Here is a 141400-nt window from a genome sequence, read left to right as displayed (position 1 = left end):
TATTGATTCTGCATCCTAAAAGTCCTCCCCAAGATCACTGGGGACCTCTTCATTGCACAATCCTGTATACTCTTTTCCATCTCATGGGTGTTTGGTTCAGTGGCATTTGGCTTCCGGAAACTGCCTTCCTTTCACTTCTGTAACTCCCTCTCTTCCCACTGCAATGTTTTATTTTTGTCAGCACCAGGATTTGAACCCAGGGCCTCACACTTGCTAAGTAGGTGCTTTACTCTGCCAGCCCAAAACTTTCCTTTTTGGTGGCACTGGGTTTTGAACTCAGGGCCTCAGTCTTGCTAAGCAATGAGTGCTCTTACTTCTTGAGCCACTCTACCAGCTACTCCCTCTCTTCTTGTCTTCCTCTTTATCCTATTCACTTTCACGCTTTTCCTCTTTTGGAAACAGCATTAAATCTTGCATTTTCTGTGATTGGGAGTTTGGCTTTCTTTTTAGGTGATCTTTCCATGAACTTCAAGTAGTACTCTTATAGAAATTCCTAAGTCCCTCTCCCCAGCTGTGAACCTCTCTTATAAGCCAGACACTTTATGCCATCTTCTACTGGACATCTGCAATGGAATATCTCACAGGCATCTCTTCCCCAACTGTTCTAAACTTGTGTCATCATCCCATCCGTCCAAACTTGCTTCAGTCATGTTCTCTATCTCCCACATGGATGTCTTACCCAAACTTGAGTGACCTCCAAGTTTTACCAGTCAGCTCACTGGGGTCCTTTTGGTGTACCTGAATTAGAATCATGGGTAGTCAAGGTGAAGCTCTTCCAGGCCCTTGACTGTTTTTGTAATCACCTGCAGCCAGTGGCAGCAGACAGTAGCAAAAATCAGCAGGTGGCACGCTGTAATGTTAATAGCTCTTGTTCTGGCCATGGGTGCCAGAACCCTTTGTCCTACTGTAACACATATTACAACTCTTGAGTCTTGAGTGCAAGTATCCCAGTCCTTGAAGCGAGTGTTACAGCTCTCTGGAACTCCTCCAGTGAACAGACCCTGCAGTTTCTCTTCTCTCTGACTTTCCCCAGCCTCAGCTGTGCACCATCTCCTACCTTCTCTTTTCTTGCACTGTCCCTCATTGTCTCTGCTACTTCTGCTCCCTGTTGTGTTTACCTCAGCTGCTGTCACTACTGCTGCCACTGCCTCTGCCACTGCTTCCAGTCTGCCACTGCTTTTTACCACTGCCTTTTCTGTCACTATTACTTCAGTTGCTCTGACAGTACTGCTGCTGGTACTGCCATCAGGGCAAGGGCTGCCAAGGCTACAAGCAGTGATACCGATGCTGATTTTGCTACTGCTGACCTGTGATCACTGCTGTCACTGCTGCTACTGCAGCCTCTGTCACTGCCACATCTGCCTGACCTCTTCCCCATCTTTCTTTGTATTATTGCTAAGCCACTCCACTACTGATGAAAATGAAAACCAGTCCAGAAAAGACCACTCAAGAAAAGCCTTCATTGGACCTCATATTGTAATACCAAGGGAAGCACAGGAGGGTGTCTCTCAGCTGCTCATGAGACCACAGTAGCCGGCTTATAGAGCCAGAGAGGGGATGTGGCAAGGGCATCTGCACCAATCATAGCAGTCTGTTCAAGGAAAGGAAAGATTGTTCCCACCAATCACACACCAGTCACACACCAGCCCTCAGTCATAGCAGTCCCTTAGGCAAAGAAAGGACTGTATTTACACCAGTTACAGGACATCTGTTGGGCCATCAGGGGAATTGTTTCCACTCTGGCCTGTGTAGAAGTGACTTCATGGTCATCTAAAGTTTGCTGAGGCTTTTAGTGGCAAAAAGTCTGGTACAAGTTGTTTGCTGGGGCAATACCTTTTGAAGCCAGAGATGTGCTTCAGCAGAAAGCTGTAGTTGTCATGTAGCTTTATCAAGCTGTCCATGGAGTGTGCAAAGCAATTGGTGCTGGCATGAGGGCAGTCTGACAGCATACCAGGACAGGGTATGCAACAGGGAATTAGTGTTCCACTAGGAAATGAAATTGCCATGGGCCCCCAACAACTTATTTAAAGGGAAAGCAAACATAAAAAGTTGTACTCACAATAAATTACGGTTTACAATAACAGCTCTGTCCCAGTGACCCAGGGAGAGGTGGGATCCTCTATCTGTTTCACAAAATGCTGCTAAAATCTGTCTTCGTACACACAAAATTCTTGTTCCTATTTAAACATGCATCGTCTTCCTTCTGAGTGTTCATTATTTATTCACGTGACTGTTTTATAACTTATTAAATTAAAAACAGATTTATGATCAGCCCCTAAATTTGTCAAGTTATATTCGGGACACAGGTTCCCTTAATGGGAAGGCCTCTCTGAAGCATTAAACTAGAGTGGGAGCCAATTAAATGAAGACAGAACTGCATGAGTGAAGGGTGTGAGGCAGGAAATGCTCAAAAGATTCCAGAAGTTAGGAAAAGAGAGTGCCATCAAATGAAGGCAGAATGTGCTCAGGCAAGTCTGGTGGGCTGTGATAGGGACTTATAGGAAGCTGGGGTTCTAAGTAGGAGAGTGATAAGCTTCATCTAACTTTAAGAAGATGACTGAATACAATGTGAACCACAGGTAGGGAACCACTCTCTGTCTAGATTTTCAAGATTCCCAGACACTGCCTCCAGGCAGTTTCTGAATCCAGATTAATATGGCCACTCTTCCATTGGATGTGTTGTAATCACCTCCACTTCAAGGTACACTTTAAAAATCTTTAGTGAACTAGCTTTTAACTATATGATTTTGCTTACTTCAAAATTGCCATCCTCTCTAAACACCTAGTACTTCTACCTCCTCAAGCCAGTTATGATTCTCAAAAAGGCATCCTGGTCCTATTGTCTGTCTAATGACTCCTGCTAATGAAAGAATTACTCAAAAAGATTTGTGAAGGCATGGTAAGGTAGACTTTATTCAGGACCATCACAATAGGTGTAGGAGCCATGCCAACAGGGTCTTCAGGGGTGAGAGAGATTGGGCTCAACCTTGAAAGCCCATGGGCAAGTAGGAATGTATGACCTCAGAACAGGTGGGGGAGCAGTAGAGGGAAAATTCTTAAGAGGAATCTTTGTGGTTAGAAGTTTCTGATTAAACCAACCTGACAGGATTCTTGCTGAAGACCACCCAGAATGATCAGAAACCACTTGAGGGATGTCGCAGGTGAGGAATCTGGTCAGATATGGAAGGTGATCAGATTGAGGGTGGGATTAGGCCTTCTTGCTAAACTGACTTAGCAAAGTTCTTTCTGATGCTGCTTTTTATAAGGGAGTGCACAGGTGGACCTAGAAGAAGGTTTAGGAGCCTGACTACTGTGGAACTAGGCAAAGAATCTGTCACCCCTCCACCTCACACATCAACTCAGGACTCAACTCTAGGGAGAAGCTCTGTTGGCACCCAGCTGAAGTGGCACCCACCTTCCCAGCTGTGCTGCTGCTCTGGGTTCACTTCTGTTACACGGGCTACAGTGGATGCCAGACTGGTTTACGTGTCATCATCCTTATGGGAAGGGAGCAGAGGATCCTCTCACATACATGGTAGTGCCAGCACAGGAAACTTTTCACTGATTGGTGACTCCCTTGCATTTCTGCTCTCCATCTTCCTCACTAGTGCTTCTTATTCTTTGATGCACAGAACTTTTCTGCAAAATGATGACAGGAAAATCCATTCAGTCCTAGTAACACTTCTGTTTATCTGTACAATTTGGCATGCATGTATGGCTTGTGTAGTTTATCGAGTGTCTTCAGATATACATCCATATTTTATCTCCGCCGTGCTGTGTGCAAATATGTTACAATGCAAGCTAACAAAGAAATTATTTCCTGTATAAAGTGACACTTTCACTCTGATGTAAATCATGGAATCTGGGACTGAGGTGTCTTGGTTTTACAATGGTTACATCTCGTTTTTATTTCATGGCAGCTTAGATTCCCCTTTAGCCTATGGATAAGTACGACAGCAAATCTTACTTTTTTAATTTAATTTATTTTTTAATATATTATTGTTGTACTAGGCTATGTTTTGACATTTACATAAAGTGCTTACAATGTATCTTGGTTAAATTCACCCCCTCCATCATTCTCCTTTTCCACCATTCTTAGAAGTGTTTCAGCAGGTCTCATTTCTATCTTCATACATGAATATATCATATTTCTACCATATTCACCCTCCTTCACCCTTTCCTTATATCCTCCCCACTCCCACTGGTACTAACCCCCTGACATGACCTGTTTATCGTCCTGCCCTCCATTTTTGAGAAGAGACATTTTTGTCTATTTAAAATTTCTTTTTTTTTTTTTGGATATTTTTAAAGTTTATTTCTATTTTAACTAGCCCACAGACCAAACTCTGCATATTGAGTTGATTTCTTTCTAGCACATGGTCTATGGACCCAACTCATAGTAATTTTCTTCCCGTTCCCTTTCAAAAAGTCTGCATCTTTCATCATGATGTACATTTTAAGTTAAAATTGCCAATACAACCCTCAAAATGCAAGTTTATTGAACAAAGCTGAGAAAAGCAATAAACAGACAAAAAATGCATCCATCCAAATAAAAAATTTACGTATTTACAAAGTTCAGTAACTGTTTTGACATGCAGAGGTTATGCACAGGAAAATGGTAGTAGCATTTAGATGTCTTAAAAAGCTGAAAGCAATGAACAGACACACAAAAACATTAAGGTTTAGCTGTAGGTCAATTAATAAACCTAAATAGTCCCCACAGTCACACATTCTAGTTCTAATCCATCTGTTTAGGCACAAGCAAGTTGCCACATTCTTTGTAATGGATCGCACTGACCATTAATGATGTCAAGCTAAAGCAACAGTTTAAATTTCCCTTCATTTACAGAATCACCCATTCCATCTGCAAGTATCCAACATGCCTCAAAGAATAAGAGAACTTCTAAAGCCCACACTTTACTTATTAAAAATGTGAATGGAGGAAAACAAGTAGTGTCTGTGCAACACAGCGCAGTATTTTGTACAGAATATTTTTAAGGCCATGGCAGTCTATAAATTAAAACTAGTATCCATTAAAAGAACTTACTGTTGACTACACACTGAGTGTTCAACACATATGAAAATGCACTGTCTACAAAAGTGCTGCTTAATAACAGAAAGAAAATCACACACAGTGTGAGGCAACACATAAGCAGATGTACCACAGACTTATCTACTACAGCAGTTATGTGAATAACAATTTACAAGTGAACCAGTATTAATATGTCCCTTTATATATATGGAGATCACTAAACTACAAAACATGTTTGTTTTAAGTTTTTATACATCTGTATTATAGAAGCAAATAATAAACAGCATCGGTTCCTCAGTCCTCTGTGTGATTGATTATTAAACAACCTGTAGACATTGCACATGATTACATTAGATAAAGCAGGCAGGTCTAGAGTTGTCACAATAATCAAGACATCTAATGGCACCGGACAAAGGAGTGCCAAACCTTACTTGGTAAGAGAAAAATAAGAATTTTTATTTGTTTATAACTACCTTTTGTGCTGAAAGTCAACTTTATGACTGGATATAAAAAGTCAAGAGTTAGAGTGTCGTGCAGTAGCACTGATTCAATGACTAGAGATAGAACAAACAAGTATTTGAATAAAATCTGACATTGTGAACAGGTTTTATTGTATTGGCTGGAATGCTCTAAATTCATGAAAGCTTGAGAAAATCTTCAATTCCCAACCCCTTAAAAAATTGTTAAAAGGGGGGGAAAAAAAGTAATAATCCAGATAGACACAAAACAGCATGCTTTAACTTCTCCCATCTCCCCAACTGCTATCTGCTGATAAGGGATTCTCAGAAAGCAGGTTTATAAAATCCATCAGGTAGGAGCTCTCAGTAAGAACCAACAACGTTGAACTGGTGCTTCTGCTCACTCTTTGCAGACCAGTTTTTAAATTCCTACAGTGCAATTATATTTCACATGCATTTGTGAGATAAAATAAACCTTATACTCCCACATGAGTCAGGCTTAAAGGTTTTCTAAATACTGTGTGTGGCACTAGAAACTTCATGCGGTATCATGTCAGTATCAGTATTAGGCTACCGGACTCTATAATGAAATATTACAGACTAAAATTTACTGAAAACCAATATAAAAATCTGGCCCAGAAAGACCAGAATGAACATATCCAATTTTCTTGATTTAAGATGGTCAAAAATCTTTTTTTTTTTTTAAGGAGATTTAAAAAAGAAGAAAAAAACTCTACACAGTAAGACAAGTATGTGTGAGAAGCCTTACTGTGTGTGTGCTGACTTTATCATGACAACTCTAGCTGATTCATTATGAAGGATTAGGGAAATACATCTTCAGCAGTGCACATGAGAAATAAACTCTGAAAAAGGCAATTTCTTGGGTTTAGGAAGGACCGTATTCTGGGAAGTACTTCAGAGGAACGGACAATAATTCTAGGATTATAGCCAAGAAGGACTGGAAGACTTCATGGATGTCTCAGCTTCTTCTCGATTTTGAGTGTTGAATAAGCCACTGAAGTGTGATATCTATATTATCCTTTTCTTTGCAAGAAATTGAATAGCAGCAAATTTCTCTATCCTGAATAGCAGACAGATTCATTTTTTTCAATTAGCTGTTTCTCATCCAAGGCATTTGGAAGATCTCTCTTGTTTCCAAGAACTAGTACTGGAATTCCTTGTAACTGCGGTTTATCTAGAAGATTATGTAGTTCGTTTCGAGAAGGTTCTATCTTTTCACGATCTGCAGCATCTATCATGTAAACGATGGCATTGACTCCTCTGCAGTACTGCTCCCACATGCTCCGGAATCGGGGCTGTCCTCCAATGTCCCAGATCTTTATTGTGACGTTACCTTTAGTTACTTTCCTCATGTTGAAGCCCACTGTGGGTAGCATGTCTTCACTGAACTGACCTGACGCGATGACATTGACGAAGGTGGTCTTGCCCGAGTACTGCAGCTCCAGCTCCTCCTTCCAGAAGAGCGAGCGGAACCAGTCCAGCAAGCGGGAGATGAGCGCCAGCGTGTTGACGGCTCGGACGGAAGACGAACACGAGGACAGACAAACGACGGCCGCGAGGACTTCCACACGAGCGGGCCTCGGCCCGGACCCCCCACCCCCTCAACGGCTCCTCGGCCCGGGCGCGACGCGGGCGGACACGGGAAGACGGCAGCGGCCGGAGCCGGGAAGCCGAATGGGTCATATCCAAAATTTCTATACAGAGAGTTTCATTTTGACATTTCCTTGCATATATTGGTTGGATTCCCAATTGCTTCATCCCCCGCATTTTTCTCTTTTCTACCTTAGCCATTTTTTATGGTGACATCAACAGGTTTAAAAATTCAATATTTATTGGTGGAGTGGGTGATGAAGGAGAATGATGGAGAAGGTGCATTCAGCTATGATACATTGTACGACCTTTAGAAAATGTCACAATGTACTTTCAGTTCCACAATAGTAAAAAAGCTGATATCCATTCTTGTATAGAAAGTACCTCAACTATATTCATCACCTTTACTTACTTTATCTTCCCTCTTCTGTTAGTATTCTTTCATTAGCATGACCTGGTTTTCATTTTTGCCCTTCATTGTTTCAGTGTCTATTTAATATTCAGTGGGATTGTACCTGTCATACATTGTGCTTACATCTATGTAACCCCCCCCTCCCTTATCCTGTGCTGTCTACAGTTTCAGCGTGTTTCCTTGTGTCTTGTTCCTGCACAGATGTGATGTACTGCATTATTATTTGCTACTTTTTCTTTCCTTCCTTTCCTCTTCCCTTGGTCTCCTCTACTAGTCCTACGTTCAGATACATTCTCTGTATGCATGTTTTAAGCATATATAACATTGCTTGTATTGTATTGGGCTTACATTCCACATATGAGAGAAAACATGTGGCCTTTGGCTTTCTGACTAACTTCTCCTAAGATGACGTTCTTCAGTTCCATCCATGTACCCACAGTGACAAAATTCATTCTTCATTGTGACTGAATAAAATTCCATTGTATATAAATACCACATTTTCTTAATCCATTCAGCATTTGTGGGGCATCTTGGCTGTTTCCATAGCTTAGCTATTGTGAATAATGTTGCAATAAACATGAGAGTGCAAGTGTCTTTATTATATCCTGAATTACATTCTTTTGGGATAATTCTGAGGGGTGGAATTGCTGGATCAGATGGCAGTTCTATTTTTAGCCTTTTGAGAAGCCTCCATATTCTTTTCCATAGTGGTTGAACTAGTTTACATTCCCACCCACAATACATAAAGGTGCCTTTTTCCCCACATCCTCACCAACATTTGATGTTTGTGTTCCTGATGGCAGTCTTTCTAACAGGAGTCAGGTGAAATCTTAATGTTGTTTTGATTTGCATCTCCTTTATGGCCATGGATGTTAAGCATTTTTTCATGTGTTTTTCAGCCATTTGGACTTCTTCCTTTGAAAAAAGCTCTGTTTAGTTTACTTACACGTTTCATCATAGGGTCACTGAAGTTTTGGGAGCTGAGCTTTTGAGCTCTGATTCTGGTTATGAATCCTTTGTTAGATGTATACCTGTCAAAGTTTTTCTCCCATTTTGTGGGCTAGCTCTTCAATCTGGTGACCGTTTGTTTTGTTATGCAGAAGCTCTCTATTTTCTTGTAGTCCTATTTGTCAATCCTTTCTCTTAGATGCTGAACCATTGGAGTTTAGGAAATTTAGGAAATTATTGCTTACACTTATAAGTTCCCTACTCTTTCCTGCTCTACCTTCAAGTTTCAGGAGTTATATTTAGGTCCTTGATCCACCTTGAGTTGATACTTGTACAGGGTGAAAGACATGGATCTAGTTTCAGTTTTCTACAGGCAGCTATCTAGTTTTCCCAGCAACATTTGTTGCTGTTTTCTTCCACTGTATATTTGGGGCACCTTTGTCAAATATCAGGTGGCATAGCTGTGTGGATTCATACCTGCTTCTTCTATTCTGTTCCATTGGTCTTCATGTCTGTTTTTGTGCCAGTAACATGTTGTTTTTATTGCTAAACTCTGTGTATAACTTGAAGTTAGGTATTGTGATACCTCCAATGTTGCTCTTCTTGCTCAGTATTACCTTGTCTATTTGCAGTCTTTTGCACTTTCAAGTGAATTTAGGGTTGATTTTTCAATCTCTGTGATAAATGTCATTGAAATTTTGTTGGGGATTGCATTGAACATGCAGATTACTTTTGATAATATGGCCATTTTCACAATATTGATTCTGCCAATCCCTGAATATGAAAGATCTTTTCATCTTCTGTAGTGTTCTTTGATTTCTTTCTTCATTCCTTTATAGTTTTTATTGTAGAGGTCTTTCATTTCCTTTAAGTTTATTCCTATGTATTATATTTTTTCATGTAAATAGAATTGTTTTCCTATATTCTTTCTCAGTCTGTTCACTGTTAGTATATAAAAAGACTAGTGATTTTTGTATATTGATCCTGCTAATTTGATGAAGGAATTTCCAGGAGATTTTTTTGGTGGAATTTTACAAGTATTTTAGGTATAAAATTGTATCACCTGCCAGTAAGGATAATTTGACTTTGTTCTTTCCTATTCGAATTCCTTTTATGTGTTCTTCCTATTTTATTGCTCTTGTTAGTAAGAGTGGAGAGAGTGGACACCATGTCTCATTCCTGACCAAGAAGGAAATGGTTTCCGTTTTCCTGCATTAAATATGAAGCTGGCCACACGCATGTCCTATGTAGCCAATATCATGCTGAGATACAGTCCTTCTGTCTGTAGTTTCATCACAGCTTTAATCATGTAAGGACGTTGAATTTTGTCAAAGGATTTTTCTGTTATCTATTAAGATGATCATGTGGTTTTTGTGTTTGCTTCTGTTACTATTCTGTATAACATTTAATGGTTTGTGTGTGTTGAACCATCCCTGAAACCTGGGTTTGATTCATAGTGTATGTTCTTTTTGATATGTTGTTGAATTTGGTTTGCCAATATTGCATTGAGAATTTTTGCATATAAATTCATTAAAGAAATTGGCCTATATTTAATTTTTGGCTGTGTCCTTGTCTGGTTTGGGTATGAGTGTAATGGTCGCTTCATAGAATGATTTTGGCAGTATTCCTTCCCTTTCTATTCCATGGAGAAGATTGAGGAGTGTTAGTATTAGTTTTGCTTTAAAGATAAAAGCTCTAAGAAAACTAGGAATAGAAGAAAAGTACCTCAAAATTATAAAGGCTATATATGACAAACCTATAACCAAAATCATACTTAATGGTAAAAAACTAAAACCATTTCCCATAAAATCAGGAATGAGACAAGGGTGCCCACTATCCCCACTCCTATTCAACATAGTACTAGAATTCCTAGCCAGAGCAATTAGGCAAGAAGAAGAAATAAAAGGAATACAAATAGGCAAAGAAACTGTCAAAATATCCCTATTTGCAGATGATATAATCCTATACACTAAAGACCCAAAAATCTCTACCCCAAAACTCCTAGACACCATAAACAGATACAGCAAGGTGGCAGGATACAAAATCAACTTACAAAAATCATTAGCTTTTCTATACACCAATAAGGAACAAACTGAGAAGGAATATATGGAGACAATTCCATTTACAATAGCCTCAAAAGATACCAAATACCTAGGAGTAAACTTAACAAAGGGTGTGAATGACCTCTATAAGGAGAACTACAAACCCCTGAAGAAAGAGATCGAGGAATACTACAGAAGGTTAGAGAGATCTCCCATGCTCATAGATTGGTAGAATAAACATAGTAAAAATGGCTATACTACCAAAAGCAGTCTACATGTTTAATGCAATTCCCCTCAAAGTCCCAATGACATTCATTACAGAGATTGAAAAATCTATACTAAAATTCATTTGGAAACACAAGACACCGTGAATAGTCAAGGCAATATTGAGCAAAAAGAACAACTCTGGAGGTATCACAATAACTGACTTCAAACTATATTACAAAGCAATAGCAATAAAAACAGCATGGTACTGGCACAAAAACAGACATGAAGACCACTGGAACAGAATCGAGGACCTAGATATGAATTCACGCAGCTATGCCCACCTTATTTTTGACAAAGGTGCTAAAAACATATGATGGAGAAAAGACAGCCTCTTCAACAAATGTTGTTGGGAAAAGTGGTCATCTGTCCGCACAAAACTGAAACTAGATCCATGTTTATCAGCCTGTACTAGTATCAACTCAAAATGGATCAAGGACCTTAATATCAGACCTGAAACTCTGAAGTTGGTACAAGAAAGAGCAGGAACCAGTCTCAAAGTAATAGGTATAGGGAAGGAATTCCTCAATTGAACCCCTGCAGCTCAGCAACTAAGAGAAAGTATGGAAAAATGGGACTTCATAAAACTAAAAACCTTCTGCACAATAAAAGAAATGGTCTCTAAACTGAAAAGAACAACCACAGAGTGGGAGAAAGTATTTGCCAGCTATACATCAAAGGACTGATAACCAGAATATACAGGGATCTTCAAAAACTAAACTCTCCCAAAATCAATGAACCAATAAAGAAATGGGCAACTGAACTAAACAGAACTTTCTCAAAAAAGGAAATTAAAATGGCCAAAAAACACATGAAAAAGTTCTCACCATCTCTAGCCATAGAGAAAATGCAAATCAAAACCACCCTAAGATTCCACCTCACCCCTGTTAGAATAGCCATCATTAAAACACCACTAACAACAGATATTGGCAAGGATGTGGGGAAAAAGGAACCCTTGTACACTGCTGGTGGGAATGCAAACTAGTACAACCACTCTGGAAAAAAACTTGGAGGCTTCTAAAAAAACTAAACATAGATCTGCCATATGATCCAGCAATCTCACACCTGGGGATATACCCAAAGGAATGCGACACAGGTTACTCCAAAGGCACTTGCCCACCCATATGCATTGCAGCACTATTCACAATAACCAAGTTATGGAAACAGCCAAGATGCCCCATTACTGACAAATGAATTAAGAAAATATGGTATTTATACACAATGGAATTTTACTCATCCATGAAGAAGAATGAATTATTATCATTCACAAGTAAATGGATGAAACTGGGAACATAATTCTGAGCGAGATTAGCCTAGCTTAAAAAACCAAACATTGTATGTTCTCCCTCATATGCAGATTTTAGGTCTAGAGCAAATACAGCAATGTGGTTGAACTTGGGTCACACGATAAGGGGAGCACACACATGGAAGGTATGGGGATAGGTAAGAAATCCAAAACATGATAATATTTGATGTCCCCACTGCAGAGGAACTAATACAGAAACCTTAAAGCAGCAGAGGTCAATATGAGAAGGGGATTAGGAACTAGTGAAAAGGTCAGTTAGAGATGAATCAACTTGGTGATGTAACACATTTGTACATGGAAACAATGCTAGGAATCTCTCTGTATAGCTATCCTTATCCCAAGTAGCAAAAAATGCTTTGTCTTTCTTATTATTGTTTATACTTTCTCTTCAACAAAATTAGAGATAAGGGCAGAACAGATTCTCCCCTTGCCTGTTTCTAATTTTATTAATTTGGGTCTTTTCCCTCCTCATTTAAGTCAGATTTGCTAATCTTATTCATCTTTTTAAAGAATCAACTTTTTGTTTTGTTGATTCTATTTATGGGATTTTTTTACTCTTTTTACTTGATTCTGGCCCTAATTTTTATTATATCTCTTCTTCGACTGGTTTTGGATTTAGCTTATTCTTGTTTTTGTTTTTCTAGGAATTTGAGATACAGTGTTAGGTTTGAGATCTGTGTTTTCAATATGTGCTTTCAGCATTAATGGCTCTGAACTTTTCCCTTAGTACTACCTTTGCTGTGTTCCATAGGTTCTAGTAGGTTGTGTTTTCAGTTGCATTAAATTACAGGCACTTTTTAAATTTTCTCCCTTATTTCTTTGTTGAACCACTGGTCATGTAGAAGCACGTTGTTTGCTCTCCAGGTAATTAAGTATTTTCAATTTTCTCTTTTGTTGTTGAGTTCTAGTTTTATTCTGTTGTGATCAGACAGTATACAGTGGGCTATTTCATTTTTTTCTTACATTTGTAAAGACATGCTTGTGATCTAAAATATAATCTATTTTGGAGAAAGTTGCATGGGCTGCTGAGAAGAATGTATATTGTGCTGTTGCTGGATGTAATACTGTGGATGTCTGTCAGTTCCATTAGATCTATGGTGTCACCTAGTTCTAGAATTTCTTTGTTGATTTTTGGTCTGGATGAACTGTCTATTGGTGATGATAGAGTTTGAAGTCTCCCACTATCACTGTGTTTGGGTCTGTGTTTTTAAGTCCAGGAATGTATGCTTAATGAAGTTGGGTGCACCAGCATTGAGCATATATAATGTATTGCTCCTTTTATTGGTATTAAGTGTCTTTCTTTGTCTCTTCTGACTAATTTAGGTTTGAAGTCTACTTTATCTGATATAAGTATAGCTATATCTGCCTATTTTGAGGGGCCAGTAGCTTGGTAAGTCTTTTTTCACCCTCTCACCCTAGGCCAATATTTATTTCTATCTATGAAATGGGTTTCTTGTAAACAAGAAATTATAGGGTCTTCTTTTTAACCCAGTTTACAGATTAGGTTTAACTACTTCTTGTAGTTGGTTCAAAGTTTCAGGCCTTATATTAATATTTTTGATCCACTTTGAGTTGATATTGGTACAGAGTGAGAGACATGGATCCAGTTTCAGTCTTCTGTATGTGGATATCCAGTTTCCTTAGCAACATTTGTTGAAGAGGCTGTCTTTTCTCTATTGTGTGCTTTGGGCTCCTTTGTTGAAAATCAGTTGGCTGTAGCTGTGTTAATTAATGTCTGAGTTTTCTGTTCTCATCCATTGGTCTTCATGTCTGTTTTTGTGCCAATACCATGCTGTTTTTATTCTTATGACTATGGGAATTGTGATACCTCCAAAACTGGACTTTTTGCTCAGAATTGCTTTTACTATCTGAGGTGTTTTGTGTTTCACATGAAATTTAGGATTGATTTTTCTATCTCTGTGAAGAATGTCATTTGTATTTTGATAGGAATTGCATTGAACATGTAGATTCCTTTTGGTAGTATAACCATTTTCAAATGTTGATTCTGCCAGTCCACAAGCAAGGGATCTTCCCATCTTCTGATGTCTTCTTCAATTTTTCTCTTCAGTGTTTGGTTTTCTTCATTAAATTTACTCCTAGGTATTTTTTGAAGCTATTGTAAATAGGATTGTTTTCCTGATTTCTATCTCAGTCTGTTCATTGTTGGTAGATAGGAAAGTTATTGGCTTCTGTATATTATTTTCTACTGTGCTACTTCACACAGGTTTTATGATTTCTGACAATTTTTTGGTGGAGTTCTCAGGGTCTTTTAAGTATGGATCATATCATCTTCAAATAGGGATAGTTTGACTTCTTCCCTGTTTGAGGGTTTTTTTTTTTTTATTTCTTGCTCTTGTCATATTACTCTGGCTAGGAATTCCAAAACCATATTAAATAGGAGTGAGGAAAGTGAGTATCCCTGTATTGTTCCTCACTTTAGCAGAAATGGTTTCAGTTGTTTTCCCTTCAGTATAATGTTGACTATAGATATTTTTATATATAGTTTTTATCATGTTGAGGAACATCGTTTCCATTCCTAGTTTCTTCAGTCCTTTATCACAAAATGTTGCTGAGTTTTGTCAAAGGCTTTTTCTGTATCTATTTAGATGATTATATGATTTTTGCCCTCTCTTCTGTTCATATTCTATATACATTTATAGATTTACGTATGTTGAACCATCCTTCTATCCCTGGAATGGAACTGACTTATTCACGGTGTATCATCTTTTTTGATGTGTTGTTGAAGTCAGTTTGCCAATATTTTGTTGAGAATTTTTGCATCTATGTTCATTAAAGATAATGGTCTATAAGTGTCTTTTTTCTTGCATCTTTATTGGGTTTTCGAATAAGTGTAATAGTGGCTTCATAGAATGAGTTTGGTAGTGTTCCTGCCCTTTCCAGTTCCTGGAAAAGTTTAAGAAGTATTGTATAATAATGGAATTCTACTCAGCCATGAAGAAGAATGAAATCTTATCATTCTCAAGTAAATGGATGGAACTGGTGAACATCATTCTGAGCAAGGTTAGCCAGGCTCCAAAGACCAATAATTGAATGTTTTCCCTCATATGTGGACTTTAGATCTAGGGCAAATACAGCAAGGGGATTGGACTTTGGTCACATGATAAGGTGAGAGCATACAAGGGAGGTATGAGGATAGGTAAGAAACCCAAAAAACATGATAGTATTTGATGTCCTCAATGCAAAGGAACTAAGGCAGAAACTTTAAAGCAACAGAGGCCAATAGGAGAAGGGGACCAGGAACTAGAGAAAAGGTCAGTACAAGAAGAATCAACTTAGAATGTAACACATATGTACATGAAAGCAATATGAGCAATCTCCCTGTACAGCTATCCTTTTCTCAACTAGCAAAACCCCTTTGTCCTTCTTATTATTGTTTATACTCTCTCTTCAACAAAATTAGAGATAAGGGCAAAACAGTTTCTGCCTGGAAGCAAGGGGGCAAGGGGGAGAGGGAGGGGGAGGGGAGAAGGGAGGGGGCTGGGGGTAGGGAGGAGAAATGACCCAACCATTATATGCACATATGAATGAAAGAAAAAATAAGATGAAGAGAAAAAAAAGAAGTATTGGTATAGTTCTTCTTTAAAAGATTGGTAAATTTCAGCCATTATTCCATCAGGTCCTGGCTCCTCTTTGAGGTGAGACTCTTGATACCTGCTTCAATCTCACTGGTTGGTGTAGATCTACTTAGGTGGTTAATTTCTTCTTGGCTCAATTTTAGTTAGGTATATTAACCTAAAACTTATCCATTTTTTTTAGATTTTCCAGTTTACTTGAATATAAGTTTTCAAAGTAGTCCCTAATGATCCTCTGCAATTTGTTAGCATTTCTGGTTATGTCCCTTTTTCTTCTTTGATTTTACCAATTTGGGTTTTTCCCCTTCCTCTGACTTGTTGTGTTCACTACGGGTTTATCAATTTGTTAATCTTCTTGAAGTACCAACTTGGTTTCATTGATTCTTTGTATGGCTTTTTGGGGGTCAATCTCATTGATCTTGGTCCTGATCTTTATTATTTGTCTCTATCTGCTAGTTTTGGGTTTGGTTTGTTCTTGTTTTTCTAGAAGCTTAAGATGTATCATTAGGTTGTTGATTTGAGATGTCTCTGTTTTGTTTTGTTTTTTTAATGTAGGCACTAACATCTATGAACTTTCCCCTTAGCATGGCCTTTGCTGTGCTCACAGATTCTGATAGGTTATATTTTCATTTTCATTTGATTCTAGGAACTGCTTGATTTTTTCCCTTATTTCTTCAGTCATCCACTCATCAATCAGAAGTGTATTATTCAGTTTCCACATGCTTGAATATTTTCTGTGGTTTCTTTTTTTGTTGAGTTCTAGTTTTATTCTGTTGTGTTCTGATATGATACAGGGGGTTATTTCAATTCCCTTAATTTTGTTGAGAGTTGCTTTGTGTCCTAAAGTATGATCTATTTTGTAAAATGTCCCATGAGCTGTTGAAATGAATGTGTATGGTAGTTGGATGAACTACTCTGTAGATGTCTATTATGTCTATTTGGTCTAATGCATGTGTTAGTTCTGAAGATTCTTAACTTTTTGCCTGGATGACCTTTCTATTGGTCATATACAGTGATGTATTCAGGTCTCCTACCATTTCTGTGTTTGACTCCATCTCTGCCTTTAAGTCCATTAGTGTTTTTTAAGTGTAGTTGGGTGCACCTACGTTTGGCACATATATGTTAAGAATTGATAATTCCTCTTGATGAATTGTTCTTTAATTAATTTAATTAATTGAAGTGACCTTCATTTTCTCTTCTGGCTTATTTTAATCTAAAGTCTACTTTGTCAGATATAAGTATAGCTACTCCTGCCTGTTTATGGGGCCTATTTGCCTGGAAAACCTTATCTACTCTTTGACTCTAAGCCAGTGTTTGTTTTTCTCAGACTGATGTGTGTCTTGTAAGCAACATATGGTTGGGTCTTTTATTTTGATTCTATTTGCTATTTTATATCTTTTGTTTGGGGTATTGAGGCCATTAACATTCAGGGTTAGTTTTGAGAGGAGGGTGGTGTTTTCAGACATTTTATTGCCCTATGTCTACCTTTTCCCTAGTGCTTGATTACTAGTCTGCTTGGTCAAAAGGGTTTATTCTTTCTTTCATTTTCCTGTCTGACTCTAATTTTTTCTTTTGTGTGTAAGCATACTGTAAGTATTTTCTGTAGTGCTGGTTTGGTGGTCATGAATTCCATCAGTTTTTGTTTGTTGTGCCTTCAATTAAGAAGGATAGTTTGCTGGATAGACTAGTGTAGGTTGATAGTTGATTTCTTTCAAAGCCTGAAATATGTATTTCCATGACCTTTGTACATTTAAAAGTTTGTATTGGGAAATTTGCTGTTATTCTAATGGGTTTGCCTTTATATGTGACATGTCTTTTCTCTTTTGCAGCTTTCAGTATTCTTTCTTTGTTCTGTATATTGACTGTTTTGATTATGATATATCTGTGAGTGCTTCTTTTCTGGTTCTACAGTTGGTGTTCTGTAAACCTCCTGAAGCTGGATATCCCTCTCTTTCTCAAGGTTGAGGGAATTTTCAGCTATTATGTTATTTAGTAAGTTATCTGTTCTGTGAGTTTGTATCTGTTTTTCATTTATACCCATGATTTGTAGATTGGGTGTTTTGATGGTGTCTCAGGTATCTTGCATGTTCCATTCATATTTTCTTAGCATCTTTTCATAGTCTTTGACTGCTCAATCTAATTCCTCTAGTTTGTCTTTTGTTCTTGACACTCTGTTTTAAACTTGCTCCACTCTGTTCACCAGTTTTTCATTCAGATTTTTTTTGGGATATTGAGCTATTCATTATTTCAGATTGGTTATTGTTCAGGATTTCTATATCTTTATCAATTTCCTCTTTCATATCCTGTATAGTCATCTTAATTTCATGCATCTGTTTGCTTGTATCCTCTTTGAGCTCTTTTAGTCATTTATTCATGTCCTCTTTGAGTGCAGACACTAGCTTCTTTGAGCTCAGTAATCATTCTTTCTATTATTTTTTGGAATTCAATATTTGATATTTCCTCCTCTTTGCCATTGTTTAGATCCTTAATGGTGGAGTTGGCTTTTGAGGGAGAGCTATTGCCTCAAAATCTCCATTGAGATTTATTCATCTGGGTTTAGTTTTGGTTTGAATTTCCAGTGTCCTATGCCACTTGAGTTGGGGTATTATGGAAGAATGTACAGGACTGGGTGGTGGTTGAGCTCTGCTGTGTTTTCTTGTCTCTAGATGGGGGATAGGTAATTGGCTCAATATTAATCCCTTCAGCTTCTTGTTCTTGAGATACTGAATTCTACTTTCTGTTCCACATAAGGAAAGAAAGCTTAGCTACTAAATCTGTCACAATTATTTAACTGAAGCCTTAAAATTTCAATAATCCCTAATGAAGATAAGTTACTGATACTATTCCAGTATGTTTGGCTTTGTATTTCAGCAAAGATGAATCTTTGTGGTCCTGGAAGGCTAAAGGTCAAAAGGGTTGTGATGGAGGGAGACAGAGTAAAAGCTCTAGTCTGTAATATAGGTGAAAAGTTTATATAGTAGGAAGTGATTGTGGCTGAGTTATTATAAGAGGTGAATTAAGAGACAAATGAGGTATAGGAAGAAAATATCAGGTAAGTAATAAAATAGGAGATGGGGGAGAACAATGGGGAACATTAAAAAAAATTTCAAGTTCCACAGAACAGAAAAAATTCAAAAATATTAAAATATAAGAAAATCTGGGAATCCCTTTATCTATTGGAAGTGAAGGAGGATTGTGGATGGGTACACAGAGAGAGATGAGATTGAGAGCTAGGGAGTTGTTCTGGGGTTGACAGGTAGAAAGTTTAAATTGGTGAGAGAGGTAGAAAAAGACGAAAATAAACGTTTTAGGATTTCAGGCTTAAAGGTGGTTTATAGGGCTCTGGAATGATGATAACAGTGAGAGGGGAAGGAGAAAGGAAGGGCTAAAGATATTGAGATTGCAAAAATGCTGTAAGAATGTACAGGAAAAAAGTGCAAGGAATCAAGTAAAAGATGTACATCATAGTTTCAGCAGGAATAAACATAAATTTTATGTTAAAATTGTGAATTTTAATTGCCATGGCCCTTCCCACACTCTTCTGTGTCTGAGTCTTTCAGTCCATTAGATGGCAGGCTAAATTGGATACCTGCCTCTGGATTGGTGACTGGTGCTGCAAAGAAGGGAGAGTTTGTGTATCTAAGTAGGATCTCTGGAGTTTGTACTGACAACTTGCCATACTTAACTCATTTACATCTGCAATGTTCCTCTCTTTCAAGATTCCCAGAACTTACAATCTGGGGACTTACAATGCACAAGTGTAGAGTTTTGTCCAGATGTTGTCACTGGTGGAGTTCTCCAGCAGAGTTGGAGGTGCAGCCCACTGTTGGTAGCACTGCTGCATTGTGCCCCATTCCCTATGACCTCTGTAAGCTGCTGCTGTAATTTTCCCTGAGGAGTTCCTGCTCCTCGCAGGCCCTACTCTAACCACTGGCAGTCACAAGAGCTCCAGTAGGACTCATGCCAGCATCAGTGGGGCAAACAGGCTCCATGGCAGGGGTCACACACCCTGTAGGGGAGCTCACAGCTAGCTCCAGAGGGGGCTTTTCTTTGAAGTCTGTAGCACTGTGTGGTTCTGCTTCTGCTCATTGGGTCCCATGTCCCAGCAACTATCCTCAGCAGATTACCTGCTAGGCACCTTTGTTTTTTAGGCACTGACCATCTCCACATGGTTCTTGTGATAAAGGTTTCAGCTTGCCAAGCCTGCTGGGAGAGGCAGCGCTCCACCCTGCTGCTGATGGAAGTGCAAACATGAAAACATTTCTCCACTTATTCTGCTGCTTCACTCACTTTAGGTTCAGGCAGAGTTCCGGTTCTTGCTGACTGTTGGACCTAGGATGCCTCTTCTAGGGCCCTCAGGTTCCACATTTTTTAGATTTGTAAAAACTCCCAAGTTTGGTGATGTCAGCAATTCACCATCTTAAGTCACAATCTGCCTACTCTTCCCTTGAGATTGGGGTAAGGGCAATTCAGCCAAAACCATCCTGACAGGATTCATGATGAAGAACAGACAGAGTGATCAGAAACCACATGAGGGATGTTGGAGGTGAAGGACCTGGGAAGATATGGAGGGCAATCAGATTGAGGGTAGGGTTTGGCCCTCTTACTAAACTGAATTAGCAAAATTCTTTCTTGAAGCTGCATTTTACAAGGAACTGCACAGGTGGGCCTAGGAGAAACTTCAGGAGTAGACTACATTGGAGCTAAGCAAAGATTCTGTCTCCCTCTCCTTCCAGATCAGCTCAGGAGTTAACTTGAGGGCAAAGCTCTATTTGTGCCCAGCTGAAGTGGTGCCTTCCCAGCTATACTGCTGCTCTGGACCCACCTCTGTCACACATCCTCACACTGGACATCAGACTGGTTCATCCATATGTCACCCTCACTGGGAAGAAGTAGTTGATGCTGTCACTACACCTTTGGCTTGCACCTCTTCCTTCTTGCCCATGATTCTCAGGTTTGGTCTTTTTATGGAGTTGAAGAGTTTTTCCATATTCCTTTCACAACTCTTCTTTTACCTAAGTATTCTTCTGGTTTCTCTTTAATACCAGTTTTGTCTTCAAGCTCTAAAATTTTGTCTTCCATGTGTCTGCTTTAGTGACTTTCAACTGTATTTTTGTACTTGACTTAAGGAACTTTTCTGTTTTCAGTGTTTCTGTTTGATTCTTTATGTTGAGACTTTCTGTATCTTTGTTAAACTCTTCTTTCATATATTGTATTGCCTTCTTTATTTCATTTATCTCCTTTTTATATTTCCTTGGATTTGTTCTGATTGTTCTTGAAATTCTCTTCAAGTTTAGTTGTTTCTTTGTCTTCTTTAGTTTTTGTTTTGGTTTTTTTTTTTCATCCATGTTCTCTTGGGATTCATTGAGTTGTTTTTGTAGGTTCTCCTTAATCTCCTTAAACTTTCTTGTTGTCATTCTCCTGACAGCGTCAACATATGATTCATCCTCCCCTTCAGTGTCCACCAAATCCTCTATTGTGTAATTGTTAACATTTTGAGGAGTCATGTGTTATTGGCATGTTATTTGGCCTTATCTGAAATACTGGGACCAGAATTGTTTTGGATTACAGATTTATTCAGATGTTAGTTTAGTTGCATCTACAATGAGATATCTTAGTAAGGGACCCAAGCTCATATATACCTTGTACACATAGCCTGAAGATTATCTTTATACAATAATTCCAATAATTTTGTGCATGAAAGAAAGTTTCAGTGTCTGAAATTTTCCACTTGGTGAAGCATGTCAGCCATTCAAAAAGGTTCAGATATGAAACAAATTCAGATTTTAGATTTTGGGGTTAGATATCCTCAAACTGTATGGAGTTTGATGTATACATACATCAAATGCCTGAACATATACGTTCAAGTATTTAATTCCAACCTTTAATACAACAAAGTAAATTTTGTGTACTTCTATGTCAATGATTAAGAGATGTAGTGTTAAGTTTATAATAGCAATATGATTTTGCTTATTCTTATATTTTTGACCAGTATTGCTTTATATATCTTGATGTTCTGTCATTCAGTACATAATAATTTATGACAATTAAATACCATTTGTCAGTGTTAAAAATCCTCTATTTCTGACTCAATACTTACCATATAATCTCCTTTGCCAGATGAGTGTAACACTTAACATCTTTTTTCTAAAAAAGAAAGAAATCTTATCACAGATGTATTTGTTTCAAAGATTCCTTTATTTTTAACTTTATCTTCAGTGGTCTTATAAGAATTCTAGAAATGCCCTTTTCAGTTTTGCAACCAATTATTCAAACTGTGTCATCTACTAAGGGTTTAACCAATCCCCATTCATGTTTTTGTCAATTTTCCATCATTTTACTTTTTCCTTTCTTATCTCCCATTATTTTCCGTATTTTCTTTTTTTTTTCCAAGATTGAAGAATTTACTTTTCTAATTCAGTAGTTGGAGTTTATACAATATTTATGAGTCCATAATAACCTATTTTTTAAAAAATTTGAGCTTATAGTTTCAAAATATTTATAATAAAACAGTGTTCATTTGCTATTTTGAAATGATAGATGATGTTTTGAAAGTAGCATGTGTTAGTTTATGTGCTTCTTGTTTGGTAGCCTTGTTTTAATATATTTTGTTTGGAAAGGTGGAAATTCAGAGTTTAACTCAAGAGATAAATAGTTGAATAACTGTGTGCACATGGGATATATATGTGTCATTTACCTGATGCAGTTTAATTTTCTACTTTATATTCTGATTTCCATGGAGGGCTATTTACTTCAAGCTATGGTTTTTCTTTCACAATTCATTTCATGTAGACAGCATGGGCTCCACCTGCTGAAGGGGCTTCTCCATCAGGGAGTGAAAGGATAATGATCCTATCACTACATTTTATAGTATTCAAACATCTTTACATATTTTTCCTTACTTGGGCTTCACAAAAGCCTAGATATTGTAATTCTCACTTTCTTGACAACAAATTAAAACTCAGCAGAGTTAATGGCTATCCAAAGATCCCTAGATATGAAGACCCTCAGTCCGAATCCCAGAAGCAGATACTCATGATAGAGCAAAATCATTTGACTCCCAATCCAGTGACATGGAGCTGCCATCTGCATGGACTCACAGTGTGGTGACTGCTAGCGTAGTGACTCATAGGTATTTTGGACAGCCCATGACCTGACACAGGACAGAGACTGAGTTCATGTTGGCTGATTAAAGTCTACTAAAATGATCATCTTTCAAACCTAGAAGCGTTGTTTCTCTGTTTGTCCAGCAGGGGTGCTGCATAGCCAAGGTAAAATGTTGCTTCCTTGAGGGAAGCTATGAAAGAGCCCAAACAGGGAGTTGAGGGTGGACCAATGTACAATGTACGGTTATCCAGAATTGTCATAATGAACCCCTCTGTACAAGGAATCTATGCTAATAAAGAAAGAAAAGAGCTCATACAGATCCTGAGAGTTCCAGCCGCAAAAGTCAGAACTGGAGCTGAAACACAATAGGAGAATAAGGGCAACACATTTTTATATTTATGATGTGTATAGAACTACACTGTGTTGATAAGTAAAAACTCTTAAGTGGCTTATCAAAATTCCTTTATAGCACAACCGCACATAAGACACTGTAGAATACCTATATTAATCATTCCATCCATAGTACATTCTAATTTCACGTTAATTGAAAGTGATCAGTTTGGCTTTGGGGATTCTTCACCCTTTACTCTTTCATGGCAGTTCTGGCCCTTTGACTGAGTCTGGAGCCACAGAAGGCCTGTGCAGAGGGCATCACACGTATGTCCGTTGCATGGAGCAATGCAGGCAGCACACTCCCTGGGGACATGATATGCTCCTCTTTGGAGGGAGAAGTCACATCTGATTCATCTTATGTCCTATACTCATCTCATGCAAGTGGGAATGGGTTAGAATTCTGAAAACTTAACTTCAATACAGTTTGGAGGAAGCAGGTCATTAAAACTTAAAGACTAGCTTTGTCCTAATTACTTTGAGTCATAGAATGACAGGCCAGGAAGTGTAATTAGAGGATAGGAAATCATTCATAGCCCTCCTGATACATTTCACAAATTGTGCATGTTATGTATATTTATGACTTAGTTCATGGCTTGAGATGAACTTCAAAGACACACTAGTTTTTGGGTCATTATTACCTATGTCTCTTCTTTTTGACCTTTATTTTCTACATGCTTAAAGAGGGAGAGGGCTGTATGACAGAGAATTACTAAAGAGCACTTAATTGAACATAATCAAGGTTTGATATGTGCTAAAGAGTGTTTAGATTCCTAAAGAGTATTATATGAGCAGGTAGGTATTGATCATTGCTGGTTGTTCAGGACTCTGAACTTCCACTTGAAGTTTTCATCTGCAAATTATAGGAATTATAACATATTATACCTGTCATTATTAGATTCCAGCATTAAACAGTTCTACATAAAATACTGAAATTTATAACAGAGGTGTTGTAGCAACCCAGATAGGGAGGAAGAAGCACCAGTATTTGACAGTTGTGAACTGTCTCATCTGTACTAGATAAACTTTAGGGGGATTTTTTGACAGGGGGAGTTGTTTTTTTGTTTTGTTTGTTGGTTTTTAAAGTGTCCAACAATATTTTTTTATTGTTGTGCTGGTTGAGGATACACTGTAGCATTTACAAAAGTTCTTACAATATGTCAAATATATTATACTTGAATTCACCCCCTCTACCATTCTTCTTTGACCTCCCCTTCCCTCACTCCTGGAACAGTTTCAATGGGTATCAATTCCCATTTACATACATGTTCACAAAATATTTGCCCTACATTCATCCTCCCATACCCTATCCCTACATAATTCTGCCTCCCACTGGTAACTCTCCCCACCTGGTCCAGGACCTGTTCTGCCCTCCTGTTCTCCACTTTTTTAAAAGAAAAAAAAATGACATTTTTGCTTATTTAAGATAGTTACACTGAGAGTTTCCTTGTGACAAGTCCATGTATTGTATTATAGCCTGATTTGGTTCATCTCCTCTTTTTTCTTCATTCTACCTTTGTCCTCTTCTTAAGGTGGTTTCAACAGTTTTAAAAATTCTGTATTCATTCTTGTATAGAAAGTACATCAACCATATTCCCCTTCTTAATTTCTTAAGCACAAAGAAATTGCCTGGCCAGAGCCACACCCTGCTTTCCTTTGCATTATCTACCATCACCTTCCTGATCCATTCAGCAAGGTCAGAGAGTGTGGCAAGGGCATAAGTGGATTAGAGGATGCCAAACAGGATTTGATTGGGAGGTGAGAGGTCTCTAGGTCTGCATCAGTCTGTTTTCTGGAAGGAAAGAAATAGAGGACGAAGGTACAGATTTAAGGAATAGAATGCAGGGACTGTTTGCAAGGCGGTGGGGGGTCAAGGGTAAGGAAACCTGCAGAGTGAAGCACACAGAGAAGACTTCCACATCCAGGCTTGGGGGTAGGAGAGGAGGGAATTCATAGCTGGAACCCAGAGTAGCTATGGGAAAAGAGATTCTCCAAGCAGCTGTGACTAAAGGTAGAGGATCCTCTACCAAATTGCATCTACATGGTGAGAGAAAGAGCCCAGAGATAGAGGGAACAAACACTTATCTCTGTTTCTGGCCCAAGAAGGGCAAAGGATTTGGATGCTAGAGCCTATTTGTCAGCCTCAGGGACACAACAGGGCAGAGAAAATGGAGAATTGATCTGGGGGGAAGCAAGAAGGGCCTTCCCGTGTCACTTTAGGGAAAGTAAGGAACATGACACATTCTTAGCTGAGGAAGCAGGCACAGCTCGTGCTGGGTTCTATGCATATCAGCCTCATCAGCCTGCAGAGTCTGACGTGGGAAATGGTGGAGAGCCATGTTAGGAGGCATTTGATTTTTGATAGTCAGTCGATTTTGTTTCATGTAAGCTGATACTAATGTTATATATTCCTTGCATATTTCAGAAAAATAAGAGATATCCCAAAAGAATCACGTGGGTAGGAAACCAGTGTGAGAACAGACCTTGTATGGTTATTTGTCTATCACCAGGAACGTTGGCTGTGTGAATGTGTGTGTAGGTCCCCTCCCGTACCTCACTTGGCTCTTTCTGTGCTCTAGTGACCTATGGCATGATGAGCTCCAGTGTGTACTACTACACCCACACAATGTCACAGCTCTTCCTTGACACCCCAGTGTGCAAAATGAAGAAAAACAACCTTAAAACACTTCAAGGGAACACTTCTGGAAGGTGTTTGCAAATGACTCAAAATACCTTTTATCTCTGAAAACTGTTCGTTTGCTGTGATAAATTCAGTGCTAAAGTGGCTCAGATGCCCCCTATGCATTCACCACTGTGTGGGAGGTTCCAGTTACACTGTTCCTACCCTCACACACAGGTAAATAACTTACTGAGAGCCTGGCAGGTGTTTTGCACTGAGCTGCTTTCATCACTTGCCTTAATTTTTTTGGGGGGGAGGTACTAGGGTTTGAACTCAGGGCCTCTCACTTGCTAGGCAGATATTCTACTTCACCAACCCTACCCCTTCCCTCATTGAGCCCCCATAGTGACCTTACAAGGTAAGTAGTAATACTGTACCCTGATTTGTAAATGAGGGAAATGAGGTTCAGGATGCTTAGAAGTGTAAGAATAAGAAGTGTAAGAATAAGAGAAAGTACGGGCTTTTTTTAGCTCAAGTGTCACTTCTTCACCCTGGTTTATTATTCACTCGGTCATTTATGCTAATATTGAGGGAGAATCTTGTAATATGTAAGGCCCAGAAGACTGTTGTCCTGTGTGGCTTCTTTTTCTGTGCTGTGTCTCGCTCGACAATGGCCTATGTCCTCAGGTCCTAGAACAGTGCCTGATATGAAGGAGGCACATTATTTCAAAGGTCCACTAATGTAAAATTCAAATGAACCTCTTCCCCATGTCACAAATTCCAACATAGCATTGGAGTTTAAGTGCAGTAGGAAAAATACTAACCCGATCTGGATGATATGGAATCTATGAAAATTGGACAGGAAATTGAAAAGAAATTATTGTTTCCTTTCCTGGGGAGAGATACTTTGTAAAATGCTTACTAAACCCTGGGTTCAGAGATACTAGATTTTTAGCATAGAGAAAACTGGTCACCAGAATCTATTAATGTATAATAGTATTTGGCATCCCAAACCACACTTGCATAAGATTAACCTTTCCATCAGGTCAGTCTATTTCTATTGATCCTCTGATAAGAATAACACACTCAGTTGCTACATCCTCTGTAAAGGCATAGGTTCTTGTGCAAACTGACAAGAAAGAGACAAACACATATACAGTTCTATGATAGTAAATGCCAATGTCCAAAGAGGCAGGCATGGTTAAAGAACTTCCCTCATGGCAAAATAGTCCAGACTAAAAATAAAAAAAAAAAGATATACCAGATGGTAGTTGTTGCTGGCTGTGGATTTACGCAACAACTTTGTCCTGCTGCCTCTACTCCCAGAATGGAAATCAGAGCTGCCACATGTTAAGCTCCTGCCCTGTGACAGGTGCAATGAGCACACAAATGACCTTGATATTCCCAAAAGGGAATGTAAAACATCCTTTCTATTATATCAACCTCTGTGTTACAACTTACGTTTTTATTCACAGATGAAACATTTCTATGAAGTGGAAAGTTAATTACAGCATGTTTTTAATTAACCACATTAATCATGAGAAAAAGTCACAAATTCGTATTTGGTTGAGGCATACCACAGGAAATATGGGGGAGAAACTGATTTATTTGGTTTTTAGCTAATGATATTTTTCTTCAACCGCTGGTAAAAATTGATTAATATTTTTGTACCCAAGAATCAAGACATGGCACAAAGAAATATCCTAAGCATATTTAGGATGAAAGATTAAGCTTTCTTCAGTTTAAAATTTTCTGCAAATAGTCCACAGAGAAAAAAATTAAGTTATGTGCACCAAAGTTCTCTATATGAAGCACAAGAAATCATGAACTCCTGGCACCTAGCCGGGCAGGGGTAAGCCACCCCTGTAATCCTTGCTACTTGGAAGTCTGAAATCAAAAGGAACTCTGTTCAAGGTGAGCTCAGGCAAATAGTTTGTGAGATCCCCATCTCCAAAATAACCAGACCAAAATGGATTGGATATGTGGCTCAAGTGATAGCTCTCCTATTTTACAAGTATGAAATCCTGATTTCAAACCCCAAATCCCCAAAAGACTCCAGCATGATTTAGATGCCATGCCTGGCCTTGATCCCACTGTAACTTTTAACACTTCTCCAGTTTCTTCTCACTTCACCTGCATCTCTTCATTAATTAGTATCATCTCAACCACTTCCTACCAGAGACCTAAGTGTAACTGAGAACATTTTTCAGTTCTTCTTTTAGCAGTAACAGAGGATTATATGCAAAGTCTTGTTACCCATGTTAGAGAAGCAACATGCCTAATTGTTACATGTTTAAAAGTTTTCATTGGCATAGCTGGGCCTGGTGGTTTTGTGTCCATTCTTCCCACTGTTCCAGCATAGAAATGACCCACGGAAATCTCAGAAAATGCTGGAATATTCTTTCTTCTATTAGCCTTCCAGCTGATAATATTCTTTCCCTCAGCCTCTGCCAAAAGTTCACTTGGCTTTTATGAACTATTTACATCAAGTCATTATCATATTACTTCCCCCTCCTGTTCATTATGAAAATATAGAAAATGTGTTATTCACATGTGAGTGGAAGGACAGTTAAGGCAGAAAAAAAGAACTACAAGGGCATGTACTAGGTGGCAGTTGCAATTTTACAGCAATAATTAATAACAAGAGTAATAATTGTTGAGGTTAGCATGTGTTAGGCACTGTTCCAAGAGATGTTTACCCTTGCATTAATGCTTTTATCCACTCTGCATTTACTGATGCACTTCAGAAAGGGTTTTTACTTAAAATAAAAATTCCTACAGAATAGATACAGCATGGATCCAACTGCACTGTGGTTCAGTCAGAACTAATCCCACCTTTCATGATGGCAATGTAACAGCACACAGCTCACACAGATCAACATGACTCCTTCATCCTCACATTCCCAACGTATCAACAATGAGCAAAGTTACAAAAGAATTTCATGACTTAAGGAAGCAGAAGAGATAACTATCCTGGAAATCATTTTTCAAAATATTTCTAAAACAGGTGATGGCAGAGTGAAGTCCATCTACGTTAAAAATTATTCTGACCCAAAGGAATGTACCAGGATACAATAGAGTCACTTGTACATCCATGCTTATTGTAGCATCATTCACAATAGTCAAGCTTTGGAAATAGCTCTGATGCCCTACAACTGACGAATGGATTAAGAAAATGAGGTATATAACTTGGCCACAAAGAAGAATGAAATTGTTTTGTTTGCAGGTAAATTGATCGAATTGGATATCATGTTAAGTGAAGTAAGCCAGAAGGAAAAGGTTGCATGTTTTCCCTCATATGTGAAACTTAGACCTATAAGATAAATGTATACATAAATACATATATACACACATCTATTTATATGGAGAGAGGATGGGAAATGATTGTAATATTGGGTATGTCTGAGGTGACTACAGGAAGGTGGGAGAGGAAAAGAGAATGATAGAGTGAATAGTATTGAATCTCATTGTGTTTGTTTATGACAGACAGTATAACAATATGTGCTGAAAAATATTGAATAATAGGGGACCATGGTGATAGAGAAAGATTAAGTTAATAGAGGAGGAAATCTGATTAAAGTATGATATATACATGTGTAAAATACCAAGGCAAAACCCCCTCGAAGAATCAATGTCCATCTTAAAAAAATGAACAACAAGAAGGTAAAATAGGTCCTGTGCTGGGGTGGGTACTAGTGGGAATGGGAGGGTAAATGTGGAGGTTTGGAGCACTCTTGTCAGTATATCCAGTTTCGCCTTCACCTAATGTTCTGTGATTCCAGCTTTTTAGTGGGTTTCTGGTATTTAGCTTAGAATTTGCCTGGTCTTGCAACAGAGGATGAGTTTCTTGAGGACAGAGTGTACCCAAAATTTACTTCTTTTTATTCCACCTAGACCTTTCCATGGTGCTGGGTACATGGCCATCTACTGTGTATTTGGCAAAGTGAAGAATGAATGGAAACCAGAGGATGGAGAGAAATCAAAAACGACAACAAACAGGAATCAAGGTGAGGTCTACAAAGCAAAAGAGTGAAAACGTTTTTTTTGTGAAGGATGTGGAATACACAGAAGGCTTCCATGATGAGTGTGAGCTTGTTATAGGGTCATCTCTCATTTGCATGAGTATAAATGAGTGTGGATGTGAGTGCACATACCCATCATACCCATCCACACATGCAGTCATTGGATTTCTATTCTTAACAAAGGAATGTAAGTAGTTCATTATTCATGTGGTTTTTTGAGCTAAGTCTCAGTGCTTTCCATTTGAGTGACTTTGTGAATACCATCGGGTAAGTATAATGGGCAACCCTAGATTCTACACATTTTCGAAGTATAAAACTAGTTATTTTTAAGATAAGTTACCTATTTCTAAAGCATAGTATTAAACATACATTTTTTTTCATCTTGAAGCTATCAGGGGTAGCCATAGGAATAAACATATACCAAATATCAAACATGAAGAGGGCCTACAGATTTCTGGAAGACCAAAACACTTGCCCCAACTTTGAGCATTTCTGCACACTAGCAAATACAGCTCAACAGTATAACCTCTGTCAGAGTACTTTTTATTTGGTTTGGGTTTTGGAGATAGGATCTCACCATGCACCCCAGTCTGCCTTGAACTCATGATCTTCCTGCCTCAACCTCCTGAGTGCTGGGATTATAAGTATGAACAACTGCACCCAGCTAATTGTTCTACATTAAGGTAATTGACACATGTCATGTTCTGGGCTTTTAATAATAAGTTTTGTTTCTTTTCAACATGAGTCCTACAAAACCTTGGAGGACTTGAATTTTCCTTTGTGTCCAAATTCTAGTGACCAAAGTTGTTCTATATTTTACATTAAGTAAATTAGTGAGATTCTTGTGCCATTTCTCACTATGGATGAGCTTCCTTTCCCCTGGTACCTGAGTTCTTGCCAGATCTAACTCTGTAGGTTTTTATTAACACATGCAGTAAGAGGCCTTCTCAGTATGTCCATACAGCCTGGGGCCCAGGCTTCTAACACAGGGCAGGATCCACATTCCACCTAATGTGGTGAGTAGGTGAGGAAAAGGAACTTAGAGTAAGAGAAGTTGGGATGGGGAGGGAGAAAGGCTGCACCTGAAAGTGCTCACTAGAAGGAGCGCCTCTTCCCAAAGGAGGCCAGAAGGAAGCTCTGCTCAAAGCTGAGGTTACATCAGACAGTTCGTTCAGGAGTTCTTACTCATTTCCCTCTTTTCCCAAGGTGTAATATGCATTTCTGGGTGTGTGAAAGGTTGGGACATTTCATGTCCAGTGAGCCCCAGTTCTGGAAATACAGGAAGTTTCGATAATTCTGAGGCAGCTGCCAACCAGTCACTACTCAGGTTCCAGGATCGTGCTGTCCAGATGGTAGCTACTGACCACATGTGACTATGCCCATTTAAGTTCAAATAAAGATTAAACACAATGAAAACTTGAGTTCCTCAGTCCCTCTACCCACATTTTCAGTGCTCACTGTCTATGTACTGCTAGTGGCTACTGTACTGAGAAATGGAAATTATAGGTCATTTCCATCATCACAAAAAGCTCTCCTGAGCAGTTGTTCTGGAAGGTACTTATCAACAGCTATGTATTTTCCTGAATTGTTTATACCTGGAAGGCCTGAGGTTAATCAAAGTGCACAGACCTCTCCATTTGCTTGTTCAAGAGAAACCATCACTAAAACTTGACCATAAAATAGTAAAAATGATCAATATTTCAAATGAATAGGAGTTGTATTAAGTACTGGTGAATTGCAATAGCCCTGAAAAAAATTCACTGTGGCCAGGTAAAATTTATAAGAGACCATAAGATTGCCTTCCAGTTTATGCCTCAGCCTATTGTGTTTTATTTATTGTTCAGCTTCTCAAAATCTAATCATTCATTTCTTTTAGGCAAGGATCCTGACTCCACTTCTAACACCCTCGTGTACTACTCCACCCAGGCTTCCTCCTACAGATTCAGGGTTCTCCTGCACCCTGGGCTGTGCACGGCTCAAACTGGACAACCATCCCGAGCCTTGTCCATGACAGAACTCTGTGGAGCTTTGCGGCCAGGTACAGCTGGTTCACCCCTGGTTCCCAGCCAAACTGAATTTTGGGAATAGAATACCTGTATTTCAGTCATTGTGGAGATTCCAGGCAATTACTTAAGTCTGTCCTTACATAGCTGATGGACAATAAGTGACATTAATAATACACAATAAGTATTTCATGAATATTTCTTAGGTTTGATTTGTTAGCATTTTTCTATTTTAAGTAATATTTTGAAGGGGAAATATTAGTCATATAGTTATGAGTCAGCCTGCTTTCACTGTATTTTAATTGTCATGTAAAATGTAAGCAAAGAGGCAGAAGCTGTGTTCTGTTCACTGCATCCCAGTGATGACAACAGTGTCTGCACTCAATAGCCCCTTTCTCAGTGGGAGCTTGGAAGAAGCTGAGGGTTTTTTGTTTGCTTTTAAATCTCCCCTCTCTTTTTTCTTAATTATAGTAAATATATATTATAAAATTTACCACTTTCACCATTTTATACTTAACAGTTTAGTGGCATTAATTACATTCACAAAGTTGTGCAATCGTCACCACTATGCATTATCAGAAAATCTTCATAATCTGAGCACACAACATTGTAGCCATTAAACACTAACTTCCCCATTCCTTCCTCAGCCCCTGTGCAAATAACTTGCACTCTACTTTCTATTAATTTGGCTACTTTAAATACCTCTTGTAAGTGGAACTGTACAGTATTGACCTTTTGAGTCTTGCTTATTTCACTTGGCATAATGCTTTCAAGGTCAGCTGAAAATTCCATTCCTTTTTATTGTGGAATAATAAAATGTATGTATTTGCCACATTACATTGTCCATTCATCTGCTGATGTCTACACTCTCTTTTTTGACTCTTCAAATTCATCATTTTTAACAGGACCATGAGCCAGCTCTCCACAAGCATGTCTCAGTGTGCCAAAGACCTGTTTGGCTTCACCATTATGTTCTTCGTTATCTTCTCAGCCTATGCTCATTTGGCATACCTTTCTCTTGGCACTCTGCATGACTTCAGAACTTTCCAAGAATGTATGTAACTACATAAAGAATTGGGAATAAATATATAATCAGAGATACCACTTCCTTGTCAAGGATAAAGAAATCCTTATGGCTGCTCTTTGAATACCAAGACTTAAAACTTATTATTATTTAAAATAAGAATTACCTTCACTAAAACATTGACTCACCACAACAAAGAAGAGAATACATTCTGAAATGCTGATGTTTAAGGAAGCAGCTCTCAAGTACTGTAGAATGGAATGGCCATAGAATCCAACTCTATTCCAAAGATCAAAGTCTTCTAAGAACCCAGTGCATATGGGAGTTTTTAAAAAGCCATTCAAAAAGATGGAGACTAGGGTACAAAAGGAACAAGCCTAAGCTCTGTGACTCCCAAAACCTCCTGAGACATCAGAACTATATTTGGGTAATTCTGATTGCTTCTAGCCAAAAAAAAATAACTGCCATCACATTAGGTGCAGAAAAAAATTCAAAGACTGACCCTTAAATCAGCCTTTCATTGTACCTAACAGTTGTGATCTGTGGCACAGCCAGCATGGTGAATCCAGTCCTTGGAATCCCCCCCACTGGCTGTTTCTCTTTTTTTCCCCTTTCTTTTTCTTCTCCATTTTCCATCAAGCCAAAGACAGAGCATCAATCAGAATGAAATTCAGTGACATCCTGAACACCTAGCCTGTGGAAAGCCTCCCCACACCAACCTGCACTGAGAAAAGTTGGCACCATTTCTCCTTGTCACTGGCTCCAAACCTGCCTGCGTGTGACTTGGCAGACAAACAGGTGAACATCATGCACCACACGTAACTCCCCTACCCATCTCCTGGGAACATAAATCAGAGCAGCCCCTGAGCAGACTGACCACCCTCCCACAACAAAACTGAAACACATAAACAGTGAACTGTAATCTAACACAGAAGTGGGGGGGGGAGGGGGGTTGAATGACAAACCTGCCCCAGAGAAAGAGGGAGAGCTAAACTCTCAGTGCCAAACTCTCAGTGAGCAAACACAGGAAAGGCAGCAAAGGCTGAAAGCAGGGTGGAGCGACAATACACTCCCAAAGCAGGGCAAGTAGTGGATCACAGAGCTGATCTCCTGGGCCAGAGAGCAGCATTCAAAACCAAACTGTCCCACTGTGCTGGAGAGGGAGCAGACCAAACAGACCTGCAGCTGAAGGATAACACAGCTGCAAGCTGGTGAAAACAATATCTCTGACCACCCTGCATGTTCTGGCAAACCTAACTCACCTCACAATTTCAATTAAACTGGTGGACAGAAAAACCAAACACTACTCACAAGCCAGTCACCTGGTGAGACCATGTCAGAGCTTCTGCTTGTATGCCAATACTAGGACTGGATGCTGGAGGAATAACTCCAGAACTTAAACCAAAGACTGAAATGCTCTTGTTCCTGAACCTGGTGTTTTGTATTATGTCTTTTCTTGTTTTGTATTTTCTTTTTTTTTGGTGTATTATTGTGGTGCTCCTTCTCATCAACTCTCTTCCCTTATCTTCACCTTCCCTTCCTATCCTCCTCCAACCTGTCACCACACTACCCCACCCTCCTACACACTCACCACCTGCTGACTAGCCTACAGTACCAACTTTCACAAGCCCAACCCCCTGCAATCCCTGACACAAGTATCCTACACTACAACAGAAATACACCCAAACACACCTGAGTGTCACAAAACCCAGTAGCCCATAAACCTTCACCAACCTCCTTCTGCCTCCCATTTTAGTGCCACCTTAACCAATTTCCCAAATTTCCATATCTAGCCTAACAAGCATTAACCCCCAATTCCCACTTTTCTTCTAATATATAAACAATTGGTTGGGCATTGAACCTGTGAATTAGTTATTGTTAAATTTATACCTCCAGGCCAGGGACAAAAATAGCACACCAACCTAGCTTAACAACCAAGACAGTCACAAAACAAAACTTAAGTCAAGGGAAAGAAAACAGGCAACTAAAACCACCAACTAGCCTATCAAGAATATAGTTGCACAGCACCAAGTGAAGTGATGGGAAGAAGAAGAAGGGATGGAAACCACTCTCCTCAAAAAAAAAAAAAAAAAAATTCAATATAGGATTCAGTGGGAAAAGAAGAACATGAACACCCAGTTCCTGACCCCAACAAAACAATGACAAATGTCCCTAAGGAGGCCAGCGACACCTACACAAACACCCTCATAGAAGAAATCTTGTAAGAAATCACTGAGGAATTCATGGAGAAGATACTAGACATGGTAAACCAAAATGTACAAGATGCACTCAAGAAATTGCAAGACACCAAAAATAAAGGAAATGAGAAGATCCAGAAACAAGTAAATGAACTCAGATACAACTTATAGAAACACCAAAGTGAAACAAAGGACACTACAAAAAGACAGATAAATGAATTAAAGATGAAAATAAAAAATATAAAAGAGGAAGTGACCAAAGATATGGAAAACCTCAGAAAAAAGAAACAAACAGAAATAAAAAAACACAGTGGAAGGCCACTCCAGCAGACTAGAACCAGCAGAAGACAGAATCTCAGAACTCGAAGACAAAATAGAAACTAATGAAAAATCAGAAAAAATCTTAGCCAGACAACTCAAGAGCTGTGAAAAGAACATTCAAGAACTCAGCAACTCCATCAAAAGACCAAACCTGAGAATTATGGGCATTGAAGAAGAAGAAGAGTTCCAAGCAAAAGGGATTCATAATATATTCAACAAAATAACAGAACATTTCCAAAATCTTGAGAAAGTTTTGTCCATTCAGGTACAGGAAACTTCCAGGACACCAAGCAGACTTAACCAAAATAGAACCTCTGATGGCATATTATCATTAAAACAACAAGCACAGAGAGCAAAGAAAGAATATTGAAGGCTGTAAGAGAGAAAAAACAAATAACACATAAAGGTAAACCCACCAAAATCACAGCAGATTTCTCAACCTTAAAAGCAAAAGGGCATGGAGTGAGGTATTTTGGGGATTGAATGAAAGTACCATCAACCCTAGGATACCCTACTCAGCCAAACTATCATTATTATCTTCCACAATAAGCAGAAACTAAATATATGACCACAGAGCCACCACTACAGAAGTTTCTACATGGAATTCTGCACATAGAAGATAAAAGCACACAAAACACAAGAGGAAGGGAAGTATCAAACCATAGGAGAAGAAGAGACAAGGAATCAGAGAGTAGCATTGATTCAGTTGTGCACAATCAAACCCTTAAACAACAAAAACAACTAAATGGCAGGAATCACCACATACCTATCAATATTAACACTGAATGTCAATGGACTCAACAAATTCATCAGAAGACACTCTTTTAAACTGGATTAAAAGGGAAAATCCAACATTCTGTTGTTTGCAAGAAAACCATGTCATTGATAGAAATAAATACTGACTTAAGGTGAAATGCTGGAAAAAGATTTACCAAGCCAATGGCCCCCCAAAACAGGCAAGAGTAGCAATACTTATGTCAGACAAAGTAGAATTCAAAGTTAGATTGATTAAATGAGATAAAGATGGACACTTCATACTAATAAAAAGGGAAATACACCAAAAGGAAATAACAATTATCAACCTATATACACCCAATGTCAGTGTACCCAAATTCATCAAACATACCCTAAAGGACTTAAAAGCACATATAGACTCCAACACAGTGGTTGGAGACTTTAACATCCCCCTATCACCAACAGATAGGTCATCCAAAAAAAATCAACAAAGAAATTCCAGACCTAAATCACACCATAGAGCAAATGGCCCTAGCCAATGTCTACAGAATATTTCATCCAACATCCACACAATATACATTCTTCTCAGCAGCCCATGGAACTTTCTCCAAAATTGATCATATTTTAGGGAACAAAGCAAGCTTCAGCAAATATAGGAAACTAGAAATAATCCCTTGAAGTCTATCTGATCACAACGCATTAAAACAAGAACTCAACAACAAAAACAACAGCAGAAAATATGCAAACAATTGGAAGCTGAATAACATATTGCTCAATGATCAGTGGGTCATAGATTAAATTAGAGAGGAAATTAAAAAGTTATGAAAATAACACCTACCAGAACCTATGTGACATAGCAAAGGCAGTCATAACATGAAAGTTTATAACCATGAGTGCATATAATAAAAACAGAGAAAGAACTCAGACAAATGACCTAATGCTATATCTCAAACTCTTAGAAAAAGAACAAGCAAAACTGAAAACAAGCAGAAGGAGAGAAATAATAAAAATAAGGGCTGAAATTAATGAAATAGAGACCAAAGAAACCATAAAAAGAACCAATGAAACGAAAAGCTGGTTGTTGAAAAAGATTGACAAGCCCCAGGCAAATCTGACTAAAATGAGGAGGGAAAAGACCCAAATCAGTAAAATCAGAAATGAAAAAGGGGAGGTAACAACAAACACCAAGGAAATCTAGGAAATCACCAGAGACCTAGAGAACCTATATTCCAATAAATTGGAAAATCTTGAAGAAATGGACAAATTTCTAGACACATATGACCATTCAAAACTGAACCAAGAGAATATTAACCACCTAAACAGATTTATAACACAAAATGAAATTGAAGTAGCAATAGTCTCCCATAACAGAAAAGTCCAGGACATAACTGATTCTCTGCTGAATTCTATCAGACCTTTAAAGAAGAACTAATAGCAACTCTCCTTAAACTTTTCCATGAAATAGAAAGGGAAGGAACACTGCCTAACTCAATCTATGAAGCCAGTATTAAATTCATCCCAAATCAGACAAGAATACATCCAAAAAGAAGACCTATAGGCCACTCTCCTTACTGAATGTCAATGCAAAAATCCTCAATAAACTAATGACAAACCAAATCCAACAACATATCTGAAAAATCACTCACCATGACCAAGTCAGCTTCATCCCAGGGATGCAGGAATGGTTCAACATACACAAATCAATAAATGTAATACAGACATTAATAGAAACAAAGGCAAAAACCATTTAATCATCTCAATAGATACAGAAAAAGCCTTTGATAAGATTCAACACCACTTCAAGATAAAAGCTTCAAGAAAATTAGGAATAGAAAGAATGGGCCTCAACATTGCAAAGGCCATACATGACAAATCTATAGCCAACATCATACAAATGGGGAAAAACTGAAACCATTTCCCCAAAAATCAGGAATGAGACAAAGGTGCCCACTATCCCCACTCCTATTCCACATAGTCCTGGAATTCCTAGCCAGAGAAATAAAGCAAGAAGAAGACATAAAATGAATACAAATAGGTAAATAAATAGTCAAAGTATCCCTATTTGCAGACAACATGAAACTATACCTCAAAGACCCCAAAAACTCTACCCAAAAGCTCCTAGACACCATAAGCACCTTCAGCAATAAAGCAGGATACAAAATCAATAGCCTTTCTATACACCAATGATGAACAACATGAGAAAGAATATAGGAAAACAGTTCCATTTGCAATAGCCTCAAAAAAAATCAAATACCTAGTAATAAACTTAATAAAGGATGTAAGTGACGTCTACAAGGAGAGCTACAAACCACTGAAGAAAGAGATTGAGGAAGGTTTCAGAAGGTGGAAAGATCTCCTGTGCTCATGGATTAGTAGAATCAACAGTAAAAATGGTTATACTGCCAAAAGTAATCTACATGTTCAGTGCAATTCTCATCAAAATCCCAAGGGCATTCATCACAGAGATTGAAAAATCTACCCTGAAGTCTGTTTGGAAACACAAAAGACTGTGACATCCAAGGCAATACTAAGCAAAAAGTGCAATGCTGGAGGTAACACAATACCTGCCTTCAAACTATACTACAGAGCCATAGCAATAAGACAGCATGGTACTGGTACAAAAACAGATATGAAGAACAGAGGACCCAGATATGAATCCAAACAGCTACACCCAACTTATTTTTGACAAAGAAATGAAAAACATATGATGGAGAAAAGACTGCCTCTCAACAAATGGTGCTGGGAAAAGTGGCTATCTGCCTGCAGAAAACTAAAACTAGATCCCTGCCTTTCACCCTGTACTATTACCATCTCAAAGTGGATTAAGGACCTTCATATCAGACCTGAAACCTTGAAGTTAGTACAGGAAAGAGCAGGGAGTACTCTAGAAGCAATAGGTATAGGCAAAGACTTCCTCAGTAGAACTACAGTTCCCTGGGATGAAGCCAACTTGGTTATGGTGTATGATCTTTCTGATATGTTGTTGAATGCAGTTTACCATTATTTTATTGAGGATTTCTGCACCTATGTTCATTAAGGAGATTGGCCTGTAGTTCTCTTTTCTAATGTGTCCTAATCTGGTTTCAGGATGTGTGTAACACTGGGTTCATAAATGAGTTAGGCAATGTTCTTTCCCTTTCTACTTCTTTGAAAAGTTTAAGGAGTGTTGGTATTAGTTCTGAAGAGGTCTGGTAGAAGTCAGTGGAGAATCCCTCAGGTCCTGGACTGTTCTTCTTTGGGAGACTATTGCTGCTTCAATTTCATTGTATGTTATAGATCTGTATAGTTGATTAATACCTCTTGGTTCAATTTTGGATGGTTATATGCATCTAGAAATTTGTCTATTTCTTTTAGATTTTTCCAACTTATTTGAATATAGTTTCTCAAAGAAGTTCCTGATGTTTTCCTAGATTAACTTGGTGTTTGTTGTTATTTCCCCTTTTTCATTTCTGATTTTATTTATCTTGGACTTTTCCCTCCTCAATTTAATCAGATTTGCCAGGGGTTTGTCAATCATATTTATTTTAATTAAAGAACCAGCTTTTAGTTTTGTAGATTCTTTTATGACTTTTTTGGCCTCTTTTGCATTGATTTTGAACTATATTTTTATTATTTCTCCTCTGCTTGTTCATGTTTTACTAGGAGTTTGAGATGCACCATTAGGTCACTTATTTGAGATCTTTCTGTGTTTTTAATATATGCATTCATGGCTATAAACTTTCCTCTTATGATTGCCTTTGCTGTGTCCTATAGGTTCTGATAGGTTGTGTTTTCATTTTCATTAAATTCCAGGAACTTTTTGATTTCCTTTCTTATTTCTTCTAGGACCCACTGACTGTTGAGCAATGTGTTGTTCAGCCTCCAATTGTTTGCATATTTTGTGCTGCTTCTTTTCTCATTGAGTTCTGGTTTTATTGCATTGTTATCACACAGTATGCAGGGGTTAATTCAATTTTCTTATATTTGTTCAGACTTGCTTTGTGCCCTAGGATATGGCTATTTTGGAGAAAGTTCCATGGGCTGCCGAGAAGGATGTATTTTGTGCTGGAATACTCTGTAGATTGTCAGTTCTATTGGATCTATCATGTCATTTAGTTCTAGAATTTCTTTGTTGGTTTTTTTGTCAGGATGACCTATCTATTGGTGATAAAGGGGTATTAAAGTTCCCACTGCCACTGTGTTTGGGTCTATCTGTGATTTAAGTCCATTCGTGTATATTTAATGACGTTGGGTATACTGACATTGGGTGCACATAAGTTGATAATTATTGTTTCCTCTTGATGTATTGCTCTTTTTGTTACTATGAAATGACCTTTGTCTCTTCTGACTAATTTAGGCTTGAATATCACTTTAACTGACCTTAAGTATTGCTACTCATGCCTGTTTTCAGAGGCCATTAACTTGGCAAACATTCTTCTACCCTTTCACCCTTAGGCAGTGTTTGTTTCTGTCATAAGGTGGGTTTCTTGTAAACAACAGATTGTCTGTGTTAGGGTCCGAGAATCCTATTCCTCCGAGAGACAGAGAGTCACATGTGAATGCAATCGACAAAGCAGAGTTTATTGAGCTGGCAAGCCAGGGTCAAGCTACCACACAGACACACAGGTCCGATTGGGCAGACAAGATCCCGAGCCTCTTTAGGGAAGACCTTGTATAGGCCCCTACCGGCCGTTACAGCAAAAGCCCGCACAGTACATAGCCAATGAGTTTGTAACACAACATACATTTCCAGCCTATCCATTTAAGAGTACATTACTTCTTAGCCTATAGATTCAAGGGTCAGTATTCATGCACACGGTTACATTTAGCAAGCAGGCAGGGCACATCTTGCATGTACTTCTAGTCGTCTTTCGCAACCTGCTCACATTCCTCACATTCCTCACATTGCACCTGCCCCCATCCTGTTTATCTTATCCTGCACGGGGCATCCTGTGCTGGCTTTACTGGTTTCTGCTATGGGGATCTGCTGGGGCAAAGGGCACATCCTTTCATTCCCCACTTTTCTTTGGGCTATATTGAGGAATCATTCTCAAGGGGATGAAGAGCCTGGTATTGTTGGCGGAGGACCAGAAGTTGGACAGTGTTAATTAGGTTTTTGATGAAAGTCACAAGTCGGTTTAGAATACAAGGTACTATTGTTAGAGTAGAGACTGGTTGTCGCACACGCCGCAAGGTAAAAAGGGCTCCTGGATGATTTGTTTTGTAGAGTCTGACTCCCCAGGATTTACCCAATTCCCAATTTGTCGCCTTTTTTCCTAAATCAGTGAAATTTATCATAATGGGATTACAATTGGGGGGAGTTGGGCATCTCTTATTTATAGGTCTAGGTTGGTGGTATGTAATACCAGATTGAGAGACTCTACTTAACTGAATAAGGTCCCCCTGTTTGGGGGGTGGCCACCATATGTCCCCTGAGCTCTCACAACCCCATGACTTACAATAATAGTCTGCGATTCCTCCACATTTTTTCTGTGGTTGGGTTGGGGAGCGGGGCAGACATAGAAGTAACTTTGGCGCAAATCCCATTGTCCCCTGCCAGTGAATAAGGCCCTTAAGTCAAAGTGTAATTCTGGGAACCAGGTGCTGGGAGGGGTCACCTTGGAGGTCTGGTTAAGAATGTCTCCTGTGGATACATCTACAATCATCCAGGTCAGGTTAAAAGGTTGATGTGGATTTGTATGCCCCAAGCAAGTGGTGGACAGGGTTAGAAAAAGGAATAAGGTTACCGAGGTCCAGTTTGCTGAAGTTTGAGTTTGAAGGAATTGTCCTTGTGGTGGGACACCCTTCTTGTTGGCAGGAAGTCTTCCTTCACACCTACTGGGTCTGCCAGTCTGATGTGGGTGTAGTGGACCCAGGTGATGATCCCATTCTAGGAGGGCTGCGGAGCATCTGGGGTGTTTTCGTTTTTCGGAGCATCCCGTATCAGCCGGAGCTTGAGTGGATTTGTGGGATGCTGTGGTGCAGTCCAATTTCCCTGCTCCTCCTGAGGACGTGCCCGTCTCACATGGGAGTGGTGTACCCATGGTGCAATTCCATCGACCTTGAGGGCAGTGGGGGTAGTAAGCAGTACAACATAAGGTCCTTTCCATTTAGGCTCTAGGGGTTTGGACTGATGCCTTTTAACCCATACCATGTCACCCGGGACTATGCCATGTTCCGGAGTCGGGACCCTCTCAGTAGTATGGTACACTTGAATTAAGGGCCATATTTGTTGTTGCACCTTAGCTAGAGCCTGTAGCATAGTCAGGTAATTTGGGGCCAGATCACCTAGTCCCGGGCTTAAGGTCCTTTGAATGATGGGGGGTGGAGCCCCATACAGGATCTCAAAGGGGGTTAGCCCATGGACATAAGGGGAGTTCCGGACTCAGAAAATGGCCAAGGGAAGGAGTGTCACCCAATCACCACCAGTCTCCAGGGCCAATTTGGCTAAAGTCTCCTTTAGTGTCCTATTCATCCTTTTTACTTGCCCTGAGCTCTGGGGGTTATATTCACAATGTAGTTTCCAATTGGCCCCCATAGCTTGGGCTAGTCCCTGCAGGACTTTACTAACGAAAGCCGGACCATTATCTGACCCAGTTGCCTCAGGCACCCCGTACCTGGGTATGATTTTCTCTAGTAAGGCTTTTGCCACTACCTGACTCGTCTCCCTCTTTGTAGGAAATACCTCCACCCCGCCCAAAAAGGTATCTATGAACACTAGCAAATATTTGTACCCAAACTTCCCTCGTTTTACTTCGGTAAAATCCACTTCCCAGCTTCTTCCCAGGGCCCTCCCCCGTTCCCGAATACCTGTGTGGTGCCCCTCCCTTCGTCCTGGTTTTATAGTTCTACAGCTAGCACAATCCTCCACAATTTGACGGACGGCCGCAGTCTGGTTCGGAAATCGCAGTTATGCAGATGTCAGCAAGTCTAGCAACTTTCTCCGCCCCAAGTGGGTGGACTTATGTAAGATAGCTAACAGGAATCGGCCGAGTTTCTCGGGCAGGATTAGCTTGCCTTCCAAGTCACTTCTCCATTCATCCTCCCTTTTTCTAGTGAGGGAGTGGGCTCTCATCCAAGTGAAATCCTCCGAGGAGTACTCTGGTCGGGGAGGTAGCGAAGGGAGCTCGGGGACAGGCACATCTATAGCCAAGACCACGGAGGGACTCACCATTGCTGCTCTCCTAGCTTCTTGATCCGCCCTGTTGTTACCGACAGCTACTGGAGTCTTGGCAGACTGATGGCCTGGGACATACATCACTGCCACTGCCTTTGGTTTTTCCACTGTTATTAATAGACACTGGACTTCGGCCAGGTTTTTTAAGCCTTTCCCTTCTGCTGTGCGAAATCCCCTTTCGCGATAGATGGCTCCGTGGACGTGGATGGTACCGAAAGCATAGCGGCTATTGGTATAGATATTGACTCGTTTTCCTTCTGCCCTTTCCAGGGCCTCGGCCAAGGCAATTAATTCTGCCTTTTGGGCTGAGGTTCCGGGTGGGAGGGCGCTGCTCCATACCGTGTTTCCTTCTTGGTCGACCACTGCTGCCCCTGCCCTTCGGACTCCATTTTGGACAAAACTGCTTCCATCAGTGTACCAATTTAATTTACAGCCGGACAGTGGGGTGTCCTTTAGGTCAACCCGTACCTGGGTAACTTCGGAGAGGAACTCCTTGCAGTCATGGACAGGTGTCTGTAGTTCTGGGTTGGGCAACAGGGTGGCAGGGTTCAGAGTTACGGGATCTGTGAAGGTGATCCGAGGGGAATCCAGCAAGAGCCCCTGGTAGTGGGTGAGCCTGGCATTCGTCATCCATTTCCCAGGGGGTTGTTTAAGGACTCCCTCCACCGGGTGAGGGGCCGTGACCCGGAGGGCCTGTCCAAAGGTTAATTTGCTTCTCTCACTAACATGGCAATGGCCGCTATGATGCGGAGGCAGGGGGGCCATCCTGATGCTACTGCATCTAATTTCTTGGAAAGATATGCCACGGGTCTCTTCCAGGGACCTAACTGTTGGGTCAGGACTCCTTTGGCTACCCCCTTTTTTTCATCCACAAACAGAGTGAACGATTTTGTGGGGTCTGGTAGGGTCAAGGCAGGGGCCTGGAGAAGGGCGGCCTTTAGCTGGTCAAAGGCCCGTTGTTGTTCCTCTCCCCACCTCCAACCTGGAGCCTCTTTGGTGGCCTCATATAGGGGTCTGGCTATCCCCACAAATCCCGGAATCCAGAGTCTACAGAACCCTGCGGAGCCCAGGAACTCTCTCACTCCCCTAGTGGATGTGGGGGGTGGAATAGTCAAAATAGTCTGTTTCATGGCATCAGTCAGCCATCTTGCCCCATCTGCGATCCAATAACCCAGATATGTCACTGACCTTTCACAGATGTGGGTCTTCTTGGCACTCGCCCGATATCCCAGCTCACCTAACTCCGTTAGCAGGTGTTCAGTAGCCTCGCTGCACTCCTCTTGGGTTTCTGCCGCTAACAGTAAGTCATCAACATACTGTAGTAGAGTGACTCGCGGGTGACTCCTGCGAAAGGGCTCCAGGTCCTGGCTCAGGGCCTCGTTAAACAGGGTGGGAGAATTTTTAAATCCTTGTGGCAGTCTGGTCCAAGTGAGCTGTCCAGTCCAGCCCCCATCCTCTTGCCATTCGAATGCAAATAGCGGCTGGCTGATTTCTGACAATGGAATGCTGAAGAAAGCATCTTTCAAATCAAGGGTTGTATACCATACTTGTGAAGGCAGTAGGTAACTAAGCAAGGTATAGGAATTCGGTACAGTGGGATGAATGTCCTCCACCCGCTCATTTACCTTTCGCAGGTCTTGCACAGGCCTATAGTCCCCGCTTCCCGGCTTTTGGACGGGGAGCAGAGGAGTATTCCAGGCAGACCGACAAGGCCGCAGTACTCCTTCCTTTATTAGCCTGCGGATATGAGGGGCTATGCCTCTTCGAGCCTCTTTGGGCATAGGATACTGTTTTACCTGAATGGGAAGAGCAGAAGCCTTCAATTGTATAACTACGGGAGGGAGGTGTTTGGCGAGGCCAATTCCTGCAGTCTCTGCCCAGGCCGTGGGAAACCTTTTTAGCCATTGGGCTATGTCCCCTCCTGGCTCCTGTCAGCTCTCAAACAGTCGATATTCGTCAGCCAATGATAGGGACAGGACGTGTATCGGGCTCCCCTCCCGATCAGTCACAATTATTTCATCTGGTTCAAAATAGATACGGGCCCCTACTTTGGTGAGCAGGTCCCGTCCAAGCAAGGGAGCGGGGCTCTCAGGGACGACCAGGAAGGAGTGTGTGACCTGGTGTTTTCCTAAGTCTACCTTTCTTTTGGTAGTCCATGAGCATAACTGTGTACCCGTGGCCCCCTGAACAACTTGTTTGTTCTTTGTTCAAAGGTCCACATGCCTTGTTTAAGACCGAATACTGGGTGCTGGTATCCACCATGAACCCCATCGGCTTCCCCTCCACACATACAGTTACCCAAGACTCGGGGAGGGGGTCCAAGCCCCGTCTCCCTCAGTCCTCTTCTCCGGCTAGAAGGACTCTGGCCTGCTCCACTGCTCGTTCCCTTTCCCTGTAACCTCCTGGTCTCCTGCCAAACCCTCTTCTTCCCTTTAACTTAGGGCACTCTCTGTTCCAATGCCCAGTCTCCTTACAGTAAAAACAGTGTTCCTTATCCGGGGTCCTGGCGTGGCCCCTTCCCTGGGTTGGTCCCGGACACCTGCTAGGAAAATACGGGCCATTTCTCTTTGTTGCTTTCAGTTCTCCTTAGCCTGGAACTCCCTGTCCTCCTTTCTCAATTTCTCCTGGGCCTCCCTGTCTTCCTTTCTCCGCCTTTCCTCCCTTTCTTCTGGAGTTTCCCTTGCGGTAAAGACCTCTGCTATCTGTAACATTTCCCTAATGGTTATCTCCCCTAAGTTTTTCTGTTTATTGAGTTTTCTCCTAATGTCTGGAGCTGCCTGATTAATGAATGAGAATACCACAGCAGACCGGTGGATCTCCGCCTCGGGGTCAATAGGGGTGTACTGATGGTATGCCTCATAGAGGCGCTCTAAGAAACCGGCCGGGCTTTCATTTTCCCCTTGGACAACTGCCTTTACCTTTGCAAAGTTGGTGGGCCTCCTAGCAGCCGCTCAGAGACCTTCCATAAGAGTCTGGCGGTAGATTCGGAGACGCTCCCTACCTTCTGCAGTCCCGAAATCACAATCAGGGCGGCATAGGGGGAAGGCCTCGTCTATGGCCGGTTGGAGGGTTGTGGGTCTCACGTTGTCCCCCAAGACGTTCTTTCTAGCTTCGTGGAGGATGCGCTCCTGCTCCTCCGTCGTAAAAAGAGTATTGAGCAGCTGGTGACAGTCGTCCCATGTGGGGCGGTGCGTATGCATGACGGACTCCAGGAGATCTATGAGACACTTAGGGTCTTCTGAAAAGGGTGGGTTCTGCGTCCTCCAGTTATATAGATCACTGGAGGAGAAGGGCCAGTACCGAAACTGTTGCCCTCCCTCCCGGTCCTCCTTGGCCTACCGTCTGGACTGGAAATGTGGGGACAGTTTCCTCCGCATGTGTTGATGAGGAGGGCCCATCTTCTCCCTCCCTTTCCCATACCCCTCGGGGGTGGTGTCCTTGACCCATTCCTCCTCCTGCCGTTGGTCCTGTTGAGGAGGGTGAGGAAATTTCCTCCTCCGGAGCACTGGCCTGACCAGGGGGAGTCACGTATGGGGGTGGCTGATCTTCCTCTACCCCCGCGAGGGATGGGTAAAGGGGGGAACTCTTCGGTAAGACCAGGGGTAGTAAAGAGGGTGTCCTATTTTGAGGACTGGTCAGGGAGGGAAGAGGAGGTTTCTCTTCCTCTTTTATGACCAAGGCAGGCATGACTGGAGTTTTAGCCCCGGGAGCCGAACTGGAGGGGTGAGTCAGAAAAGCTGTTAACCAAGGGGGGGGTTCCCCGCTAAATCTTCCCAAACCAAAATGTAGGGGACCTGATCTGGGTGGCCTTGATTGCCTGGTCGGAAAACGACAGCCTTGACCTTAGTGATCAGGTCTAGGGAGAGGGAACCTTGAATGGGCCATCCGACTCCGAAGGTGGGCCATTCTGCAGAACAAAGGGTGTCGAACTTACCTTTCTTAATGACCAGACCTGCATTTAATGCCCTTTTTTTGACTTCTGGAAAGTGAGAGAGAATCAAAGACTTTGGGGTTGCTTGTCTCTGTCCCATTGTGGGATGAGAAGCAACCACCAGGAGAGATAGAACAAAAAGGGTGAAAGCAACAATAACTCCACACACACAGAACACTCTCCACCACTCGCTTGGACCGGTCCTTCTCTCATGCTGGTGCGCACCCCATTCAATCTCCTCACCATCCAATTTGGATATCAGGCTGAAAGGCATCCACTTGATGGGTGGTCGGTCGACTAGTTCAATTAGTTCTTCACCTGGCGCCAGGATTCCTGAAATGCTCGAGCCCAAATGCTGCTCTCCCAGCAGGACCTCGTGGTCCCCTTAACGAGATTCCCAGAATGAATCTCCCTGGGGATTGGCCAAATCCCCGCTGCGGCCCAAATGGGAACAATCATCTACCAATTAGTTCCCTCCAAATGAGAATCTCAGACTCTCCCAATGCCTAGGACTTGGAATCACCTCTGCTTTCTCGTGGACGGTCTGCCTTCTCGAAAAAGGGTATCTCGGTGGGACCTCCAAATGTTAGGGTACAAGAATCCTATTCCTCCAAGAGACAGAGAGTCACATGTGAATGCAATCAACAAAGCAGAGTTTATTGAGCTGGCAAGCCAGGGTCAAGCTACCACACAGACACACAGGTCCGATTGGGCAGACAAGACCCCGAGCCTCTTTAGAGAAGATTTTATATAGGCCCCTACCGGCCGTTACAGCAAAAGTCCACACAGTACATAGCCAATGAGTTTGTAACACCACATACATTTCCAGCCTATCCATTTAAGAGTACATTACTTCTTAGCCTATAGATTCAAGGGTCAGTATTCGTGCACACGGTTACATTTAGCAAGCAGGCAGGGCACATCCTGCATGTACTTCTAGTCTTTTGAAATCTGCTCACATTCCTCACATTGCACCTGCCCCCATCCTGTTTATCTTATCCTGCACGGGGGCATCCTGTGCTGGCTTTACTGGTTTCTGCTATGGGGATCTGCTAGGGCAAAGGGCACATCCTTTCAGTCTGGTTTTCCTTTTTAATCCAATTTGCCAAATGGTGTCCTTTGTTGGGGGATTGAGTCTATTAACATTCACTATTAATATTAGAGTTATGTGGTGATTCTGCCATTTAGTTGTTTTTGTTGTTTAAGGAATTGAGTGTGTGCAGTCAATTCAATGCTGCTCTCTGAGTATTTGTCTCTTCTCCTGAGGCTTAATAGTCCCTGTCCTTTCATGGCTATATATGTAGGACTCCTTTCAGAATCTACTGTAGTGGGGGCTTGGTGGTCATATATTGCTTTAGAATCTGTTTATCATCAATTTTGAATGATAGTTTTGCTGGGTAGGACTGAGATTATTTTCTTTCAGTGCTTAAAATACCTCACTCTGTGCCCTTCTTACTTTTAAGGTTTCTGCTGAGAAATCTGCTGCTATTTTGATGGATTTGCCTTTATATGTTATCTTTTTTTCCTCTTTTACATCCTTCAATATTCTTTCTTTGTTCTCTGTGCTAGTTGTTTTAACAATAATATGACATGAGAGCTTCTATTTTGGTCATATCTGTTTGTTGTCCTGGAGGCTTCCTGTACCTGAATGGGCATCTCTTACTTGAGATTTGGGAAATTTTTGCTAGTATTTTGTTGTATATATTATGTATCCCTTTGGCTTTTACCTCTTCTTCTTTGATGCCCATGGTTCACAGGTTTAGTCTTTTGTTGGAGTTGAGGTGTTCCTCTATATTCCTTTTGCAGCTCTTGAGTCTTTGCCTAAGAATTCTTCTGTTTTTTCTTTAATATCTGTTTTGTCTTTGAGCCTTGAGATTCTGTCCTGCACTTCTAGTCTGCTGGAATGACTTTAAACTGTATTTTTTTATTTGATTTCAGGAAATTTTTATTTCAGGGTTTCTCTTTGATTTTTTTTTCCCTGAGGTTTCCCATATTTTCATTCAACTCCTCTTTCATGTCTTGTTCTGTCTTCTTTATTTCATATATCTCTCTTTTTATAGTCCCAGTTTCATTTTGGAGTTTGTTGATGTCCTCTCTGAGTTAATTTAGTTGTGTGTGTGTCTTCTCTTGTTTTTATTTGTGCTGTCTTGATATTCTTTGAGTTGATTTTGTATGTTCTGTTTAACCTTCTCTTGAAGCTTCTCCATGAGTAGCTCAGTGAGCTCATTCTTGAATTCCTCTTTGGGCAATTCTTTTTGGATGCCATTGAGCTCATTGGTCATATTTATCATCATTCTGTTGGGCTCAGGACTGGGTACTCATTTTCTTCCTTCTGCATTAAATCCTCTATTGAATTGTTCTTTTGAAGGGTGGAATTCCCATGCCTTCTTCTTCTTCTCCCCATGCTTCTATTTTGTTCATGCTCCTATATTATTGATTGGCTAGTTGGGGGCTTTAATCACCTGTTTCCTTTCCCATGACTTAATTGCTGCATTGTGGGTGGTTTAGTTGTTAGCTAGGTTGATTTGCTACCTCTGTCCCTGACCTGGGAGTGTAAATTAATCATAACAAATTCACAGATTCAATGACATACCTAATATATAGAAAACCCCTTGGTTATATTATCTACAAGCAGTGACAATTGGGGGGTAGTGGTTATTTGGATAGAGATAGATACTTGGTAAATTTTAAAAGGTGGTGCTAGAAATGGGGGTGCTGAAAGGGGGAGATGAGGTAATGGGAAAGACATATGAGGACTATATGGTTTTAAAAGAACTCTTGTGTGTGTCAGGGTATAGATCAGTTGATATAGTGGAGGGTGTTTGTATCAGGGATTGCAGAAGGATAGGGGTGTGTAGGGTTGGTACAGTAAACTAATCAGTGAGTAGTAAGTGTGAAGGAGGGAGGTGTAGTAGGGTGAATGGTAGAGGAGGGTGAGGAGAGGGAGGTGAAGATGGGGAGAGAATGAATGAAAAGGGTCAGAAAAAATAGTTGGGGGAGAACAATGGATTGTAGCACAAGAAAAGGAGAGAAAGTGAAGGGAGTCAGAATAGAGATAAGAAAATAGTTGTAATAAAATTCAAAATACTCAATAAAAAGGAGGAAATAAAAAAGAATAAAAATAAAAAATAGAATTAAATAAAAAGACCACAAATAGCAACAATAACAACAAAACAATCAGTTCTGCGGACCCTCTGGACTTATTCCTTTGGCATCAAATCCTGGTACTGGCATTTATGACTGGGGTGTTCTCAGTGTCCCTGCCTCTTCTCAAGTTTGGTATGCTGGGCTGTGAGGCAAAGGATGTTTGCCTCTCTTTGTTGGACAGCTGGGGTTTTTTGAGTCCTGTTTTCCTCAGTCTGATGGGCCATCTGGTGCAGGTGGGATTTCTGAAGTAGTCTCACTGGCTTGTGAGCAGTCATTGGTTCTTTGTGCCACCAGACAGATTGCAGTTGAGGTTTGTTGTTGCTCACTACCAGATTGTCCAATGTGGTCAGATATGTTACTGTTTTTGCCAGGTGGCCGCTGAATTCTCTACAGCTGCAACTCTGGCTGGTAAGCTCCTCGCCCGAGAAGGTGGAGCGCCTTAGTTTTGGGCACCACCCACAGTCCCATAAGATAAACTCAGCATTGTGGATTGTCCCTGTTAGGTACCTGGCATTCTTGGGGCAGGCAGAAGGTCCCGAGGCTAGCACTGAAACGAGACCCTCTGATTTATGACCACTTGCCAAACTACCCTGATTGTTTCTCAGCTTGCAAAACAACTCAGGAACTTCCAGTTACTCAACTAGCCAGGCATGTCAACCTGTTCCATCTGGTGGTCACAGATAATCAGAGACAAGAAACTCTTTCCCTCCCCCATGGCTTGGACCCTCCTATAAAGCACACTACTCATTTCAGCCGAGCTGCTGTTCCCTGATCTGGGAGGCAGGGGGCAGCCCTGCAGTCTGGATCCTAATAAATCTTTCTTTTCCACACATGGTGTGGTCTTTATTCTGCAGTACCTTACAGTCCCCTCTCTGGGAGGTTGGCTTCTTGGACTGCCTCCACTCTCAGTGTTCCTTCCTCACCCCACCCTGCTCTCAGAGCTCAGCTCCTCAACCCCCCCAACTCTCCAAGATTGACTCAGTGTTCCACTCTGCTCCTGCTGAGAGTGGTGAATTATATTCACTGTCTGTGTTATTCAGTTTTGTTGGGGGTGGTGTAGGCTTCCCACAAGCTGCACTGGATAATGTTCCCAGGAGGGTGTGTAGTGTGTGGAGCTTACCTGTTGGGTTTGCAGATTTGCAAAGGCTGAGTTGAGTCCAGGCCAGTGGGGAGAAATGATGGGCAGCTTTTGCCAAGGCAGACACTTACTGGAACTGGGTCCAGGCTGGCAGGGCATATGTTGGCTGTCCACAGGTTAGGGATCCAGTACTTTTCAAAGAGCAGTTCTATTTGATAATCAGTTTTCTGATTTTTGCAAGGAAAGGAAAAGAAAGAAAGAGATGAGCAAACAAAAGAAAAGGGAGAAACAGCCAGAAGCTTTCCTCAAGATCTTATGAATATTGGCTTATATCATACATGCAGACTTGGAAATAACTAAGCCAGGTCAATCAAAACTGCCAAGCACCTTTTCCCCTCCTGCAAAGACTACCTAGAGTTTTCCTGCCATTTGCCCTTAAAAACTTATAAATTGCCCTTTGAACAAAGTTTGTTGGTTTTGGGGTTTTTTTTACAGTACTGGGGCTTGAACCCAGGGCCCTCACCTTGAGCCAGTCCACTATCCCTATTTTTGGGAAGGGTTTTTTGAGATAGGTTCTCACAAACTATTTGCCTGGGCTGGCTTCAAACCACGATCCTCCTGATCTATGCCTCCTGAGTAGCTAGGATTACAGGCATGAGACAGCAGTGCCCGGCTTCCTTTGAACAAAGATTGATGATTCTTTGCCACCTGGCCAGAACACACTGCTCTTTCTTTTGTGGTGTTTAGTCTTTCATTTTCTTTCAATAAAGCTTTGCTACTGCATTGTCTCTGTCCTGTTCTCTGCTCTAGAAATGGAAGAACCTGAGGTCTTCTCCACCAGGGTCTCTTTAGACCATTCCCCACCCCAAAACAAAGGAATCCAAGTGAAGAGGCAAAGTAAGCACTTCACCCATCCTCAGGGTACAGGCATGAGCTTAGGTTTAGAAAGACAAAGAATTAGGGGCACAGAGTGGGGGAAGGTGTGCATGATTAAGCAGTTCCAGTTGCAGGTGAGCCTGGTTGGTCATTGTCTCAGTTCTGGGTCTCTGAGGGTTTTGGAGAAGTTGTTGTCATTGTCATCACTTGAAGGGAGCAATCTGGTTTCCATGAAATGATTGCTTTTGCTCCAGGGTGTACCCTCATCATTACAGGTAATTATCCTCATTTGGGTGTGGGGGGGTGTCTCTCCTGAAAGGCTCCACTGTTCCTTAGGGGCAGTCCTTAGGGTCAGGTTCCTTGTCAGAAAGATGTTATTAATCAATCCTGTCCTTCCTGGAAACCAAGGTCTTTGTATAGTGACTGCAGAAAATGGCTTAGAGCAAAGACACATACAGGATGGAGGCAGGGATGCCAAGCTTTTCTCCTTGCAGTTAACTCATGGGCCCAAGTAAAGAGTCAGTGTTTTTCAGCAAAAGCAGTTACAAAACTGTTTAAAATAAAAAATACATTGATATATTTCAGGGATAATATAAATGTCTTCTATTTTGGAGGCTTCATGGATATGCTGTTAGCTAGGACTTTAATTCTGGGAATCCTTTCTGCCCTGGAATTTCAATTCTCAATAATCTTTTTCACTTGTAAGAACTGAGTGCTTTATAAGTCCTGACACTACCTCTAGTTAGCTCTCACTTCTGGATGCTGAGTTCAGAATAGCTAGAAGGGAGGATTACATACAGACCCTTCCAGCTCTTCTGTCTCAATTACCATTTAAACAAAGAAATAGTTTTAGAGGAAAATCTTTTCTCTTTGCCCTTGACCTTCTAAAGCAGCTGTAAATTAGTCATTTGCAAAATTGTCAAAGGAAAAGGCCTCTGGATGGAGGCCACAGCCTGGGGGCCTGAGATCTCCACACCTTCTCAGGAAGTACTTAGTTGTTAAATGAAAGGCAGAACAAGAAGTGGACAAACTGTTCTCCTCAATGTGGCTTCTTCATTTGCCTTAAATAATAAAACCTACACAACACCAAAGGGGCAGCACTTAATGTACACAGCCTGCCCCCTCCTCCCAGCACATTGGTAATATGCAGTGCTCCTCCACTCTGTTTTTCTCTTGTTCTAGCCTTACGACCATGCTGTTTGTGTATCACGTTATCATGAAAAACTTCAGCTTCTTAAATGCAGTCCCTTGGAAGGGTCCTAAGATTCCTGTCATCCTTAATAATTCATCAGAGTGATTACATTTTTAGCAAATGTGCAGTATATATAAAAGCACTCCATACTGCAGTTTTAATATGCACAACGTCCAGTTACCACAGTTACATAAGGCCCTCAACAACCTGGTTCAGATTTGACCTCTCATAGACTAGTAATTGTGAACAACAGCACAAAGTCCAAACTCCACTGCTGGCTCTTTAGTGCACCCATCATTGTCTAAGTGAGGATATGTACCCTGTTCAGTTACCAAACATTTCAGTGAGCAGTTCTTTTTTTCTTTAACATAACACAAGGCACTCTAAAAGCACAGTTCCAGGAGTTCTTTGCTTCCTTGCTTCCATCTCCTGTATGGAGACAGGAAATATTTCTCTTTCTCCCACCCCACCCCCATACTTTCTCCTGTTATACTAAAATCCTTGGTAAAACTTCCAAAAAAAGAAAAGAAAAGTTCCAATTTCAGTTATCACAGTAACTGTGAGTAATAGAACAAACTCCATTTCTGTCTCTGCAATCCTCAGATCATGAGCTAAGTAACAGGTGTGCATCCTGCTCTGGCCAATGGCAACACTACTTTCAGTCTGTTATTGAGTGGACATCTGCTATTCAGTTCACACACAAATGAAGTATGTAATGTTCCTCCTTGGCTCCCAGTAATAAAGTCATGGGACACTTTCCAAAAATATATTATTGAAAAAAATAGCACAGGCCAGCAAATAAACAGCAAAAAAATAACTTTGTAAGTTGAATTAATACAAGAGTCAGGGCTAGATAGAAGTGTTGGGTCTGGAAACCTAATTCCATCCCCCATGGAGAGCAATATCTTTCCTGCATCCTGAGGACATGGAGGCTTGCATTCCTGCATCCTAAAGGAGAGATACAGATCTGCTACAGGACTGATGAGCAAAATGCTCTCAAGATTGTTTCCCCTCCCCCAATAAAGGTGCAAACCAAACCACATCACCTGAGAAAGCCCGAGGATCCATGGCCAATGAGAAAAACCCACCTAACCCAGAGTTAAAATATCCATAATGATGGGAACTGCCTCTTCTGCAGCCTAAGCCACAGCTGGTTTCACTCTTTGCAAAGCAAAACCCACCGTTCCTTATCTCCCACCACCCTCTTCCTTGCCTGCCCCTAGACCTTGCTTCTGCAGCTGGTCTCATCCATTGCAGAACTAAGCCCCACTTTCCCTTATCTCCTGCCACCTCTCTTTGTCTGTCCCTAGCCCTTGCTTTCTCCCAAATGATACTTAAGGCCAGACCCGCCGAGAAAAACTGCTGCACTATTTTTCTTTTCCTTTTCTCGGCCAGCCAGCCTGCTTATTAAACTTTTGGACATGATATAACTCTCATGAGCCTCCTTTGTGTGTGATGTGTGGTGTTTTCCTAACATTTGGTGCATTGGCCGGGAACAGGTGAGCTTCCAGCATCGATCTTGCTCTCCCAATCTGTGACTCCAGGCCTTCCCAAGCCTACTTTGGCCACAAGGTAGACATCCCCTATATAGGGGGACCAAGCTGAGGGTTTATATCAGCCTGCCAATGCTACATAGGTGGGAGCTGCCTTCCTTAAGCCTGGATAAACTTACTGGGATCTGAGCCGCTTTGCTGGGACCCCTGTTCTAGACTAGTGCCGTCATCACCACTCTTGCTCACAGGGAACCTCCTCAAGATCAGTGCCACCACCAGCTGATTTACTCAGTCCTCCCTTGGTGAGCTCCCTCAGGTCGTGAGTCGTGGCTCTCTCTCTCTTGATTGGGAAATCCTAGTACTAGGTCCTGACTCACTCAGCTCAGGAACCAGGTTCCTGAGGCGTGGGAGATCCTCTGGGTGAAGAAATTCCCTTGTCCCTCCTCCTTCCCACTCAGCTGTAACTCTTGAACTTTATACATAGCTTTCTTTAAGAAAGGAGTCTTTTCTTTCAAATACCTTCCTGAGATGGACTTTGCTTAGGAATTTAGTATGGTCTGTAGCTACAGGTATGTAGCCATTATGCTAGAATGTCTGTGAATGTTTGAGATCAATGTTAAGTACTGTGTTTTTGTGGTGGTTGTTTTCTCATGTTTAATGACTGTGTGACTAACTGTATCACTTAGTTTTTATATTATTCTTTCTCTATATAAAATGGCCTGAGAGGGCTGGCAGAGTAGCTCAAGTGGAAGAGCGCCTGCCCAGCAAGAATGAGGCCGTGAGTTCAAACCCCAGTACCACCAAATTAAATGGTTAATTAATTAATTAAATGGCCTGAGCAAACCACCAAAGAGCAATTATAAGGTAAGGTGGTGTTTGTATCCATAATGTAGGGATTGGAAGGAACTTTAAATTGTTACTGACTTTGACTTTTTCAACAATTTGTTGGCTATTAAGATTTCTCCATTTATTCTCTTTCTCATGTGTTTCAACTCATTTGCAAGTAAATTTAAAGTTATAATCTACTAGGACCAAGTTTTTACTATGCACTGAAATTTATATTCATTTTAAGGAAAATTTAAAGGAAGTTTTGAAATTCATAAAGCATTATAAAACTAGTTTTGCATTTACAATATTTCAGAAACATAGTTCTTAAACATTCTTGATTCTATATGTCAAAATTAGAATTTACTATCCAAATGGAACTCAATTTAATACAAGGCTTTGGTACTGCAAATCCATTCATTACCAGAAGGTATCAACAAGAATTTGCATTAGCAGCAGTTGCTTTCATTAGTAAAGAGTCTCACCATATTTATAGTCTATTTCTCAATTTAAAAAAATGAGAATGTTGTTTTTTTACAGTGTATTGTGTGGTGTGACCTTTTGAGAGCTAGTAGAAAAGAAAGACACAATACAGCGCTGGTGAGTTCCTCAGCTGGAAGACCAGTAGAGGAGAGGCTTAATGCTATTTTATACTACCAAGTTGTCCATTTAACTGGAATATTATTTCAGTGAAATCTCCAGTGAAAGGATGCGCAGACAGGACTTTCTAGGTCAGCTTCTGGAGCTGTGAACCATCTTTTTCTCCTTTAACGGGAATTCATATGGCTTCATCTCCATCTTTACTTGCCTTAGCATACGCTACTCCAAGTTCTTTCTTCCTAGGTACTGAAGTTCACATTCCAGGAGTATTCAGCTGATGTATTTAAGTATGTGTGCCATGTTGTTACATGTAAACAAACTTCAATTTGAAGTGCATCTATTATATGGTATCCATGTGTATTGACAATGTACCATATATGGATATGGTCAATAGAAAATCTTCTATTATGACACTTTCTATGACTTTACTTTTATCTCACTGGTAAAATTTTGCAAAATTCTTTTTACTGAAGTTGCATATATTTTTCTTCTTTAGTCATAATTCATTTCTCATCCCTTTCCTATCATCTTCCCTCATGTGTTGGTTAAATTTGCAAGCCTTTTGACAATCAGATGTTTCATAATTGCATAATACTGGGCACTTTACTTCTTAATAAAGGCTTGATATAATAGCAGATGTAATAATTGTCTGTTTTTGTACAATCTTTTGACAATGAAGAGTTTCACTGTGTAATACTGGGCACTTTACTTCTTAATAAAGACTTGATATAATAGCAGAAGTAAGAATTGTCTGTTTCCTAACTAAAAACCATTGGGTGATTTTTCTTTTATCAGTAGACTACTGGTAAAGGCTTATTTAAAGGGTGCCTTCTCTTCTTTCCTAAACAACATAATTTCTATGTTGATTACACCAAATAAACATTTCAGGTAACCAATTGGCATTTAAACACAGCGCTGGCATGTATGGTGTCTTCCCTTTAGTTCCCTTGAAAGGACAGCTGAAGATAAGTACTTCAGGGTAGAAGGTTTATTGGGACCTGTAGGTAGTAGGAATGAAAAGTGGGGAAGACAGGAAGGGATCAGGAAAGGGTATGTTATTCAGTTAGCTCACAGCAGAGGCAGGTAAAGGCTTACTTCTTTGGTGAAACTCTAGGAAATAGGGTAGAACACACAGTTCAGACTTACCCTACATGAGGAAGTAGGCCTTTAAGTCACTCTGGGAGATAGTAAATATTCCCTATAGGTTCCAGGAGATTGAGTCTCACTTGGTGGTTTCTGTGCAAGGAAAGAGATCTAGACTCTGGTTGCTAAAAGTCAGTAAGTTTATATGCGAAAGTGCTGTGGCACAAAAGAGTTGCCTACCATATCTACCAGGTGTAAGTAGGTATGCATGAACTCCCAGGATTTCTGTTCCTTAGGACACAATGCAGATGGTGCCCTGTGGACATGTGCCATGGTATGTTTTTGTAGCCACCCACCAACTAGGGAGAATCTGAAAGTAGAGTGGAAAAGCACTCAGCTAAGATTCTGGTCCTCCTTAGCCATGTCACCATACCAAGACACCTGGTTGTTACATGAGGCCACATTTTCTAAGGACTCCATTTTCTCATTTGTAAGTTGAGAAAATGAGTAGTCACCTCATCTCCCTCATGGGATTCTGTGCACAAAAGAAGAATGTGTATGCAGGAAAGTGTGTAAAAGCTGAAATTTCCACTGTGAAAAAGAAGGAGGCAGCATGGCATCCAGAACAGTGATTTGTTCAGCAAAGAGCAGTCTGTTGAACCAACAAAACTAAAGGATTTCTTGCCAATTTCAAATTCAAAAGGCAAATAAAAGGGACTGAGTTTGCCAAAAATAATTTAAACCTTACTTAAGTCTTATCCACATCTTCACTGTGGATATATATAGTTCAAAACTGTTTGCACAACTTTGTTCTCTCTTGTACTTCATCTTAAATCTTGAACATTCCATGAAATCCTGAATTTGTGGCTACAGAGTACATAAATATAAGTTGATATTCTACACATATATGTAAGTATATATGATATGTCTATTATTAAATAATACTGTTATAAATTATGATTCATATGAAAAAACCAAAACATATTGACCTCATTCCTAATATTGGACTCAGTAACAGGATTTTTCCTGTTTTTCCCACTAGATCTGTAGCATTCCAACTAACATACTTAATTTTTTTTTCACATTTGTGGTTTTTTTTTACATTCAGGGAGCATTATTTTTAGCAGCCAAAAGTGAAAACAGCCCTAATGTACATGGATGGAAAAACAGATAAACAAAATGCAGTATATCCATACAAGGTAATATTATTTGGCCATAAAAAGGAAGGAAGATTTGATACATCATGGACAATGCATAAAAGAAGCTGGTCACAAAACCATGTATCATGTGATTGCATAGTATAAAATGTCCAGAATCGGCAAATCTATGGAGACACAAAGATTAGTGGTTGCCAGGGTTGAGGGGTAAGTAGGAAAGGAATGGGAAGTCACTGCAGAGGCTTCTGGGATTTCTTCTGCAGATTATGAAAATGTCTAAAAGTAATGTCTGAAATTTAGTGACAGTTGCACAATTCTGTGAAAATTCTAAAAAGTTAATGAAGTATATACTTTGAAGGAGTAAATTATATGGTAGGTGAATTAAATTTCAATAAAACTGTATTTTAAAAAATAAATAAACCCTTGATTCCCAAAATTTAGTATACAGTAGCAGTATCTGTAGAGCTTGCTAAAATAAGAATTACTTGGGGTCCACAATCAAGAGTCACTGGTTCATGAATAGAGCCCCAAAATTTTCCTTTCTGATAGGTTCCTAAGGTGATGCTGTTAGAGGTGGGTGTAGCCCCGCTCTGAGAATTACTAACTGATAGGCTCCTGCAGATATCCCAGGCTTGGCCCTGAAGCCCTGCACAACCAGGCTCTACCTGTTTCCCTGCAGTCTTCCTCTCATCTCAACTCTCATTCATATGCATCTATTTGTTGTTCTCCCACACTTTTTCCCCTTCTTTTATTGTTGTGTTGGGTGGGGGTACATTGTAGCATTTACAGAAGTTCTTACACTATATCAAATATATCATAATTGAATTCACTCCTCCATCACTCGCCTTTATGCCACCTCCCCCCATTGCTGGAATATTTTCAACAGGTATCATTTTTCTGTTTACATACAGGTGTACACAGTATTTGCACCATATTCAGGCTCATATTTCCCCACCCTCTCTCCCTTCCCACTGGTACCAAGCCCCCCAGACAGGATCTGTTCTACCCTCCTGTTCTCTGATTTTGTAAAAGGCAAAAAAAAAAAAAAAAAAAAAAGAGACATCTTTGCTTGTTTAAGATAGCTCATAGGGAGTTCCTTGTGGCACTTCCATGTATATGTGTACTATAACCCAATTTGGTTATTACTTTTTTTTTCCTTATTCCTTTTCCACTGGATAATTTCAACCAGTTTAAAGATTCTTGTATAGAGAGTACAACAACCATATTTACCTTCTTAACTTGCTTTTTTGAACCTCCCACTCTTGTATGTGACCTCCCCTTAGTGTCAGTTACCTGTTTTTCATTGCCGTATAATATTAGGTCCATATTCCACATCTGAGAGAAAACATGCAGCTTTTCGCCTTCTGAACCTAGCTAACTTCACTTAAGATGATGTTCCCTAGTTCCATCCATTTACCTGTAAATGGCAAAATTCCATTCTTCTTTGTGGCTGAGTAAAATTCCATTGTGTATAAATACCACATTTTCTTAATTCATTCATCAGTAGTGGGGCAACTTAGCTGTTTCCATAGCTTGGCTATTATGAATAGTGCTGCAATAAACATGGGTGTGCAGGTGCCTTGGTTGTAACCTGACTTACATTCCTTCAGGTACATCTCTAGGAGTGGAATTGCTGGATAATATGGCACATCTATTTTTAGTTTTTCAAGGAATGTCCATACTGTTTTCCACAGTGATTGTACTAGCTTACATTCCCAACAGCAACATATGAGGATTTTTTTTTCCTCACATCCTTGCCAACATTTGTGGTTGTTTGTGTTCTTGATGGTAGGCATTCTGACAAAAGTGAATGGAACCTTAATGTGGTTTTGATTTGCATTTTCTTTGTTCCAGGGATGGTGAGAATTTCTTCATGTGTTTTTTAGCCATTTGGACTTCTTCCTTTGAAAAGGCTCTGTTCAGTTCTTTTGCCCATTTCTTCATTGGGTCATTGTTTTGGGTTTTTTTTTCTTGGAGTTTACTTTTTTGAGCTCTCTGTATATTATGATTATCAATCCCTTGTCAGATGTATAGCTGACAAAGATTTTTCTCCCATTCTGTGGGTGGCCTCTTCAATGTAGAGACTATTTCTTTGGTTGTGCAGCTTTTTAATTTCATGTAGTCCTGGTTGTCAACTCTGTTAGTTGCTGTATCATTTGAGTTCTGTTGAAGAAGTCATTGCCTATGCCTGTTAATTCCAGTGTATTCTCTGCTCTTTCCTGCACTAGCTTCAAAATTTCAGGTCTTATATTAAAGTCCTTAATTCACATTCAGTTGATACTTGTGCGGGGTGACAGACATGGATCTAGCTTCTGTTTTCTGCATGCAGATATCCAGTTTTCTAAGCAATATTTGTGAAGAGGCTGTCTTTTTTCCATCATATGTTTTTGGTAGCTTTGTGAAAAATCAGGTCAGCATAGTTGCATAAATTCATATCTGGGTCTTCTATTATGTTCCACTGGTCTTCATACCTGTTTTTGTGCCAGAAAAATGATATTTTTATTGCTAAGGCTTTGTAGTATAGTTTGAAGTCAGGTATTGTGATGCCTCCAGGTTTCCTCTTTTTGCTCTGTATTGCCTTGTGTATTCATAGCCTTTTGTGTTTCTAAATGAACTTTAGGGTTGATTTTTCAATCTCTGTGATAAATGTCACTGGAATTTTGATGGGAATTGCATTGAACATGTAGATTGCTTTTGGTAATATATCCATTTTCACTATATTGACCCTCCCAATCCATAAGCATAGGAAATCTTTCCATCCTATGTAGTCTTCAATTTCCTTATTCAATGATTTATTGTTTTCATAGTAGAGGTCTTTCACATCCTTTGTTAACTTTATTCCTAGGGTTTTTTTTGAGGCTATTGTAAATGGAATTATTTTCCTATATTCTTTCTCAATCTATTCATTGTTGGTGTATAAGAAGGCTACTGATTTCTGTAAGTTGATTTTGTATCCTTCTTCTTTGCTGAAGTTATTTATGGTGTCTAGGAGATTTTCAGTAGAGTTTTTTGGGATAAGGGCATGTCATCTGCAAATAGGGATACTTTGGCTTCTTCCTTTACAATTTGCATTCCTGTTATTTCTTCTTCTTGCCTTATTGCTGTAGCTAGGCATTCTAAGACTATGCAGAACAAGAGTGAAGAGAATGGACACAATTGTCTCATTCCTGACTTTAGAGGAAATAGTTTTAGTTTTTCCCCATTTAGTAATATATTGGGTATAGGCTTGCCACATATAACCTTTGTTATGTTGTGGTGCATTCCTTCTATTCCTAGTTTCACCAGAAGTCTTATCACGAAAGGATGATTTTATGGATTTTGTCTTTGGTGGTCCTGTTCATATGCTATATTATATTAATGATCTATATATGATGAACCATCCCTGTATCTATGGGATGAAGCAGACTTTATCATGTTATATGATCTTTTTTAAAACAGTGTCTAATTTGATTTGCCAAAATTTTATTATTTTTGCATCCATGTTCATTAAAAAGATTGACCTGTAATTCTCTTTTTGTTGTTGTTGTTGTGTCCTTATTTGGTTTGGGGATGAGTATAACACAGTCTTCACAGAATGAATTTGGCAGTGTTCCTTCCCTTTCTATTTTGTGGAAAAGTTTAAGGAGTGTTGGCATTAGTTCATTAGCTCTGTTAGAATTCAGTGGTTAATCCATCTTTTCTTTTTTGGGAGACTCTTTATTGCTGCTTTAATTCCATTGTGTGTAATAGATCTGGTTAGGTGATTTATGTCCTGCTGGTTCAATTTTAGATGGTCAAATATATCTAGAAATTTGCCCATTTCTTCTAGATATTCCAATTTATTTGAATATAGGTTTTCAAAGTAGTCTCTGATGATTCCTGGATTTCCTTGGTGTTTGTTGTTATCTCCCCTTTTTCATTTGTAATTTTATTAATTTGGGTCTTCTCCCTCCTCATTTTAGTGAGATTTGCTGATTCTTTGTATGGTTATTTTGGTCTGTATTTCATTGATTTGGGCCCTTATTTTTATAATTTCTCTTCTTCTGCTAGTTTTGGGTTTAGCTTCTTCTTGTTTTTCTAGGAGTTTGAGGTACAGCATTAGGTCATTTATTTGAGATCTTTCTGTGTTTTTAATATATGCACTAATGGATATAAACTTTCCCCTTAGGACTGCCTTTGCTCTGTCTCATAGGTTCTGATAGGATGTGCTTTCATTCTCATTAAGTTCCAGGAAATTTTTTATTTTGCTAACGGAATCTCAAGCTGAGATACAGGACACTGAGGCAGTTCAGCAGGAAGCAACATTTTTCTGTGCCGACACAGACCCAGCAGACTCTGTCCAAAGGCTGAGCCCCGAGAACCAAGAGAGCAAAGCTCAACCCACTTATAGCTGCATGTGACTTTATTGGCTATTTCATTTCCCTAGTGCTATGTGACCTTCTTGATGTTTCAATTCTTTGTTTTATCTCTCTGCTTTGCCATCCCTTCTCCCCTGCCTCATTATCAGAACAGTCTGTCTGTTTCTCTTCTGGCCCTCTTCCCTGCTACATCATTTCCCTTTTTGATGCTCAGCCCACCTAGGGTCAAAGAGCATCATCTTGATCTATGGGTCTGTATTTTTATAGCATCATTATATGGGCAGCTATTTTTCTTTTTATAGTGGCCTCTATAATGGTCCTGATAGACCACAGTACCAGGGGGACCAGGCAGGGTAATATTAAGCATGCTTCTAGGATAAGACCCATCACCCCGCTTTTATGACAAATGTGGTCTGTATTGTTTCCTTTACTCTGGGACTTTTAGTATCACTTACCAACAGCCTCATTAATCTGGGCATATATGAGCAGATGTAATATCGGACCTGTTGGTGAGTGCATGATACAAAGTGTGGCTCTCTTATAACATTTAGTGTTAGGTCAATGCAGATGGGAAGGTCAAATTGGAGCCAAATAATAATGCAAACAGGCTTAAAGCAAGCTTTATTGAGAGCGCACTCTCAGGTGAGGTTCACCATCCCAAAGAGCAGGATCAGAGAAGTGGTGCCTGAGAAATGGCAGCCCAATTTTTATAGCTTGGGTGAAGTAAATTGCTTAAGATATTATGGGGCGTCAGGATAGGTTGAGGTTTGGTGGGGAGGAGCTTAGGGTAATATGGATCTGTAGGATAGGTCACGACCCATTGCCCACCAGCAGGAGTTGCCATGGTAATTAGAGGGGAAGAGGAAGGAGGAGGGTGAAACGGGAAGTCATGCATGGGAGTTGCCATGGTATCCATGAAGCCTCTAATCAGTGCAGGAGTTGCATGGTAACCATGAAAGGAAGGTAACCATGAAAAGGTGTGGAGTGGAAAATCGAGTGGAGAGTCCCTGATTGCCATGGGGTGGCTGCCCACTGGCCAAACATTTAGTACATTGGAAAAACCTTGTAAGGGCCTCCCCAAAAGGTAAGAGTCCAAGTGTGTAGAGGAGAGCAAGAGCGTGTCCCATGTTTGAGCTTCCTCTGTGTGCAGACTAGTCAGCTTTCAGAGTGACTAGAGCAGGGCTGTTGTCCTGTTGTTTGTGGTCCCTTGTTGTTTTCTGGGAAGTGGAGTCCTGCTGAGGAAGAGCACAGGCATTCTTGAGGGTGATCTTGGATGGCGAGGCTGAGTCAGGGATGCACTCCCACTCAGGAGAAGCTGGCTTTACTTGGCTGTGGTGGATCCAGGGAGCAATTTTTGTTACTTTAACTGTAGTGGGGATAGACAAGATGATAACAAAAGGGCCTCTCTAATAGAGTTTTAATGGTTGGACATTTTATTCTTTTACCCAGACAGTACCTTTTGAGTTATTTTTTTTTTTGAGTAGAATTACCATGGCAACAATATTTATCAATATATATGGCTAAGAAAACTCATTGTTTAAAAAAAAGTTAAAATTTCCAACTTTAAGTATCAAAGGACATGTTTAGAGCCAGTAAAAATAGTCATTTTGTCTTTAAGTAGAAGACTCTGTCTAAAAACATAAGTTTGTGTCTAGAAGGGCTTTAATGCCAGGTGGCGATGCATGTATAAGAACCACTTCCTCAATTGTCTCAGCCTTGGTTATTTTTGAGAGGTCTGGCACCAGTGACTCCATTTGAAGTCATTCCCCCCTTTGTCTCCAAACTGCTTGTCTCCAAGCAGTCTCTTCTGAAGATCTGTCTTCCATCCAAGTACTAACCAAGACCAACACAGTTTAACTGCCGAAATCAGATGAGATAGGGCATGTTCAGGGTGGTATGGACATAGATTGAAGATCTTTCTTGATTGTTCATTTTCTTTTTATCATGAGGATTTGCTTTTACCTGGATTTTGTTTGTTGGTTTTGGTCCCACATTGGGGTGAGGGGAAATGAGTAGATCAGGTGGGAGTCAGTGCCAGTTAGACCCTTTTGGCCCCATTTAAGCAACAAAGAGACTTAAAGGAATGGCTCTTTGGCAATGGGCTTTTAAACAAGGACAAAATCCAATAAAAGTAAACATCTAAAGAGCTAACCTGGTTGACACATAAGCACTTATTAGAGTCATTTTTTTTTATTATTCATATGTGCATACAAGGCTTGGGTCATTTCTCCCCCCTGCCCACACACCCTCCCTTACCACCCAACTCCACCCCCTCCCTCTCCCCCCTACCCCCTCAATACCCAGCAGAAACTATTTTGCCCTTATTTCTAATTTTGTTGTAGACAGAGTATAACCCATAATAGGAAGGAACAAGGGTTTTTGCTGGTTGAGATAAGGATAGCTATACAGGGAGTTGATTCACATTAATTTCCTGTGTGTGTTTGTTACCTTCTAGGTTAATTCTTTTTGATCTCACCTTTTCTGTAGTTCCTGGTCCCCTTTTCCTATTGGCCTCAGTTGCTTTTAAGGTATCTGCTTTAGTTTCTCTGCGTTAAGGGCAACAAATGCTAACTAATTTTTTAGGTGTCTTACCTATCCTCATCCCTCCCGTGTGTGCTAAAGCTTTTATCATGTACTCAAAGTCCAATCCCCTTGTTGTGTTTGCCCTTGATCTAATGTCCACATATGAGGGAGAACATAGGATTTTTGGTCTTTTGGGCCAGGCTAACCTCACTCAGAATGATGTTCTCCAATTCCATCCATTTACCAGAGAATGATAACATTTCATTCTTCTTCATGGCTGCATAAAATTCCATTGTGTATAAATACCACATTTTCTTAATCCATTCGTCCGTAGTGGGGCATCTTGGCTGTTTCCATAATTTGGCTATTGTGAAAAGTGCCGCAATAAACATGAGTGTGCAAGTGCCTCTGGAGTAACCTGTGTCACAGTCTTTTGGGTATATCCCCAAGAGTGGTATTGCTGGATCAAATGGTAGATCAATGTTTAGCTTTTTAAGTAGCCTCCAAATTTTTTTCCAGAGTGGTTGTACTAGTTTACATTCCCACCAACAGTGTAAGAGGGTTCCTTTTTCCCCGCATCCTCACCAACACCTGTTGTTGGTGGTGTTGCTAATCATGGCTATTCTAACAGGGGTGAGGTGGAATCTTAGTGTAGTTTTAATTTGCATTTTCTTTATTGCTAGAGATGGTGAGAATTTTTTCATGTGTTTTTTGGCCATTTGAATTTCTTCTTTTGAGATATGATCTATTTTGGAGAAGGTTCCATGGGCTGCTGAGAAGAATGTATATTGTGTAGAAGTTGGATAAAACGTTCTGTACATCAACTAGGTCCATTTGATCTATTGCATATTTTAGATCTTGGATTTCTTTATTGATTTTTTGTTTGGATGACCTATCTATTGATGATAATGGGGTGTTAAAGTCTCCCACAACCACTGTGTTGGCGTTTATATATGCTTTTAGGTCTTTCAGGGTATGTTTGATGAAATTGGGTGCATTGACATTGGGTGCATACAGGTTTATGATTATTATTTCCTTTTGGTCTATTTCCCCTTTTATTAGTATGGAATGTCCTTCTTTATCTCATTTGATCAATGTAGGTTTGAAGTCTACTTTGTCAGAGATAAGTATTGCTACTCCTGCCTGTTTTCAGGGGCTATTGGCTTGGTAAATCTTCCAGCCTTTCATCCTTAGCCTATGCTTATTTCTGTCAGTGAGATGGGTCTCCTGTAAGCAACAAATTGTTGGATCTTCCTTTTAAATCCACTTTGTGAAGACTTTTAGTGCTGCATCTATATTGAATGATAGTTTTGCTGGATAGAGTATCCCGGGGTTGAAGTTATTTTCATTCAGTGCCTGGAAGATCTCACCCCATGCTCTTCTTGCTTTTAATGTTTCTGTTGAGAAGTCTGCTGTGATTTTGATGGTTTACCTTTGTATGTTACTTGTTTTTTCTCTCTTACAGCCTTCAATATTCTTTCCTCAGTTTCTGAACTTGTTGTTTTAATGATGATATGTTGTGGGGTAGTTCTACTTTGATCTGGTCTGTTTGGTGTCCTGGAGGCCTCTTGCATCTGTATGGGAATATCTCTCTCTAGATTTGGGAAATTTTCATTATTATTTTGTTAATTATATTACGCATTCCCTTTGCTTGCACCTCTTCTCCTTCTTTGATGCCCATGATTCTCAAGTTTGGTCTTTTGATGGAGTCTGTGAGTTCTTGCATTTTCTTTTCACAGGTCTTGAGTTGTTTAATTAATAGTTCTTCGGTTTTTCCTTTAATTACCATTTCATCTTCAAGTTCTGAGATTCTGTCTTTTGTTTGTTGTATTCTGCTAGATTGGCCTTCCGTTTTGTTTTGTAGCTCTGTTTCGTTATTTTTTCTGAGGTTTTCCATATCCTGGCCGTTTTCCTCTTTAATGTTGTCTATTTTTGTCCTGAGTTCATTTATCTGTTTATTCATTGTGTTCTCTGTTTTACTTTGGTGTTTCTATAGTGCTTCCATGGTTTCCTTTATTTCTTCTTTTGCTTTCTCAAATTCTCTATTTTTGTTGTCTTGGAATTTCTTGAGTGTCTCCTGTACATTTTGGTTGACCCTATCCAGTATCATCTCTATAAAATTCTCATCGAGTACCTGTAGTATGTCTTCTTTTAAATTATTCTTGTGGGCTTCATTGGGTCCTTTGGCATAGTTTATCTTCATTTTGTTGGAGTCTGGATCTGAGTATCTGTTTTCTTCATTCCCCTCTGGTTCCTGTACTAATTTCTTGCTGTGGGGAAACTGGTTTCCCTGTTTTTTCTGTCATCCCGTCATTGTCTTTGGTGTTGTTACTGTCCCTGTACTGTGTGCAATTAAGTATTTTCTAGCTTGTAATAATAATAATGGTAATATTTAGAATGGAAGGGTGAGCTGAGATGGAAAGTAAGAAGTTAAAGAAATGGGAAAAACAAATACACAGACTGGAAGGAGAAAACAGAACAAGGTATCAGACAGGAAGGTTTCAAAGGTATAAACATGGAGCTTTAGTGTACTAATCAACAGTAAGCTGAACAGACATTAGAGAGATAGAGAGAGGATTGAAAATCAAAAAAAAAAAGATAAGAATAAAAATAAAAAGTAAGTAAATGAAAGAAAACTCTCTATATAAAAATGTATTAAAATAAAATGAAAAAACAGAAAATTTTAAAAAACCAAAAAACCAAAAAACCTCCAAGTTCAAATGCAATGAAGTTTCAGTCTTAATAATTTGGGTGTCTGTCTCAGTCTCTAGTCCTGGAGATGGTGCCTCAGATGTTGTTCTGTAGTTGTCTCATCAAAGGGGACACAATAACTAGAACAAAACTAGTTCTAGTTACACACTAGTTCTAGTACACACACATGCTCAAAAAAAAACCCCATCACATGTCCCAAGTTCAAATGCAATATGGTTTCAGTAAGTTTTTCAGCTTGCAGGTGTAATTCAGTTGTTCTCTCATCAAAGGTAGGGAGACAAAGAAAAAAAAGAGTCTGGAGACAGTTCTGAGAATGGTATCTGCAGCTGTGGCTTGCCTGCCCTCTGCTGTCAGCCTGCTGTTGCTGGAGGCGTTATTTATGCAGATCTCTGGGGTGATCTTAGCACTCACCTGGCCCTGCAGGCGTTGTTTACTCAGAATTTTCCTGTGAGCCTCTGCTACAAGATTTCCCCTTTCCAAGCACTGGGAATGGTGACACTGCACCCACGTTCTCATGCCTGCATGTTTATTTACAGTCATGTGGGAAGTGGATCTTCCCCCCTCTCCTGTGTAGCTTTCCTCCCACCACCACTTTCACAAGCTTTCCTGCTCCTGATTACTGGGTGGTGCTGCTGCTCCTGCCAGCTGCCATGTTTGTTTACAGTTCACGTGGGAAGTGGGTCTTCCCTCCTCTCCTGCTGGGTTTTCCTCCCTCTGCCACTCTCACCAGCTTTCCCCTTCCTGGTTGCTGGGTGTGCCCCTGCTCCCACCAGAGCCTCTCCTGCCCACTTGGCTTGTTTATTTACAGTCCCGGTAAGGATTCCCTTCCCCCAATCTTTGGCACTCAGGGCGCTCCACCCTCTTTCCCGCATGTCTTTATTGCTCTTATTGCTTATTACTCAGTTTCTCTTTTTTCCCCGGGTGGGAGTCGGTCTGTCCAGGGGGCTAGGCTGCTCAGGCCCAGGCTTGTCTGTGGGAGTACCGCAGTACCGTGAAGCTCACCTGGTCCGCGTCTTCCCAAGCCTTCTGGGCGCCGGCAACTGGTGGCCCGGGGGCCCTCTCGGTTTCTCCATTTAACGTGAAGTGGAGATTCTCTGCACCGGCTGGAGGTGTCAAAGTTATGCCTCTTCTCAGTGATTATGCCTGCACAGTGTGTCTCCAGCGTCTCTCCAAGATTTCTCTATAGGAGGCTCGCTTTCTGCTTCCTCCCTCTAGCTGATATCTTGGAATCCCTCTAGAGTCATTTTTTTTATGGACTTGATTGTAAATGTCCCAGAAGGATTAGAACTGTAATAACAAAAACTTAAAAGAGCCATGGTTAAAATCTTGATGGACAATTTAGCAACTAACAGAACAGTATATCAGTACCACTAACATTTTTTACCATGTTTATCTAAATGTTGTATTTTAGCAGGCTTGATATACTTGAAAAACATAAATATGTTTAGTATAAGGAACCAGCAATAGCATCATAGCTCTATAGAGGTTATATATACATATTAGTTTAGTTGTTGTTCTTGAAGTAAAACCTTAGATTTTTATCAGTTGTAAGGGGGAAGAACAGTTTTAGTAAACCCAAATAGCCCAGTCACAGACACATATAGGGTACCGAATGTATTAGAATCACCCTAGACAACAGAGGTTATCTAGAAAATTTTGCATAAACTGTTAGAAAATAAGAGGTATGGAGGAGGCAGAGAGATGTCTCAAACACCAGCACAGAGTTTATTGTTTAGGCAGGAGGCCTGTGGAGGGGAACCCCAGCAAGAGAGCTAGAGCCCATTGCCATACACAGGCTTGGGCTAGATATAGGGGGCTAGTGGAAAAGTACCAGGAAGGTCACTAAGGGATATTATTTCTGGGCAACCAAGAAAGATAAGTTGTAGTTAGGTCACTGTCTGCTCAACTGTCCTTGGCATCCATCCAGGGAGATAAAGGTTACCAATTGTCTCTTTGTCAGTCTATGGGGTTGAGTGGGGAATTTCTAGTAAGTCATCTGCAAGGTGGGAGATCCTCAGGTCCTAACATGGTTCCTGCCACTTAGTTGTTTTTGTTGTGTAGGGTTTGTGTGTGTGCAAGTAACTCTATTTATTCTCTGATTACCTGTCTGCTCTTCTCTTGAGGTTTAATAATTCACATAATTTTTCATCTTCTGTGTGTAGGAGTCCTTTCAGAATCTTTTGTAGTGGTGAGTTAGTGGTCATGTATTGTTTTAGCTTGTGTTTATCATGGAAGACTTTATTCCTCTAATTTCAAATGATAGCTTTGCTGAGTAGAAGGCAAGCCTGGAAGCTAAAATTAAGCTTTTTGGTGAATGGTATTTTTCTGGGAAGTCTATCAGTTTCAGCTCACATTCTGTTTTTCCAGGGTGGTCCATGTGTTCACCAGAATACAGCTGGCCTTTCCTGCCCCCACACAGGCTGGGTCAGTTCAGCTTTCCAGTCCACCCCCACCATTCAGAGGTGAAATATTCCCTCTGTTTATTTTGCCCCCAGTTTTGTTCAGGGGGGCGCAATCTGTCCACCAGCTGCACTGAACCTTGTGGTTCCCTCCAAGGGCTGTGCTACTGACAGGGTTGCAGATTCACTTGGGTGGAATTGGGTCAGCTCTAGGGCTACACTGGCAGGCAGGAGTCTGTGGTTCTGTGTCTGAGCAGGTCCAGGATGTCCCAAATGCTTGTAGGATTCATTCTATAGTTCTCTGCATTGCATTTGTACTTTTCCAAGACAGGAAAAAGAAGCCAAAAAGGAAAATGGCTTTCTAGTGGGTGAACTGGCAGGTGCTACTGGTCCTAGTGCCGGCTTCCCTGGCTGTTATATGGTATAAAAAGCTAACTTAAGCATTGGTCATTGAACAGTATGTGCACCCTATGTATTAGCAGTATCTTATTTGGAAAAAAAAAAAAGCAGGGTTATCTGATCCTTACTGCCATCAGAATTATTTTTCTGAAATCATAGAGCTCAGGTTCCCAGGATCCCTCAGCTATCCACCATCTTGGTCTACTTGCTGTATTTATTTCTTGACAGTTGGAGGGGAAATATGTGGAAATGTAACAATTAGGTTAATCAGTATGAGTACATGGTATTGATCCAAATTGCCAAACAACTCTTTAAAACCTTTTTTTACCAATTTATACAAGACTCCAATTATGTGAGTGCTCACTTGTCAACACAGGGAATTTTTTTCACAAAGCTATTTATTTTTATTTCAATTTACTCATTTTTTCAATTTCTTTTTATTTATTTACTTGGTGGTACTGGGGTTTGAATCCAGGGCTTTGTGCTTGCTGCTGATTGTGAGGTGATTGAAGGGAATATTTAATGCTATTGGTAAAGAGTAGACCCAAGACGTAATTAAAATGATTCATGGTCCCTATCATGCAACATAAGCACTAAAGCAAGAGCATCTCACTGAAAGGGTAGCCTTAGGCACTGGAGCTACAGTGCCCCCAGAAGCTGGGAGACTGCATGAACAACACCTGTCACTATGGACCTGCCAAGTTGAGGAAACCTTGGAGGTGTTGGGTCACCCAGGAGCATGCCAGATCATGCTAAGAGCTATTTGGAAATATGAGCTCTTCCTACTGATGAATCACAGTTATAAGCTATCAAGGAGCTTGCTAAGAAAACAATTTTGAGAAATGCAATATTCTATAAGCACAGGAGGTAGCCAGCAGTCCCAGAAAACCCAAGTGCCTATGAATGTCCTCTCTAAAGAGATGTACTGAATTAATGTCAGCAATGTTAATTTTATGCTTTATCCTGATCAGTCTCATATATCAAACAAATCTGACCATACCTTTGAAATGAATGTATACTTTCAGATGTAGAGTCACTTATCTTTGTCTATTTATCTGACTTTAGATTTGAACTTCAGAAAAAAGAAAACCTTGAAACACATATGGAATACTTTAATAATTTTACTCCAGTCTGTCCTTTACCTGAACAAAACACATTTGCTTTCTATTAGATAAAAGGATGAGCTTTTAAAGATTGGAAAACAATCTTTCAAGTCTCATTTGAGTCCAAAATAAAAATGTTTTTATCAAGGCCATTAGTGTCCTATTTTATTTTGATATCCTTCCTTTGAACATGTCCAAAATATTAATACAGACCAAAGCAGTTTCTTGATCACTAATTTTTTGTCATTAAGGTTTCTAAGAAAGGAAAAGTTCAAGATGGCTGATTGCTGACAGGCAATCATGTCTCCACAATTCTGAAATAAAATCTCAAGTGCATAGCTGCAAGGAGAGATGGGTAAGTTGGCAGCTAAAAGAGGGCACTAGTGTAAGGACAGAGAGCAGATAGAGATGTCCATCTCTAACCAAACATCTTAACAGCACAGATCCACATGGATCTGGGCCTGCTCCATCTTATGCCCCTTCCAGCTCAGGGTTATTTGGTTTTGGGGGTTTGTTGTTGTCCTTGTTGTTTCCTTGTCTAGACTTGAATTGCTTCCCACAAGAGCTATTTGTTAGGGCCATCCTGTGAACAAAACAACTGCACACAGGGCTAAGAGCAGGTCGTCAAGCCTTGTTCAGCTAGGACACTGGACAGAGTGGTCAAGAGCATCTAAGTCCAAAGCCAGGTGCAGAAAAGGCTGCCTGACACTGCCAGAAGGGTAAACTGGTTCAGTCCTGAGGGCCAGTGCAGCACACAGGCTGACATCACATCACATAATGCATCACACTCTAGAAAACCTTTGATTCAGTGGGCTGATGAAAGTCCCCTGTGGGTGACCTTTACCAGCAGGTGCTGTGAAGCTGCTCAGTCCAAGATTTCTGTCCCAAGAATCACAGGAAGCAGGGAGGTCAGCCTGATACAACTCAGCATCCTAGTCTGTCCCAAGACAGTGAGGGTGCCTAAGCTTGCTGATTACCTAGCTATGGAGCCCTTAATCCACCATTCAACCCAGCAGTGGGCATTTACACACAAGTGACAGGAGCTCTTTGCCCCTCCTCAAATGAAACATTAAACTAGAGGCCTAGATGACAAAGAATAAAAAGCTCCTTGCAGATAAGCCAGAGCAGCCAGCCACTAGGTGCTTACTGATCCACGAGCTGTGCTCAGAAACCCTACCATCCACACTCAGCTGCTCACACATAGGCCTGGAGCTGTCCCATCTCACCCAGTAGCAGCCCTAATCCAGAACCCTCCTCTCCCTCCACTCCTGTTATACCTGGTCAATCCAGGGCCTTGAGGGAACAGTAAGTAAACACAAGAGACCTGCAGACAAAGATCTGAGGACCAGAGACTGGAGGGGAGCATCCAATGTACTGAGGCAGCCCAGCAGACACTTACTCTTCTCAACAAGGAATAATATATAGTGACTTTAAAAAAAATTAAAGTTGTAATTTATCTCTTTTATATTGTTATTTTTTCCCTTGCTTTTCCATTTTTTTCAATTTTCTTGTCTCTCGTATACAGACTATTCTACTGGTGATTTATTTTACCTTCTTCTTTTATTACTCTGTAGTAATATACAGAATATACAAAGAGCTCAAAAAACTAAACAGCAAAAAACCAAATAACTAATAGATGAGTAAACAACTTGAAGACAGTTCTCAGAAGAAATTCATCCTTAATCATAAAGGAAATGTAAATTAAAACTACACTAAGGCCAGGTGCCTGTAGCTCATGCCTATAAACCTAGCTATTCAGGAGCCAAAGAGCAGGAGAATCATGGCTCAAAGTCAGTCCAAGCAAATAGTTTTTGAGACCCTATCTCAAAAATACCCAAGAAAAACAGGTCTGGCAGAGTGGCTCAAGTTGTAGAGAGCTTGCTTAGTGAGTATGAGGTCTTGAGTCAAACCCCACTACCACCAAAAAAACCCAAAACAAAACAAAAACACTACACTAAGATTCCATCTCACCCAGAGACCAAGAAAACAAACAAATGCTGGTGAAGTTGGAGTATGGGGGAAGGAACCCTTATACACACTGTTGCTGGGAATGTAAATTAGTACAACCACTGTGGAAATCAGTATGGTTTCCTCTAAAAAGAAAAATAGACCTGCCTTATGACCCTGCCTTACCACTCTTGGGCATACACCTGCACAAGTGTAAATCAGTACACAAGAGAGATACTTGCAAACCCATGTTTACGCACCTCTGTTCACAATATCCAAACTGGAATAAGCTGAGGTACCCAACAAACAATGAATGCATAATGAAAAAAATATATATATACACAAATGCACAAATGTGGAGTATTACTTAACCATAAAGAAAAACGAAATTGTAAAATTATGTCATTTACTGGAAACTAAATGGAATTGGAGATCATCAGGCTGAGAGAGATCTCCCAAGCTCAAAAAACCCCAATATTGCATGTTATCACTCATGTGTGGAACCTAGACTTAAAATGATGATGATAATAATAACACTAATGGAACATAAAGGTGAGAAGGGAAGAGTGTGGGGGGGAATCAATGGGAGGGGGAGGAAAGGAAAAAGATACTGAGGGGGAACAGAACCAAAATATGCTACATGTATGTGTTTGAAGATAGATAGTGAAACCCACCAAACACTGTAAAAAAGGAGGGAGGAGAGAACAGGACTATAATGGAGGGAGTGAACTTGTTCGGAGTACACTATCACATGTATAGAATTACCACAATGAAACCCCCAAGTGTTATTACTGTATGCTAATTAATGTATACTAATTCAAAGTATAATAAAACTATTAAAAAGATTTCTAGTATAATGCATTCTATGCATATCAACTTACATATATATGTAAATTATTTCATATGTGTAATATATATGAAAGCATATAACATATAATAACATTATATTACATATATAGTATAGGCAGATAGATATTTCTTTTGGGTGATACTGGGGATTGACCTCACGGCCTTGTGCTGCCCAGGCAAAGGCTTTACACTTCAGCCATGCCCCCAGCCCTTTTTGTCTTAGTTTGTTTTTAGATAGGATCTTGCACTTTTGCCTGGGCCAGCCATGGACTTAAATCCTCCTGCCTCTGTCTCCTCAGTAGCTGGGATTACAGATGTGCACAACCATGCCTGGCCCACAATTTGTATTTTTTGAGCATGTGTCATCTGTTCCTCATACCAACCCGAATAAAAATTTAAGACATTTTATCTTACCCACCACAATTATATTTTGTTCTCCAACTCCAGACTACCCATTCTGATAATTCTGTATATGTAAAAAAAGTTTATGTATTTAAATAAATGCAATTATAATATAAGTAAGTACATGTATACTAATGTACTAGGATCTTGTTTTTCCTTACAATATAATTTTAAGGGCTATCTGTTCTGTATTATGTAGTGTAACAAGTTATTCTGATGATAGGGTCATAATTCTTCCATCCAGGCAGCATATTTACCGATCATTTCTTGGCTCTAATGCCTCCTTTCCAAATCTTTACACATACGTAATTCCCTTGTTGGCTTTTCATGTGTTCCTCCTAGCACATAATAGGGATGGAGTGCTGAGACCCAAGTGACCAAAGGCTTCACCCACAGCTGTCAGGTTGCCCTCCCAGATGAGTTCTCAGTCTACAACTCCACCCATGCAGGAAGACAGGTAGTAGCACACCCTCACTAGCCTTGGTACCATCGGTTTCCTGATGGAATGGATTTAAAATGAGACCTCATTTTATTTTGCATTTCTGATTCCTACAGTTGTCAAGCATTTGAGTTTTCACTTTTACAAACTGCACAAACTTTTCAAATATTATTTTTTGTCTAATGGGGAACAAGTTTGTTTTTGTTCATTGCCTATTTATCAGCTGGGTCAAGGTCCTTTTATTGATTTATAAAAGTTTTTTGTATGGTTTAAGAATTATTCCTTTACCAGTTTTGACCCTATTAATATCTGATAACTGTCAGTGTTGTCTTCATTTTTACATAATAAAATCAATCAATTTTTTGCATTACTGGGTTTTAGGGATTCTTAAATAGACCTTCATGATTTTTAATTCTTATATATTGATCGTATGGTTTTACCTTTCACATTTAATACAAGTTAAAAGTAACATTGAAGAGGACTGCAGGCATGAGTCAAGTGGTAGAACACTTATCTAGCAAGCAACAAGACCCTGAGTTTGAATTCCAGTACTGCCAAAAATAAATAAATTTGCATGAGGTTCATGGATAGTTTCTCCATATAATAAGTTAGTTTCGTAAACATTTTCTATTAAATCGTCATTTTCCTCACTACTTCATGGTATTACTGATAAACGTCAGACTCACATCTGTGTGTGTCTGGTTGTGAACTTTTTACCTTTTATTTTTGTGAACCTTTGTTTATCCATGTTAATGTAAAAACAAGTTTGATGGATGTATTTGGGGAGAACTGACATATTAACAATATCAAAAATATGGTACTGCTCCACTGATTCAGATCTTCCTTTATGTCCTTTAAATGTTTTTGCTAAAGTATCTTAAAGTAGTTATGCACTTACTAATATGAACCTTTTGCCCCAATAATTTCATGAATATTTCAGGATAATAAAATTTTACTTGATTTTGACGAACATAATCTTGTCTTTCATTATAATATTTACTTGCATAATAAGGGAAAATTATAATTTCAAATACAGTAACCTTACATTTGGCACTTTTAAACTTCTTTAGTAGCTCAGAATTTGTGTTGATTCTTCGTGTTATCTAAAGAAATCTTATGTGTAAATAAGTTGGGAAGTTGTAGTTACAGTGGACACATTGTTTCTGGCCTTAATTTGAAGGTTTTTCAGTCCATGTTCCTAGGAGAGAAGAGCCAAGACAAGGACATGGTTTGACACTTTATTTGTGAGGTGTGTTAAGGAAGGCAATAGCAGAGAGAGAGAGAGACACCAAAGGAAGTATCTCAAAGAAACCGGTATGCTGCAACAACATTACAGGGCACCCACTGATGGGGTCAAAGATATTTGAAGACCTCCATAGTCCATATCTGATGATCTCCCAGCTCCCGTAATTCCTATAAGAATTTGTTTTAAAATGCTGGAGCTACATGCAATATGACCTCCTGAATTGAATCCGAAAACAATAAATATAAGTGGAAGACTGATGGTATGTGAACAAAGTTACAGTGCAGTCAACAGCAGTGTCCCAATGTTTTTATCATAGCTTTGACAAATGGACCTTGGTATAAAAATGTTAACATTAAGGAGACCTGGGCAGAGGACACATGGGAACTTTCCACATTATCTCTGTAACTTTTCTGCAGATCTTAAATTATTTGAAAATTAAAATTTCATTAAAAAGGGTGAGGGAGACATAAATATACACCTGTGTACATAAGAACACAAAACTGAACTGTATTGATGCTCTGACAATAGCAACAGAAAGGAATACATAGCGTCACTTCAGAAACAACCCATGGGGACAGGAGGAAGTAGTGATTGGGAAGAGGAAGTGAAGGCTTCCATGTTTTGGTCATGTTTGATTTCTTGACCTGGGAGTAGGGGTCATACATGTGTCTTCATTTTATGGTAATTCACTGAACTGTACTTTTTGCTATATTACCATTCATTTAAAAAAGTATTAGTGGTAAAGATTTTCCTATTTTGGTAAAGGTTAGAATGAAGAGAACTTAGGGATGTAAATGAGGTGTACAAGCAACAGGGGGAACTGGCAAGGACAAAAATAATAGATCTTGAAACAGAATCTAAGATTTTCTTAGCCAGTGAGGACCTTGGAAATTTGGAAATCCAAAGTGGTCAGCTCTCCATGGAGGACATCTTAGCCAAGTTCCTCAGAAGGTTCAGGCACTCTATTATCTACCACTGAGCTACCCTGTGAGGTAAGTGACACTTCAAAGTGCAATGTCCCAGAAACGGTACAATAACCATATCACCAGACCCTGGCCTTCTACTGCACTTGCAGACCAGAGCTCCAGTCAAGGTTCCTGAAAACTATCAGCAAGTTCTACCAACCACAACAAGCTTATCAGAAACACTGTTTTCTATCAGCAGGACTTCTTTCATCCTAGAAATCACATTGTTTTTTCTGACATACTTTAGATTTCATTCATACAGCATTAATAGATTATCATTTATTCCACAATGGCAGATCACAGATTCATAGACTATTAAATCTGGAGGGATAGGGACCAACCCAATCATTCCAAAGATGAGGAAACTGATGTCAGATCCATTAGTAACTTGTCAAGACTTTCTAGAACTCGATTCTCCTTTCATGAGTCAATAAACTAGACTGGATTATTTCTCAGGGTTACTGTCTGACAACTTGAACGGATACATATTAGGCTTTAGCTCAGATTCTTTTACCTGTAATTGACTTTGTTGTGAATGGTTCAGTTGGAAAATGATCATTGCTGAACCATAGTGTGATGGCAATTAAACAGAAGTTAACAAAAATATCTTCATTAAATACTTAAAATAAATCAAAGAGCTCGTTATTAAGGGTAATTCATAGCAAATTCAATAGGAATTTAAAAATTTCTTCTTTGGTAGTACTTGGATTTGAACTCGGGGTCTTGTGTTTTCAAGCAGGCTCTCTACAACTTGAGCCGCACACCCAGCCCAAGATTGTTCTTGTTAAAATATAACAATTGTAGAAAGGTGATTGTGAGGAAGATAATCATCATGGAAGCCATTGCCACGTGGTTCTTCCACAAGCCCCAAGGTGAGAGATCGATGTTCTGCATTCTCAAGAATTCTTCACCAGTACATCTGCAATTCAACACACGAAAATGTAACTCCATTCCTAGCATACGTCACATCGTACTCAGTATATTCACTGTGTCTTATTTAAAAGTCTTTAGGTTAACTGCATCGTTAATAATCATTCCTTCATCCACAGTCACTGGTGCTTACAACTTTGGTGGATGCCATGCTAAGCAACTTGCATCTAAAGCTCAGTTAATTTCTAAAATCATCCAAACTGGCAGATATTATACACACTTAAAAGAGGAGGAGAAGGAAGCCTAAGGAACTTGGCCAAGTTCACAGTCACCTTATGAACCAAGTTTCAAGCTCCTCAGATTCATTCATTTACAAATCTATAATGCTGCACTCTGCAAAGGGCAGAGGATTTATCAATTAACTTTTCACTTCCTGCTGATGGGGAAAACCTCAGCTTTCACCAAGGACACCTAAGGCCCTCCTGAAGATCATCAATACTCTCTGTGGCTCTGTTCACTCACAGGTTAGCCGTGCTCAGAACACTGACTAAGAATTCTAAACCTGGGCACAGTGGGGAGAAGGGCATCAGCACAGTCACTTTCTGTCAGCTCTCACTCCAAGTCTCCAATGAGCATCACAGACACTCAGGTACAGGAAGTCACCAGTAGCCCAGGTATCAGATTAAACTCAAGCAGCAGCTGGAGTACAGAGCAGGATGGAGTGGCCTGCCACAGGCCAGAAACACACCTGGTACTAAAACCACCAGGTACAGACACAGTTATTGCCTGCTGCCATTCCTGTGCATCTCTTGGAATTTCCCAAAACCAGCCATGGCCTCTCTTTCATCTTCTGAGGGTAATCCTTATGGGAGTGAGGGGTTTGTGGTGGTGTCTTCTTATCTGGTCCCACTTGTCTTGTCAAACTCCTCCTGAACAGCAAGCTGGCAGGAACTTTGTGTTACAAAGACGCCATGCCCAGATCAAACCCAAGGGAATGGGCAGTGTAAAGCAAACCTCTTCTTACAGAGGGTTTCCTGTGAATAATTCAACAGAGATCTGTTATATCATTAGAATTATTTAATACTATTAAAAAATTGAGGATTTAGGAAAATAGCATTCTCTTTTCTCTTGTTAATTTATATATCAAAATCAGAACATTAACAATCATAGAAAAATATTAACATTTTAAAACGAGATCTTCTAATTTTATTAGACCTGCATTTGTTTCAGTGACATTAAGAAAAAATCAAATTTCCTTCTCAACTTCCTGAAATATGTGTTTCTTTCTTTAGAGAATGCATCCTCTCAGAGAGAGTGTCCCAGGATAGCTTAAATACACACACACACACACACACACACACACACACACACACACACACACACACACAGACACACACAGCTGTACGGCGGCATTTGATTTCCTGCATTCTCTCAAAGGGAGGAGGCAGAGGGAAGTGCCTGCATCCTGACAGGAGATGTCCACCCGCTTTGTGCTCTTACTGCCTTTCAGCTGTCACTGCTGTCCACAGGCTGGGCTCAGAGGCAACATCTAAACCACACAGTTCAGAGACCTCAAGCCCTTGCTAAACTATCAAAGCATCTCTTTTCTAACTCAAATACTCTGAAAAGTAAGCACTGAAACCTACAATTAAAATATCAAAGTGATCTTTCACAAGGCCCAAAGGAAACATTTCTATATACTGTGTATGATTTTTACTGTAGAAGAACAGGAGTACAGCATGCACACATGCAGTAGGGCACAGTGACTCACTTTACAGTTGAGAAAACTTAGACACAGAAAGGTTATTGACCCTGAACTCACTGGTACCAGTTGTAGGCCCAGGGACCTTTCTACATCACACTAAATGGTAAGCAAACCCAAAAGGACATTGAACACAAACTTACATTACATAGTTTGGACAGTGACTACTTTGTGTTGTATTGATGTCTGGCCAGAAGTTTTGCCCCAACAATTCATTATGCTGCAAAGCCTGTAACATAGGGGGAGCAGGGCAAGATAAACAGTTTAAAAGTTTCCAAAGAAGAAACAATTCTACCTTCAAGCTTAATCTTTATTGTTAAAAACACACCATGTTTCATAGTCATAGTCTTTGCCCCGTCAAAGCAGCTAAGAATCTAAGTTTATTTCCCCAGGCAGTCAAGAGGCCTAGGGTTAGGATATTGCTTAATTGCCCAAGAAGGGAAACCTCTGGGCAGATTACCGCAGAGCTCCTTCCTTCTCCCAGCTTCCCCTCCACCCCCCAATTTTATAATCTCACAAACACTACAATTAAAATGTTATAATGGTATCCAATGGATATTGTTGATTTATCATAATGATGTTTTCTTCTTTGTTTTCACCAAAACCAGCTGAAATTAAGGGAACCAGAAACTGAGTTTTGCTGTATTAAGACACACACAGTTTACTTTAGAGATTAGTTTGCTAAAGCCAATATGGCTGTATTACATGTTTGTTTCTTTTCTAATTTCTCTTTATATATGCATTCTAGTCTCCCATCCTCTCACTTATTTTCTTACTGACCTGAAACACAACAATGATTTCCATCAACTAGTCCATTTCCCCTATCCTCTGAGATTTCTCTGACCCTTCATCTTCCTCAAACAACCGGGTGCCTGGGGGAAACCTCAGATGACTCCTGACCTTGTGCTAACCCAGGCTCACAGGAAATACTCATCCATTGTTCCTGAAAGGAAATTCCTGGATGGAAGGCTTTCCCACTTGTGGCAGGGAACTGACACAGTAAGGCTTTCTTTTGGTGGTGTCCAGCTTAGAAACCAAGTCATAGTGACAGATGAGGACTGCTTACCGTAAAACCATAGTAAGGAACACTGAAGTACTGAAGCCATGATAGCCCAGGCACAATGGTTCCAAAAAACAGTGACAGACCTAAAAAATACTACAAAAAACAAAATCCAAAAATCAGAACTGGACCAATGATTTCATGAAGATTCTGAACGAGACATTCTGTAAGAACCCTAAAATCTGGTAAGCAATTCTGCTAGGATGAACTCTTTCGAAATCTTTCAACTTACTCAAATGCTAATTTTCTTCATGCAGGTACATACTTCTGTGTAGCAAAGGCTATTTTTGGCTTTAAAAGAAGAAAAATATGTGTATAAGCCACATCATTTATTCTTCTTATTTTAGAAATCCCTAAAATTTGCCTTCAGCTTTCTCTGTCACTGCCTGCAGTAGAAGGGGATTGCTTCTAGGACCTCCCACACACATAGCAAAATCTGTAGATACCACTGTAGAGTTTAGAGAATAATGGCAAGAAAAGAAAAACTACATATTCAGTGCAAACCATAATCTTTGTTTTATATATTTTTGATCTGTAGTTGGCTGATTCTATGGATGAAGAACACATGATCATGATGGGCCAACTGTACTCCCATCTGTTTTCCCTAATAAACCTATATGAAACAGTAGCCAAAAAAAGGCTGCCTGTGGGCTAGGAGGAAAGCTGGTTCTTTCTTAAATATAGCTATATTCCATCGTATGATCTCTTGAAAGTGTCAGAGTCCAAGGTGTAAGTCCTCGAAGTAGGTTTTACATGATAGATGAATGTGCAGAAGGGATATGAGGAAAAATTTCCTCTCAGAGAAATACACGTCATACTCACCAGCATGAACACAAAGTAGGTAGTCACGAGAAGTGTTGATATAGACACTGCATTCTCACCTGCTCCGAAAGATAGTGATAGAGAACTGGCCGAAAAACCCAACATCAAGACAATAAATATCGTAATGACAAAAGCCATCACGCTTGGGTTTAATCCTTACAAAGAAAAGAAGTGTCAGTCTTCAAGACTGTGTGTTATGCAAATAAATCTGTAATAATCTGATACGTTAGTGTCAGGGTTGAACAAAGACACTGGCTATCCAATGACCCTGGGTCACCAGTCTCACCGTTTCCTTCCCTGTTGCTATACAGTTATCACTCAGTGTTCTTCTTTATGCTTATTGCAAAAGCACGTTTCCATATAACACCTGTGTCCCGTGTGTGTAATTATGAACTCTCTGAGTTCCTGCGATGGTGAGCTACAGGAAACAGTGCTGCCTTCTCCTCTGACAGGAAACATCAGGACGAGGCGCTCATCTACCCGGACATCTGCACATCACCCAGTGTTTGCTGTAACTACAGTAATGAAGGCACTGGGATTAGGATCATATGATATGACCTCACAGTGGTTTTAATACCTTGTGGGCGGGGGTGGGGTGGAGGAGGCCCACAAACATTATTCCCCTCCCTGGGCAAATGACCTCATAACTCTGTGATTGAGGACCAAGATAAGACAAATTTCATAAACCAGTTCAGAGTTGTAGTGAATTAATGGTCTGGGTTGTGCAGTCTGAAGATTTGCATTAATCAGGAGTCTGGGTGGTCTAGATTCCATGCCTTATTCTTCACAACACACCTCTTCTCTATTAAATAAAAGTTTTAAGCACCATCCGTGGTAGTTTTCCTGTACACTATGGTCAAGATAGATCTGTCTGGAATCTGTGTGAGCACATCAATGAAATATATGGAAACTCTAATTTAGTGCATCAGGGTGAAGCCTGAGTTTACATATGAATCTGTCTACCTCCACCAACAATATTTATATTAAATCAGCAATCCCCAAGTCAACATCTTTCTTTTACAAAATTAGAGGGGGGAAAGAATGTAAGCATGCTTTTTTTAAACATATATATATATATATCCCTGTAGATAATAGAGATATCACCAACTCAGCTATATTTTATCTCTATAAAGATATATGTACATAGGAAAATAAATAGGTAGATAGGTAAATATTCCGTATTCTGGGCAGAGTCTTCAATAGTTTTATAAATTCTTTTCATATTTATTCATGACACATAGCATCTTTCAGTAAAACATAATTTAATAAATAGGTTTAAAGGTTCAGTTGGGAACAAGTCTTGACACAATACCCACATTGAACAGCTTTTTAGGTGTGGGCAATGGGTACATGCTCCCCTAGCTTATGGCTTAGTTTGTAATTTTGAGAACCAAGAGTATGCTTGTAGAGAGAACCTGGATTCCCTCATGTCTAACACTAAAGACACCTTTTTTTTTGTTTTGTTACTCACCAACCATGAAGTATAGCATAGAAGTAATTATAATACTTGGAAGTAACCTCCTAGGTATTAACTCAGATACCAGTTTTCCTAAGAAATATGGTAACACACTGTAGTATGCACCGATATGCTCATGTCTACAAAACAGAAATACACATCAAACATTCAGATTAGTTTCAGAAGGCACAGACCAGATGAGATGATTTCTACTCAGATTTCTGCTGCCCTACCCCTCGGGTTTAACAGAACAGGTTCCCATACCATCCAGTCTGACCCCACACCTTCACCATCTAAGGCACCAGCCTTCCTGGGTACCATCCCCATGAAGTTGTTGCTATGACACTCTGGCCACACAAACCTCCTTTGGCCTCTGAGCTCCCTCAAGGAAAACAGAGTCTGTCTCCTCACTCTCCTCATAGACTCACACTGGCTTTCCTCTGACACTGACTCTCTGCACAATAGCATTGGGGACTGAACTCAGGATAATGGCAGTTTTTCTCCTCCCCACTTCCTGTTATGAAGAAAGTGACTCGCTTTTCTCCCAGGTCCCCAAGGAAGCTTAATGTCACTACACTGTTTACTTCTGCTACTCTCATGTCAAAAAAGGAAAAAGACTTCTTCAATGGCCTCGCCTCCAATGGCCAGCCCACTTCCTGATACTTTTCTACTGTCATTCTAAACTTTTTCATTCTTCCCCTCTCTGAAGATTCCTGTCCTTGGCAAGTAAATATGGACAAAGCTCTTCCATGTTTGCAAAACACAAGAGACAAGTCTTGCTGTGATGTAAAGCTGCCCTCTGGCTCTGCCCTCTTCTTCACCCACTGTGGGTGAAACTTGCTCAGATTCTTTGTCAACTTTGCCTCCCACCTTCTACTTGCTGTTGAGTCCACCACTTCCTCTCTCCTGAGCCCCTCAATCTTTTCTAGCTTGGGTTAGTAAGACCTGTTTTTTTCCTAAAACAAAAGATGCTTTCCCTCCCCTGAGGGAGCACTGAGTTTGCTGAATGCACCCCAACCTTGAAAGTCTCCTTTCCCTCAGTAGCAGGTGCCACAGGTTCTTCATTTTCTATCTGAATCATGACTGCTTTTACTCAGTTTATAGTGGTAATCTCTACACGTACTTATAAAGCCCATGTTGTCAGTGATAAGTGCATATAATTTATATTTGTCAACTAAAAGTAACGAAATGCAACACAAGAAAATAGTGGCAATCCATAGGATTGCATCCTAGGCCCAGTTCTGGATGTGACCAGGGTGGTCAACAGCAAGCAATGGCCCTTCTAGAACAGGGACTACTTACATAAAGAGCTTCTGCTCGAGCACAAAGAGCTCGCCAGAAGATACGCTGGTGATACACTGGAAGACTGTCAGCAGGAAGAGCAGTGAAGCTCTGCAGGACAGAATGGGAGCAGAGCACACAGTGAATTCAGTGCTATCAAGTGGATTTCTATCCACAGAACTCTGAATGCTTTAACAATGGCAGCAATGGTGAATCAAAAATAAATACTGAAATAAGTTAAACAAAAAATTTAAAACTGAGAAAAGGTTAATGCCCAATTTCACCAAAACCAACTGAGGAAACAGCTAAAGCTCTTCATTATTTCTTTGGGTTTTTCTTCCAAGAACACTAAGGAGTTGCTTTCCACTTCATCTTTAAAGTTTCAGTTCATAACAGGTTTCTCAAAATTTTTTTAGTTGTTTCCTACAACACAGTGTAAAAGTCCTAACCTGCAGATTATTTTCTTTCAGAATAATCAGCTTTCTTGCAGACATCAAACATAAGCTTTCTCAATTTTGCTCAATAGTAAAAATGGAGATAACGCCATCCACTCCTCTGGCTTATGGGAAGTAGCTTGAGGCAGTGGGCGTCAATCATGGAGTCCAGGGGCCAGCAGAGTGGTTCTCAATACACAAATTACAATGAGAACCTTGAGGCCTCTTATGTTTCTCTGAGCGCCTGTGTTCAGAACATGACACAGACGTTAAAAAGCCTCATGGTGAAACATGACTGAAATCCCTTAAGGATCACACACTGACATAGTGTTGTCCATATAACAGTTAGGAAAAACTGAGTCTACGTGCTTACTCCACAGTCTCAGGCCAAAAAAACCAAGACACACCAAGGAAACTGGCTAGCAAACAACAAAAGAAAACAATTAGCTATATCAAAATTTAAAACATTTATTCATCAAAGGCACTGTCAAAGTGAAAAGGCAGCCCAGAGAGCAGGAGAAAATATATGTAAGTCATGTACCTAATAAAGAATGTTACAGAAATATAGAGAATTCTAACTCTACAATGCATAAATTTAATTCTTATTTATTTTATTATTTTTACATTTACTCAGATGTATATACAAAGTTTGGACCACCCCCACCCCACACCCCCACTTCTGTGCAAAACCTGTTCCACCCTCTTGTTCTCCAATTTTGTTAAAAAGGAAACATAAGAAGTAATATGAAAGCCATAGTGTTTTTGCTACTTTGAGGTAAAGACAGCTATACAGAAAGATTCCTAGCATTGCTTCCATGCACATGTGTATTACAACCCACATTGGTTCATCTCTACCAGACCTCTTCACTACTTCCTAATCCCCTTCTCATTGTGGCCTCTGCCAGTTTAAGATTACTATATCATAATTCCTCTACAGCAAGCACATCAACCATATTCAAGTTTTTGGTTTCCTTCCCTTTCCCTGTCCCTCCTGTGCACAGTCTCCCCTTAGTGTATGACCCATGTCCATAATATTACTGCATTTGGTTTAGGTCTATACTCCACATATGAGGGAGCACGTGCGATTTTTTGCCTTCTGAGGCTGGCTAACTTCACTTAAGATGATGTTCTCCAGTTCTGTCCATTTACTTGCAAATGACAAAATTTCATTCTTCTTTGTGACTAAATAAAATTCCATTGTATATAAATACCACATTTTCTTAATCCATTTGTCAGTAGTAGGGCATCTTCACTGTTTCCATAGCTTGGCTATTGTAAATAGTGCTGCAATAAACATGGGTGTGCAGGTGCCTCTGGAGCAACCTGAGTCGCATTCCTTTGGGTATATTCCCAGGAGTGGGATTGCTGGATCATATGGCAGATCTATGTTTAGTTTTTTAAGAAGCCTCTATATTGTTTTCCAGAGTGGTTACACTAGCTTGCATTCCTACCAGCAGTGTATGAGTGTTCCTTTTTCCCCACATCCTCACCAACACCTGTTGTTGGTGGTGTTTTTAATGATGGCTATTCTATCAGGGGTGAGGTGGAATCTTAGTGTGCTTTTGATTTGCATTTCGTTTATGGCCAGGGATGGTGAGCATTTTTTCATGTGTTTTTTGGCCGTCTGGACTTCTTCCTTTGAAAAAGTTCTGTTTAAGACATAAAGACCAGTGGAACAGAAGAGAGGACCCAGATATGAAGCCACACAACTATAACCAACTTGTCTTTGACAAAGGCTCTAAAAATATACGATGGAGAAAAAGCAGTCTCTTCAACAAAAACTGCTGGGAAAACTCGCTAGCAGTCTGCAAAAAACTAAAACTAGATCCATGTATATCACCCTATACCAATATTAACTCAAAATGGATCAAGGATCTTAATATCAGACCACAAACTCTGAAGTTGATACAGGAAAGAGTAGGAAATACTCTGGAATTAGTAGGTATAGGTAAGAATTTTCTCAATGGAACCCCAGCAGCACAGCAACTAAGAGACAGCATAGATAAATGGGACTCCATAAAACTAAAAAGCTTCTGCTCATCAAAAAATGGTCTCTAAACTGAAGAGAACACCCACAGAGTGGGAGAAAATATTTGCCAGCTACACATCAGACAAAGGACTGATAACCTTAATATACAGGGAACTTAAAAAACTAAATTCTCCTAAAACTAATGAATCAATAAAGAAATGGGCAAGTGAACTAAACAGAATTTTCTCAAAAGAAGAAATTCAAAATTAGCTTTTCTATTCAACTCTTGATGCACTAACTCACCCTACCCCCACAAAAACAGAGACAAGCATTCTGTTCTTGTCATAAATTCAAATTCTTAATAGATGTTTAGAGTTTTGAACAAAGTAACATTATTTTCTCAAAATTGACATATGAATTTACTCACCTATTTTGGACTTCGGTACACTCATTTTTTAGCAGATTGAAAGTGCCACCAACAATCAATCCCAGTATGACTGTCATAAGTGTCTTTTTTAAAAAAGAAAAATGAAAATAAAAAATGAAAGTGTTGCTATTAGAGTTTTAAAAAATGTACATCATTTATTATTATAAGATACATGGCTACATAGTCAGATCTCGCAACTGAAATAAACATTTTAAATGGCTTGACCAGAGTCCTTGGAGAATACAAAACAGTACATGCTATTAGAATGATTTCTAGATTAACTGTAAGTCAAGGTGTCTGTTGCTTGGGGAGCTGACAGGACAACAGAGCAGACACTGGAAAAGCTAAGGTTCCCCGCTCCAAGTGCTCTACCAGTCACTGCCAGTCCACGGCCCAGGTCAGGTGCTGGCACCCAAGTCCACTCAGGGTAGCAGAGCACTGCAGGCACCTGAGGAAGTCATTTGGGGAAAGATCCAAAGTCCAAGTGGCTAAGTTTTCAGCTGGACTGAACTGACAACTATTTGGCAGGGAACATGTACAGTTTTGTAAGTTCAAGTGAAATCAGGATGCCCTTAATCTAAACATTAGAAATATATAGTTCAAGGCTGAGGATGCAGCTCAGTGGTATGGAGATTGCACAGCACATGCCAGATTCTAGGATAGATCCCCAAAATGAATAAGTAATAAAAATTCAAATCAATCAGGACACAATTTCTAGCAATGTAATTTCTTATGACAAGGAAGTAGGGGGAACTGGACCCCCACCTAGCCAACCTCTGGGGAGGCTGCATGGGGAAAGTGCATTGTCATCACTATCACCAAAGAATTCAGCCAGCTTCTTCTGGGACATGCAGGTGCCTCCATTACCCATGTCCTTCGTCATTGCTTCTCCATCCACCTCAGCTACAGTCAACGTGGCACACCTGGGTGCCGATCCTCACCATCCTCACCTATCTGCACCTACCCAATCTGTGTGGATGACTCCCAAGGACACTGGACCAGTATCACTTTTGGTTTTAGAAAATGTGTCTAAAGCATGTTTCTATTGACAAGGGGTTGAGGATTACATCATGATGTCACTTATTTGAGAGATTCACTTATTATTCTTAGGGTAATTAGAAAGATGTGGGAGATGATAATCTAAAGGAAATAAAATATCCTACTACATACCTTAGAAAATTAAAATTAAAAATCTCAGAACCACACCAATTTCAAGACACGAAGTAATTTGTAAAGGACATTTTTGGCAAGTATGAAGCAAAGTAGAAAAACAGAATCATGATCAGAAAATACTTGTTTCTGAACACCATACTCTAAACTGAATATTATATAAATTTTTCACTTAGGAGATGGCCTTAAAATCTCTGTTAATAAGACAGACAGTTAAGAATAAAATTCACCCAACACATTGTTATTGAATATACTCTACTTTATTCCAGTAGATCAAGCTTCCAAAATAAATACCGATGGCTCCACCAACATGCAGTGTGCACGGGTATACAAGAGGCTACACTTTCACACAGTGTAACTTTAAAGACTATTCAGTCTTCCACTACACACTCCAAATTCTTTATGGCTTTTACATTCAAACATGGTATCATGTACTAATACTCTCAGTATTATTATTAGGATGTTAGCTACAGGTTTTAAAGTTCTACAACTTTGAAATTGTTTCATTTTTTTTTAAATGAAGGAAAAGAAAACCACCAGTCAAGCTAAGCAAATTGACACTATCTGCCAGTTTTGTGCATCTGCCCCCAGGCATCTACTTTGAACAGAAAGTTAAAAGAAAAATTTCCCAAATATGTTCCTGCTACTTTGTTCCACTGTGTTCTGAGGGATGTTTGTAGCTTGCACTAAAAAAATAAATCCATGGTCAAATGTTTCACATGCTAATGGAAATGATGACAACTCCACAAATTAATGATAAATAATTCTTGAAATGTGAAATTTATATGAAACTGAAAGTTCAGTGTCCACGACTATAGCTATATTGGGACACAGCTATGCTAATTTGTTTTTGTATTACTTATAGTTGCTTTCACAACAAAATGGTAGGGTTGATGATGGATCAAAGACCATATACTATTTGAAAAGTATAAAATATTTACTATCTGGCCCTTTACCAAAAGGAGTTTGTCTACCCTAATCTAACATTTTAGCATTTATAAGAGTTGTTCCACTAAACTAAGAGGAATATGAGCTTCTACCCTTATTCTAGAGACTGCTTCTGGTGGAATTCCTTTTGTGGGATTGAATACACTGATGAAGCAGGTAGGCTGAACATGAAACCTGGAGGCTCTGGGTCTGGTGCTTACATCTTAAAGAAGCATACCACCAAAACAGGAATGATTCTGGTGTTTGGTAAAACACTGTTCTAATTGTGACCTGTCCAGAAGTAATACTCAAGTTTCTTAGAACATGACACTTGTAAATTACTCTTAAAGGCAACTAAGAAAAACCCAAGCCAGGTGCCAATGGCTCATGTCTACAATCCTAGCTACTTGGGAGGCCAAGAACAAGAGGATTGAGGTTGAAGGCCAACCCTGGCAAATAGTTGATGAGAAGCTATTCTCCAAAATAACCAGAGTAAAATGGAATGGAGGTGTGGCTCAAGCCATAAAGGGTCTACTTTGCAAGGATGAAGCCCCGAGTTCAAATCTCAGTCTCACAAAAACCTTCAATCCATAAATCACACTGAAGAAGCAACTCTCAATCCCTAGCACTGCATAAAAGACAAAGAAGGAAAAGGAGACGAAAGAGAAGGAAAGGATAAAGAAGAAGAAAAAGTAGGAGGAAGAGATAGAAGAGAATCTCCCTAATCCTTCTCCACCAATAAATAAATTTTATTTCTTTATTCAGTTATCATCTCTTTGCCTTTATGAGAAAGTAAGTTTCATGAGAGTAGAGATATTTGTTATTACACATTTTGTTCACTACTGTATTGGAGTCCCCAAAGGCAACACATGATCTTATGTTGAACTTGTGGAACGAGCCTGTGAATGAAAATGGAAAACCCCAAATGTGACTGAAATGCTTACAACCTTTGAAAAAAAAAATTCTACTCAGATTATCCATTACAGCTTCTCTAAATCAACCCAAATTTTGAATCCAGTTGTCCAGAAAACAAAAGGCACAATAGAAACTTTCCACAGTAAAAACCTAATTGTATTTTTCTTTTTCAATTGACTTTTTCTATGTCACAAATGTAGTGAAATGACAAGTAAATGGAAGGTTGGAAGAAGATAAAAGTGATCTGAGCCTCACCACATACAGCCAAATTGCTACCACATCAGTATTTAGCAGTTGAGTTAAACAATTGGTTAGTTACCTGAAGTAAAGTAACCCGAGGAAAAGCCTTCAAATTTTTCAAGGAACGCCAGATAATCCATCTGAGCTGATGACAGAAGGAGGTGACACAGGTGATCTCCTTGAAGGCCAAGCTCTTCTCCTCCTGAACCCGTGAGAGTTTGTCTAATTCAGTGTTGGTTTCTCGGTAGAAGGTGGAGTTGGCATAAGACTCAGCTAATTGTTCTATGCCTGGCTTTTGTGTCTTGGCAAGTTCTTCAGTCGCATTGGCTTTAGAATAAAAATGGATAAAGAAGGGAACACTACTAACAGTTGACAGCTGATTTAACCCATTTTTCTGCAACTCCTTTCTTGAATGACACCACATTCTAAATCATGCCCACAAAACAATTACTGCTGTTCTCATTGTTTTACATGAAATAAAACACAGCTAGTTGACTGAACACTGCCATATCTTTGGTTACAGTAAACTCACAGCACTTTTCTTAACATTTGGACCCTAACTCTTAAAATAGACTTCTAACATACACAGTTATAATTCTTAATACAAAAATCTTGTGTTTGCAAAAAAAGTCTTTGAGAAAATTTAGCACCCTTTCATGATAAAAGCACTGAAGAAATTAAGAATAGAAGGAATGTTCCTTAATATAATAAAGGTTATACAACAAACATATAGCTCACACTATACTAAATGGAAAACTGAAACCATTTCCACCAAAGTCAGGAAGGAGACACAGATGCTGGCTTTCCTCATTTCTATTCAATATAGTTTTGGAATTACTAGCCGGAGCAATAAGACAAGAGCAAGAAATAAAAGGGATTCAAAAGAGAAGGAAGAAGTCAAATTATCCCTACTTGCAGATAATATGATCTTATACCTAAAAGATCCTAAAAACTCCACCAAAACCTCTTAGAAATCATGAACTGTCTTGGCATAGTAGTAGGATATAATATTAATATACAGAAATCAGCATCCTTTCTATATACCAACAATGAACAGACTGAGAATGAAATCAGGGAAACAATCTCATTTACAATAGCCTCAAAAAATATGTTGGGATAAGTTTGATGAAGGAAACCAAAGACCTTTTCAATGAAAACTACAAATCACTGAAGAGAGAAATCAAAGAAAACTTAGAAGATGGGAAGATAACCCAAACTCAACATTGTGAAAATGGCTATACTACCAAAAGTCATCTACATATTCATTGTAATTTACATCAAAATTCCAATGACATTCTTCATAGAGATAAAAAAAATAAATCTTAAAATTCGTATGAAAAAGAAGACCTCAATAGCCAAAGCAATTTGGAGCAAAAAGTCCAATGCTGAAGGTATGACAATTCCCAAATTCAAACTATACTACATAGCCATAACAATAAAAACAGCATGGTATTGGCACAAAAACCAAAATGAAGAACAATATATTAGAATAGAGGACCCAGACATAAACTCATGCAATTACAGGCAACTGATTATCCACAAAGTAGCCCAAAGGCACGCTATGGAGAAAAGATAGCCTCTTCAACAAATGCTGATGGGAAAACAGAATACCCACATGTAGAAGACTGAAACTAGATCCCTGTCTCTCACCCTGTACCAAAATCAACTCAACAGTCTGAAACTTTGAAACAACTACAGGAAGCAGTATAAAACACACTGGAATAGATGGGCATAGGGAATGATTTCCTAAATAGAATTCCAACTGTTCGGCATCTAAGAGAAAGAATGAACAAATGGGACTGCATCAAACTAAAAAGCTTCTTCACAGCAAAAGAAACAGTCACTAGACTTAAGATACTGCCCACAGAATGGGAGAAAATCTTTGGCAGCTATTCATCCAATAAGGGACTAATATCCAGAATCTATAGGGAACTCAAAAACAAAGAATCAACAAGTCAGTGAAGAAATGGGCATATGAGTTAAATAGGGAATTTTTAAAGGAAGAGGTGCAAATGGCCAATAAATACAGGAAGAAGTGTTCAACTTTAAAGGGATGCAAATCAAAACTACATGAAGATTTCATCTCACCCCAGTTAGGATGGTCATCTTCAAGAGCAAAAAAATAACAAATGTTGGTGAGGATGTAGTGAAGCAGGAATCCTTTTATACTGTTGGTGGGAATGCAAATTAGTACAACCATTATGGAAAACAGTGTGGAAATTCCTAAAAAAAGATAAAAATAGAACTGGCATATAATCCAGTGATACCACTCCTGGGCATATATCCAAAGGAACGTAAGTCAGGATGCAATAGAGACACCTGTACACTGATGTTAATCGTAGCACAGTTCACAATAGGCAAGCTATTAAAACAACCCAGATGCCCTACAACTGATGAATAGGTCAAGAATAGATAGATAGGTAGATATGTATATAGAGAGATAGATAGATAGTAGATATCTATATATCTCTATGTATTTATCTATTTACCTCTATATATACAACTGTATATATAGACATATATCTATCTCTCCTCTCTCTTCTATATATATTTATATATCTGCATCTATGTATTTGTCTATCTCTCTATATATATATGTGTATCTGTATATGTATATACCTGAATCTATGTATTTGTCTATCTGTCTCTCTTTCTATACACACACACACACACACACACACACACACACACACAATGGAGCTTTACTCAGCCATCAGAAAGAATGGTACCATGTAGTTTGAAGATACATGGAGGACATCATGTTAAATGAAGTAAGTCAGGCTGAAAAAGATAGGGGTTGCATGTTTTCTCTCATATGTGGAAGATAGATCCAAAAGTTAAATATATACATAAAACCAAACATGATCATATACAAATTCAGATGTAGAACATGTTTGTAATAATGGATCTACACTATGCAATTCAAGGAAGGAGGGAAAGGAAAAGAGAATGATAAAGCATCATCAATATCATAATACATAACATCCATAGAGGTAGAATATATAAGGATATATATTGAAAGCTGTTGAAAAATGGGGGGAGGGGTGGAAGGGAATGGGTAAGGGAGAACAATGGTAGGGGTTGAATTGACCAAAGTATAGTATACTCCTAACAGGGATGCATTGAGAAACCCCTTGAACATCAACTTAGAAATTAATAATGAAAGACAGGAGTGTAAAATAGGTATTGTTTCTGGCAAGTATTTGTGGGATGGGGGAGGGTGAATGAAAGAGATTAAGGAGAGGGAATATTGTTGGTAGATTTCATATACACGTACAAAACAGAACAATGAATCCTCTTGCAATTGCTTTAAGTGGGGTGGGAGGGGGATTGGGGAAGAGATGGTGGAGGTGATCTAACCAATGTATAATGTAAGCCTATTCTGAAGTGTCACAATGAATCCCCCTTAAAAGAAATATATCCTAATAATAAAAAAATTATTAAAAATTCTTGTGGTAGCTGTCTACTATGTGAAAATGCACAGTGTCATTTTTATTTTAAAAATATTATAAACAAACAATTTGTGGTACATTGTTATAATAGCAGCACTTGGATGTCAGAGGCAGAAGGATCATGAGGTTAAAGCCAGCCTGCTACATAGCCAGACCCTGTCTGATATCAAAAGAAAAGCTGGCACTAGTGGCTCTCATCTATAATCCTAGCTACTTCAGAAGCTGAGATCAAGAGGATCTCAGTTCAAGGGTAGCCCTGGCAAAATAGTTCACAAGACTCCATCTCCAAAATAGCCAACACAAAATCGACTGAAGTCTGGGTCAAATGGTAGAGCATCTGCTTTGCAAGTGCAAAGCCCTGAGTTTAAACCCCAGGCCCACCAAAGAGAGAAAGAGTGAATATTGATTTTTTAATTGAAACTCCCTTTAAAACTAACAATACCATATATTTATAGGTTTTATTTATAAATTAAATAAAAAACACCAAGAGCACTCAAGGACAATAGTCTATTTGTCAACCAAATCAGAACGCTGCATTAATGTGAATTCATAAAGCCATGTCTCAATGACAGACCACACTGTTAAGCTTCAGAAATATCAACTAGCCAAAAATCTGTGAGCTAAGAGATTCACATACCTTCAAAGTCTTCTTCCTCTCTGTTTGATGCCACACCAGAGAAGTCTCCATTAATCACATCCAGGAAGAAGTCTGCAGGGTTGTTGTGGGTGCCACACTGATAACCTACTGAAGAAAGCAACCCAAAGTCGCAGACCTGATGGTCTGGGAAAATAAAGAGGACTCACTTTTCAGAGGGTGAGAAAGGTGAGGCTACAGAAGACAGACTCTAACAAGGTCTCCTCTTTTTCTTGTTCTCTCTCCTCTTACTACTATCTTTCTTTTTATATACTGATCCACACAATATTTCAACAACTGTCTCCCAGCAAGAAAGGAAAATACACAACACCAATGTTAGATTCTTCAGAACATCATACACATGTCCTTACACATCATACATAATCATGAAACCCAAAACAGCTACTGAAGCTCTGGTGCTTCTCAGTGCTTCTTCATAAACCCAAAGCTAGGTCTAAGAAAAAACGCATTCACTGTGCAGGTTCCTTGTGCTCTGCAACTCCACCTAAGGGATGCTGCAACAGCAGTGCACATGCCAACAGTGATTGCTTCTCCACTGTTTGGAAAAGGAGGGAAGTAGGAGAGGGGGAATAGGACTGTAGTAGAGGGGGTGATCTTGCTCAAGGTATACTATATGCATGTGTGGAATTATCACAATGAAATCCCATTGTATTGTTAATGTATGAAAATTTAAAACAAATTTTAAAAATGATTGCTTCTCCACGTAATTCAAAGGTTTCAGTTACTACCTGTCATGCTGCCATAATTACAAATGAACAACACACCCCCAGAGCAGCCACCAGGGCACATCTGAACTCCGACCTCAGCTTCTTATAGCACAATCATTTGAACTTGTCCTGACCTCTGATTCTTCAATTCATCCCACCTGGACTTCCTAGATTCATTATGCTTGAATGTTTTTAAATGACAGCAATTAAACAAAAAGCAAATTAAGGATGAGAGTGACGATTCCAAACTGTATTTGGGATCATGAGGAAACATCTTTAATTATATCCAAATATCTCTAAAATGACCCAGACTTCATGAGACATTTAAAAAATCACATAATACAATCTAAAATAGAAAGAACCTCCTCCAGAAATGCTGATGTATCAAAGTCAGATTCAGGCCTACCCACTGCATTGACTAACAGGTCACTGGACCTATTCACAGACTAAATGTGCAATCTAATGTCACTAGAATATTCAGTGGCCTCTCCATGACTCATCATTAAGGCAGAGCAAGATTACAAGCCAGGGAAAAATGGAAAACCCTGCTCTCCAATATTGTCAAGAAGACAGTGAGCTTGGGCCTTCTCCAAACTGTTCAACTGACAGAACACCTGACTGTGAGTCCAGTTCATTGCTAAGCTTTCAGGGAATGTCACAATACCTGGAAATAGAGGATTCATAGGCCAAGCGGACACACTCAGACACATCCACGCACACTCAAATAGGGCAGGAAGTAGGAGACCTAAACAATAGCGAGTGCTCCAAAGGGAACAAAAATTCTCATATCAAACTGATCAAAGGTGTTTTAGAGTGCTGGAAGCCAAGGTACATCTATGTGAACTTCAAACATCACAACCACCGACCCCTCTGCTCTATTCCAGGAATCTATGAATAAAGCACCAACAACAGGAAAGTCAACCATACCTGCTGATTCAAAGTATCCCAAGGCCTCCTGTGCAGGCCCATGGAACATTAGTTTTCCTGAGGCCACTAAAGTGAGGCTGTCAAACAACCTGAAGATGGAATACTGAGGCTGGTGAATGGAGAAGATGATTGTACATCCACGCTTAGCTTTCCTAAGTTAAAACAGAGAAAACAAAAAGTCATTAAAACATCCAAACTTTGAATTTCTTGGTAGAATATTTTTTTGCTGCCATTAGATCATTTGCTCCCTGTTAAAATTGATTTTGACATAAATGTCTCATCTGATCTCATATTTTCTACTTAATAATTGGGGAGCCTAAATTCAATGCTTTTATTAAAAACACTAAGGTTTCTTTAAAGATGGTGCATTAATAGTTTAGAATACACTACAATGTTTTTCACAAGCAGATTCCTAGTCCATCTTCCCATGCATTGAATTAGAACCTTGGTGGAGGAATGCAGGGCATCTGTGCTGTTAACAGCACGCAAGGTATTCTGTAAGTGCCCTCAAGTTTAAGAATGATGGACTAGGAAGGGGGAGGGCAAGACGGCACATTGTTGACATCCCTATTGCTCAGCAGCAACTAACTACCTTGATAAAGGAAGATCAGAGAACTCTAAAAGGCACCCACAGGGTCCCATAACCAGAGATAAGCAAAGCCCTCTCCGACTCTGCAAATAGAGAAGCAACCAACCACAGGAAGGATGGGAAGAATGACTCTCAGCTTAACACTCCCAATCTCCTACCCTACAGTCACTGCATTGCTCCAGGCTCCACTACTTAGTGATGGGAACTGTCTCTTATGCAGCCTGAGCCACAGCTGGTTTCACTCCTTGCAAACAAAACCCACCATTCCTTTTCTCCCACCTTCCTTCCTTTACCTGCCCCTAGACCTTGCTTCAGCAGTTGGTCTTGTCCTCTGCTGATCAAGGCTCACTGTTCCTTATCTCCTGCCACCTCCCTTTGCTTGAGACCTTGCTCCTGCAGCTGGTCTCTTCCTTTGCAAATCAAAGACCATCCTTTTTCTTGCTTTCTCCAAAATGCTACTTAAGACCAGACCCGGCAGTGGCTGTGCCATTTTTCTTTTCCTTTTCTCGGCCAGCCACCCCGCTTATTAAACTTTTGGACACAAGATAACTCTTGTGAGCCTCCCTTGTGTGTGATGTGTGGTGTTTTCCTAACATTTGGTGCATTGGCCAGGAACAGGTGAGCTTCCAGCATTGATCTTGCTCTCCCAGTCAGTGACTCCATGCCCTCCCGATACATACTGCACTCCCAAGCCTACTTTGGCCACAAGGCAGACATCCCCTATATAGGGGGGCCAAGCTGAGGGTTTATATCAGCCTGACAATGCTACATAGGTGGGAGCTGCCTTCCTTAAGCCTGGATGAACATAATGGGATCTGAGCTGCTTTGCCAGGACCCCTGTTCATAGACTAGTGCCGTCATCACCACTCTTGCTCACAGGTCACTCCTCAAGGTCAGTGCACTTCCTGTAATTCGCCCACCACCAGCTGATTTACTCAGTCCTCCTTTGGTGAGTTCCCTCATGCTGCCGTGCTGTGAGTCATGGTTGTCTCTCTCTCTCAGTTGGTGGAAGTCCTAGTACTAGGTCCCAACTCACTCAGCACAGGAACCGGGTTCCTGAGGCGTGGGTGATCTCTCAGTGAAGACGTTCCCTTGGGGTCCCTCCACTTCTCTATTTCATCCTGGAAAGGAATATCTCGGGGACGCCTGCCATATTTTTCCTCAGACTGGGTCTCACCATGAGCACTGGACCTTCCAAAATTCCCTCAGACACCCTTCTGGGCTGTCTACTGGCCAACCTTGAGCCCCTATGTCTCTCACCTGATCTAAAGGCAAAAAACCTCATTTTTCTTTCCAATCAGGCTTGGCCACAATACCAATTGGAAAATGACTCTAAATGGCCACTAAATGGCACACTCGACCCTAACATTCTCAGGGACCTCTATACCTTCTGTGAACGCACTGAAAAGTAAAAGGAAAGTCCCTATGTCCAAACTTCTCTTATCTCCACTCTAAGCCTTCTCTCTGCACCTCTTGCTCTGCTGTCCAAGTCCTTCTGGCCATAAACACCCCAATTAACTTCCCTGACTCTGAAACCTTCCCTTTCTTCGACCCTGCCAACAAACCAAATCCTCTCCCTAACCTCCTCCTTCCCCATGTAAACAGACTTCTTATACTGCTCATGCTGCTTGTCTCTTCCTGTCTTCCTGAAAAACTTTCCCATCATGGAGTTAAACAAGCCACTCCTTGCCAACTCTGGCCTCACAGCGATTCCGGCTCTGGGGAGCTCATGCCCTTCCCTGTAGGCTGAGACCAATCCCCAAGTTTATTCAGTACGCCTCATGCTACACTGGCAGAGTCTTGTTTAATTATGGCATCTGATGACTGCTTCTCTTCCCTCCTCCTGTCTAATGTCCCTTTTTCCTGAGACAGCAACCTGAGAATGGAGGTTTTGTGCTGCTGAAAATGTTCCAGTACCAGTCAATGGTAGCGACCTAGAGACACAGGTGATGGCTAATCCCTCAGGCGTGTGTCATGCCTCCAGGCTCTGCCTTCCCCTCCCTTACCTAAGATGTCAGGACACCTTTTCTGCTTCCTCCATGGTCTCACTGCGTGTCCTTTGTCTCTGTCTGCCTTCCCCTCCCTGGTAGATGTTGGAAGCTTTGTACTGAGGCCTGGCCTCAATATGCGTTGGGTGACCAAGAGAAGTGGCCTTCACAGGGTTCCTTAAATTATAATACCATACTCCAATTAGACCTTTTCTATAAAAGGAAAAAAAGTAAACTGAGGTCCCCTATACAAATTTTCTTTCATTTCAGATTGGCTCCACAATTACTATTTAGATACTCAAAACGCTAACCATTCTTTGTAAGGCACAGGATAAACATGGAATGGAGGACCAGAAAAGCCCCTCATCAATGACAAGGCCCACCTCTATTGCTCCACCCTCTGCCCTACCTTCTAAGCCACCCCAATATCCAAAACATCCTAATGGGTGCTTCACCCCTTCAACAGGTAATGGTAGGAAGAGGTCCAAACCTTTCAATTAACATAAAAGGATATTATGCTTCTACTAAACCAGACTCTTGTCTCATTAAAAATAAAATGGGTTCTAGCCCAGGCAAGTCAGGTTAAAAATAATTACCATTTACAGTAAGTCCCAATACTAATGATGCCTAAAAATGAAAAAATAAATATACCTACCTATAGGGGCACAGACAGTCCCCTTAACTGATCCACACTAAAGGGACTTGATATAACTCAAGCAGTAGAGTGCCACTTTGCAAGCATAAAGCTCTGAGTTCAAATCCAACATAGCCAAAGACAAAAGATATTTGGGGCTGAGGAAGTAGCTTAATGAGAAAATGTCTGCCCAGCATATACAAAGTCCTGGGTTCAATTCCCCAACATTACTAGATCAAATAATAATAATAATAATAAAAAGATAGCTGTCATTAATGCCACTTCAGCCATCTCATAATAAAAAAAGTAGTTTAACCTAGACCAGTTTCCTCATTTGAAGAACAGTTCAAAGACCTGCCCTCCAGAGTATCAAGTGTCAATGTAAAATAACAATTTTGCTTTACAGAATGCCCTAAAAGAAAATCCCCTTACCTTTGTACAACATCTTAAGGAGGCTATCAGAAAATATACCACAGTGGACCCAGAGTCACAGGTGAGAGAGGTTCTCCTCAAAGATAAATTTCTAACAGTCAGCCCCTAATATTTGTAAAAAACTCAGTCTATGGCTGAAGGAAAAAAGTCATTGGATCAACTAATACAACTAGCCATATCTGTATGTTAAACCTGAGACGTTACTAACAAAGAGAAAGATAAGAGATATGACCTCATTTCTGCCCTCACCTGACTGGGGCCTACATCTCAAGTTTGCTACCATGGTGGACAGGAGGAGCACTTCTTCAGAGAATGCTTAAGGAGGACAGCCCAGGAGACAGCCCCACCCCCAACCAGGACCCTGTCCTCTCTGCAAAGGTAACCACTGGAGGTCTAAATTCCCCCCCCAGATGGGAGGAGAGGTGCCACCTCCCATGGATTGATGGGTCCCAGCCTCCTGTCCACGCTCCAGTTCTTGGAGCCTTAGGGTAGTCATCATGGTAAAAAAGTGAAAGATCATTTTCCTCCTACAAAGTGGAGCCCATTTCTCTATCTTATCTTTCTCTCCCAGTCCCCAGTCCAATAACAAAGTTATCATTCAGGACAAATCTAGCCAGCCCCTAGAGATCTAGTTTACCCGGCCTCTGGCCTGCTCTTGGGGAGACCTCCTCTCTGTCACTCTTTCCTCATAGTACCTAAAACTCCAATGTCCCTGCTGGGATGGGATTTACTATCTCAACTAAAACTCAAATTCTCCTCCCCCAGGCAGCTATCTCTGCTGCCCCCTCCTTCAGAAACAAATAGATCCCACAGTGTAAACTGATGAGATGAGTGTAGGGCAAGCCTTGATGACCCTCCCTACTCAAATAAAACTCAAAAAACACAGTTTCCACACCCAAAACAATATCCCCTCAAGCCTGAGGGACGATGAGGCCTTACGCCCATCATAAATTCCTTAAAAACAAGTAATTAGTTACTTCACCTCCTATAATAAATTTAAAATTCTTATAAAAGTTAATTTTAAAATACAAGGTACAAAATAAACAACTAAAAGAGATATAAATAGGTAATAAATGTATTTTTTAAGAAGTTAAAAAAATTGTTTTTAGATAAAAAAGGATTTTATAAAGAAGGGTTTATCCTAAATATTGTTTCAAATAGGAGGAATAAAGGCAAGCCATCAAAGGGTTAAGTATGTTATATAAAATCTAAATAAGTTTCAAAAATGTATAATAATAAGCTTCAATATGTAATAAAATTAAAGTTAAATATAATCTAAGAGTTGCCTACAAGATTTTTAGGGTCAGGTCAAACAAAATCAAATTCTCTATGTCTATAAAATAACAAAGTTATCTTAATACTGTTCTGCTCTGAGTAACATCTACAAAAAACCATTACAGAAAAAGATTTTACAAAGAAATTGTTTATATTTTCTGTTGATCTTGTCAAACTAAGTACTACTAAATCAGAGTTCATTTATGTATTTGCTCATGCAAAGATCTCTTAAATGACCACCTTATAACTGTGTTCAGTATCTAGACTTTATCTAAATATGGTACAAACATTTATAGAGTTAAAAGGGTCAATTTATGTAAAATGATGAGCTAATTCTCTCTTTTATCCAAAAGTGCTACATTTAACCTGCATTCTGACAGCCAGCCTCTATTTGCCTTTAAAGGTCCCACAAACACTTCATAACAACTAACCTGATCAGTCTTGCCACAAGAATTTAAAGACAGCCCTCATCTTTCTGGACAGGCCCTAACCACAGACTTATTGGATTGGAACTACCCAGAGGCCACCTTCTTCAACGCAGAGCCACAAAGCCCCTTATCTGCAGTGCAACTGAGTCCCTTTTAAAACTTTCTGGCCTCCGGGAATACAAAGTCTCTAAGGAAAAGCTCAATTATGACTCCCTCAGGTCATCTACCTAGGTGTGTTCTTAAAGGGACAGACTCACTCCCTAAGTCATGAGTAAATCAATTCAATCCTCCATTTCCCACTTCTCCATACCATAAAAGCGGCTTAGAGCTTTCCTGGGAGTTAGAGGATTTTACAAACTTTAGATCCCTAGGTATGCAGTCCCTTAGCAAGACAACTTTTATGCTCCTCCTAATAGTCCTATTTGGGTCTTAAATAATATATGGCCACCCATTTCTCTTCAAAACCTTGACTCCAACAGACACTGCTCCTCTGGCTGACTACCTGCCTTACTTTAACCTTCTCAGGGAAATTCTCAAAGAGCATACAGACCAGATCCTGCTCTACCCTATAACAATTTCTGTTAAACCAGGGGATCTTTTTCTCCTAAAAGATCTTCTACCCTTCCCATTGGTGCTTTGGTGGACCAGCCCTCACCTGGTAATTCTCATGGCACCCATTGCTGTCAGACTCAATGGGATTCCCCAGTGGCAGCACCTCTTAAGGAACAACATTTTACAGTGGTTCTCCTGGCTAATGCCCATCCTAATGCCTATATTTCTTGCTCTCCTATTCTTAAGCTTCTTCCCTTGTATCATACTACATGTCTACTATTGCTAATCAAAAATTTAACCAGTTGTACCTCCAGGGATATCAACCTCTCCAAAACTGCCCGGAAAAACTAGTGTAAAAGCCCCATCCAGGATGCCATAGGAACCTGAGGATCTTGCCCCATACAACACCCCCTGCCAGCAAGAAGCAGCTAAAGAGACCGATACTTCACCCCAATTCCTGATCCTCAGCTCCTACCTTCAACATTATTAAACAAAAAATGGGGGAATGATGGGAACTGTCTCTATGCAGCCTAAGCTGCAGCTGGTTTCACTCCTTGCAAACAAAACCCACTGTTTCTTATCTCCCACCCCCCTTCCTTTACCTGCCCCTAGATCTTGCTTCAGCAGCCAGTCTTGTCCTCTGCTGATTAAGGTTCACTGTTCCTTATCTCCTGCCACCTCCCTTTGCCTGAGACCTTGCTCCTGCAGCTGGTCTCTTCCTTTGCAAATCAAAGACCATCCTTTGTTCTTGCTTTCCCCCAAATGCTACTTAAGACCAGACCCGCCAAGAGCAGTGGCTGTGCCATTTTTCTTTTCCTTTTCTTGGCCAGCCACCCTGCTTATTAAACTTTTGGACATGAGATAACACTTGTGAGCCTCCTTTGTGTGTGATGTGCAGCATTTTCCTAACACTTAGCACTTGCTTGGTGGGTAAGTCCTGCTTCCACGCACACATAGGAACTTCGAGCTCCATACTCCCCACTACTTCATGACCTGTTACCTTCACCCTGAAATGCAAGGGACACCAGTGCCCTTGTGTAAGCAGGACCCATAGCTCCCACTGCTCCTCTGGTAACAAAAGATGCAAGCCAGCAGGCTCAGTTCCCCTGATGCAGCACCACAGAACAGTGCCGGAAATCAGGCCCCAGAATTCCCGCTGCTCACAGGCTTGGTTCTCCTAAGCCAAGCAGTCAACAGAGCCATGGAACTGCTCTCCCTGAAACCCATGTGGGAAATCAGGCCTCAGAACACATGCTGCCCTCAGACTTGGTTCTCCTGAGCAGCAGCAGCACCATAGAACTGCACTCCTAAAGCCTGTGCGGAAAATCAAGCCCCAGAACTCTTGCTGCTCACAGATTTGGTTCTCCCTAGCTGATCCAGCAGCAGCACCACTGAAATGTGCTCCCTGAAGCCCTGAGGGAGGTCAGACCCCAGAACTCCAACTGCCCCAAAGGCTTGGATCCCCCACATCTGCAGCAGTGCTGGTACTGGGTAGCCCAGCACCTGTAAGCAAGCCTAAGGGCTTGTGCTATCTACAGACTTGGGTTCCCGGTGCCTGCAGCAGCTACTGTGGCTCCTAGAAGCCCATGCCCCAATGCAAATAGACCCAGGTCCCCTGCTGCCTTGTGGGCACCAGAGAAATCAAGCCTGCTGGCTTTGCTGCCCCATGGGTACCCTCAACTTGCTACTCAGTGTCAGGAGCTTGTCACCACACACCTAAGTGAACACCAGGCTTCAGGCTTTGCTATTCTGCTGGTGCCAAGAGGCTTCCCTCTCCACAGAGCACAGAGGCCCAGCGCTCTCTACTGTCCCCAACAGCAAGAAAGTCCTTGCTTCGTCATCAAAGAGTGAGAACACCAGATTCCCCACTGAGGGGAAGAAAGTTATAACCTGCTACTCTGCAGGCAGCACCAGGGATGAAAAATGGGACAAAACCACAAATAATAAAGAAATCCAGAGAATCATTAGAGAGTACTTTGAAAACTTATACTTAAGTAAACTGGAAAATCTCAATGAAATTAATAAATTCCTAGAGGCATGTAACCAACCAAAATTGAACCAAGAAGATATTAACCACCTAAATAGTCCTATTACATGCAACCAAATTGAAGCAGTAATAAAGAGTCTCCCTACAAAGAAGAGCCCAGAACCTGATGGATTCATGGCTGAGTTTTACCAAACCTTTAAAGAAGAACTAACACCAATACTCCTCAAACTTTTCCAGGAAATAGAGAGGGAAGGAACACTACCAAACTCATTCTATGAAGCCAGCATTACACTCATTCTGAAACCAAACAAAGATGTAACCAGAAAACGAGAATTATAGACCAATATCTTAATATAGATACAAAGATTCTCAACAAAATACTGGCAAACAGAATTCAACAACACATCAAAAAGATCATACACCATGACCAAGTTGTTTTCATTCCAGGGATACAAGGATGGTTCAACATATGTAAATCAATAAACATAACACAGCATATAAAAAGAAGCAAATACAAAACCACATGATCCTCTCAATAGATGCAGAAAAAGCCTTCCACAAAATCCAACACTCTTTCATGATAAAAGCTCTGAAGAAACTAGAAATAGAAAGAATGTTCCTCAACAATAAAGGCTACATATGACAAACCTAGAGCCAACATCATACTAAATGGAGAACAACTGAAACTGTTCCCATTAAAGTCAGGAATGACACAGGGCTGCCTGCTTTCTCCAGTCCTATTCAATATAGCTTTGGTATTCTTAGAGCAATAAGAAAAGAGCAAGAAATAAATAAAAGGGGTTCAGATAGGGAAGGAAGAAGTCAAACTATCCCTATTTGTATATGACAGGATCTTATACCTAAGATTCCCCAAAAACTCTACCAAAAAACTACTAGAAATCATAAACTCTTTCAGCAAAGTTGCAGGATACAAAATTAATGCACAGAAATCATTAGCTTTTCTATATACCAACAATGAACAGACTGAGAAAGAAATCACAGAAACAATCTCATTTACAATAGCCTCAAAAGCAATAAATTATCATGGAATATATTTAATGAAAGAAATCAAAGACCTTTTTAATGAAAACTATAAACCACTGAAGAGAAATTGAAGAAGACATCAGAAGATGGAAAGACTTCAGTGCTCATGGATCAGTAAAATCAACATTGTGAAAATGGTCATACTACAAAAAGAAATCAATTCCCTATCAGAACTCCAATGACATTCTGCACATAAATAGAAAAGACAATTGTGAGGTACATATGGAAACACAAAAGACCTCAAATAACCAAAGCAAGTCTGAGCAAAAAGTCCAATGCTAGACGCATCACAATATCCAACTTCAAACTATACCACAGAGCCATAACAATAAAAACAGCATGGTATTGGCACAAAAACAGACAGGAAGACCAATGCATCAGAATAGAGGATCCAGACATAAACCCATGCATCTATAGCAACTGATCTTTGGCAAAGGAGCCCAAAACACACAATGAAGAAAAGACAGCTTCAACAAATGCTGCTGAGAAAACTGGATATCCACATGTAGAAGACTGAAACTAGATCCCTGTCTTTCAACCTGTACCAAAGTCAACTCAAAGTAGATCAAAGACATTAAGAGAAGGCCTGAAACTTTGAAACAACTCCAAGAAGCAGTAGAAAATACACTGGAACCTACAGGTATCAGGAACGACTTCATAAACAGAGCTCAAAAGGCTCAGCATCTAAGAGAAACAATGAACAAATGGGACTGCATCAAACTAAAGGCTCTCCACAGCAAAGGAAATAGTCACCAGACTGAAGATTAGTACAAAGAATGGGAGAAAATCTTTACCAGCTACTCATCCAATAAGGGAATTATATCCAGAATCTACAGGGAACTCTAAAAACTCAGCCCCCGATGAATCAACACCCCAGTGAAGAAATGGGCATATGAATTAAACAGGGAATTCTCAAAGGAAGAGGTTCAAGTGGCCAGTAAATACATGAAGTGTTCAACTTCCCTGGTTAGAAAAGAGATGCAAATCAAAACAATACTTAGATTTCATCTCACCCCGATTAGAATGGCCATAATCAAGGGTAAGCACAACAACACATGCTGGCAAGGATGTGGCAAGGCAGGACCCTTCTACACTGCTGGTGGGAATGTAAGGCAGTACAACCACTATGGAAAACAGTATGGAGACTCCTCAAAAAACTAAAGCTAGAACTGCCACATGACCCAATGATACTGCTCCTGGGCATCTATCCAAAGGAACATAAGTCAGCATACAGTAGAGACACCTGTACACTAATGTTCATCGCAGCTCTAGTCACAATAGCCAAGCTATATAAACAACTCAGATGCCCTCCAGCAGATGAATGGATCATGAAAGTTTGGTACATATATGCAATGGAGTATTAGCCACAAGGAATAATGACATGGGGATTGAAGGTAAATGGATGAAATTAGAGGACATTCTGTTAAGTGAGGTTAGCCAGGTTCAGAAACACAAAATCCACATGTTTTCTCTCATATGTGGAAGATAGATCCAAAGATAAACATATACACAAAAACAAGCATGATCATATTCAGATGTAGACCATGTATGTAACAGTGGAATTACTCTATGGAACTTGGGGAAAGAAGGAAAGGAAAAGAGAATGATAGAGCATCAGTAATATTGCATACCACAAGATGTGAAGGCAAAGGATATAAGGATGTATATTGGAAACTGTTAAAAAACAGGGTGTGGAAGGTAAAGTGGTAAGGGAGAGTATTTAAAAGGATTGAACAGACCAAAGTAAAGCCACCCACAGTGGGCATACATTGAGACACCCCTTTGAATGGCAACCTAAATAGTAATAATGAAAACCAGGACTGTGAAATAGGCACAGTGTGTGAGGGGGATAGTGGTGGGAAGGGGAAGGGGAAGGAAGATCAAGGTTATGGTACATGATTGATGGGCTTCATGTACCTACATGAAACAAAACTAAAAAACCTCTTTCAATTGCTTTAAGTGGGGTGGGGAGTAGGCTGAGTGGGAGAGACGATGGGGGCAATGTAAGTAATCTACAATATAAATCTAATCCGAATTGTCACTACGATTCCCCTCTCCCATAATGAATATATTCTAAGGGCTGATCTCTTGTCTGAATTCATGGCAAAAAGAGTGATAAATTACCTTTTCATAGGAATCAACACTTACAGTAGGAAAAACAAATTCACTGCTCAAAACAGTTATTAAAAGTATTTTAGGAGTTAGATATGGTTGAACACAACTTTAATGCCAACACCCATTAGGTGGAGAGGAGAGATTGAACGTTCAAGGTCAGCATGGGCTACACAGTGAAATGATTATGTGTTATGCAGAGAAAAACATAAATAATTATGGTATTCTATATCAACTCATCATTCCCTACTAAACAGTTACAGTTAAGTAACAGATTACAAAATGTCCTGAAGTTGTTCTAGCACAGTACCTGAACTCCACAGCATAACTTGACATCTTCACTATATGTGTTGTTAACATCTCAAATTTATGAAGTCTAAATCCTTTTTCATCTTTCCACCTTCCCTTTAATTCTCTCTTAGCATACATTTGCTCACAGCAGCATGCAGTTAGAGGAAGCAAGGTAGCGAGTGAGAGGGGAAGCCATGGAGAAGGTGTGTCTGCAACAGGAAGGGGTTGGGGGGTAGCAAGTGCAGTGAAATACAACAGAGAATTGGGGTGAAGGCATGGGGCTTTCTCTCTACTCTTCTTGACACTTTTCTGTCCGTTTGAAATGAGTTTTTACTAATTCTATAGAAGATAATCTAAACATAACTCTTGAACTTTTCCTATAAACATTCCTGCCACAGTCTTTTCCTTCTGGGTGAAAGGTAATGCCATTTTTTTTACTTCACTCTTCTCCTTGTTCAGGCCCCAAATCTTAGGATCTTAGGAGTCAGTCTCTCAATCTTCATACCCTAGGTCCAATTCCCAATCTAACCCTATTGGTCCTATCTTCAAAACAAATCCAGAACCCACTCACCTCTCTCTATGTCCATTGGTCATGCTGGTCACATGATGGTGTCTAGTTAAGACACCATCTTTCCTACCCTCCTCCTTCCTGACGTCCTTGCCTCTCCATGACCCAACTGAACAGTCTTCTCCACAGCTGCCATTACTTTAAAAGTCTACAACTCTTAAAGAGCTTCCCAGTCCTCTACAGACAGCAAAAGCCATAGTTCTGACAGCGGCCTACCAGGTCTATGAGATCTGCCACCAACTCAACTCCACCTCCTATCAGTTTGAACTGGTGGAATGAATTATGACTTCCCAAAACTCATATGTCGAAATGCTAATGCTCAATCCCTCAAAAAGTGACAACATTTGGAGTCAAAGATGTCAGACAGGTAAGTGAGATTAACCAAGGCCACTGAGTGGGTCCTAAATAGGGCTGGGTCCATTTAAAAGGAGATAAGGACACAGACCCACACAGGGGGAGAAGACAGTCATCTCCAAGTCAATGAGAGAGGCCTCAGCAGAAACAACCGTGCTGACATCTTGATTTCCAGAGCTCCAGAGCTACAAAAATTCATTTCTGTTATCTAAGCCACACAGTCTGTGGTGTTTTGTTCTGAAAGAACACAACTTCCATTTTTCAGGTCACTGGATTCTCTTCCCTTTATTCTTTTTAATATCCAGACACATTAGGTATGCTCTGTCTTAGAGTCACTGGTTGTTCCTCCCAACTGGAATTCTCTTCTACCAGACATAGGCAAGTCTAACTTATTCACTCCCAGCTCACTTATCACATTCTTGAGGACTTTCAAGACCTCATGTTTAGAATGGGACCGCACCTGACCACAGCATCTGCCTCTATGTTCTTGTATCATCTTTCTTTCTCCTTTTGATTTTTTTTTGGCAGTACTAGAGTTTGAACTCATGGACTCATGCTTGTAGGCAGGTGCTCTACCACTTGAACCCCTCCTCCAGCATTATTTTGGGTTGGGTATTTTCTATTTGCTCTGACTGGCCTTGAACCAAATCTTCCTGATCTCTGCCTCCAAATTAGCTAGGATTACAGGCATGTACCAGTGGATCCTGGCTTTTTTATCACCTTTCCAGATAACACTTTTTTGTTAATTGACTATTTCCCTCTAGAAAATAAGGAAGTGTTTCTGTTATTTACTTGTGAATCCACCACACTAAGAATACCTGGTATATACCAGTTACCAAATATTTAATAAATCAAAGAAAAAAATCTCCCAGGGCACTTACCTTTTCAGGAACCAAAGGACAGCATTTGCTGTGCTTGAGTCTAAACCAGTTGTGGGTTCATCCAAGAACAAGATGGAAGGATCAGTGATCATCTCCATTCCTATACTAGTCCTTTTCCTTTCTCCACTAGCTCGAACCTAAAAGACATTTTATTATCATTATCAATAAGTACAACCAGAGTCATCATATTTGGTGAAGTAAGGTATGACTACCCTGAAAGAGACATTTTGTCTCATTATCCTTACTACTCAGAACAACTTAAAAATGGATATGTGGAAGAAAAAGGAGGTTTCTCTTTGCCAGATAAGTAAACCAATGGTTAAATCAAAGCTGTTCAGTGGTAACACCTAATATGAAGCCCATGCTTTTAAGAGTCCTCTGTATTCCTTGTCAAGTCAAGCATTTAGGTTCCCATTATGAAGTTAGAAACCTGAAAGACCCTGACATAGTGAAACTGTAATGTAAAATAGGAGATAAAGATAGGAGGAATCCAGGTGTGGTGTGCATGCCTATAATCCAATCACTAAGGAGACTGAGGTAAGAGGATCATGAGATGGAGGCAAGCCTGGACAGTACAGTGAGACCCTTCTCAAAAAAAATAAACGAACAAAGACAGGCACAGAAATGGAAAGTGTCTTTAGCAATTTATTATTTATTAGTCTTATAACAGTACCCTCATACACCACAAAACATCCCTGAGAAGACTCGTAGCCAGGAAAATTCTACCACAAAGTATTCGAATCTTTTTAATCTCCATAAGGCTTTCAAAGCTGATGCTGTTTATACACTAACTCACAAAGGAATTCCTGATTCATCTTTCCAGACAAATCTAGAAGGTGGGATGTTCCACAGGGTAACTGGCTGAATCTCAATTAGTGGATGTCATTGGTGTGGTGAGGGAGGTAGGAAGGTTTAGGGGAGGCAGGAAGTGGGAAATGATTGTGAAATCGAGTCTCTGAGGAGAAAATCGTCAAATGCTTGAACCCCTCCTGTTATCAACTGAACTAGAACACATGAAGACAATTTGGAGAATGTGAATGAATATGGGATTTACATTCTGATTATGTGAAGATGCTGGTCATTCTGTTAGCTATAATGGTATTACAGGCAAGGTAGGCAAAGGTGCTTCTTTTTACAGATGCAGAGTAAGTATTCAAGGTGAAATATTATATGACTTTCTTTAAAATACTTCAGGAACAAATAGTGGTAGAAACTACTGGATAAGAATTGAACAAATGAGAAATCTAGGTGAACAGTATTAGTAATTACATGATTTTACTTATGATCTGACAATCACATAATTATAGTAATCAGAATATTTACATTTGTTTTATTTGAAATATGAAAAATAAAAATATTAAAATTATCTCAGTTAATTAGATTACATGAATCCTAAGACATCCATGAAAATCTAAGAAGGCAACACAGGGCAAAGACTAATAAAATTTGAAGAGTGTAAATGAAAGTTCCTAGTGGGAAAAACAAAATCAAGGAGACAGGCAAAGCCAAGCAAAAAAACCTCAATTGCTCAGGAAAAAAACAAGAACAACAAAAAATGAGTGGTAAATGGTGAAGTCTCTGAGTTATTCCTACCAAAATATTCTTCACAGGAAGACCATCACAAGTACCAGGGAGCCAGCAGCCTGTAGAAGCCCCATTCTTTATTGCCTACAGTGGGAATCACAGGGGTTACACCACAGCCTTTCATTCTAAATGGCTCATTTTTCATAGATGCTTCAGTGTCTGCTCAGTAACCTCCATAGTGCTGGTCAACTGAAAGTTCACTCACTCACCTCAATTCCTCTTCCTGATTGGGAACACCCACAAAAGGAGGAGCTACATCAACCGCTCTTTCTCCCTACAATCCTATCTCTAAAGCTTAACAGAACTTGGCAGATAAGAGTCTGGAAATGAATATTGACAGAAGAAAGGAAAGAAGGGAGGGTGGGAGGGAGAGAATGAGAAAAAACGATCAAAAAAAAGGCCAGAGAAAAATAAATCAGCACTGAACAAGTAAGAAGTAAGTCCTAATGTGGCCAAATATAATTTTGGAAGAGTAATTACAGAAAAGTGAAACATGCAGAACAAGAGTTCTTTGGTTCTTGCCACTTCTCAGTTCCAAATATGTATCTCAAAAAAAGCAATGGAAAAGTCTCCTGGAGAAAGAGAGGGAGACGTGCAGCTAAAGAGGGAAAGACAAAACCAGGAAGAAAAAAGTTAGTGCGAGGACATCAATCAAGTGAGCCATGACTTGAACAATGAGGGTGGGGAAAGATTTGTGGAAAAGGCCATGTGGGGAGGGATTTTCCATACTAGACCATATTCCATGCCTAGATTTCAACCATTGTTGTGTTTCCAGCTGAATTTCCACCTTCCTATTAAGGAACTAGTCCCTTTTCTCTTCATTACAGAAAGTACTCACTTGCTACACACACATTATAGGAAACTTGTGATGAAGGTTATGACATCTATAAGGGGGAGGTCTGGAGGTCCCATTTTCCTGCCCATGATTCTATCAGTTGTTTTTTTCTTTCCCACATTACCTTGGAATTTGCCACTTTATCCAGACCTAACTCTTTAATGATCACATTAATTAGTTCATTTTTTTCATCATTTGTCATTGTTGTTGGAAGCCGAAGAGCTGCTGAGAACTGTAAATTTTCTCTCACTGTCAGGCTGCCCATCACAGCATCATCCTTAAGGCAAAATAGAATTTCAGTGACACATATCAAGGCATTTTTTTGTGACCATCCCTATCACTCCAGTATATGTGACTTAACACATAAAAATAATTATAGTTCTACCTAATGGTGAACTTGTAACACTAAAAAGTGCAGTAATTCCACATAACACACCTGCGGATCCCAATAGAATAATTTTACCCCCATCTGTAAACACAGATAACTGTGATAACTACTACCAACATTTCCACACTCCTTTGCACAAGGATTTGCCAAAGACATCTAGGAGGAGAACAAAGGTGAAGCAAGGGCAGGAAGGACAGCAGTAGTACATTTTAGAATGATTAACAGCTAGAATTACTACAACCACCCTACAAGGGTCATATTGCAGATCCTATGCCTTTACCTTTAATACCATCCTCACCCTAAGAGGAGATTATGAAAACTGGTGTAGAGAAATCTGGTTCTATGAGTTTGTCCTATAATCATGTGGAAGCCAAGTCACTTGCCCACCCAGAAACACAGGAAAACTAAAACAAAAACCCAATAACACTTACCTGTTCCACATAACTTGAAATACATTTGAAATTGGCAGGTCGAGGTGCTCCATTTAAGAAATCATCTCCAGACAATCCATGTAGATCTTTCCTTGCAGCTAAAACATCTAACAACCTATAGAAGAACTTATATTATTATGGGGTTTTTCCATTCAACATAGTCCATATCCCTCAGCTACTTACAATCCAGATTCTGCTTGTGTTAGAATATGAACTAGTCGAGAAATTATGAGCTGGGCACAGTGGTGCATGACTGTAAATCCAGCATTTGAAAGCTGAAATGGGAAGGTCATGAATGTGAGGACACCCTGGGATGTGTTGAAAGAGCCTGCTTTAAAAGTAATTGCTAAAAAAAAAAAGTATATGGCTTAACTAAAGTTATTTATAATTGTAAACTTATATCTAATTATCTTTACATTTATATGCATAATTACATATATAGTTATAAAATTATAAATAATTATATATATTAGATATGTCTTATATAAAATGCTTTTATAAAAAGTTGACATGAATGCTTATATATAGATGTGAATATTTTATCCTCACCTTTCTTCCATTAAGTACTATAAGACTATTCAAAAATATAAAAGCAAAACAACTTCAGCTTATCCAGCCCAGACCTGCCAAATGATCTTCCTGCTCGCTGACACTGAAGTACCCAATTCAGGCAATGTGCTACATTATCTAAAACTCACACCATCTCTAGACCTTCTGCTTCATCTCCCTACTTTTAATATTATCTCCTTCTTCTCTCTGCTCATTAGCTCCTAATATGGCCCAACAAAGTACACCAATCACTTTATCAAGTCCCATTAGAAAAGCTGACCTAATAGGGGTTCCTGGTCCTTGGGACAAAACCACACACTAGCCCTATGTCATGTTATCCACAGAACCTAGAATCAGACTGGACACAGAGAAAATGCTCAACCAACACTTGCTCATGTAAAAGCAATATTTAAAAGTACCCTGCATTTGTGTGTCACTGGCTCAAGCCTGCAATCCTAGCTACTTGGGAGGCTGACATTGAGAGGATTGTGCTTTGAAGCCAAACCAGGAAAATATTTTGCAAGACCATGTCTCCAAAATAACCTCAGCAAAATGGACTAAAAGTGTGGCTAAAATGGTAAAATGCCTGCTTTGTAAACATGAAGCCTTCGTTTCAAACCCCAGTTTCACAAAAAAAAAAAAAAAAATGTATCTTGTACCTGCACCGAAAAGGTTCACTTAAACTTCCTGTTATACTCACAAAGATTTGCCTCCACCTAGGGGTCCCATGATAGCATTGAGGCCAGGCTTCATGATCCCACTGTAAACACAAAAGGATACTGATTTACTGTTCCACTTTAAATGAGTTCTATCAATTTAGAGTCTATACTGAATATATTCAGTGCAGGTTGATGAAATTGTGCACAGAAACAAGTGCGAACTATTAAAGAAAAAAATATTTGGGGAATAGAAGTGTAGCATACAAAGAACGTCAATCACTGGTATCTATAAGAAAAATGGTGTAGATCCCTCCTAATTCCTTTTACTTATTTCAACACCACATACCCTTTTTGGAAAATGATACATTCAACCTTCGTTGGCCTTTGAAATAAAAGATTCTCATGAAGAATCTCCATTGCAATCGGCCTTTTAACCCAGTGTCAAGTACAGAACTGCTTGTTACTAATGCCTGATGATCAGTATCTCCAAATCTCTCACTTGCTACCTAGTCAAGTTCTACACAATTAATTAATCACTGGTTCATAGGATATCAGTAGTAGTTGTTCACTAATAAAATCTAATCAGAGCAAAAATAAGCACAGTATTTTTGTGGTACTGAGGTTTGAACTCAGGGCCTACACCTTGAGTCACTCCACCAGTCCTTTCTTGTGTATGTGTGTTAAGGATTTTTTTCAAGATAGGGTCTCTGGAACTCTTTGCCTGGACTGGTATCAAACCACAATCCCCCTGATCTCTGCCTCCTGAGTAGCAAGGATTACAGTCATGATCCACTGATGCCTAGCTCATGGTAAGTAGAAATCCAAAGGCTTGAATGAAGCACTCCAAGGAATAGGAAAGGATTACCACTGTTTAGCACTCAAGAAAAGAAAATCTCCATTTATGAAATCAAAACACACAGCCTTAAGACAGATCATTTCCTTCAAGTGTCTAATAAGCATCCTGGAAAAATGCTCAACTTAGCATTAGGACATCCCCCAAGTAGTGAGCAATATTTAAGGATGTACAGGCATAGTACGGACACCATATTTCAGCAAACTAAATATATGAGTGAAGGTGATGAATGTTCTGAAAGTACAGGAAAGAGGAACATAGTTATGGGAATGTTACCTGTGCTGAGATCCAAGAAGACAAAACACTTTGAAGCCTATTCTAAAGGTTATAGGTGGGATGGTTAAGTAGAAGAACTGGAAAAAAGGAGAATTAAGAGCAGGACCAGCGCAGTTGCATATGGATGATAAAATAGAGGCCTGACTTCACTTCACCTGTCCAAAATATTGGTCTCTGTGCAGTCTCTCTTTACAATTGGTAAAAAGACCAAAATGGCTTCCACAGTGAAAACTGAGTTTAATCCAATTGGGAGGTCAAAGCTTCCTGCTATTTTCTTCTCAGACAGTGATGCACAGAAAGGTCCATCTGTGATTACATAATTATCAGGAGTGAAAAACTTCTTGGAGCACTTACATCTCCATGAGGTCAAGAAGACCTCAGCATTTACTGCCTATTGTACCTCAGTTAACACAATTATACAATGGTTGGTAGGGACTGAGGTGAAATGTTCCTATCACTTTGCTCATTAACTGAGGTACCTCTCACTGAACCATGACAAAAATACAATGAGAATTTTGCAAACCTGGAGTAAGCAGTAACACAGAAGAATCTAATTCTTTTCAAGAATTTTCCTGTAATACAAAGATTGTGATAGAGCAGATGCCTAGCCTGTGTGACATTCTGGGGTCAATCCCCAGCACTCCAAAAAAATCCCACTAACTTGGAAAAGTCTCATAGAGCATCTATCTGTGTCTCTAGATTCATCTTCTGTATTCATAGTTACCTAATAATTGCTTTCCAAATGACCAGAAACAAGCCTATTACTGAGGCTTTATTTCCAGAACACCTTTTTAGGTTTTCTGTCCAAGAAATTAAAATATAAGAAACCTAGGATGATTTGACCAGATCACATCAGGCCCATGTGTTGGCCTGCATTGACACTAAACCTGGCATTATTGTTTTAAAAATGCTGCACCACAAATACAAGTGTTCTAATGTGGAGTAAGGGCTAACTCCCCTCCAATCACTCAACACAATTACTAGTGTCTGCTATATACATATAAGACACTCCTGTAGAACATGGGAAAGAGACGAAGACAACACAAGCAGATAAAAAATGAAAAATCAAAGTTGTAGCCTCTTAGAGCTCACATTCTGCTCCAGGGCCCAGCACTCTGTAGCCTGTCACCTGTTACCTGTTTTCAAAAACAATGTGATTGGAACAGTCAGGATTCTTGGTTCATAGAGTGTTTGTAATAGCTTTCGTGCTACAAAAGGGCCATGATATATGGCCCAAAAGCTGAAAATATTTACAATCTGGTCCTTTACAGGAACATTCTTATCTACGGTCCACAGTTCCCTGGTCTCCTCACCCTACCCTACCCCTTCTATAATCATTCACATCCCTTCCCCATTCATATCAATTGCTTTACAGCACTCAGATACAGAAGTTCTCCTTCACTGTATTATAAAACATCTCTATCACCAACTGTGACACAGTGACCACTGCTAATTTCTTCTCTCACCTATTACATGCTGCACAATGAACACTGAATACATGGAACAAAACGTACCCAAACAATCCATGTCATTTCTATTACTTTTGATTGGATAATGGCCAACCCTTTGGTCTTATTTTATTTACAGACACAGGAAAGGCAGGCCATTCTTGGAGCTGGCTCATCTCCCTTCACTTCCTCAACCCTCCAATTCATGGCTAAGATCTTCTGTTGTATCTTTTACTCTTTCACAGTAGAATGACACAGTGAAAGTGCTCTAGTTTTCTGAATTTCCCTTTGAAAATCAAGGTTTTTAAGAACACAGGATTTACTTGGGTCACTAACAACTTGCATAACACCAAGCACCTAGTGGCCATTTGAATTTGTTGAGTAAATGAATTTCTACATTTTTGTAAATGAGAATTATTATTAAGAAAACAAAAATGTTTCTAATAAAAAAATGTACCTAAGAAACAACAACTTACTGAAAAAGAAATATTCTAACTAGCGAGAACACTTACGTATATTTCTATCCATTTTCCATATTCAAATGTGTGAATCATTTCTGTTAGACTTCCCCTTCCCTTCTCAGTAGGAAGGTGATGGAAGTTCTAGATAGTATCCAAGAACATGGGCTGCAAAGTGGGCTACAAAGAAGAGTGGAGACTAGGCAGATGCTTATATTAGGGAATATGAAATTTGACTGGGAAGTCAGTAAGTATATTAAGAATAATGACGGTCAGGTTTTTCAGTCTTTTATTAGTGTATATAAATTGTATAAAACAATGGGTTTATTGTGACATTTTCACACATGCATAAAACATACTTTGTTTGAAATGGTTAAAAGACTTAGCCAGAGGAAAGCCATTAATCAGGTGTCTGGAGGGAAGCCATTAATCAGGTGCCCCCTTAGCTTAAAAGCTGAAGGGGGTTCATGAAAGGTCTGATTCCCATAGAGACGAGGAAAAAAGATGGAGCCAAAGCAGGATACAGATAAATGGTTGTGTTGATTGTGTTCACTTATGCTTTGCAATGGCAACTAATAGCCATTGTTTCACTTCTGTACCTGGGCTAGCTTGCTTAGCAACGGTTGTCAACTAACAACCATTGTTTCGCATCTGTACCTGGGCTACCTTGCTTCTCAACAATTGTCAAACAGGACATGGTTTTTGCCTTTATAAACCCTGCTAACAGTCAGAATGGGGCTGCTCTGAGATCCAATGACCTGTTGGTCAGGGCAGTCACCAGCTGGCTAATAAAGACTCTCCTTTAAAGTCTTTCTTGGGTGGTCGTGCCTCATTCTGACTCATAACATGTTCGTATTCCCCTCCCATTACCCTCTCTCATCTCTCTCCCTGATCCTCTTCTTCTTCCTGAATACTCCCATTCCATTTTCACTTTCTTTCCCCTGGATTCCATATACAAGAGAAAATATGCAGTTCTTGACTTTCTGAGTCAGGCTTATTTTGCTTGGCATGATGATCTCCAGTTCCACCCATTTTCCTACAAATGCCATGATTTTGTGCCTCATTAGGGCTCATAATGCTCCATGGTGTGTGTGTACATTTTCTCTAACCATTCATGCATTCACAGGCTCCTAGGCTTCTCTAGTATAGGTTGATGCTGATTCCTTTGGAGGAATCAGCTATTCCAAAAATGATATAGCTGGACCTCACAGTAGGCCTATTTTATGGTTTTGAGGATCCTCCATACTGTTTTCCATTGTGGCTATACTAATTAACATTCCCACCAACAGTGTATAAGGGTTATTTTTGCTCTCATATCCTCTCCAGCATTTGTTATTTTCTTTTTCTTGATAATAGCCATTCTGACTAAGGTGAGATAGACTTTCAGTGTCATTTTTATGTGCATTTCCCTAATAACCTAAGATGTCAAACATTTCCATTTCATTAATGGCCATTTTTACTTCTTCTTTTGACACTGTCTGCTCAGCTCATTTGCCCGCTTACTGATTAGAGTATTCTTTTAAGGTTTAATGTTTTGAGTTCTTTGTATATTCTGGATAGTAATCCCATGTGGGATGAATAACTCCCAAAGGATTTTTCCATTTATAGGCTATCTCTGTTGTTTCCTTTGCTGTGCAGAAGTCTTTTAATTTAGTGCATCCCATTTGTCCATTCTTGCTATTATTTCTAGAGTTATTGGGGTCCTTTTCAGAAAGTCATGCCAACACCTTAAAGTGTTTCCCATATATTTCCTTCTAGTAATTTTAAAGTGTCAGGTATTAAATTAATGTTTTTGATCCATTTTGAATTCATGTTTATAAAGAGTGAGAGATGGAGATCTATAGTGTTCTACAATGAGTCTGGTTTTGGAAATTATGCTGAAAATCAAAAGGCTATAGCTGTATGTATATAATTCTGGGTCCTCTGTTCCATTCTATCTGTTTACATGCCTGTGTTTGTGCCAGTGACATGCTGTTTTTGTTACTATGATTCTGTAGTATTTCCAAACCAAGTATTGGAATAATTCCAGCATTTATCTTTTTGTTCTGGATTGTTTGGGCTATGGGGATCATTTTGATTCCATATGAATTTTATGATTGTGTTTTTTTAGTTCTGTAAAGAATACCATTGGAGTTTTTGATAGGGATTGTACTGAATCTGTAGATCATTTTCAATAATATAGCAATAGCACAATTTTAATTCTGCCAATTCATAGACATGAGACATCTTCCCATCTTCTAGGGTTTTCTTTAATTTCTTTCTTCAACAGTTTATAGTTTCCTTTGGCAAGTCTTTCAACTGTTTGCTTAGGTTTAATTCTAAGTATTTTTAATCTATTATGAATGAATTACTTTCCTGATTCCTTCCTTAGGTTGCTGATTATTGGTACACAGAAATTTCTTATTTTTGATGTATTGATTTTGTATTCTGCTACTTTACTGAAAGTGTAGAGATATAAGAGATTTCTGCCTGTGTCTTTAGGATATTGTAAATATATTACCATATCTGCAAATAGGGATAATTTGACATCTTCTCTTTCTGATTTATATCCCTTGTATTTCTTTCTCTTATTTTATTGCTCTGGTTAAAAATTCAAGCACTATATTGAATTACAGTGATGAAAAAGAACACTGAACAAAGTCACTGATCATTTTTAAATTTGGACTTTTGAATTGTTTGTCTGCCATTTCACCACCATTGAATTCAGTCATTGAAGAGCTGAGAACATCTGGAGAAGTCATATTGCCTTGCTTTTTCATATTTCTTATGTTTCTATGTTGTGAATTGCACCTCTGCTTGGATAAATATATTTCCCACTTTTAATTGAGGCTCTTCTTTGTGAGCAGGCTGCTCTTGAGGTCTCATTAATAAATATAGCTCAGGGAAGAGAAAAAAATGGCAGTAACAACACAAAAACAAGCTAGATACCTATAATACAATGGAAAAAATATAAAAAATTACCTCCCACACTAAAGAAACAAAGGAGGATGGAGCTCACTTTGAAAGTTCTCCCACTAACCAAATCAAGAACCATAAGAGTATCAAGATAAACAGGAATCATGCATTGCTAAGGAAAGCTACTGAATAAAATATGAGGCCATGAGTCTATATAATAAATGAAGAAGAGACAATGAATGAAGTTACTTCCTCTTAGTAGAAAGAAAATTATGAGATGATAAAAATGGAAAGGCACCCTTTCCCAGCTACCCCTGTGGTAGCTAACTCAGACAAGTGTTGTCAATGGAGGCCAAAGCTGGTAAGAGGAAGTTTAATGAGGAACAGAATTCTAGATTAATATCAGAGTGCCTCCCCCCTTATAATACTTATCAAGCACAAAGAGGAAAATGGTAACATTATGGTGCAATTTTCAGACAGGAACATGGCCACATGATCATTTTGACATCACCTGCAGTGGGTTAGCACCTGAAATTCCAGAATGTATGCAAGTGAAAGGACGTAGTGTTCTGGCTAGTCAAATATGGGAGTGTGCACGTATCAAAAGTGTCTGTCCCAGAAAATTCATCAGTGCATATTCTATTTCACAGATTGGAAAACAACCTGTGAGGATATAATTATATCTCCAAGATCAAAAAGCAGTAAATCATCCAGCCAGGCCTCTTTCCACCAAATTACCAGACTTAACCAGGAAAACCTCAATGACACATTCATTGTTCAGAATCCCAAACAAAGGTCGATGCACATGGTACAACCATTTTTAGAAAGCTTGGCAGCTTCTGTGAAGTAAAACATACATCTACCAAATGATTCAATCAGTTCACTCATACTTTTAGCCAAAAGAAATGAAAGTGTGTATCTGTTTATCTACAAATGTTCACAGCTGCTGACTAGTAATAGGAAAACCTGTGAAGTTCACTGCAGGTGAATAAAGTCATCTATTTAGTTCATAAACATACTTAATATTTGATAGCATTTCTTTCTCAGCTGTTTTCTTCTTGTCACTGGAGGTTATTCCTGGGAGGTCATTGTTGTTTTCTTCTGATAATGTCGTCTCACAGACATGACAGCTCAGGGAAAAACAAGTCTCACTAAAGAATAAACAAGTGAGAATTAGGAGAAAATCAGACATCATTAACTATGTAAACCAGCAAGCCTCTAAAACAAATAAGGAAAAAAAAGAACGCATGGTATTCAAAGCAACCAGAAAAGAACACAACAACAAAGATACAGGAATTAGCACATACTTTTCAATAATAACCCTAAATATAAATGATCTTAACTTTCCAGTTAGAAGATGTAGATCATATGACCAGATTACAACACAAATGTTTTCTATCTGCAAAGCAACTCAACTACAGGCAAAGATAAACACAGACTAAAAGTGAAAAGATGGAAAATGATATTCCAATCAAATGGGATCTAAATGCAAGCAGGAATAACTATACGCAAATCTGATGAAGCAGACATCAAGCCAAAATTAGTCAGAAAAGATGAAAATGTATGAAAATGCACCGGGAATTGTACCATTAATATACACTAAAAAATGGGTTGTTTTTATCACTTTTGTGAAGCCCGTCATTGCATCAAGACCTTAGTTTTAACACAGTCAGAATTTGCTTAAGCAAAATTTTAGTTTTTAAATGATCACTTTATAAACCTGGTTTAAACCTGGTTTATAACTCTAGTTAGATAAACAACTATTATTTTGCATTATTTTACTATGTTTGACATCCTATATGTCTGTGACTAAACATGTGTACACATCTGAGGGCTGAATCTGCTGTGTATCTAAGCTTTGTCTAACTTGTACAAGTTTGTAGAGTTGACAGTATATGACTTTCATATATGACTTTCATATATGCAATATAACCAATTAATACTCTCTTGTATACAGTACTTATTGTATCTAGATGTGAAACCTACAAAAGAGTCAATGAAATGGTCAGCATTTCTTCTATTTGTATTTGGTACCATTCAGATGGAAAAACCCTTGCCATTTGAACAGTCCTGCCATTTAAATCTTGATCAGACCTGTTGCACCCTAAGCATTTTATTATTGTATATATGAGTTGCCCATGCTCATCAGGTAATTAGTCTACTTGTGGTCATTAGCACTGTCTCCTGAACTTGTAAGAGATCTAAGGCTGTCCTTTGATGATTTCCAATGCTATAAATCTATGTAGGCTTGTTAAAAGCACACTTGTCCTGCAGAGGCACAGATTCTCAACTTTACACTAAAAGTAAAAGCTAAGTTAATAGATACAAAGGGCTTCTGTGTAGCTGTCATGCTGATTTACACTGGCTTGTTTAGTGTATTTGTGTTTCCCACTGTACAAGCTTCTAAAGTACAAAGTGTAGGCGAACACTTTATGTAGTGGTTATCCTCCCAACTAAAAATTGTTAGTAGTTACAGCTTTTCTCTTACTTCTGTTTGTGTATGCCTAGTTGACTATCATTTTTGAGCAAATAAATTCTAAAATACTTTGCCTTTTATATGTAAGATGGAAGCTGTTGAGAAGCTCTAATGAATTTAAGTAAGTGGAGTAGGTAAAGAATACTTTGGAAAGGGGGTATCTACAATGACCCTTTCTTTGTAGGACAGTGGCTTCAGAGGGAGATCATAGGTCTGTTACTTTCTTGAGTCTTTCTTTTACCCTTTCAGGATAATTTAAAGGACTCAATGCAGGTGAATTACTTAAACTACCTGGGCCTAAGAACTAATTCCCAGGCAAAGCCTGCTCTAAATGATTCCAAAGCCTTACATGTAAATAACCACGAAAACTTCTGAAGAGCCAGCAAGCTTTGCCCTTTGTTTTCATTAAACAGTGAGGTTTATCCATCCCTCTGCATTAAGGTACACAGCATGCAGCTTCACTAAGAGCATAGCACCCTTCAGGCTGCCCATGTCAGTTCTAGTGTGCTCCCTCATCACAACTTGCACTCGAGGTTGCATTTTATTGTCCATTTATCAAACTTACTTCAAATGCTTCACAGATGCTTACTAGCTATAAATGCAAAGATCACTTTTGCACATGTGTGTATTGTAATCTATCTTGATGCAAAAGAATGTCTTTCCTAAGGGAACACCTGTATAATGCCTAAGGTATAGAAGAAAGATGTCTAATAAACATTTCTGACAATGAATCTGTATGTTTTTCTGAAAAGGAGTGAGCTCTTAACATTTCTACTAATACTCAAGAAAGTAAAACAAGGCAACAATACAGATACATAAATTTTTAAGCAGGTAGATTCATCTTTTTTATCTTATACTTTTCTGTACTTGAACTTTTTCAATATTACTTTTAACAAATATTGCAATAACTTGATTAATTCTTTAAGTTAATTATTAAAATTCAACTATCCACAGGCATCAATCCATGCAAAGTCCCCTAGACAAATTTCATACCATGGGAATAACAAAAATAGACTTGTTTATCCCCTTACAATACTAATGTCAACAAATTTCTCCTCCTCCTGTAGTAACTTCCATGTACAGTAGGCTTTATCCATCCAATATCAACTACACTGGTCCTCACAGGTTTGGAGAAAAGCAAGTTGTCCCTTACCAGGTGGCCCACAACACACTACCATGTCTGGGTCTCTGACATCACATCATTTTCTGAAAACCACTCCAAGTGGTGCATTTTTTTTTTTTTTGCTCTCACTCTCAGATGACTGAGGGGTCCTTGAGTCACTTCCTTTCAAATGTGTGCTGTTTTCTCACGAAATGTACACACAACACCCACCGCCCGCTCCCCCTATACTCAGCCTTGTTTACTCACCTGATTTAGTGAATGGAGCTCCAGGTAAGTAGGGCTGAGAACTCAATGCATGTGCTCAGAGACAGGGCAGTGACTATGACTGACACAGGATAACATATGGGCTTGGCACAAAGGCCTCAGGCCGTGGGCTCTACTCAGTGACATGGAGCTTCTGTGCAATGCTCCTGATAGAAAAAGCTTCCTCACAAAGGCTCTGGCTCTATTCCAGTCTGCAAGGCGCACTCTGTGCTGCGCAGTGGGGACTCTGTCTGTGGGACCCTGTCTGTGGGACCCTGGGGACACCTACACTGATGTGCGTCCTGGTCTGCTGCACACCACAGGCAACAGAGCTAGGGTAGCATGGCCTGGGCACCTGGGGGGGTGGTTGCAGGAACTGTGGGGACTGCAGAGATTGGCGGTTGAGGGGCTGTGGGGGGGCAGACAGAGGGCAGTGGAGGCCGTGCGGCCAGGGCACCAGGTGGGGACTGTGGCATTCCAGAAACTCCCTTCTTTTTTTTTTTTTTTTTTTTTTGCTCTGATTTTTTTTTTTTTCATTTTTCTTTTATTATTCATATGTGCATACAAGGCTTGGTTCATTTCTCCCCCCTGCCCCCACCCCCTCCCTTACCACCCACTCTGCCCCCTCCCGCTCCCCCCCCTCAATACCCAGCAGAAACTATTTTGCCCTTATCTCTAATTTTGTTGTAGAGAGAGTATAAGCAATAATAGGAAGGAACAAGGGGTTTTGATGGTTGAGATAAGGATAGCTATACAGGGCAGAAACTCCCTTCTTTAGCTTTTATAACTCTCTCTCTTCCTATCGTATTCTTTTTTTTTCTGGCAGTACTGGGATTTGAACTCTTGGTCTCATCATTGCTATGCAGGCACTCTTACTGCTTGAGACACTCCAACAGATTGTGCCTCTCTTCCTGTGTTCTTCTTTGTCCTATTCACTTTTGTGGTTTTCTTCTTTTGGAAACATAATTAGACAATGTGTTTTGTACAATTGTGTGCTCAGCTTTCTCTTTAGGTGACCTTTTCCGTGAAGCTTCCACTTATACTCTTGAGATTCTTAAGTCCCTCTGCCCAGATGCAGTCCTCTCTCACAGCCACATGCTTTATGCCACCTCTACTGGACATCTGCAATGGAATATCTCACAGGCATCTCTCTTCCACTAGTGTTAAGCCTGTCTCATCATCCCACCCATCCAAACGTGCTGCGGTCATGCTCTCTAGCTGGATGGACAATACCATCACCTGCATGGATGTCTCACCCAAAACCTAGGTGGCACCCAAAAGACTGGGGTCTTTTTCATCTACCAGGATAGAAATCATGAATAGACAAGGAGAAGCTCTTCTAGACCCTTGGTTCTTTTTGTAGTCAACTATCCACAAGTAGTAAGCCACTCAACAATTGCATTGATTTGGATCTTAAGATCTCATTGATTTTGACTTCATATATTGCCTTATATTAAATATTTTCTGCCTGTCAAACCAGGCACTGTTGGTCACACTTGCAATCCTAGACACTTAGGAGGATGAGATTAGAAAGCTTGGCAGCTCCTGTGAAGTAAAACATACACCTAACAAGTGATCCAATCAGTTCCTTCCTAGTTTTAGCCAAAAGAAATGAAAGTGTGCATCTGTTTATCTGTACAAATGTTCACAGCTGCTGACTAGTAGCAGGTAAAACCTATGAAGTTCACTGCAGGTAAATACACATGAACATATTTAATTCATGAACATACCTGATATATAATAGTATTTCTCTTCTTCTCCAACCAAGGCAAAAGTCATTCTTCTCTTTTACTCGGTAGGTAATGTTATGAAAACTTAACACTGCCTCTTTGGGAACTGTCTTCATGTCACTGAGGGTCGTCCCTGGGAGGTCACTGGTGTCTTCTTCTGGCAATGAGATCGAAACCTGGTAATTACTGGAATGCATCTGGAGAGTTTCTGCCTTTCTGTAGAGGGAAAAGCAATAGGCAGTTGATAGTCCAGAGAAATGAGCATGTAATAGATAACAGTAAATTTAAAGAAAGTTTTCACTTAAGTTGCACCGCAATGAGCAGATTCCTTTCCAAGGGACAGTACACTTCCCTGTGACAAGAACAGCTTCAGAACCTATAATGGGAGACAGACACAACTCTGAATACCTGTATTCAAATTAGATATCACATTCCTAAGAAATAAGTGGGCTCTAACTAGTAAATAGTATGTGGAAATTACTCAAAACTCAGTGAGAAAAAAAAGAATGGCTGAGAGTTAGATGGGCCTGACTTGAAAAGTATACTATGATAGGACTTAGGTTCAGGGCAGATTACATCATCACTATCATATTCCTTGCATTTTCTTAGATTTTTCAAGTGTAATATACTGTTATTACCAAGAGGCACTTTTCAGCCAAGCAGTCAAGGACAAGAGAATTTTCTCCAAATTGCTAACTCCAGACTTTGTTCTCTGGTTGTTATGCTTCTTAGATCAGGTAAGAAGTAAGCTATGAACTTGTTTGCAATGCAGGAAGATTTAAAATGAAATATGAAGATGATAAAGTAAATCAAACAAATAGTTAACTCAGGACCTTGTGCTTGTGAGGACTTGAGCCATGTGTCTAGCCATCAAATCAATACTTAAGCAGCTGAAATCTTAAAAGCAAAAAACACAATATCAAGGTTATAAACAAGGTTTAAAATTTTTTCATGAAACAAATTGTAAAACTTCTTAAAAAGAGTTAGTCAAACAATGAAAAGGAACCCTGGAATCTCTAAGCTTTGAGATCCCAGAAGAGTTATGCCCTGCTTATTTCATCAAACCCAAAATGGACCAGCCACTACCTAATCAAGGTGATCTGTTCAGACTTTGCAAGAAGACAGTTAAATCCACCCTCAAGGATAAAACGTCAGCCAAAATTTTAATCAAGATTTTCCAGTCATGCCAGAAAACATGACCTAAATTTCCAAAAGTGAGAACATATAAACAGACCCACAGGTAATTCAAACTAGAGTTATCAAGCATTGACATTAAAACAACAAATTACCATACTCATAAAAAGGGACTGGAGGCATGACTCAAGTGGTAAAGCACCTGTGTAGCAAGCACAAGACCGAGTTCAAATTCCAATATTGCTGAGAGAGAGAGAAAGAGAATTTTCAAGAAAATAAATGACAAGATAATTACCAAAGAACCAGAATCTATGGAAAACAACCATAATTGAGAATTAACAGATGAGTTTACCATCTGTTTAAGAAAGATAATTAGCAAACTGTAAGAATAACACATAGAAAACATCCAGAATAAACGTTCTGAATGATGAAAATTATCACCATGGAAAGAAGAGAAAAGTTCAGCATGACACAAAAGTGCATAAGGATCTAGGGGACATGAGGGAAAAGGTCAGGCATAGCTACACCTGGAGACTTGTGACAGGAGTAGTCACAGAACAGGATCGGTATTTAAAGAAACACTGGCCTAGTTGGGGAGTGGTACCATGTATGTTTAGAATCCATTGAGCCCAGGGTTCTAAATCCATTAAAAAAAAGGGAGAAAAACAGGAGCGGGAGGAGGACAAAGAGGTGAAGGAGGTAGAGATGAAGGAGAAGGGGGAGGTGGAGCAGGAGAAGGAGGAGAAAGAAAGAAAGAAAGGATGGAGGAGGGAAGAAAGGAAGAAAAGAGGCTTCTTTTTTTTTAATGGTACTGGGGCTTAAACTCAGAGCCTCATGCTTGCTAGGTAGGCACGCTATCACTTGAGCCACTCCACCAGCCCAGAAAAAAGGAATGCTGCCCGATTATATTCCAAAACTGATGAAGGTTTAAAGTCACATATTAAGAAGTGCTAGGAATACAAAGCAAAATAAAAATAAGAAAATCACATGCAGGCATGTCATAGCAAAACCTCAAATTAATCTCTGAATAATTGTTTCTATTTCTGAAAACTTAGCATTTGCAATACTCTATTCATTTTGAAATTGGAAGAGTAAGAAATTTTTTAAAGATTTATACCTAGGAAATTAAAGCTGAATTTTAATCTGTGATCCCAGGGAATGTTAGCAATTAGCCAAAATTCTATTCCCCTGAAGCAGTGAAAGAAAAGGCACAATTCTTTTACTTTAAAAACTTTGTAAGCCATCTCCCTATATCTGCAGAAAGCAAAATAGTCCATGTTAAACACTAGCCATCACTTCTGCTGCCACCCCTATATGATATTCAGCCTCTGGGGATGCTTTTCCGACCTTCTCCCAAGACTTACTAAAAGAATCAAATAACATGTTGACTTAACTTTAAATAGTTATTGACTCAGGATGGAGATGAACTTTTGCAGTTTTCCACTAATAGAAGGCCATAAACAGAACTCAAATAATCAAGAAAAATCACTCATGCCTATAGAAATCAAAGGCTAGGACTTATTAAACACAGAAACAATGTCAGAAGTCTGTGGGTAAAGTTTGTCTTCCCTGTGAATGGGCTAAGTGTGCAACTCATATGTCTGATGAGGGATCTCACAACTTTTCTCAGAGAGGTGCAGGGACTTAGTAATTCACAACCAAAAGATTAGACAGGTGGGATCAAGGCACACCATCCAGTTGAAGCATGTTATACAAGAAAGGAAAGAAGGGAGGGAGGGAAAGCAAGCAAAGCAAAAGAAAACGGAAAGAAATTTTATTTCTAACACCAATATGGAAGAATGCAATATCCTAAAATGAAACAACAAATATAGTAAGGATTGCAAAACAAACAAACAAAAAAATACACCTGAGCATCACAGCAACTTCAAAGTAGCCAGTCTCTAGTGAATACAGCAAACTGGGTTTAGATTGATTGAAGAACACATCAATCTTCCCCTTTAGCCACCAGCTTTCTAGTCATATGTGCTGTTCTCACTGGAGTAGCACCATCATCTTCTAATGTAAAAAAAAAACTACTCACTCAGATCACAACTACATTTCCCTGTGACAAAAATCAACCTCCACTTTCATGCTATGTCCTGGTTTCCAGAGCACCGCAGATGCTAATAGAGTTTTTCTCACTGTGTCCCAACTCTCTGCAGAAGGTGAGTCTTAGGACTCTTAGATAAACAGTGGGTCTTAAATCCTTAGATAAAACCCCCAGCAGTCTTCAGAATCCACCTACCCCCAGAATCTTAATCAATTTGCAAAGTCCTTCAAATGAGATCATAGGACTTCTTTCCCCTTTTGAAGTTGTCCATTTCCCTTTCTTTGTTAACTGTTAAGCCAGGAAAGAACTTTTAGGGCTAGGCTTCTACATGGCTGGAGATGGATTGAGGAGGAGACCACATTAAAAGATTGGAAATGCATCCGCAAATATTTGCTCTTTTGTTTCGTTTTGCTTTGGTTTTTTTTGTTTGTTTGTTTGTTTTTTGTTTTCTTTTTAATTTCAACTAAGGCTCATTGGAGAAACTTAAAAACAACAACCATGTGGCTCATGGTTTTTTTAGGTGTCCTGGAACAAACATCCTCATTATAGCTAAATTCTCTTCCTACAGATGAATGAATCACCACTTTTTCTTTTGGACCCCAACCAGCATGCTGGGCAATGTGCCCCTGCTACATGTGATGTTTTTCTTTATGAATATGCAGAAGTTTCATCAATAAAATCTCCTGCTTTCTTTATTTGAGATGAGAGCACTACTTTGAAAATTGTCTCCAGTGTTCTCTTTACTTGCTGCCTGTAACAAACCTCTCCACAATCTCTCAGCTTCTAATAATACTTTTTGGCTTTGCCCTCAACAATGTTGGAACCCATGGTATTTAGTTATTTTCTCACTTCTTGCTGCATTTTACCTAGTGAGGCCACAATTTCAAGGTTTAAAAAGTGGAAAAAGTGTAGTCTATTATACCTACCTATTATATTAATAATTTTTATCCTAATAATCTGCATTAAAAACAATAGTTTTCTCTTTTTTCATTTTCCATACTTTTAATTGCATATTCCTGTTTAATGAGAGTACAAATGAAAACTGTACAAGGGCAAAAGTACCCAGGTAGATTCTGAGACCTCAAATGTTGATAGACATAACAGGAGACTCAGGTCAAGAGTTGAGCACACTTCCCTTACATTTTCTTTCTACAGATGATTCTGCTATATGGAGAGTTGCTCTCTGCCTCAAATATATACCTCCTTTAGCTATTTACTGAGATTACTACCAAGAGATCACAATGGACACAGGAATTAAAGGCCTGGAGTCACAAATCAGGTGATTGCCCATGTTCTTCAGGTAATTAGCCTACTTGTGGTCATTAGCACTGTCTCCTAAACTTGTAAGAGATCTAAGGCTATCCTTTGATGATTTCCAATGCTATAATTCTATGTAGGCTTGTTAAAAGCACACTTGTCCTACAGAGGCACAGATTCTCAACTTTACACTAAAAGTAAAAGCTAAGTTAATAGATACAAAGGGTCTCTGTGTAGCTGTGATACTGATTTACATTGGCTTCTTAAGTATATTTGTGTTCCCCACTGTACAAGCCTTCTAAAGTGCAAAGCATAGGTGAACACTTTATGTAGCGGATATCTTCGCAACTAAAAATTGTTAGTAGTAACAGCTTTTTTCTAACTTATGTTTGTATGTTCCTATTTGTATCAAGACCATCATCTTTGAAAAAACACATTCCCAAACACTTTGCCTTTTGTATGTAAGATGGAAACTGTTGAGAAACTCTTATGAATTTAAATGGAGTAGGTAAAGAATACTTTGGGAAAGGGGATGTCTACAATGACCCTTTCTTTGTAGGACAGTGATTTGTAAGCCTTCAGAGAGCCTTCAGAGGGAGAACACAAGGCCTATTACTTTCTAGTCTTCCTTTTAACCCTTTAGGATAATTTAAAGGACTTAATCAGGTGAACTACCTAAACTACCTAGGCCTAAGAACTAATTTGCAACCTGAGCCTGCTCTAAAAGGTTCCAAGGCCTTACATGTAAATGCCAGGAAAAGTTTCTGAAGAGTCAGCAAGTTTTGCCCTTTGTTTTCATTGAACTGTGGAGCTGATCCATCCCTCTGTATTAAGGCATCCAGCATGCAGCTTCACTAAGAGCAAAGGGCCCTTCAGCTGCTCATGTCAATTCTAGCGTGCTCCCTCATGGCAGCTTGCACTCCAGGTTGCATTTTATTGTTCATTTTTCAAACTTATGCTCACTTCAGATGCTTCATGTGTGCTTAATAACTATAAATGCAAAGCTCGCTTTTGCACATGTGTGTATTGTAATCTATCTTGATGCAAAAGAATGTCTTTCCTAAGGGAATGTCTGTATAATGCCTAAGGTCTAGAAGAAAGATGTCTAATAAACATTTCTGACAATGAATCTGCATTTTTTCTGAAAAGGAGTGAGTTCTCAACATTTCTACTAATACACAAGAAAGTAAAACAAGACAATACAGATACATAAATTTTTAAGCAGGTAGATTCATCTTTTTTATCTTGTTCTTTTCTGTATTTAAACTTTTTCAATATTACTTTTAATAAATATTGTAATAAATTGGTTAATTTTAAGTTAATTATTAAAGTTCAACTATCCAAAGGTAGTGAGCCACTCAAGGTCCCCTAGACAAATTTTATACCATGTGAATAAGAAAAAGAATAGACTCATGTATTCCCTTAAAGTCTGATGTCAACAAATTTCTCCTCCCCCTGTAGTAACTCCAGTGCTCAGTAAGTTTTATTCATCCAACATCAACTACACTGGTCCTCACAGGTTTGGAGAAAAACAGGGTGTCCCTTACCAGGTGGGCCACAGCACACTACCATGTCTGAGTCCCTGGCACTTCACTGTTTTCTGAAAAGCCACTCTGAGTTGTGCATTTGTATTTTGCACTTACTCTCAGATGAAACTGGGGGATGGGGGGATCTTCCAGTCACCTCCTTTCAGCTCACAAAATGCACACACGACACCCGCCGCCCTCCCCTGCCACACTCAGCGGGAGTTTACTCACTAAGTTTAATGAATCGCGCTCCAGGTAACCAAAGGCTGAGAACTCAGGATTCCTGTGCTCAGAGACAGGGCAGTGACTATGACTGACACAGGATGACCTATGGGCCTGGCGAACAGACCTCTAATCAGTGACATGGAGCTTCTGTGCAATGCTCCTGATAATGAGAGCTCCCCACAAAGGCCCTGGCGCCATTCCAGGCTGCTGGGCGCACTCTGTGCTGCGCGCTAGAGACTCTGCGGGACCCTGGGGACACCAGGCACAGCCGTGCTCCCTGGTCTGCTGTGCACCGCGGGCAGCGGAGCTGGAGATGCGTGGCCCGGGCACCTGGAAGGGGCTGCATGGCCTCCGGGACTGAGGGGACTGCATGAACTGCGGGAACGCGCTGCAAAGGCGGCGTGGGCGGCGCGCGTCGAGCTCCAAATACACACCTTGGGTTCAGCACCCAGAGCGCAGTGGCCGCCTTTTCCTCCCTTGTAGTTTCTGGTCGGACTGGGAGCAGAGTAGGGCGCCGCCTGAGTGGCTGAGATTAGCACCCAAAGGAGGAGAGGACTGTCCAGGAGCCCGCAAGTACAACCCCCCCCCCAATACCCTGTCTTTTACAGATGGGAAAAATGAGCAGAGAGAGAAAGGGTGGGGACGTGGGGAGGGGGCGGGCGAGGGGAGAAGTGGGGGACAGAGATGGTTGGATTTTTATTTCTTGGTTCATACAATTTTCTTTACATAGCAGATCATTTAAGAAATAACTTATCTGGTTATGAAGTTCACAGGTAACTAAATCCTATAAAATGAAGTAGGTGGTCTGCAGTGGTTGCTCAAACCTGTCACCCCAGGGCTAGGGAGGCTGGGGCTGGAGCAGGCAGGCCAGCCTGGGCTACATGGTGAGACCCTGCCTCAAAAAAAGATTAAAAAAAAAAAGAGGTTAAGAGGAATGGGGGATAACCCTAATTAGGCATGCATAATTAACAACCTGGAAGGAGAGTCACATGGTATGGTAGAAATTCACTAGAGTATGTAAAGTGTCATTACATCATAGGCCAAAAGGTAAAATGTTGAGAGTTCACCATTTTCAGTTTCAATATCCATGAAACTCTTCTGCTTAAGTAAACTCTTTATCAAAGTATGAAGCCATACAAAAACAGAAAATCTGACTAGACAATTTGATGGATGCTTACATTGCTTGCACACCTCTCTATCAGCAACAGAGATTTTTAAAAATAGCATTAGCAGTACCCCAGAAGCACCAGGGATGCTGGCTCATGCCAGTACTCCGAGCACACAAGTTCAAAGCTAGCCTAGGCTGCATAGTGAGATTATCTCTCAAAAAGTTAATAACAAAATACTCCAGAAACTTCCCTCAGTCACCCTCTTAGTCATTATCCCTTCCAAATGTTACCACTGTTTGACTCCTATTTTTTTATTCTGATTTTAGTTTTTATCTACTTTTCATTATTTTTAATTTTTATTGATTTTTATTATTTTTGTGATCTATGCAGTGCCTTGGGCATGCCTACACTCTACACTGAGCTACACCCCTAGCCTGTGAAGATTTTAATAGCTTTACTTCATGAACTTCCTTGTTGATTCTGCATCTTAAAAGTCCTCCCCAAGATCACTGGGGACCTCTTCATTGCACAATCCTCTGCACTCTTTTCCATCTCACGGGTGTTTGGTGCAGTGGCATTTGGCTTCCAGAAACTGCCTTCTTTCACTCCTTCTCTTCTTGTGTTCCTCTTTACCCTGTTCCCCTTCTTGGTTTCTTCTTTCGGAAACAGTTAAACAATGTAACAGGGTATTAGGCTTTCCCTTTAGATGGTCTTTTCCAGGAAATTTCAAGTAGTACTTCAACTAGTCCTTCTCTCTAGCTGCATCCCTCTCTCATAAACTAGATTTTGTGCCACATTCTACTGGACATCTGCAATGGAATATCTCACAGGCATCTCTTCCCCACCTGTCCTAAACCTGTCTCATCATCCCACCCATCCAAATGTGCTTCAGTCATGTTCTCTATCTCCACATGGATGTTTACCCAACACCTGAGTGACATCCAAAATTTAGCAATCAGTTGACTGGGGTCCTTTTTGTCTACTTGGATAGGAACCATGGGTAGACAAGGAGAAGCCCTTCCAGGCCCTTCGCTGTTTTTGTAATCACTTGCAGCCAGTAGTAACTGACAGTAGCAAGTGCAGCAGGTGGCACACTCTAATATTAATAGCTTTGCTCTGGCCCTGGGTTCCAGGACACTTCACCCTACTGCAATAAGCCCTACAGCTCTTGAGTCTTGAATGTGGGTATCCATAACCCTTGACAGCAAGTGTTACAAGTCTCTGGAACTCCTCCAGCCAATAGGGTCTGCAGTTTCCCTTCTCTCTGGCTTGATGCAGCCTTCTGACTTTCCTCAGCCTCAGCTCTGCGCCTTCTCACCTTTTCTCTACTTCTGCTGTCCTTCACTGTCTCTGCCACTTCTGTTCCCCATCGTGTTTACCTTGGCTGCTGTTCACTTCTGCCTTCCTGCCTCTGCCACTGCTTCAAGTTCTGCCATTGCCTTTTACCACTGCCTTTGTTGTCTTCTACTCCAGTTGCTCTGCTGCTATTGCTGCTGCTACTACCACCAGGGCAAGAGCTGCCTTGGCCACCAGCAGTGATGTTGTGTCTGCTTTTGCCCTGCTTGACCTGCAAAGCCACAACTGTCTTGGCTGCCTGTGTCAGCTCCATTGCTGCCACAGTCAGCTCTGCTCTCACTGCTGCTACTGCAGCCACAGTTACTGCCTCATCTGCCACTGTCTCTGCCTCTGTTTTCTTTGTGTTACCACTCAGCTGCTCTGCTCGTGATGAAAGGCAACATCAGACAAGAAATGATCACTCAAAAGAAGCCTTTATTAGGCCTAATATTGAAACACCAGTGGGTAACACAGGAGAGTGTCTTCCAGCTGCTCACAAGATGAGACAAACAGCCTGCTATAGAGCCAAAAAGGAGGTGTGGCAAGGGCTTCTGCACTAAGCATAGCAGTCCCTTCATGAAAAGGAAGGATTGTTCCCACCAATCACACACAGGCCCTCACATCACCAGTCATAGCAGCCCCTTATGCAAATAAAGGACTGTGCTTACACCAGTCAGAGGCCATCTGCTGGATCATCGGGGGAGTGTACCCCCTGGCCTGAGTAGAAAACAGCTGCAGGGTCATTTAGAGATTGCCAAGGCTTTTGGTGGCAAGAAGTCTAGTATAAGTTGTTTGGTGGGGCAATACCTTTAGAATCTGGAGACATGCTTCAGTAGAAAACTGTGATTGTCATGTAGCTTCCTCAAGGTGTCCAGGGAGTGTTCAAAGTAACTGGGTGCTGGCATCAGGGCAGTCTGGTTGTCTCTTGGCACAAGGAAAGGTCTAACAGTTAGTGGTCAACTATGGAATGAAATTGCTTTGGACCCCAAATAGCTTATTTAAGGGGAAAGTAAACATAAAACATTGTGCTGGCAAGAAAGGTTTATATTAATAGCTCTGCCCTTGTGACAGAGGTGGGGTCTTCCAATCTGTTTCACAAGAGGCTCTTAAAATCTGTCTTATTGCATGCATCATACTTCTCCCTATTTAAACAATTCCCCTATTTCTTCTGAGTATTCATTTTTTATTCATGTGACTGTTTTAGATCTAATTAAATTAAAAACAGATTTAGCCTCTTCCTCTAAGTTTGGCGAGTCATATTAGGGAGGTGGGTACCCTATTGGGAAGACTCCTCTGAAGCATGAAGCAAGAGTGGAGAACCAGTTAAATAAAGACAGAACTGCATGAGTGAAAGTTCTGAGGGATGAAATGCTCAAAAGATTTCAGAAGTTGAGAGAAGATAGTGACTAAATGGCACAAGAAGAGAGTACTATCAAATGAAGACAGAAAGTGGTCAGGCAAATCTGGTAGGCTGTGATAGGGCTTTGCACTTAAAGCTGGGGTTCTAAGTAGGAGAGTGATAAGCTTCATCTAACTTTTAAGATGACTCTGAATACAAAGTGGACCATGGGTTGTATGGGAACTAGTCTCCTTGTGCATGGATTTTCAAGACTCTTAGGCACTGCCTCCAGGCACTAGTGTTTCTGAATCTAAAATAATATGGCAAGTCTTCCATTAGACATGCTATAATCACCTCATTTCAACATGAACTTTAAAATATTTTAATTGTGGTTTAGCCTTTCACTCTATGGTCATTGCTTACTTGAATTGCCACCCCATATTAACACCCAGTACTTCTACCTCAGCAAGCCAACTATTGTTCTCCAAAAGGCATCCTGGTCAATACTATTCCCTTCCTGTTATCTAATTACTCCTGTTAAAGAAAGAACTAATTAACTGTATTTGTGAAGGAATGATATGGTAGACTTTATTCAAGACCATCACAATAGTATAGGAACCATGCCAACAGGGTCTTTCACTGGTGAGAGAGATTGGGCTCAATCTTGAATGACCATGGGCAAGTAGGAATTTTTGGCCAAGGAGCAGGTGGGGTGGGGGAGGTGCAGCAGATGAAAAATTATTAAGAGGAATCTTTGAATTCCTAACCTGACAGTATTCTTGCTGAAGAAAGGCCAGAGTGATCAGAAACCACCTGGGGGATGTCAACGATGAGGAACCTGGTCAGATGTGGAAGGTAATTATATTGAGGGTGGGGTTTGAACTTTTCTGCAAGTTGATGATAACCAAATCCATTCAGGGCTAGTAATGCTTCAGTTTATGTGTAGTACTTTGCATTTATATATGGCAACTAAAATAGTTTAGCAAATTTCTTTCCTGAAGCTGCATTTTATAAGGAAGTGCACAGGTAGGCCTAGGAGAAGCCTCAGAAGCCTGACTACAGTAAAGCTAAACAAAGAATCTGTCAACCTTCCTCCTTCCAGATCAGCTCAGGAGACAACTCCAGGGAAAACTTGATTGGCACTCACCTGAACTGGTGCTTTCTGGGCTGTGCTGCCACTTTGGGCCCACCTCTGTTATGCGTCCTCACACTGTACACAAGACTGGTTCATGCATTTGTCATCCTCGCAGGGAGGGAGGAGAGGATGCTGTCATGCACATTGCAGTGCTGGCTGGCACAGGGAGCTTCTCACTGATTGGTGACCCTTTTGCCATTTCTGTCTCTCTCTTGCTCACTAGTGCTTCTCATTCTCTGATACACAGAACTTTTCTGTAAGTTGATGACAACTAAATCCATTCAGGCCTACTAATGCTTCAGTTTACATGTAGTAATTTGCATTTATATATGGCATGTGTAGTTTATTGAGTGTCTTCAGAAATGCGTCCATATTTTATCTCCACCACATTCTGTGTGAATATGGTACAATGCAAAGCTAGCAAAGAAATTGTTTCCTGTGTAAAGTGACAGCTTTAACCTGTGAGATGAGATCTGGAATCTGAGACCAAGGCATCTTGATTTTATGATGGTTATATCTGGTTATTATTCTGTGGCTTTAATTTCTTCTTTTAATTTAACTTATTTTTTAAAATACAGTATTATTGTTTTACTGGGTGTACACTGTGACATTGACAAAAGTGTTTACAATACATCTTAGTTAAATTCAACCCTCCATCATTCTACTTCATCCCTTTTCCTCCCATTCCTAGAAGTTTCGACAGGTCTCATTTTTCCATTTTCATACATGAGTACGTAATATTTCTACCATATTAATCCTCCTTCACCCTTTCCTTATATCTTCCCTGTCCCACTGCTACCAACACACAGAGAGGACCTATTTTGCCTTCCTGTCCTTTGTTCTTGAAAAAAATACATTTTTGTTTGCTTAAACTATCTATACATGGAAGGGGAGGTAGCTCAAGCAATGTGTACACATGAGTAAATGCAAAACTGATAAAGCTTAAAAAAATCTATATGAGGTTTCAGTATGACATTTCCATGTATATATGTGTTATATCCCAAATCCATTCATTTCTTCCCTTTTTCTTCTTTCTCCTTAATCCTCTTCTTATGGTGATTTCAACAGGTTTAAAAATTCAATATTCACACTTGTATCCACTTTGAGTTAATATTTGTACAGACAGATATCCAGTTATCTTGGCAACATTTGTTGAAGAGGCTGTCTTTTCTCCTTGTATGTTTTGGGCACATTTGTCAAAAATCAGGTTGGTGTAGCTGCATGGATTCTTATCTAGATCTTCTGTTGTGTTCTGCTGATCTTCTCTATTTTTGTGCTAGTATCATGCTTTTTATTGTATTAGCCATGTAGTATAGTTTGAAATTCAGTATTGTGATCCCTCCAATGTTGCTCTTTTTGTTCATTATTGCCTTGGTTCTTCACGGTCTTTTGTTCTTCCAAATAAATTTAGGATTGATTTTTCAATTTCTGTGATAACTGTCATTAGAATTTTGATGGGGATTGCATTGAACATGTAGATGTGTTTTGGTACTATAGTCATTTCACAGAACTGATTATGCCAATTCATGAGCATAGGAGATCTTTCCATCTTCTATAGTCTTCTTTAATTTATTTCTTTAATGTTTTATAGTTTTCATTGTAGAGGTCTTTCACGTTCTTTGTTAAGTTTATTCCTAGATATTTTTTGAGGCTATTGTGAATGGAATAGTTTTCCTATATTCTTTCTCAATCTGTTCATTATTGGTATATAGAAAATCAATATATATAAATTGATTTTGCATCTTTCTACTTTGCTAAAGCTATTTATGTGTCTATGAGTTTTTTGGTGGAGTTTTTCAGTCCTTTTAGGAATATGATCATGCCATCTGCAAACAGGGATAATTTGACTTCTTCCTTTCCTATTTGAATTCCTTTTATTTCTTCTTTCTTTCTTATTGCTCTGGATAGGAATTCCAAGACTATGTTGAACAAGACTAAGAGAGTGGAAACCCTTGTCTCATTCCTCATTAAAGGAAATGTTTTCAGTTTTTCCACATTTAGTGTGATGTTGGCTATAGGATTGTCATATATAGTTTTAATATGTTGAGGTGCATTCCTTCTGTTCCTAGTTTCATCAGAGCCTTTATCATGAAAGGATGTTGAATTTTGTCAAAAGCTTTTTCTGCTTCCATTGAGATGATTATGTGGTTTTCGTCTTTGCTTCTGGTAGTATGCTGTATTACTTTTAATGATTTGTGTATGCTGTACCATCCTTGCATCAGTGGAATAAAACTAACTTGATCATAGTGTATGATCATTTTGATATGATGTTGAATTTGATTTGCCAATATTTTACTGAGAATTTTTGCATCTAAGTTCATTAAAGAAATTGGCCTGTAATTCTCTTTTTTTGTTGTGTCCTTGTCTGGTTGTGGAATGAATGTAATATTAGCTTCATAGAATGAGTTTGGCAGTGTTCCTTCCCTTTCTATTTCATGGAAGAGTTTGAGGACTGTTGATATTTGTTCTTCTTTAAAGGTCTCTTAGAACACCACAGTGTATACATCAATTCCTGGACTTCTCTTCTTTGGGAATATAGATTTTCAAAGTAATCTCTAATGAGTACCTTGATTTGTTGGTGTTTGAGATGAATTAAACTTCTTTGTCTCTTCCGACCAATTTAGGTTCGAAATCTACTTTATCTGTAATATAGTATACCTGTCTGTTTACAGGGGCCATTAGCTTGGTAACACTTTTTCAAACTTTCACTCTGAGCCAATGTTTTTATCTGTCTTTGAGATGAGTTTCTTGTAAGCAACAAATTGTGGGCTCTTCCTTTTTAATCCAGCTTCCCAAATAATGTCTTTTGATGGGGGAGTAATTTTCAGTGTTAATATTGATATGTATGTGGTGATTCCTCCATTTAACTGTTTTTGTTGTATAGGGTTTGTGTGTGTGAAATTAATTCTCTGCTATTCTCTATTCATTTGTCTGCTCTTCTATTGAGATTTAATAATTCCCATCCTTTCACGGCTATGTTTATTTTCATTTTCTGTGTGTCAGATTCCTTTGAGGATCTTCTCAAATTCTAATTCAGCAGTCACATATTGTTTTAGTTTCTGTTTATCATGGAAGGTTTTTTGGGTTGTTTTGGTAGTACTGAGGTTTGAACTCAGGGCTTCATGATTGCAAGGCAGGCATGCTACCAGTTTAGCCACTCTGCCAGCCCAGAAGGATTTTATTTCTTCTTCAATTTTGACTGATAGTTTTCTGGGTAGAGTACCTTAGGGTTGAAATTGTTTTTGTTCCATACTTGAAATACGTTACTCCATGTCCTTCTTGCTTTTAAAGTTTCTATTGAAAACTCTACTATTTTGATGTATTTACCTACATATTGCATTTGATTTTTCTTTTTTACAACCTACAATATTCTTTCTTTGTTCTCTTTGATGATTACTTTAACTATAATATGCCATAGAGAGGTTCTATTTTGGTCATGCCTATTCAGTGTCCTAGAGGTTTCCTGTACCAGGAAGGGCATCACTTTCTTTAAATCTAGGAAGCTTTCCACTATTATTTTGTTGATTGTATTTCTTATACCTTTGACATGCACCTCTTCTCCTTCTTTGATACCCATAATTCTTAGGTTTGGTCTTTTAATGGAGTCACACAGTTCTTGGATATTCTTTTCACAACTCTTCAGTCTTTTTCCTAAGTATAGTTCTGTTTCTTTAATGTTTATTTTTTCACCAAACCTTCATATTCTGTTTTGTACTTGTTTCAGTCTGCTGGAGTGACTTTCAACTGTATTTTTTATTTGACTTAAGGAACTCTTCATTTCTAGGCTTTCTGTGTAATTTTTTCAGACTTTCCATATCTTCATTAAGCTCCTTCTTCACATGTTGTATTGCCTTATTTATTTCATTTATCTCTTTTTTTAAATAATTTCCTTGGTTTTGTAACCATATTTGTTGAAATTGTCTTTGATTTCATTGAGTCTTCTGGAGTTTTTTCTTTTTTTTTTTTCATCCTTGTTTTCTTGGAGTTCGTCAAGTTGTTTTTGTAAGTTTTCTTTCCATCTCCTGAAACATTCTTATTATCATTCTTCTGAACCATCAACTGAAGAGTCACCCCCTTCACTATCCACCAAATCCTGTTGGTATGACTGTTAACCTTTTAAGGAGTCATATTCCCCTGCTTTCTTTTACACCCTATGTTTCTATTTTGAGATTTGCTCATGTGTTGTTC

At 39.8% G+C, this 141400-nt stretch overlaps 1 protein-coding gene and 1 pseudogene across 1 annotated transcript; both read right to left on the bottom strand.

Moving 5' to 3' along the window:
- Positions 1–5463: 5463 nt before the first annotated feature.
- LOC141411031 (ADP-ribosylation factor-like protein 8B pseudogene) lies at positions 5464–7818 on the bottom strand (annotated as a pseudogene).
- A 69153-nt stretch (positions 7819–76971) lies between these two features.
- On the bottom strand, positions 76972–132402 carry LOC109674355 (broad substrate specificity ATP-binding cassette transporter ABCG2-like). The gene is made up of 18 exons (XM_074041778.1): positions 132301–132402; positions 126137–126318; positions 125936–125937; positions 121550–121587; positions 114642–114701; positions 113393–113507; positions 112698–112850; positions 110155–110291; positions 97020–97171; positions 95368–95472; positions 91358–91605; positions 88027–88109; positions 85218–85307; positions 83931–84055; positions 82460–82614; positions 81644–81733; positions 80721–80806; positions 76972–78864 (listed from the first exon to the last, which is right to left on the bottom strand). The coding sequence occupies exons 2-18, from the start codon at positions 126297–126299 to the stop codon at positions 78690–78692; spliced, it is 1977 nt and encodes a 658-aa protein (XP_073897879.1). The 5' UTR covers positions 126300–126318; positions 132301–132402; the 3' UTR covers positions 76972–78689.
- Between the last annotated feature and the right edge of the window lie 8998 nt (positions 132403–141400).

Source organism: Castor canadensis, chromosome 9 (genome assembly GCF_047511655.1).
Source record: "Castor canadensis chromosome 9, mCasCan1.hap1v2, whole genome shotgun sequence".
NCBI lineage: Eukaryota > Metazoa > Chordata > Mammalia > Rodentia > Castoridae > Castor > Castor canadensis.
The sequence above is the reverse complement of the archived record's forward strand: the minus strand, read 5'-3'. Positions and strand labels throughout refer to the sequence as shown.

Bases quoted from the DNA above. Each gene is read 5' to 3' on its own strand.
- LOC109674355 (XM_074041778.1), bottom strand. From the start codon at position 126,299: ATGCATTCCAGTAATTACCAGGTTTCGATCTCATTGCCAGAAGAAGAC. The intron at 95,473-97,019 runs GTATGGTTGACT...TTTCTTCAGTAG, and splicing joins GGGATACTTTGAATCAGCAG to GTTATCAGTGTGGCACCCAC. The intron at 78,865-80,720 runs GTAAGTTTGTGT...GTTGAATTGCAG, and splicing joins CACTGTCCAAACTATGTAAT to ATGTACTGGTGAAGAATTCT.